The 143,185-nt window shown below is 42.7% G+C and overlaps 6 protein-coding genes, 3 long non-coding RNA genes and 2 pseudogenes across 25 annotated transcripts; 7 read left to right on the forward strand and 4 right to left on the reverse strand.

Moving 5' to 3' along the window:
• Positions 1–6,507: 6,507 nt before the first annotated feature.
• Positions 6,508–8,893, reverse strand: LOC149979622 (serine/threonine-protein kinase N2-like; annotated as a pseudogene).
• An 18,842-nt stretch (positions 8,894–27,735) lies between these two features.
• On the forward strand, positions 27,736–35,269 carry LOC110535890 (protein SET). Its single transcript, XM_021621248.3, has 8 exons — positions 27,736–28,220; positions 29,349–29,406; positions 31,331–31,473; positions 31,564–31,667; positions 31,766–31,879; positions 33,321–33,491; positions 34,201–34,329; positions 34,431–35,269. The coding sequence occupies exons 1-8, from the start codon at positions 28,148–28,150 to the stop codon at positions 34,452–34,454; spliced, it is 816 nt and encodes a 271-aa protein (XP_021476923.1). The 5' UTR covers positions 27,736–28,147; the 3' UTR covers positions 34,455–35,269.
• Positions 35,270–36,693: 1,424 nt separating this feature from the next.
• LOC118937365 (uncharacterized) lies at positions 36,694–38,793 on the forward strand. Its single transcript, XR_005034672.2, has 4 exons — positions 36,694–36,763; positions 37,126–37,263; positions 37,476–37,621; positions 37,752–38,793. It is a non-coding gene; the product is annotated as an uncharacterized LOC118937365 (long non-coding RNA).
• Positions 38,794–39,505: 712 nt separating this feature from the next.
• Positions 39,506–40,610, forward strand: LOC149979623 (uncharacterized). The gene is made up of 3 exons (XR_016484560.1): positions 39,506–39,833; positions 39,963–40,060; positions 40,189–40,610. It is a non-coding gene; the product is annotated as an uncharacterized LOC149979623 (long non-coding RNA).
• Positions 40,611–40,845: 235 nt separating this feature from the next.
• Positions 40,846–51,521, forward strand: gle1 (GLE1 RNA export mediator). Of its 8 annotated transcripts, none has more exons than XR_016484555.1 (17): positions 40,846–41,533; positions 41,809–42,060; positions 42,168–42,329; positions 44,106–44,254; positions 44,386–44,446; positions 44,540–44,794; positions 44,949–45,174; positions 45,280–45,392; positions 45,548–45,617; positions 45,754–45,896; positions 46,094–46,284; positions 46,467–46,596; positions 46,718–46,822; positions 46,922–47,004; positions 47,134–47,197; positions 47,339–47,505; positions 49,046–51,521. XR_016484555.1 is itself a non-coding variant. In XM_021621245.3 (16 exons), the coding sequence occupies exons 1-16, from the start codon at positions 41,435–41,437 to the stop codon at positions 47,405–47,407; spliced, it is 2,172 nt and encodes a 723-aa protein (XP_021476920.2). In that variant the 5' UTR covers positions 40,846–41,434; the 3' UTR covers positions 47,408–48,217. The 8 variants fall into 8 exon arrangements, 4 of the variants coding, with proteins under 4 accessions (XP_021476920.2, XP_021476921.2, XP_021476922.2 ...); XR_016484556.1 differs by having other exon boundaries at positions 42,171–42,329; XR_016484557.1 differs by having other exon boundaries at positions 41,314–41,688.
• LOC118937364 (prostaglandin E synthase 2-like) lies at positions 48,185–53,106 on the reverse strand (annotated as a pseudogene). Its single transcript, XR_016484559.1, has 7 exons — positions 52,761–53,106; positions 52,324–52,504; positions 51,833–51,888; positions 51,578–51,723; positions 51,203–51,393; positions 49,241–49,355; positions 48,185–49,086 (listed from the first exon to the last, which is right to left on the reverse strand). The product of XR_016484559.1 is annotated as a prostaglandin E synthase 2-like (transcript).
• A 9,158-nt stretch (positions 53,107–62,264) lies between these two features.
• On the forward strand, positions 62,265–98,785 carry LOC110535052 (ral guanine nucleotide dissociation stimulator). Of its 6 annotated transcripts, none has more exons than XM_036935713.2 (18): positions 62,265–63,989; positions 85,115–85,419; positions 85,550–85,624; positions 85,762–85,955; positions 86,108–86,232; positions 86,360–86,575; positions 86,687–86,790; positions 87,054–87,138; positions 88,651–88,728; positions 88,888–88,974; positions 89,095–89,127; positions 89,272–89,393; positions 89,494–89,589; positions 90,575–90,779; positions 91,048–91,122; positions 92,560–92,817; positions 93,018–93,132; positions 95,951–98,785. In XM_036935713.2, exons 1-18 carry the CDS (start codon positions 63,894–63,896, stop codon positions 96,124–96,126), a joined length of 2,445 nt encoding a protein of 814 aa, XP_036791608.2. In that variant the 5' UTR covers positions 62,265–63,893; the 3' UTR covers positions 96,127–98,785. The 6 variants fall into 6 exon arrangements, with proteins under 6 accessions (XP_036791608.2, XP_090046559.1, XP_036791607.2 ...); XM_036935712.2 differs by lacking the exon at positions 62,265–63,989 and adding an exon at positions 76,309–76,554; XM_036935710.2 differs by lacking the exon at positions 62,265–63,989 and adding an exon at positions 78,712–79,438.
• Positions 98,786–100,706: 1,921 nt separating this feature from the next.
• mmp11a (matrix metallopeptidase 11a) lies at positions 100,707–114,233 on the reverse strand. Of its 4 annotated transcripts, none has more exons than XM_021621250.3 (8): positions 113,994–114,233; positions 108,368–108,630; positions 105,388–105,531; positions 105,138–105,271; positions 104,741–104,982; positions 104,389–104,593; positions 103,794–104,054; positions 100,707–102,341 (listed from the first exon to the last, which is right to left on the reverse strand). In XM_021621250.3, the coding sequence occupies exons 1-8, from the start codon at positions 114,102–114,104 to the stop codon at positions 102,223–102,225; spliced, it is 1,479 nt and encodes a 492-aa protein (XP_021476925.1). In that variant the 5' UTR covers positions 114,105–114,233; the 3' UTR covers positions 100,707–102,222. The 4 variants fall into 4 exon arrangements, with proteins under 4 accessions (XP_021476925.1, XP_036791609.1, XP_090046560.1 ...); XM_036935714.2 differs by lacking the exon at positions 113,994–114,233 and adding an exon at positions 112,234–112,682; XM_090190434.1 differs by lacking the exon at positions 113,994–114,233 and adding an exon at positions 112,234–112,673 and having other exon boundaries at positions 104,741–105,011.
• A 5,871-nt stretch (positions 114,234–120,104) lies between these two features.
• On the reverse strand, positions 120,105–122,957 carry LOC110535893 (uncharacterized). Its single transcript, XR_002475334.3, has 2 exons — positions 122,902–122,957; positions 120,105–120,688 (listed from the first exon to the last, which is right to left on the reverse strand). It is a non-coding gene; the product is annotated as an uncharacterized LOC110535893 (long non-coding RNA).
• A 3,563-nt stretch (positions 122,958–126,520) lies between these two features.
• p2rx7 (purinergic receptor P2X, ligand-gated ion channel, 7) lies at positions 126,521–132,580 on the forward strand. The gene is given in 14 exon segments (XM_021621252.3): positions 126,521–126,843; positions 127,124–127,271; positions 127,429–127,500; positions 127,606–127,678; positions 127,977–128,073; positions 128,454–128,534; positions 128,988–129,129; positions 130,288–130,424; positions 130,602–130,692; positions 131,253–131,318; positions 131,411–131,515; positions 131,665–131,772; positions 131,960–132,389; positions 132,392–132,580. Coding segments are annotated over 14 exon segments (1,725 nt in total). The 5' UTR covers positions 126,521–126,724; the 3' UTR covers positions 132,448–132,580.
• Positions 132,581–133,063: 483 nt separating this feature from the next.
• p2rx4b (purinergic receptor P2X, ligand-gated ion channel, 4b) lies at positions 133,064–136,498 on the forward strand. The gene is made up of 11 exons (XM_036936314.2): positions 133,064–133,200; positions 133,340–133,487; positions 134,166–134,237; positions 134,470–134,542; positions 134,753–134,849; positions 134,936–135,016; positions 135,137–135,278; positions 135,525–135,661; positions 135,739–135,832; positions 136,017–136,082; positions 136,248–136,498. The coding sequence occupies exons 1-11, from the start codon at positions 133,064–133,066 to the stop codon at positions 136,371–136,373; spliced, it is 1,173 nt and encodes a 390-aa protein (XP_036792209.2). The 3' UTR covers positions 136,374–136,498.
• The last annotated feature ends 6,687 nt before the right edge of the window (positions 136,499–143,185 follow it).

A 143,185-nucleotide genomic window follows, 5' to 3' on the forward strand; every position in this document is an offset into this window, starting at 1 on the left:
TGACTGAGCCCCTCGAGTTGGTGTGTGTGGACTTCTGGTCTGCTGAAGACTCCAACATCAAGTCCTTGGATGTTCTGGTCGTTACTGACCATTTTACTAAGATGGCCCATGCCTTCTTGTGTTCGAACCAATCAACTAAAGCAGTGGCCCTTCAGCTTGTTTGGTTTTCCTCGTCGTATCCACTCCGACCAAGGGATCAACTTTGAAAGTAAATTGATTGCTGAGTTTTTGAGTGCTGCAGGAGTCCAGAAGTCGCACATGACTCCCTACTATCCGATGGGGAACGGAGGAGTCGAAACGTTCAACAGAACGCTGGGAAACATGATCAGGGCCTTACCTACGAGAGCGAAGCACAGGTGGCCCCAGAAGTTGTTGGCCTTCGCCTACAAGTGTACAGTCCATGAAACCACGTGCCAAGCCCCATTCCAGTTGATGTTTGGGAGAACCTCATGTCTGCCTGTCAACATGCTGTTTGGTACCATGCTGCAAGACTCAGGTTGTAGACTATGACGAGTACATCAAGTCCCTAACGAGAGACCTGAGGGAGGCCATGGAGACGGTATGTCGGTACAGATGTCGGCAACCAAACAGCTGAAGAGGCATGCAGGCCTCTACAACAGGAAGATCAGGAGCTCCTGTGGAGGTCGGTGATCGGGTGCTGCTGGCGAATAAGGGTGAACTTGGAAAGAGGAAGCTGGCTGATCATTGGGAGAACAACCTCTATATTGTTAAGGAGAAGAATAGTGACATCCACATATTCAAGATACAGAACATGTCGACTAGCCAGGAGAAAACAGTCCACCGTAATCTGATTATACCTGTAAACCTCTTGCCTCTCCCTGACACTTCCTTGGAGACACCTAATACGGGAGACAGTGAGGATCAGAGTGAAGAGATGGAGGCCTCATCCTTGAATGATATACCAGAAATGGACATGGGTGAGAGGACTAGTGTGTGGGTATCCTAGCAGACCTCTGGTGAAACACAGTCAGACCCCTCTGAAGAAGAGACCCCAGATGTGCTGGAAGATGGGCCACTGGCGAGGAAACCTCAGAACTCACCACATTCTGTGTGCCACTGCCAGAGCTAACCTTTAGAGAAGAAATGTCCGAACCCTCTGAAGAAGAAAGGCATTCTGAAGATGCCGCTGGTAGCACAAGCTCCAGCAACAGTCACATAACCTTTGACCTTGACTATCCACTGACTGTGGACAGCGACCCACCAATGGTGGTTGTAGTTAAACAGCTTAACCGTAATGATAACTCAGTTAGGCCTGTCAGGTCAGGGGCTGGTTGGGTTAGGAAACACCCAGTGAGACTCATAGAGACTATGCTGACAGAGGGTTTTTCATACAAAGTTCATTGGAATACCTGTGTGAGTGTAGGATTAGAATCCAAGTTGGCCTGTAGATTTCCATTTTTATGTTTTACCTTCAAGAGGCCCCATGGAAGTAATGGGTCAGAGGTCAAGTAGGCCAAGATTTTTCTGTCTGAGGTTCTTATTGTCACTGAGTGTACTGAACATGTAACAGGCATGTTTTCCTACAGGGTCTTTAAATTCCCCTAATTCTCTTTAGGGAATAGTCGTTGCATTGGAATATTTGGTTTTATATATATATATATATATATATATATATATATATATATATATACAGTGCCTTGCGAAAGTATTCGGCCCCCTTGAACTTTGCGACCTTTTGCCACATTTCAGGCTTCAAACATAAAGATATAAAACTGTATTTTTTTGTGAAGAATCAACAACAAGTGGGACACAATCATGAAGTGGAACGACATTTATTGTATATTTCAAACTTTTTTAACAAATCCAAAACTGAAATATTGGGCGTGCAAAATTATTCAGCCCCTTTACTTTCAGTGCAGCAAACTCTCTCCAGAAGTTCAGTGAGGATCTCTGAATGATCCAATGTTGACCTAAATGACTAATGATGATAAATACAATCCACCTGTGTGTAATCAAGTCTCCGTATAAATGCACGTGCACTGTGATAGTCTCAGAGGTCCGTTAAAAGCGCAGAGAGCATCATGAAGAACAAGGAACACACCAGGCAGGTCCGAGATACTGTTGTGAAGAAGTTTAAAGCCGGATTTGGATACAAAAAGATTTCCCAAGCTTTAAACATCCCAAGGAGCACTGTGCAAGCGATAATATTGAAATGGAAGGAGTATCAGACCACTGCAAATCTACCAAGACCTGGCCGTCCCTCTAAACTTTCAGCTCATACAAGGAGAAGACTGATCAGAGATGCAGCCAAGAGGCCCATGATCACTCTGGATGAACTGCAGAGATCTACAGCTGAGGTGGGAGACTCTGTCCATAGGACAACAATCAGTCGTATATTGCACAAATCTGGCCTTTATGGAAGAGTGGCAAGAAGAAAGCCATTTCTTAAAGATATCCATAAAAAGTGTCGTTTAAAGTTTGCCACAAGCCACCTGGGAGACACACCAAACATGTGGAAGAAGGTGCTCTGGTCAGATGAAACCAAAATTGAACTTTTTGGTAACAATGCAAAACGTTATGTTTGGCGTAAAAGCAACACAGCTGAACACACCATCCCCACTGTCAAGCATGGTGGTGGCAGCATCATGGTTTGGGCCTGCTTTTCTTCAGCAGGGACAGGGAAGATGGTTAAAATTGATGGGAAGATGGATGGAGCCAAATACAGGACCATTCTGGAAGAAAACCTGATGGAGTCTGCAAAAGACCTGAGACTGGGATGGAGATTTGTCTTCCAACAAGACAATGATCCAAAACATAAAGCAAAATCTACAATGGAATGGTTCAAAAATAAACATATCCAGATGTTAGAATGGCCAAGTCAAAGTCCAGACCTGAATCCAATCGAGAATCTGTGGAAAGAACTGAAAACTGCTGTTCACAAATGCTCTCCATCCAACCTCACTGAGCTCGAGCTGTTTTGCAAGGAGGAATGGGAAAAAATGTCAGTCTCTCGATGTGCAAAACTGATAGAGACATACCCCAAGCGACTTACAGCTGTAATCGCAGCAAAAGGTGGCGCTACAAAGTATTAACTTAAGGGGGCTGAATAATTTTGCACGCCCAATTTTTCAGTTTTTGATTTGTTAAAAAAGTTTGAAATATCCAATAAATGTCGTTCCACTTCATGATTGTGTCCCACTTGTTGTTGATTCTTCACAAAAAAATACAGTTTTATATCTTTATGTTTGAAGCCTGAAATGTGGCAAAAGGTCGCAAAATTCAAGGGGGCCGAATACTTTCGCAAGGCACTGTATATCTCAGCAAAAAAAGAAAAGTCCCTTTTTCAGGACCCTGTCTTTTAAAGATAATTCGTAAAAATCCAAATTACTTCACAGATCTTCATTGTAAATGGTTTAAACACTGTTTCCCATGCTTTTTCAGTGAACCATAAACAATTAATGAACATGCACCTGTGGAACGGTCGTTAAGACACTAACAGCTTACAGAAGGTAGGCAATTAAGGTCACAGTTATGAAAACTTAGGACACTAAAGAGGCCTTACTACTGACTGAAAAATACCAAAAGAAAGATGCCCAGGGTCCCTTCTCATCTGCTTGAATGTGCCTTAGGCATGCTGCAACGAGGCATGAGGACTGCAGACGTGGCCAGGGCAATAAATTGCAATGTCCGTACTGTGAGAAGCCTAAGACAGCGCTAGAGGGAGACAGGACGGACAGCTTTTGCTGCGATTACAGCTGTAAGTCGCTTGGGGTATGTCTCTATCAGTTTTGCACATCGAGAGACTGACATTTTTTCCCATTCCTCCTTGCAAAACAGCTCGAGCTCAGTGAGGTTGGATGGAGAGCATTTGTTGCTGTTGCGTCCGACTTGTGCTTCTGTTGACCAGTTGCACACACAATCTGACAAAATCCAGCAAATTCCAAAGGGTTCACATACTTTTTCTTGCCACAGTATAAGAACATGGCATTTTTCATCTAAAGACACTATTTCTTTTTTGAAAAGGACGTATTGTAACAAGAATAAACAGCCTTTTTCATTTGCTCAGTCAAGGCAGTGGGCAAGGCCTCTCACAGTGGAGCATAGAAACAGCAGCATCTATCTTTCTGATGGAGACAGAGTAGTCCCCATGACAATAGCAAAATAAGCAAAGGCCACAAAGCATGCCAAATTCTGTCCCCATAGACCTCTCATTAAATTCCTTTATGTTTTGTAGATGGCAGCCATTTTCATTTGAGTGAAATCCATTCAACAGAGCATTACACAGTAGTGTTCATTTTTGGATGTCACTGGGTACTATAAACTATAATCATAGAACCAGGACGTCAGAATCATTCATGGCACAACAATACCAGGGTTGCATTCATTTATCCTGCTGATTTGGGTTTGTTGGTGTTGACTTCTATGTACCATTGGGGTGCCATACATTCAGTTAATGTCAGTCAAGGTTGTGCTAGGGAACTGTTCATGCAACTGTTTCATGACCAAGATGCAACCCTCTGTCTCTGACTGCTTCATCCATGCAGAGCTGAGAAGTCAGTCTGTGAAAGCATCTTGCTGCTCAGGGGAGAGGCTGCAGGACACGGGAGGAGGTGGCCGGGTCGGCTGGAGAGTCGCTGTCAAATTACTGACATCCACAGACTTCTTGATTTTTGGCAGAAACTGAGGTTGACATTTTTTTGCTAGCAGTGCATCCCAGTCTATAGTCTGTTGGTCAAATAGATACAGTACATATGGGTTAAGTTACAAAATATAAGTTATTCTCCCACAAGCATCTCAAAGATACGGCTGATGCATCTACACTACTGTTCAAAAGTTTGGGGTCAATTAGAAATGTTCTTGTTTTTGAAAGAAAATCATTTTTTGTCCACTAAAATAACATCAAATTGATCAGAAATACAGTGTAGACATTGTTAATGTTGTAAATGACTATTGTAGCTGGAAAGGGCAGATTATTAAATGGAATATCTACATAGGCGTACAGAGGCCTATTCTCAGCAACCATCAGTCCTGTGTTCCAATGGCACGTTGTGTTAGCTAATCCAAGTTTATCATTTTAAAAGGCTAATTAGAAAATCATTTTGCAATTATGTTAGTACAGCTGAAAACTGTTGTTCTGATTAAAGAAGCAATAAAAATGGCTTTCTTTAGACTAGTTGCGTGTTTGGAGCATCAGCATTTGTGGGTTCTATTACAGGCTCAAAATGGCCAGAAACAAATAACTTTCTTCTGAACCTCGTCAGTCTGTTCTTGTTCTGAGAAATGAAGGCTATTCCATGCGAGAAATTGCCAAGAAACTGAAGCTCTCGTACAACGCTGTGTACTACTCCCTTCACAGAACAGCGTAAACTGGCTCTAACCAAAATAGAAAGAGGAGTAGGAGGCCCCGGTGCAAAACTGAGCAAGAGGACAAGTACATTAGCATGTATAGTTTGAGAAACAGATGCCTCACAAGTCCTCAACTGGCAGCTTCATTAAATAGTACCCACAAAACAACAGTCTCAACGTCAATAGTGAAGACGTAACTCCGGGATGCTCTGTCTGAGGTATGATAAACCATTTTGAACAGTAGTGTATATCTAAAAGCATTGATTGAAAATGACTTGAACTAAAACTAGCTTGAAAAATTGCTCGCCCTTGACTTAATTTGCGTCTCCCTCTCCGGCTCCCAGTTTTTTGTCTGTATTCCTCTTAAGAAGCTGCATGTACAGACAGTGTGAGGGTTAAAATCAAACACTGGTATCTTCATAACAAAACTCTTTCTGAGCTGTTTCCAAATATATACAAATATGAGAGACAAAATGAGAAGAAAAAGGGGGGTGGTTACCTTTTGAGTGATGGAGATGGAGTCTGGAGAGAGACATCCAGGACAATGAACATTAACTATGCTGTCAAGCACCTCCTCTTCATCTTCTCCTGAGTATGGAGACTGGCAAAAGCTTGATAGAGAGAAGGCTTTATTCTGTTTTATGTCCAGTCATTGAAACTATATAACATTACATATCTGTGTATGTGTGGTTATTTATCTGTGTATTTGACGTTCACTATGGTGCATTAAGTTTGTTGGAACCTCTCCAGCGCGCTGACAATAAACAATAAACCATCTTAAATCAATAAACAATTGGTCCCTATGTAAGAATTTCCACAAAACCTGTCATTCATTTGAATAACATTTCATCAAAGTCTTCTAAAGGACTCTATGCACAAGACTTTACCAAAATGACATTTGACTACCCCAGTTTTCTGTTCAGTGGAGCTGGTAGAGGTGTTCACCACTTTTTCTGTCAGAGTAGGAATTTGTGGTGTTTTCTGTGCTATTGAGATCATGTTGGGGATGCATCTTCCCTGGTCAGTGCTAGACGTTTTAGATGACTGCTCTTCACTTACGTTAAGCGAAAAGAGAAACACAGTGTTGGTCATGTATATAGTCAGGGAAATCATGCAGTGATAATGATATTACATATACTCCCATAACCAAATATTCTTATAAACACATAACACACAATAACTGTTTTACAGTTGGTGTTCTTAATGCACACGTTGTCTGTATTGTGTTTGCATGGGCAGCACTGTGCTTTCTCTTACCCTGGCAGTAAGGGGGTTAAGAGTGGCCTTATTGGTGGAAAGTGGCAGGTTGACCACAACATCAGAGGAAGTAGACAGACTCAAAGTGGTGAAGGAACTGCATTGAGGCAGGACACTCATCATCAGATGGCCCCATGTGGCAAAGTTCCTGTTCATCTGGGCAACACTTAGGAAGTTCTTCCCTGAGTGGAGGGAAAAGAACACTGAGTTCAATCCATCAACACAATATCATCAACAGTAACATGAGTAGGCCTATTCGATCTGTGACTAAAGGGTCAAAGCAGGTGACACAGAGTAACTTTCTCTTTTGAAAAAAATGCACCTTTGATTGGGTTGGCGCTCAATCACAGGTTTGACTAAATTAATCTGCAAAGCCACCAGAAAATTAAGTAGTGTGTAACATATGGATATCTGATTGATAGGCCGCACTGTGGCTATGCCATCTCATATTCGGAACTATAAACAAATCACACCTCAGTGAACAGTGTACCTTGGGGCTCCAGGCACAAACACAGAAAATGTTGTTGGTTGTCCAGGAACTCTTCCAGGCGCAGGTACTTGACTGCACACGTCACCCTCCATTCTTGCCAGAAGACCCCAATCCTCAGCTCCCAAGACTGTGGGGGTCCAAATATGAAATATATGTTTAATCTCCCAACTGAGAATTAATATGACCTTTTACCAATACAGACAAATTCAGACTATGTACAACACATTCCATTGAGTTCCCATACGACCAGGTAGAGGAAGAACAATGGCTCCTCCTGGTGTTCTGTAAAAGAACTAGCTCTAATAGTCATCCTTTCCACTTCAATGAGAATATCAATTGCCCACTCTATTGACACTACTTGCCTGCTCCAGTTGGATGCTGAAGCTTGCTTGTTCAGGGGTTTCCAGTGGGTGCAACCCACCACTCTGTTATACAGTTTCAACACTGCACTCATCTCCACTGCCAGACACAAAGTCAGATATTACTGTCCTGTATTTTCTTGACTTCAATAACATGTAGAAGAGCTGGTTCTACAGGGACAGTACTTGGGATATTCAAACACGGCAACCACAGCTTCAACAAAGAAGTCACAAGCCCTCTGGGCACTTAATACCGTACATACACAGTACACTCCCCGCAAGAGAGGAGGAGGTAGTGGATGTTCAATATAGCAATAAGGATGAGTAGGGCTAAGGTCCTTTATACAGGAACTTACAGAAGAGGTCTTCTGTGTGATCAGGTTGGCTGTCAACTTTGGAATCTGTTGGGCTATCCGGAGCAGATGATGCGCTGGTTATTTGGCCTCGTCCTGGCAAGGATTTCAGCAAGTCCTCACATCCCAGGAGCCTGACCTCAAATGTGCCTGTAAAATGTTACATTTATCAGGAGAACAGACCTTAAAAAAAATATTATCATTCTGCTTTTACCTCAGATCCATAAACATACATAAAATATCTGTAAGGTTTGAAGAGAGTGGTTACCTGTTAGGGAGGCCGGCTTAAGTAAGGATGAGGAGGTTGAGGAGGAAAGGGAGAAACAACTTTTCATTGTCCCGCGGGGGGAGGGGATCCTGTAGTGACAGGCTCCTGGATGGCTTCCTGAGAGGACTCCCTCAGGCGGTACTCCAGAGAAAGACGCAGAAGAAGGAGTTTCTGAGGCAACTCTTACACACGGAATCAGGCCTCGTAGAGATATACTGTATGCAATTCCTCAAACACACGTAGCATAGAAACAAAAACAAATGTTCCAATGTAAAAAACAAGAACCTGATAATGTTTTTCCAATCTTAAACACATTTTACGAAAGGGCCCTTAGTCCCTATGAATTGATATTAATGTTGTACTGTTTTCTAATAGAATAGTAAAACAAAAACAAAAAGTGTTTCTAGATATAACCAAGCTAGCCCACCTCAGCCAGGGCCAGTGGGCCATAAGATGGCAGCTCCTCAAGCTCCTTCACCACATCCCTAGCCACCTTCACCACCTCTGTCTCTCTCTGGACATAGTGTTTAAACTCTGCCACATGAATGTCCAGGGGATTGACACCCACTAGGGCACATTTTCCTGGGTCAATGGTGCATGAGAAAACAAGCATAGATTTTTTTAAGGTCATATCAGAAAACATACATTGTTAATCTCCAATCAACATTAAATAACCATATACTGAGGAACTGTCTCTCTCACCATCTCTCTAATAAGAGTACAATCTCCATAACTTACTACTCAATCAGTGTAAAAATTCCAGAGCCATCATCCTCTAATTCATGGTCCTTCAAGCCGGATTGAGTTAACCACCAGAAGATATAGATCCAACACATGAGAACGCACCTGACCCATCCATGCGGCCCCGTTCACAGAGAGAAAGACATCCCCCAGCTCACCTTGGAACATGAATAGAACTGAAGAACCGAGCATCTATGAGTGGGAGGTCTTGCGATTCAGCACAACTTGTAGTCCCTGTTGCGCCATCTATGCTCAGCAAGACACATTCAGGACAACATAGAGCTTGTGAAGTCCGCCGAGGAGTCATTCTACGTGGATAACTGCCTTTGAAGCATCCCCTCTGCCGATGAAGCAAGAAACAGTGTTTTCTAACCCCATTTTCTCCCCACATTCGTGGTATCCAGTTGGTAGTAGTTACAGTCTTGTCTCATCGCTGCAACTCCCGTATGGACTCAGAAGAGGTGAAGGTCGAGAGCCATGCGTTCTCCGAAACACAACCCAACCTAACCGCACTGCTTCTTGACACAATGCACATCCAACACGGAAGCCAGCCGCACCAATGTGTCGGAGGAAACACCGTACACCTGGCGACCTGGTCAGCGTGCACTGCATCCAGCCCACCACAGGAGTTGCTAGTGCGCAATGAGACAAGGATATCCCTGCCGGCCAAACCCTCTCTAACCCGGACGACGCTGGGCCAATTGTGCGTCACCCCATGGGCCTCCCGGTCGCGGCCGGCTATGACAGAGCTGGTGGCACAGCTAGCACTGTGATGCAGTGCCTTAGACCACTGCGCCACCCGGGAGGCTTGCAAGAAACATTGTTAATGGACTGTGGCAGTGGCTCCATACTGGAGGCTTTGAGATACACCAGTGGGCTAGCAATGTACCAGCTGTCATCGAGCACCTACTGCCCGGGGCAAGATAGGAAAGAAGAGAACTGTGGCTTTCCCAAAATAGCACGGATCTCCAGGAACCAACCCTGGGGCTAAGTTGGAACTGCCTCAGAGACTCCCTGGGATACAAGCACTGCACTGTGGAGAGCTCCAAACCTACAATGAGTAATATCTATAGCATGCTCGTCCATCAATACGACTCACTAGGCCTTTCACAAGCTGAGCCAAGGTACTCATCCAGGACCTGTGGAAGGAAGGGATAGTTTGGGACGACTCCATTCAACCTCAGAGCCTGCTGGACAGATGGATTGTCTGGGAACAAGACATTCCTGACCTTGTCCAGGTGGAACTCCCCAGAACTTACGCACCACCATATGCTGACAATCCAAAGTCGACCAGAGACCTCCACATATTCTGTTATGCATCAGAGAGAGGATATGGCTCTGTGTTGCAGAGATTCAGAACCTTAAAGATGTAGCCAACTGGAGGTAAATGGATTTCGCAAACAACCTGGCTGATGATGTCACTCGGGGCAAGACCTTGAAAGAGCTGGTCCAACCACATCGATGGTACCAAGGCCCTGAGTTCCTCCAACAGATCAGTGGCCTTCAATGTCTGTTGCTTCCGACTGATGACAGAATACTGAAAAAATCAGCCTTCTGCGGACATGTCTGTCAGTCCTAGTTCTCAGCTCCCAGATATCAGCAAGTGATACATGGAAAGACCTCATGAAGGCAACAACTAGATCCCTACACAGCACGACCAATCCACTCTCCAGTTCACCTAGCGAGCAGCAGACTACATAGAGAATCTCCTCCTGAAGCAAGCTCAGATGGAATAGTTTCCTGAAGAGGTCAAGGCCAACATGTCAAACCGGTCTTCTAACAGTCATCTGGGTCCCTTGTCTCCTGAGTATGATAAGGATTCAGGACTCCTTAGAGTTGGCGGTAGACTATGAAGAGCAGAGCACCTGGAGATGGATGCTATGCACCCCATCATCTTGGATCCGCTGACCAAGCTACTCATTCAAGATTTCGACAAGACTCTCCTCCATCCCAGCCCAGAGAGGGTTCTGGCGGAACTGTATCATAGATACTGGATTCTGTGGGGAAGGGAAGCCATCTGGGAGTTTCAGCACACCTGTTTGCAATTCCAAAGATAGCGTGTAAAACCTGAAGATCCACTTAGTGTGTTGTGAATTTTGTTACAAATGTATTGTAATGTTTTTAAAATGGCATAACTGCCTTAATTTTGGCAAAACACAGGAAGAATAGCTGCTGCCTTGGCTAATGGGGATCCATAATAAATACAAATACAAATGGCAGACCTACCTCCTGCTTGTCTGCGACTGTACAAGCCACCCGTCTACTGTCCCTGAGTGGATTGTTTCGGAGCATTCAACATAAATATCGGATGACGCAATGAAAAGAGATGGGGCATCGTCTACAAAAGTGTTGAGCAGCCGCTGCACCCACCTGGACCTCCTGGAGAGCCTGGATGCCAAGGCCTACCTGATGTCTCTAAGATGCTTCATTGCACATCGAGGCAACCATTTTGAGCTTCTTTCGGACAATGGTATGAACTTCGTTGGAAGAGACCGACAACTGCGTTAGGCCTTCAAAGTGATGGCCCCCCACCTGAAGGAACATCTCAGATGTCGCGAAACCAGATCCCGTTACACAGCCTCCTACAGCCTCCTACTCATGGGACACTATGATGCATCTCTTCCTCAGGTTTTGTATGACTCCAGTAACATCCTAGTGAAACGCCGCTGGAGATATAGCCAAGTCCTTGCCGATCACTTTTGGTCCCAGTTCGTTCGCTATAACTTGCTAAGTCTACAGGAAAGACAGAAGTGGAGTAAGGACGGGAGGAAACTTACTGTGGATCAAGTGGTTCTCATCGTGAACAATCAGCTCCCTCGAGCTCTCTGGTCTGTCAGGAAGGTGACTCAAACTTACCCTGGAGCTGATGGACGTATTAGGACAGCTGCTATCCAGGCCAAGTGTTAGACTTACCTACGACCAGTGGCCCGGCTGGTGCAGCTCCCAGCCATCCTCGATTACGATGCAGAAGAACCTGGTCACCTAGAACAGACTTTCTATATGGTTACAATGTTGTAGCAGACAATTGGGGCAGCTGTGTAAGAAAGCCTGTCCCTTTAAGAACTCAGTGATGACGTCAAAGCTATCATAAGCTGTTAGAGTGTTTAGTTCATTACCAAGTGCAGCTCGCCACCTACTGTTGTGAACACAAATCTCCGTTTTGGACATCATTTCCTTTCTGACCAATTTATTCATCGCTGTGCGTGAATACAAAACTGTAAGTAAGGTATATGTTTGAATGACAAAGTTGTCAATAACGTTAGTTTAAGTATATTTGCGTCATTATTCCAGCATTATGTATCTCATTTTTATGCAAGCTATCTGGCATTGTTAGCTGGTTAGTCTGATGTTGCTAGCTACTTGTATTTTAGTTTCAGTCATTGGGTTATTTTATCAGATGAGAGCTACATATCTTGTTTGTTATTGCTAAATGAATGTGGCTTGTCTTAGTATTGATGCCATTGTATTCATGTTTATTATTTTCAGACCACTTCTTGTATGGAAAAATGGACAGTTAATTGGATAATCAAAGCTGAGTGATTATCACACCCTGGTCTAAGTATTTTGTGTTTTCTTTATTATTTTGGTCAGGCCAGGGTGTGACATGGGTTATTTATTGTGGTGTGTTTTGTCTTGGGGTTTTTGTAGGTTATGGGATTGTGGTGTAGTATAGTTATCTAGGTAAGTCTATGGTTGCCTAGAGTGGTTCTCAATCAGAGGCAGGTGTTTATCGTTGTCTCTGATTGGGAACCATATTTAGGCAGCCATATTCTTTGAGTGTTTTGTGGGTGATTGTTCCTGTTTCTGTGTTAGTTTGCACCAGAATAGGCTGTTTAGGTTGTCATGGTACGTTTATTGTTTTGTATTTGTTCGTGTTTATATTTTATTAAACATGTATCGAAATAACCACACTGCATTTTGGTGCGCCTCTCCTTCACCGGAAGAAAACCTTAACAGAATCACCCACCACAACAGGACCAAGCGGCGTGGTGACAGGCAGCGGCAGCAGGAGCAACGAAGTCTGGATTATAGGATTTGGGAGGAGATCCTAGACGGGAAAGGACCCTGGGCAGAGCCAGGGGAATATTGCCGCCCCAAAGCCGAGCTGGAGGCAGCGAAAGCAGAGAGGCAGCATTATGAGGAGCTAGCACGGCAGAGCGGATGGAAGCCCGAGAGTCAGCCCCAAAAATGTATTGGGGGGGAGTATACAGGAAGTGTGGCGAAGCCAGGTAGGAGACCTGCGCCAACTTCCTGTGCTTTCCGGGGGGCGAGAGAGACCGGGCAGGCACCGTGTTATGCTGTGCTCCACAGCACGGTGTCCCCAGTGCGGGTGCATAGTCCGGTGCGGTACTTACCAGCTCCGCGTATCGGCCGGGCTAGAGTGGGCATCGAGCCAAGTGCCATGAAGCCGGCTCTACGCATCTGGTCTCCAGTGCGTCTCCTTGGGCCGGCTTACATGGCACCAGCCTTGCGCATGGTGTCCCCGGTTCGCCTGCATAGCCCAGTGCGGGCTATTCCACCTCGCTGCACTGGCAGGGCGACCGGGAGCATTCAACCAGGTAAGGTTGGGTAGGCTCGGTGCTCAAGAGCTCCAGTGCGCCTGCACGGTCCGGTCTATCCGGTACCACCTCCACGCACCAGGCTGTCTCGCCGTCTCATCCCTACAGGTGCTACAGGTGCCTGTCCGGCGCCGCCGGAGTCTCCCGCCTGTCCGGCGCCGCCGGAGTCTCCCGCCTGTCCGGCGCCGCCGGGGTCTCCCGCCTGTCCGGCGCCGCCGGGGTCTCCCGCCTGTCCGGAGCCGCCGGGGTCTCCCGCCAGTCCGGCGCCGCCGGGGTCTCCCGCCTGTCCGGCGCTGCCAGAATCTCCAGTCTGCCCAGCGCCGCCTGAGCTACCCGTCTGCCCAGCGCCATCAGAGTCTCCCGTCTGTCCTGAGCCGCCAGTGCCGCCAGTCTGCAAGGAGCTGCCAGTCTGCAAGGAGCTGCCAGAGCTGCCAGTCTGCAAGGAGCAGCCAAAGCCGCCAGTCAGCCAGGATCTTCCAGATCCGCCAGTCACCCAGGATCCGCCAGTCAGCCAGGATCCGCCAGTCAGACAGGATCTGCCAGAACCGCCAGTCAGCCAGGATCTGCCAGAACCACCAGCCAGCCAGGATCTGCCAGAGCCATCTACCTGCCTGAGCTACCCCTCAGTCCCGAGCTACCCCTCAGTCCCGAGCTACCCCTCAGTCCCGAGCTACCCCTCAGTCCCGAGCTACCCCTCAGTCCCGAGCTACGCCTCAGTCCGGAGCTGCCCCTCAGTCCAGTGGGGCCCTTGGTTAGGGTTACTAGGCCAAGGTTGGCGGCGAGGGTCGCATATCTAAGGATGCGTATTAAGCGAAATAAGACTTTGTTGGAGTGGGGTCCACGTGCCGCGCCGGAGCCATAACCGTAGATAGACGCCCACCCGGACCCTCCCCTATGGGTTTAGGTGTGCGGCCGGGAGTCCGCACCTTGGGTTGGGGGGGTTCTGTCACGCCCTGGTCTAAGTATTTTGTGTTTCCTTTATTATTTTGGTCAGGCCAGGGTGTGACATGGGTTATTTATTGTGTTGTGTTTTGTCTTGGGGGTTTTGTAGGTTATGGGATTGTGGTGTAGTATTGTTGTCTAGGTAAGTCTATGGTTGCCTAGAGTGGTTCTCAATCCGAGGCAGGTGTTTATCGTTGTCTCTGATTGGGAACCATATTTAGGCAGCCATATTCTTTGAGTGTTTTGTGGGTAATTGGTCCTCCTCTCCTTCACCGGAAGAGAACCTTAACAGTGACATGGCACAGAATTGCAAACATTGTTAATCTCCAATCAATATTAAAGAACCCTAAACAAAGGGACTGTCTCTCTCACTGTCTCTCTAATAGGAGCACAATCTCCATAAATTCCAGATGCATCATCCTCTAATTCAATGTGTGTGTGTGAACGAACTAAAGCTTTCTGTCCAAGATGGCGTAGCAGTTGGACGTGTGTTTTTGTCTTGTCCCCTCCTGTCCCGTGTAAATATCGTCTTCTTCATATATATTTTGTTTGTATTTTAATCTCACTTTCCATCTACGGACTGAATATAATCTCCTGCAACCCACCTCACCCAATGTGGTATGGTTCTGCTATTTTTATAATTTTGAACAGGAACCCCCATCAGAAGCTAGCCAGCTAACTAGCTAGTAGTCAGTTAACCACTGCTAGCGGTCCTCACCGTTAACTCGAACATCAGCCAGCCTCAACCCGGTCCATTCCTGCCAGTCTGCACAGCGCGATATCAACCCAGAGCATATCGGACTGCTTTTTCTCTACCACATCTACGGATTCCTACCGCAAGCTCTGAACCTTTACACCGGATCACAGCCGCTAGCTAGCAGCTAGTGGCTACTCCTGGCTAACGTCTCTGTCCCGAAGCAAGCACCAGTTAGCCTGGAGCTATTCTGGAGCTAGCCAAAGAGGTTCACCAGCCAATTCTTGGGCCACATTACGTATTTTGCCAATTGGCCTGGACCCTTTACTGCCGACACGGAGCCCCGCCGATCCATCACGACTGGTCTGCCGACGTAACCGTCCGAGGTGGTTTCAATAGGCTCTTCCGTTGTGACGTCGCCGGATGTCCATCTGCTATCCCCGGGCCCGCTAGCTGTCTGAATCGCCGTGTCTCCAGCTCGCCCATCATAGCAGCGACTACGGAATTGGCTCCCTGACTCATCTAGTGCTACTCATTGGACCCTATGATCACTCGGCTACACATGCCTCTCCCTAATGTCAATATACCTTGTCTATTGCTATTTTGGTTAGTGATTATTGTCTTATTTCACTGTAGAGCCACTAGCCCTGCCCAATGTGCCTTAGATGCCCCTTTTGTTCCACACCCCACACATGTGGTGACCTCACCTGGCTTAACTGGTGCCTCTAGAGACGAAACCTCTCTCATCGCCACTCACTGCCTAGGTTATCTCCACTGTACTCACATTCTACCCTACCCTTGTCTGTACATTATGCTTTGAATCTATTCTTCTGTGTCCAGAAATCTGCTCCTTTTACTCTCTCTTCAGTACGCACTCGACAACCAGTTCTTATAGCCTTTAGCCGTACCCTTATCCTACTCCTCCTCTGTTCCTCTGGTGATGTAGAGGTTAACCCAGGCCCTGAAGCCCCCAGCACCTCTCTCAACCGTAAAAGCCTTGGTTTTATGCATGCTAACATTAGAAGCCGCCTCCCTAAGTTTGTTTAATTCACTGCTTTAGCACACTCCGCCAAACCTGATGTCCTAGCCGTGTCTGAATCATGGCTTACGAAGGCCATCAAAAATCCTGAAATTTCCATCCCTAACTATAATATCTTCTGACAAGATAGAACTGCCAAAGGGGGCGGAGTTGCAATCTACTGCAGAATATTCTGCAGAGTTCTGTCATACTAGCCAGGTCTGTGCCCAAACAATTCGAGCGTCTACTTTTAAAAATCCAGCTTTCCAGAAACAAGTCTCTCACTGTTGCCGCTTGTTATAGACCCTCTTCAGCCTCCAGCCGTGTGCTGGACACCATATGTGAATTGATTGCCTCCCATCTATCTTCAGAGTTTGTACTGTTAGGTAACCTAAAATGGGATATGCTTAACACCTCGGCGGTCCTACAATCTAAGCTAGATGCCCTCAATCTCACACAAATGATCAATGAACCTACCAGGTGCAACCCTAAAACCGTAACCTCTTAGAAATCATCCTGACCAACTTGCCCTCTAAATACACCTCTGCTGTCTTCAACCAGGATCTCAGCGATCACTGCCTCATTGCCTCATTGCCTGCGTGCATGATGGGTCCCCGGTCAAACGACCACCCCTCACTGTTAAACGCTCCCTAAAACACTTCAGCGAACAGGCCTTTCTAATCGACCTGGCCCGGGTATCCTGGAAGGATATTGACCTCATCCCGTTGCTCTTTAAATGTGCTTTCCTCGCCATCTTAAATAAGCATGCTCCTTTTAAAAAATGTAGAACTAAGAACAGATATAGCCCTTGGTTAAACCCAGACTTGACTGCCCTTAACCAGCACAAAAACATCCTGTGGCGTTCTGCATTAGCATCGAATAGCCACCGCGATATGCAACTTTTCAGGGATGTTAGGAACCAATTTACTCAGTCAGTTAGGAAAGCTAAGGCTAGCTTTTTCAAACAGAAATTTGCATCCTGTAACACTAATTCCAAAACGTTCTGGGACACTAAAATCCATGGAGAATAAGAGCACCTCCTCCCAGCTGCCCACTGGCCTGAGGCTAGGAAACTCTGTCGCCACCGATAAATCTACGATAACGAATAATTTCAATAAGCATTTTTCTACGGCTGGCCATGCTTTCCACCTGGCTACCCCTACCCCAGCCAAATCAGCTGAGCTAGATAATCTGGACCCTTTCTTTCTAAAATTATCCACGGAAATTGTTGCAACCCCTATTACTAGCCTGTTTGACCTCTCTTTTGTATCGTCTGAGATCGGTCATCCCCCTTTTCAAAGGGAGAGACAATCTAGACCCAAACTGTTATAGACCTATATCCATCCTGCCCTGCCTTTCTAACATCTTGGAAGCCAAGTTAACAAACAGATCACTGACCATTTTAAATCCCACCGTACCTTCGCTATTAAGCAATCTGGTTTCCGAGCTGGTCATGGGTGCACCTCAGCCACGCTTAAGGTCCTAAACGATATCATAACCACCATCGATTAAAAGACAGTACTGTGCAGCCGTCTTCATCGACCTGACTAAGGCTTTCGACTCTGTCAATCACAGCATTCTTATCTGCAGACTCAATAGCCTTGGTTTCTCAAATGACTGCCTTGCCTGGTTCACCAACTACTTCTCAGTTAGAGTTCAGTATGTCAAACCGGAGGGCCTGTTGTCCAGAACTCTGGCAGTCTCTATGGGGGTTCCACATGGTTCAATTCTCGGGCTGACTCTTTTCTCTGTGTCACACCCTGACCATAGTTTGCTTTGTATGTTTCTATGTTTCGTTTGGTCAGGGTGTGATCTGAGTGGGCATTCTATGTTGTGTGTCTAGTTTGTCTGTTTCTGTGTTTGGCCTGATATGGTTCTCAATCAGAGGCAGGTGTTACCCAGTCATTCTCTCTGATTGGGAACTATATTTAGGTAGCCTGTTTGGTGTTGGGTTTTGTGGGTGATTGTCTCCTGTGTCAGTCTTTGTACCACAGGCCTCCTGGGCCATATACAGCATTCCTCACTGAGTTCCCTGAATTCCTATCAGACTTTGTAGTCATAGCAGATAATATTCACATTTTTGGTGACTTTAATATTCACGTGGAAAAGTCCACAGACCCACTCCAAAAGGCTTTCGGAGCCATCATCGACTCAGTGGGTTTTGTCCAACACGTCTCTGGACCTACTCACTGCCACAGTCATACTCTGGACCTAGTTTTGTCCCATGGAATAAATGTTGTGGATCTTAATTTTTTTCCCTCATAACCCTGGACTATCAGACCACCATTTTATTACGTTTGCAATCGCAACAAATAATCTGCTCAGACCACAACCAAGGAGCATCAAATGTCGTGCTATAAATTCTCAGACAACCCAAAGATTCCTTGATGCCCTTCCAGACTCCCTCTGCCAACCCAAGGACGTCAGAGGACAAAAATCAGTTAATCACCTAACTGAGGAACTCAATTTAACCTTGCGCAATATCCGAGACGCAGTTGCACCCCTAAAAACTAAAAACATTTGTCATAAGAAACTAGCTCCCTGGTATACAGAAAATACCTGAGCTCTGAAGCAAGCTTCCAGACAATTGGAACGGAAATGGCGTCACACCAAACTGGACGTCTTCCGACTAGCTTGGAAAGACAGTACCGTGCAGTATCGAAGAGCCCTCACTGCTGCTCGAGCATCCTATTTTTCCAACTTTATTGAGGAAAATAAGAACAATCAAAAAAAATACAATGTATTTTTGATACTGTCGCAAACCTAACTAAAAAGCAGCATTCCCCAAGAGAGGATGGCTTTCACTTCAGCAGTAATAAATTCATGAACTTCTTTGAGGAAAAGATCATGATCATTAGAAAGCAAATTATGGACTCCTCTTTAAATCTGCGTATTCCTCCAAAACTCAGTTGTCCTGAGTCTGCACAACTCTGCCAGGACCTAGGATCAAGGGAGACACTCAAGTGTTTTAGTACTTTTTCTCTTGACACAATGATGAAAATAATCATGGACTCTAAACCTTCAAGCTGCATACTGGACCCTATTCCAACTAAACTACTGAAAGAGCTGCTTTCTGTGCTCGGCCCTCCTATGTTGAACATAATAAAAGGCTCTCTATCCATCGGATGTGTACCAAACTCACTAAAAGTGGCAGTAATTAAGCATCTTGAAAAAGTCGAACCTTGACCCAGAAAAAAACTATCTGCCTATATCAAATCAAATCTATATTAAATCTTCCATTCCTCTCTAACATTTTAGAAAAAGCTGTTGCGCTGCAACTCACTGCCTTCCTGAAGACAAACAATGTATCTGAAATGCTTCAGTCTGGTTTTAGACCCCATCATAGCACTGAGACTGCACTTGTGAAGGTGGTAAATTACCTTTTAATGGCATCAGACCGAGGCCCTGCATCTGTCCTCGTGCTCCTAGACCTTAGTGCTGCTTTTGATACCATCGATCACCACATTCTTTTGGAGAGATTGGAAACCCAAATTGGTCTACATGGACAAGTTCTGGCCTGGTTTAGATCTTATCTGTCGGAAAGATATCAATTTGTCTCTGTGAATGGTTTGTCCTCTGACAAATCAACTGTAAATTTCGGTGTTCCTCAAGGTTCCGTTTTAGGATCACTATTGTTTTCAATATATATTTTACATCTTGGGGATGTCATTCGAAAACATAATGTTAACTTAATGTTAACTCACTGCTATGCGGATGACACACAGCTGTTCATTTCAATGAAACATGGTGAAGCCCCAAAATTGCCCTCGCTGGAAGCCTGTGTTTCAGACATAAGGAAGTGGATGGCTGCAAACGTTCTACTTTTAAACTCGGACAAAACAGAGATGCTTGTTCTAGGTCCCAAGAAACAAAGAGATCTTCTGTTGAATCTGACAATTAATCTTAATGGTTGTACAGCCGTCTCAAATAAAACTGTGAAGGACCTCGGCGTTACTCTGGACCCTGATCTCTCTTTTTACGAACATATCAAGACTTTCAAGGACAGCTTTTTTCCATCTACATAACATTGCAAAAATCTGAAACTTTCTGTCCAACAATGATGCAGAAACATGTATCCATGCTTTTGTTACTTCTAGGTTAGCCTATTGCAATGTTCTACTTTCCATCTACCCGGATAAAGCAGTTAATAAACTTCAGTTGTGCTAAATACGCTGCTAGAATCCTGACTAGAACCAAAAAAAGTGATCATATTACTCCAGTGCTAGCCTCTCTACACTGGGTTCCTGTTAAGGCAAGGGCTGATTTCAAGGTTTTACTGCTAACCTACAAAGCATTACATGGGCTTGCTCCTACCTATCTTTCTGATTTGGTCCTGCCGTACATACCTACACGTACGCTATGGTCACAAGACGCAGGCCTCCTAATTGTCCCTAGAATTTCTAAGAAAACAGCTGGAGGCAGGGCTTTCTCCTATAGAGCTCCATTTTTATGGAATGGCCTGCCTACCCATGTGAGAGACGCAGACTCGGTCTCAACCTTTAAGTCTACTGAAGACTCATCTCTTCAGTGGGTCATATGATTGAGTGTAGTCTGGCCCAGGAGTGTGAAGGTGAACGGAAAGGCTCTGGAGCAACGAACCGCCCTTGCTGTCTCTGCCTGGCCGGTTCCCCTCTCTCCACTGGGATTCTCTGCCTCTAACCCTATTACGGGGGCTGAGTTACTGGCTTACTGGTGCTCTTCCATGCCGTCCCTACGAGGGGTGCGTCAGTTGAGTGGGTTGAGTCGCCGACGTGGTCTTCCTGTCTGGGTTGGCGCCCCCCTCTTTGTGGGCTATACTCTGCCTTGTCTCAGGATGGAAAGTTGGTGGTTGAAGATATCCCTCTAGTGGTGTGGGGGCTGTGCTTTGGCAAAGTGGGTGGGGTTATATCCTGCCTGTTTGGCCCTGTCCGGGGGTATCATTGGATGGGCCACAGTGTCTCCTGACCCCTCCTGTCTCAGCCTCCAGTATTTATGCTGCAGTAGTTTATGTGTCAGGGGGCTCGGGTCAGTCTGTTATATCTGGAGTATTTCTCCTGTCTTATCCGGTGTCCTGTGTGAATTTAAGTATGCTCTCTCTAATTCTCTCTCTCTTTCTTTCTCTCTTTCTTTCTTTCTTTCTCTCTCTCGGCGGACCTGAGCCCTAGGACCATGCCTCAGGACATCCTGGCATGATGACTCCTTGCTGTCCCCAGTCCACCTGGCCGTGCTGCTGCTCCAGTTTCAACTGTTCTGCCTGCGGCTATGGAACCCTGACCTGTTCACCCGACGTGCTACCTGTCCCGGAACTGCTGTTTTCAACTCTCTAGAGACAGCAGGAGCGGTAGAGATACTCTCAATGATCGGCTATGAAAGGCCAACTGACATTTACTCCTGAGATGCTGACTTGTTGCACCCTCGATAACTACTGTGATTATTATTATTTGACCATGCTGGTCATTTATGAACATTTGAACATCTTGGCCATGTTCTGTTATAATCTCCACAGCCAGAAGAGGACTGGCCACCCCTCATAGCCTGGTTCCTCTCTAGGTTTCTTCCTAGGTTTTGGCCTTTCTAGGGAGTTTTTCCTAGCCACCGTGCTTCTACACTTGCATTGCTTGCTGTTTGGGGTTTTAGGCTGGGTTTCTGTATAGCACTTTGATATATCAGCTGATGTAAGAAGGGCTATATAAATACATTCGATTTGATCTCCAATCCAAAATTAAATCTACAATAGGCTTCCTATTTCGCAACAAAGTCTCTTTCACTCTTGCTGCCAAACATGCCCTTGTAAAACTGACTATCCTACCGATCCTTGACGATGTAATTTATAAAATAGCCTCCAACACTCTACTCAGCAAACTGGATGTAGTCTATCACAGTGCCATCCGTTTTGTCACCAAAGCCCCATAAATTACCCACCACTTCGACCTGTATGCTCTCGTTGGCTGGCCCTCGCTACATATTCATCACCAAACCCAATGGCTCCAGGTCATCTATAAGTCTTTGCTTGGTAAAGCCCCACCTTATCTCAGCTCACTGGTCACCATAACAACACCCACCTGTAGCACGTGCTCCAGCAGGTATATTTCACTTGTCATCCCCAAAGCCAACACTTATTTTGGCCGCCTTTCCTTCCAGTTCCTTCCAGTTCTCCTTCCAGTTCTCAGTTCTCTTTCCTTCCAGTTCTCTGCTGTTCCAATGACTGGAACGAATTGCAAAAATCAGAAGCTGGAGTCTTATATCTCCCTCTCTAACTTTAAGCATCAGCTGTCAGAGCAGCTTACCTGTGCACAGCCAATCCGTAAATAGCACACCCAACTACCTCCTCCTCATATTGTTATTTATACTCTTGCTCTTTTGCACCCCATCATCTGCACATCTATCACTCCAGTGTTAATGCTAAATTGTAATTATTTTGCCTCTATTGCCTATTTGTTGCCTAAACTCCCTACTCTTCTACATTTGCACACACTGTACATAGATTTTTCTATTGTGTTATTTTATTTTTTTATTTGTTACCCCTTTTTCTCTCCAATTTCGTGGTATCCAATTGTTGTAGTAGCTACTATCTTGTCTCATTGCTACAACTCCCGTACGGGCTCGGGAGAGACGAATGCGTCCTCCGATACACAACCCAACCAACCGTACTGCTTCTTAACACAGCGCGCATCCAACCCGGAAGCCAGCCGCACCAATGTGTCGGAGGCTACACCGTGCACCTAGCAACCTTGGCTAGCGCGCACTGCGCCCGGCCCGCCACAGGAGTCGCTGGTGCGCGATGAGACAAGGAGATCCCTACCGACCAATCCCTCCCTAATCCGGACGACGCTAGGCCAGTTGTGCGTCGCCCCACGGACCCTAACCCGGACGACGCTAGGCCAATTGTGCGTCGCCCCACGGACCTCCCGGTCGCGGCCGGTTACGACAGAGCCTGGGCGCGAACCCAGGGACTCTGATGGCACAGCTGGCGCCGCAGTACAGCGCCCTTAACCACTGCGCCACCCGGGAGGCCTCTATTGTGTTATTGACTGTATGTTTGTTTTTGTGTAACTCTGTGTTATTGTTTTTGTCGCACGGCTTTGCTTTATCTTGGCCAGGTCGCAGTTGTAAATGAGAACTTGTTCTCAACTACTTGGTTAAATAAAGGTGAAATAAAAATAAATTAAAAAATGAAAATAACAAATATTTTTTCTGCAATAGTAGTAGCATACCGTCCCTTTGTAGCAGGGTAGGGTTGAGAGGGAAAATGCTATACAGCAAGTAAATAACTATATATATTTAGAGAAGAAACTGTTAGTTCTGATCATGTAGAAATAATTATATAAATACATACAAAATGTTACAACGATGTCGATATTTCTTTTGATATGGCCTATTTCAGTCATGGATCAAATCATTCTGCTGGTGTTTTCACACTTAGTCACAAGTTTAAAGGTGACATTCTTGAATCCACATCTTCACAAGATGGCAGATGGGTCATAGTAACTGTTTAACTTGACAATGCTATTTTCATCATCTGTAATGTATACGGACATAACTCACTGTCACGTTCTGACCTTAGTTCTTTTGTTGTGTCTTTGTTTTAGTATGGTCAGGGCGTGAGTTGGGTGGGTTGTCTATGTTCGTTTTTCTATGATTTGCTATTTCTGTGTTTGGCCTGGTATGGTTCTCAATCGGAGGCAGCTGTCAATCGTTGTCCCTGATTGAGAACCATATTTAGGTAGCCTGTTTTCTATTGTGTTTCGTGGGTGATTGTTTTCTGTTTTGTGTTGTGTGGCTGCATCAGCCAGAACTGTTTTCGGTCGTTTCTCTTTGTTATTTCCGTGTTCATTTAATAAATATGGACACATACCATGCTGCACCTTGGTCCTCACCTTCTTCCACCAACAATGGCCATGACACTCACATGCTCCTAATAAGACCCTTTTTACCCAATTTACCAGTAAAGTGCAGGATTTAAGCAACAAATACTCAGAGGCTTTTCTAATTATTTCAGGGGATTTTAATGAAACACCTGATACATCTGCTGATTGTTTTCCTCCTAGAACGAGTCAAAACCCTCAAAACAGTAACATTATCATTACATTATGCAAGGATCTCTGTGTTGAGGATGCCTGCCGTTATTTCAATCCAGATGCTAAGGGTTATACCTGGACCAACAAAACTATGTCACGTAAATCTAGAATAGATTTATTCCTAATTTCCCCTTTTTTGTTACAATTTGTTATAGATGTAGATCATCACTTTTCTGATCATCACTTGATTTCTCTGAATTTACAAGCTACTAAAACATCAAAAGGTACTCGAGGATATTGGAAATGAAACAACACACTTCTTAAAGATACTGCTCTCATTGAAAACATCAAATCATTAGCTAAAGATAATTTTGCAAGAAAAGACTTGGGTCATGGAAGTAGATGGGAATTTTTCAAATATAAAGTCAGAGTGGTAGCCATTAAACGCGCCAAAGAGCTGATGCAATTAAAGAACAATAGAGAAAAGGAGATGATGAGCAAGCTTGACAGTTTTCTAAAGAAAGATAATCTATCTGAAGAAGAGGAGTCTGTGTTCAGGTCTTTACAACTAGAATTAGAACAGACTTATACGGATCTGGCAAAGGGTGCCTTTGTAAGGTCAAGAGCAAAATGGATTGAAGAGGGGGAAAGAAACACTAGTTACTTTTTTGCACTTGAAAAGAGAAACTACAAAAGAAAATCTATAACTGCACTCAAAATGAACAATGTTTTATGCAAAGATCCCATCACAATATCATAATTTGTCAATTCCTTTTATGAAAACCTTTACAGCTCTCAATTTCAGGAAGATGGTTGTGAAAGCTACATTTGCCACATTCAGAATTATGTCCCTGTAATTGAGGATGATTTCCACTCCGTTTGCGATTCACCTGTGTCAATTGAAGAAATTAGAGAGGCTCTGAATTCAATGAAAAAAAATCACCTGGCCCTGATGGCCTGACAGTTGAATTCTATAGACAGTTGTGGGAGTTGCTAGATGACCCGATGTTCAATACATTTCAAGATTGCATTAAAAAAGGGGAAATGGTCTCCACTATGAAACAGGGCCTTATTTCATTGCTTCCGAAGCCTGATAAAGACCCTTCTCTCATTGACAATTGGAGACCAATGACTTTATTAAATGTTGATTATAAATGGATTGCTCTGGTTTATGCCAAAAGATTAAAGAAAGGAATAGATACCATTATAAATGAGACTCAAACAGGATTTATGAAGGGCCGTCACATAAGCTCTAACATTTGTTTAGTCTTGGACCTTATAGATTATTCAGATGCAATTGACTCAGATGCGGTTGTCCCATTTCTGGACTTCTGTAAAGCCTTTGACACAATTGAACATGAATTTCTCTTTAGGTCTCTTAAACATTTGGGATTTGGTGAAAATTTTATTAAAGTAATTTTCATGTTTTACAAATATATAAATAGTTCTGTGCTACTAAACCTTAATACTTCCAAAAGATTTAGTATCAACAGAAGTGTATAACAAACAGGGATGCCCAATTTCGCATTTCTTATTCATTTTGGTTGTGGAAATTCTATCTCTAGATATTCTGAATAATGCAAATGTGTATGGCTTAACCATTTTTAACAAAGAAATCTAAATTTCCCAACTGGCTGATGATACTACTCTTTTCTTAAGAGACAAAGACCAGGTCGCACATGCCCTTAATGCTATAACTGCATTTTCTATTGCATCAGGATTAATGCTGAATGTTTCTAAATGTGAAATCTTATGTTTATTTGACTCTGATGATAAAGAAATAGAAAATATTCCTGTAAAGGACTGTGTTAAATATTTAGGAATACATCGGTAAAAAAAACACTTAGTCAGACAACATTTGAATTTCTCTCCTAAAATTAAGAGAACTAAAAATATATTTAATAATTGGCTACAAATAGATCTTTCTATACTTGGCAGAGTACTTCTGTCCAAGGTAGAAGGACTGTCTCATTTTGTGTACCCCTCATTATCGTTATGTGTAAATCCAGATACTTGTAAAGAGATCAATAAAACCTTTCTTGACTTCATCTGGAAAAATAAGTCTCACAAACTAAAAAAAATCTGTCCTTTCTAACAAAAGAGCTGTGTTGGATTTTGTTGACATAAATAACACTTTCAAGATAAACTGGTTGAAAAAATGTTTGATCGATACTGGATCAATATGGTATTTCATTCCAAATAATGTGTTTGATAAATTGGGAGGTCTTAAATTTTTACTGACATGTAATTATATTCCTGAAAGATTACCTGCTAAATTGGCTAGGTTTCACCAACAAGCTTTAATGACCTGGAAAATATGTTTCCTGCACAATGTTTCCCATCATAAAGCTCTTTTGTGGAATAATTCAGACATAACTGTAAGGAATAAGTCATTGTTCTATCCCAGCTGGCATGAGAGGAATATTGACCTTGTTCTTGATATTTTTGACAACAAGGGTAATATTCTCACATATGAACAATTTATAACATTGAAAGAGTTTCCAATACCTTTCAGAGAGTTTATTTCTGTGATCAAAGCCGTTCCCAGTGGTCTAACTACACTAATGAAAACTCATTTTAATTTTGGGAATGATCACAAAGTTTTTCCAAAACTCAGATTGGAAGGTGTGGGCTTTCTTGAGAGATCTTGTTGTAATAAATATTTAAAACAAATTCTTCATTCACAAAACCAACTTACACCGAGAAGACAGTTTTTCTGGAATATGCTTATTCCTGGCATTGTCTGGAAAAATGCATGGTTAAGGCCTTACAAATACTGTATACAATGTTAAGGAAGTGCACTTCAAAATTTTACATAAGATATATCCATGTAATTCTATGATTTCCAAATTTGTGGCTATTGATGATATCCGCGTTTTCTGTGAAAAAGAAGGTGAGAATCTGTCTCACTTGTTCTCTGAATGTAAATTTGTGTCAGAATTTTGGGAAAACCTTGCAAAGTACTTATTTACCATTAGGAACACTGCCTATATTTTTGACATGAAAGATATAATATGTTACTATTGCAATGATAACAAAACCACTGAAATGATTGTTCATTTTTTAATTCTTGTTGACAAATACTTTATACACAAACAAAAATTCCAAAATTCTATACCAAAATTACACAATTTTCTGATTGAATTTAATTATCTTATTAAAACATTAACCCTAGTGAATAACAACAAGAATAACATTCTATTATAATAAGATATTTTCAGAGTGAATATAATTGCACTTAAATTGTTTATTTTTTTTTGTATTATTTTATTGATATTTTGAGTATTGTTAATACCTGTGTTTGGTTTGCTAGACATGTTTGATGTATTATGAATGTAAAAAAAAATTTTTAAGAAATTAAAATAAAAAAAGAAGGGAAAAATTGGGGAGGGAAGAAAAGAAATGTTGATATTTTCTTCAACAAAATCCCGCCTTTTTAGTTAGTGGGTGGATTCAATTATGCTGAGCTGCGGGAGGTGTATGGCCCGTGCCATGAACGGGCAACAAGGGAGGAGCGACATTCTCAAATCGAACAGTAATCTGCGCCACTCGGTCATGTTGTCAACAAGGAGGTTTGTTGCATCGTCCAGAAACATACATGTATTTTACATTGCATATGTTTGCAATTTCAAACTAGTTTTCATTGTGAAAGTAGATAAAAGCGTTATCAAAAGCAATCACCTTTGCATTTGAAAACAGAATCCTACTCCCTACGTCACTTTTGTTTTGAGCCGACCTCTCCTGGGCTTTGAACTAGATGCCTGGTTCCAAAACGAATGCAATCAACTTTCACCCGGTGTAAAACACGCTTGCCCTGTCCAGAATAATCGAATCCCCTTAGTATATGCCAGCCCTGTGTGCGACCTCGCCTATCAGAAAGCAACACTAGAATCGAGCAAGTAGACTTGTCCTCGAGAGGCGGAGCCCGGTTGGTTCCATTTGCTGAGGCGCGTTCGTAATGAAAGGGAGCGCGTGAGTGGGCTTGCCTTGAGCTTCGTGGTGTCTGACTTACTCGCTTTTTATTGTGTAGAGGAGGGCTGCACACGTTGTAACGGTACACCGAAATCTTAGGTAGAAATAATAATCTCCTGTTCGGAGAGAACAGAAAAAAACGAATTCAGTGTTCTTTTCCGAAGTCTGTTATTCACAGCCTTCGAAAAACATGTCGGCATCGGCGGCAAAAGTGAGTAAAAAGGAGCTGAACTCAAACTATGACGGCGCGGACGAGACCTCCGGTAAGGAATGGCGGCCTCCAGTTAACCGCCATTTTCACTTTCTTTATTAGTTCTATTTAAATGTACAACTTGAATGCAAATGAGTTCACAACTAGTAATGTGTTGTCCTTGTGCTTTTCAATATGAATCTGCCCTGTTCTGGGTGCAGTCTGTATTGTCTGCCGTGAGTGCGTAGTTCTAGGTTCTACTACGTTAGACCGGTGATGGAGGCCATGTTAGCTAATTACGTTAGCAACATTTCATAGCTAGCTAACGTTACCTAGCTAATTGTTTAATCAATGAATATTCTGTACAGTATTTTATTTTTCAAGTCTAGTCCTTGGTACTGTAAAAGCAACTGTACAACCATTGTTATAATAGACAGTGAATTTTTGATTGAGAATTAATGTTTGCTATGTTGAATGAAACACCGTGGCCTTGTTACTTTGTTGTTGTTCATATCCGCCATAAAGCTAGCCAGCGAATGTGATATTTGAAACATGGCTAACTAGTTTAACTTATAGTTAGTGAGCCGTAGTTTTCGAGAAGTAGGCCATTGGAAGAATTATATGCGTTGATTCAACAATGCAGGGTTAGTTATAAACAAATAACTTACGCATAGTTTCGATGCAATGCAGCTAACGTTAGTTAGCTAGCTGTAAGTCAGTGTTGGGGAATCGAGGCACAGAGTGCAGTGTGCGGACTCCCACATTCAAACCACGCGGCCCTCGCTGTAGCCAGCAGGAAGAACCGCCGTTTACAAGCTGCTCTGAAATTGCTAGTTGCAGAGGTGTTGCTAACACTACGCGCACACATTTCAGTCATGCATGGTAAAAATCATTTGTTGATTATGATTGATGTTTTCGCCCATTTTGCACCCCTTTATTCAGACTACAAATCGTTACCAGCTCACTCCTGCAACGCTTTTGCATCCATGGACCTGAGTGAAGCTTGGGAGTTCAGGGTCAATTTCAAAACAAGAACATTAGCTCGTAACTTTTTTTTGTTGGCTATAGCTACATCTTTGACTATTGGCAGGTAAATGTGCAGGAACTTGGTAGTTACTATTTAATGTTGATGTATATCACCAATGCACTGCACCGAGAGTCACTACAATATTTTCTGACATTATTGCATTTCTCATTACAGAAAAAGAGCAACAGGAAGCTATTGAACACATTGATGAAGTTCAAAACGAAATTGACAGGTAAGCCATTCAAGTTAGTGTATATCTGTCAGTATTAAAACAAATTCGTGTTTAACTGTGTGACAATGTGATTGATATAGTTTTTTTTTTTGCTGTAAAAAACCCTTGGGTGGGCAGCCTAAGCAAGTTTTTTTTCCGAGGTCAGTTTATGTCCAAACTGTAGAGGTCGACCGATTTTTATAATTTTTCAACGCAGATACCGATTTATTGGGGGACCAAAAAAAAATGACACCGATTTAATCGGCTAATTTGTAATAATGACAATTACAACAATACTGAATGAACAATGAACACTTATTTTAACTTAATATAATATGTCAATAAAATCAATTTAGCCTCAAATAAATAATGAAACATGTTCACTTTGGTTTAAATAATGCAAAAACAGTGTTGGAGAAAGTAGAAATGCAATATGTGCCATGTAATAAAAATTTTAAAAAAAGACTAACCATTAAGTTCCTTGCTCAGAACATATGAAAGCTGGTGGTTCAATATTCCCAGTTAAGAAGTTTTAGGTTGTAGTTATAGGAATTATTACGCGTCGACCATTTCTCTCTACCATTTTGTATTTCATATCCCTTTGACTATTGGATGTTTTTATAGGCACTTTAGTATTGCCGGCCTAATCTCAGGAGTTGATAGGCTTGAAGTCATATACAGCGCTGTGCATCAAGCACTGCTATGAGCTGCTGGCAAACGCAGTAAAGTGCTGTTTGAATGAATGCTTACGAGCCTGCTGCTGCCTACCACCGCTCAGTCAGACTGCTCTATAAAATATCAAATCACAGACTTAATTATAATATAATAAACACACAGAAATACAAGCCGTAGGTCATTAATATGGTAAAATCCAGGAAACTATCATTTTGAAAACGAACCGTTTTATTATTTCAGTGAAATATGGACCCATTTCATATTTTATCGAATGGGTGGCAACCCAAAGTCTAAATATTGCTGCTACATTGCACAACCTTCAATGTTATGTCATAATTCTGGAAAATTAATTACTGTCTTTTTTTAGGAAGAAATTGTCACATATACCCTGAATATCCTTGCTCTGAATGCAAGAGAAGTGACACAATTTCCCTAGATAATATTGCCTGCTAACATGAATTTCTTTTAACTTAATATGCAGGGTTTAAAAAATATACTTCTGTGTATTGATTTTAAGAAACATGCACTGCATCGATTATATGCAACGCAGGACAAGCTAGTTAACTACACATGGTTGATATTACTAGGTTAACTAGTGATTCTGTGAAGAATTATTTTTTATTTTTTTACAAGATAAGTTTAATACTAGCTAGCAAGGTCCTTTTCATGCTGCACTCGCGTAACAGGTGGTCAGCCTGCCACGCAGTCTCCTCTTGGCTTGCAATGTAATCGGCCATGATCAGTATCCAAAAAGGCAGATTACCGATTGTTGTGAGAACTTGAAATCGGCCCTAATTAATCAGCCTTGTCGATTTTGAATAGACTCTTTCGGGTGTCAACTTAAATGACTGAAACAAAATATAAAGTATGTAGAAAAGAGAACGGACCTTTAATTAATTTAACAGTGTTGATTTTGTTATGTTTGAGCAAAAACATAAGCCATGGCAAAATGCATATAGACTTGCAGGAAATTATCTTTAAACGACTTCACTCAGCTACATGGCAGAACATGTACAATTCCGTTTACATTAGCTTTAAAAGTACACCATTTTCTCCCAGCTCCATGGCACAGTGTGTAACATTTCAGGTAATTCGTGTTAAAACGGCAAACATTTCTCGGCTCCACCGAGTAATTTAGTTTTTTTCCCGGGAAATTGACGTAAAATGCTTTAAAAAAATGACATGTATACATCACTTTCGGGACAAATTCCACCGTAGCCCCTTTTGATCGAGGAAAAATCCTGATATGCATGTACAATCTTCTTCACAGACTGAATGAGCAGGCGAGTGAGGAGATATTGAAGGTAGAACAGAAATACAACAAACTCCGTCAGCCATTCTTTCAGAAGAGGTCAGAACTGATCGCCAAAATCCCCAACTTCTGGGTCACAACATTCGTCAACCATCCGCAAGGTGAGTTTCTTTAGGAGGCTGACACACGATTTTACCACTGGAACCTAGAATGCTCAGATGTTCTGACTGTTTAAATGTTTCCTCCTGCAGTTTCTGCCCTTCTTGGTGAGGAAGATGAGGAGGCACTTCACTATCTGACCAGGGTGGAGGTTACAGAGTTTGAAGATATCAAGTCAGGCTACAGAATAGATTTTGTACGTGAAGGTTACCATCATATTGCATTCATAGAATATTGCATTAATGGCAGCAATATGCCATTTATTGGCTTAATTAAATTTATTTTGTCTTCCAGTATTTTGATGAAAACCCATACTTTGAAAACAAAGTCCTTTCCAAAGAGTTCCACCTGAACGAGAGTGGAGACCCATCATCAAAGTCAACAGAAATAAAATGGAAATCAGGAAAGGTATTTCATATCACCTCTTTTCACATGTATGGAAATATTGGAGATTCTCTAAAGGTGCAATATGCAGAAATCGCTATATTTCCTGGTTGCTAAATAATTTCAGTTCTACACAAGCAATGTGTAGAGAATACTTGTACCATCTAAACCGATGAGAAATATATATTCAGTAACCCAACGTTGCATTTTCAGCGGGTATAAAATTATTATTTTTTTAAATACAAAGACGTAAAAACTAAACTTCAGAATGGGTAGCATAGAAATGGCTCACATGGAACATATATACTGCTTTTTAGACTAGCTTTCAATGAGAATGACAGATCAATAACTCACATTTCTATGTGAAATTGGTCTGGTTGCCCAAAAGGTTACACATTGCTGCTTTAAAAGTACAGCATTTGGCAGAAACAAGTAGGGCACTTACACCAATATGTTGACCAGACTTTTTTAACACTGCGTACCTGAAATGGGGGGGGGGGGAATATCTCTGCAGTTGCATATAGCAACATTCTTTTTGGATAATATACATTTTGTCATAAGTATTGATTTCAGGGGAAAGCTATATGTATAAGTCGACTGGGTAGCGTCGGCTGGCTGTGCTTGTGCCAAAACTCTGGTATTTTTGCCTCCCGGGTGGCACAGTGGTCTAAGGCACTGCATCGCAGTGCTAGTTGTGCCACCAGAGACTCTGGGTTCGAGCCCAGGCTCTGTTGCAACCGGCCGCGACCGGGAGGTCCATGGGGCGACGCACAATTGGCCTAGCGTCGGTTAGGGAGTGTTTGGCCGGTAGGGATATCCTTGTCTCATCGTGCACTAGTGACTCCTGTGATGGGCCGCGCGCAGCTTCCTCCAACACATTGGTGCGGCTGGCTTCCGGGTTGGATGCGCGCTGTGTTAACAAGCAGTGCAGCTTGGTTGTGTTTTGGAGGACGCATGACTCTCGGCCTTCGTCTCTCCCGAGCCCGTACGGGAGTTGTAGCAATGAGACAAGACAGTAACTACTAACAATTGGGGAGAAAAAGAGGGTAACACTTTCTTTTTTTTACTCTGGTATTTTTAATCATATAGCTAGCTTGTTCTCCATATTTTTAAATAGTGAACCAGTATGTTTTTGTCACTTATTAGTGACTCAACTCACTTTCTCGTGCTCCCTCTTCAGCAGACATACAGTGAGCAATATGCTTGGAACATCAAATCGCAATAATATGGCAGTATTTATTCGCAATAAATTTAGTTTCAAAATGCATATCGTATCATGAAGTCCCTTGAAATTCCCGGCCCCAACCTGAATGTTGTACCTCAGTGTTCATAGATCATTTTGGTTTTCATGCCTGGTTGTTGTGTGTGTGTGTGTGTGTGTGTGTGTGTGTGTCTAACAAGTAATATCTAACAATTTCACAACAAATACCTAAGTTGGTTTGTTACCCCTGTGACCTTTCTGAAGGACCTGACAAAGCGCTCCAGCCAGACGCAGAATAAAGCCGGCAAGAAGAGGCAGCATGAAGAGCCAGAGAGCTTCTTCACCTGGTTCACTGATCACTCAGATGCTGGGGCAGATGAGCTGGGCGAGGTCATCAAGGATGACATCTGGCCAAACCCCCTGCAGTACTACCTGGTAAGTCTCCAACAGTGGTGTAAAAATACTTTCAAGTACTACTTACATTGTTTTTTTGTGGTATCTGTACTTTCCTTTACTAGTTACATTTTTGACAACTTTTACTTCACTACATTCTTAAAGAAAATAATGTACTTTTTACTCCATACATTTTCCCTGACACCCAATACTTAACAGGACAGAAAATGGTCCAGTTTACACACTTATCAAGAAAACATGCCTGGTCATCCCTACTGCCTCTGTAAATTATGTGTGAGGGTTGGACTGTGCCCCTGGCTATCCGTACATTTTAAAAACAACAAAATCGTGCTGTTTGCTTTAATATATAGAATTTGAAAAGATTCATACTTAAATATATTTTAGCAATTACATTTACTTTTGATACTTAAGTAGATTTAAAACAAATACTTTTAGACTTTTACTCAAGTAGTATTTTACTGGGTGACTTTTACTAGTCATTTTTTTTATGAAGTTATCTTTACTTTTACTCAAGTATGACAGTTGCATACTTTTTCCAACACTGGTCTCCAAGGCCTAGCACACCCTGTTATCGATGTTCTCTTGATTTTGAATAGGACTTGTTACCAGCTCTTTGACTTATGTCCATTGTGCAACTTTATTATTCCTTCTTTGGATGTCACCCAGGAGATTAAGTCTCCTGTGTAGATGAAGAATGTATAGTTAAAATGTTGGCTAATTTGATTGGCAGGTTCCTGACATGGATGATGAGGAAGCAGAAGGTGAAGATGATGATGACGAGGAAGGTCTTGAGGACATTGATGAGGAGGGTGATGAAGATGATGGAGAGGAAGATGATGGAGAGGAAGATGATGGGGAGGTATGCCCTAGATAATTGCTTAATTGGCTATATTGAATAGTGTGATTTGTTATTATGGTGTTGCTGATTTATTTATTTTTTTCTCCCTTTATTTTGTTTAGGATGATGAAGGAGAAGATGACTAAACTGAAAAATTACATCTACCAATACCCTTTCCTATTTTCACCCAATTTGGTTATCCACCCATATTTGGGAGCAAGATTTTGTATTTTTATTTTGTGCTTCGTCGTCTCATTCTGAAGCCTCACTCCTGTCTGTGCCATGTTAAGTTTCTTTGTCTCATCTAAAAACCAATGGCAAATTCCTGCCTTGAATTGTATGTACCACCCCAATTCCCAAATTCATCTGAAGAAAAATAAAAACTTACAAAAAAATAGAATCAGCATGCCATCTTGAGTAGAATTAAATAGCAATTTATATATATAATTTTCTTGCAGTTAAAGGTTGTGATAAATGAATAAAAGCCATGGTGCAGTGACCTAGCGCTAGCAGACCCCCTCTATAGTTTTTATAATTTTGTTCAGTTGGCGAGTAGATCCCTGCAAATAATGCCACCCCCCCTTATGTGGTTAAAAGTTAACAGAAAATACCAGCTTATTCCCATCACTTGTAATGTTTGGGGTCAATGCTGGGGTAGGGTAAAGGGATATCTTGGGGTGCTGAGGTGGGTGGGCATTTTGACACCATTACTATATCTTTTTTTTTATTGTTTTACAGACATCCATGAGATGTGAAAGTACATTTTTAATAAACAAAACAAAACTTTAAAAAAATGCTTGTAAATTTGGGCCCCCCACTGCTTCATGGAAAACAACCTGTTATCTCATGGAATTTACATCTAATCACTGTTTTATTTTCCGCTGGGGGGAAATAATCATCTGTTTTAAACTTAAAGGTGTACAACTTGTTTTGTTACAATAAAACTTAATGTGTACACAAATGCGTGTGACTCTTCTAACCAACCATAGTATTAAATTGTAGTGATTTATCTAGAGCCAGCAAACTACATTAATGTTAAATGTCTGGCGGTTATGGCTAAAATAGTATACTTGTGTTACTGGACCAGTATATTAGTGTTACTGACAGTTTATTTTATATTTCAGAAGTGTATACAATCACAAGAAATACGACATGCTGTGTTGGTGCCACTTTGTATTGTGAAAATGCAAAAGTTAATTGGTAGGGCCAGGTATCCTTTTGTAACTTTGAATGCAGGCGTTGTCAACTTCTGAATGATTGTAGTCAGGAAGTGTTGATGGTACAAGGATTTAGCAATCGATTTAGTTATCAAAGCCACATGTGTGCTCCGATTCCTTAAATTGCTTTTTGGTTAAACTTTGGCCGTTACGGAACAAACAGCATAAGGTAGGTAGGTGTATGGCATTGGTGCCTTCAATTTAGAAAACCCTCACTTGGTTGCCAGACACGTTTGATGGATGAGACTAGACACATCAAAATCATATGCCGAAACCTATTTAGCTCAACCCACCAAGGTGCGTGTGTCCAGTATACCAGGTGTAATGTCTCCGCCGAAAGTCATATCTGTTAGTCCGGAGATGGTTCGAACCGCTCGACGGGCACTCTTAGTTTCCCTATAACTATTATATGAGAGGGCCCAAGTCGACAGTGAATAAAGTTGCCAATTATTGTCCGCTGGACCTGCATAACAAGTTTATTTTTATTTAACCTTTAACTGGAACAAGTCACCGAATCCCTCCGTAACACAGGCTCGACGAGTATTATCACACACAAATACAGTGAAACAAGTGTTTGCAGCCGACGTTCCGACGGTTGTCTCTGCTGGCCAATTTATGCAATGATACCCGTTACTCTTTCATATGTGTGCAGTCATGCAGATCAGGAACTAGCGAGTTCGGTTAAGAAAATAAATGGTGCTTGCTTAGGACGTTTACAACCAAATTCATATAATATTCGAAATGTATCCCTCAAATTTGGTTCGTTTGAGCACCCCATGGCATCGAATGAGTTGTCGCGGTCTATAGGCAGGAGATATTTTGCGGTAATTATACGTGTTGCAGATGATTTCCCGTTGCTACTGGCAACGTGAATTAGAACGTGGGTCAAAAGAATGTTCTCCAATCACCAGAGCGATATCTTTAGAGATGACCGGATCCAATCCCGTCGGTAGAGATTTAGCAGGTAAACAAATCACTCACTTTTGCCAAACCAGTTGTTTTTATTCATAATCCGGTTATGAATAAAGAACATTGTGAGATTTAGCTTGCTGGACATTCATGGAGTGATCATGCTCCCGGGTACTGTTCTTATCTCAGGTTGTCTTGTGACTTTCTAGCAGCTAGTTGCCCTACTAGTGCAAATTATGTTGTATCGTGTGCTCCAACTCTAGATTAAGTTATTGGTTGAAAACGCGTGTACACCTGAAGAGAAGAGCTGCACTGAAAAGACGCCACAGGTTAGTAAACGTTTAGTCAATAGAGTTATAAACACTGATTCAACCTTTGAAATAAAGTGGGCCTATAACAGTTAAGCCATGACTGCCAATCAAAGAGGTGTACAACATCAAAGGGGATTTTGGGCACCTCTGTGCCATGGTCCCCTGGGTGCTGGACCCAGGAAGAACCTCCACTCGGATGACACAAGTGGGAGGTCCTGCAAGTAAATGATTTGCTCCTCACAGATACATTTTCATCCAGTGCAATGGACATAGCTTACATTTCACATTTATTAACATACATTATTGCTCACTATTCCCAAAGATATATCACGCACAATATCATTAGATATACTACCAATATTGATTTTCATGTCTCTCAGGGGCCTTCATACTGTCTGGAGCAGTTGGCTGACCTGTCTCATGAGGATGAACAAGAGCAGAGGATGCATGGCCAGCGTAACAAATATGGAAAAAAGATTGGTAGACTCATGATGAATGTTTGATCTCTGAAGAATGAGGTATGTCAGTTGATAATATATAGTGTGTACAATTCAATGTTTGCCCCTTACACAACAAACCCTAGAAGAGGCTATCCCACTATCACAACTTACAGAGCAAAGTTCTCACTTGCAATCAGCAATATCTAGTGCCCTCTTGTTTGTTGCATAAATGTGTCGTATAAACAAAGAAACTGGGCGTGTGTGTGTGTTTCTGTTTGCTGGCGCACCAGCCTGAGTATCTGAGTGCATGCCAGTATGTCATCGACGAGCAGGAGGAGGATCTGCTGGATTCCACCAAAGACCTGTTCCTTGGAAAATGAGAGAATATCTTCCTCCAACACTCCCAAAGAAAGATGTGGGAGACTGGCCACAACAGGTGTGGAGTAATATCATGACATGAGCACCTTTAGTCATCATGCATACGTTTACAAACATTCACAAGACAATGTAAAAATGTGTGAGGCAGTTTAGGACTAGCTTGGTTTTAATCTTTCCATTTCATACAGGGCTGAGTCGAGGACTCTACATGGGGAAAGAGACATGCCACTGAGGAAGCTGGTAGAAGCAGAGATTGATGGGGTGGCAGTGGCCACACAGTTGACAGCCCTGAATGAGGCTATGGGTGGCGTGAAAAAGGTGAGCTGCACTCTGAGAATTCTTCAGGGAGTGCCATGAACAAGAGGTACTCTCCCCAATACATGGACTTGCTTAGATTGACAAGGTATCAGTGTCTTTGCAGGAAAATGGAAAATGACAATAAGAATTGTGGTCTTATATTTTGATTGGAAGAACAACAATGATTTAATATTGCAGATAGATTGTAGGTTCTATCATTTTAATTGTTTGCATAATTTCCAATCCCTTATTTGAAATGTTTTCCCTTTATACTCTTCTCTACCATCCCTACCCTAATTGTAGTAAACTAACTGACAACAATACTTTTACTGCTACTTACAGCTATTTCGGTCACATCTACAGTACATGTAGTTAAATCATTAAATATTCAGAATCTCCTCTCTTCAAGTGCTGGATTTTCACCCACAACAGCCAATCCACCATTCATTCAGATCTTAACTCCAACCCACCGATGTCCACAGATTAACCCATCTTTCCCAGTATAATGCCATTTTGCTATTTCCTTTTGCAATACATCCCTCCATTTTACTATGATGTCTTACTGGGGTTCCTGAAACTCCCTATTTGTAAAAATGTATACCGATATTGCCTTAAAAATAAATGTTTTACCCAAGAGTATAATGATATTTTCCATAACAATGCAGTTTGCAGGTCAATCTGAACTCTGATATTATGACATAACAACCATTCCTGGACCTGACTCCATAAGCGAGCCACCGATGGACAGTACCAGAAAATATGTTCTATTGATTCTGTTTCCTCGTGCACAAGGCTGACTGTTCAATGCCCCATATATTGAGCATTCTTAAAACATTTTTTTTCTATTAATTGATAGACAGAATCATTGAGGACATCAAAGCAGAGGCAAGGCCTACTGGAGAGACTGGCGGACAAAGAAGCAGAAAAAGTGCTGTGCATCCATGACTGAATTTTCCTTTCACTCTGTGTGGTGCATATCCATTGTCATAGATGACGTTTCAAATGTTGTTTTTGCTTTTCTGGCTCTCAGCATCTTGCTGCAAAACTCAACAACAAAGGAGATACAGCAGGAGGCACAAAGGAGATACAGCAGGAGATGCAGGCCCTGCTGGACCAGCTGGAGGAGCTGAAGCAGCAGAGTGAAGAGAACAAAGAGAGTCTGAAGCAGGCAGACCAGACACAGAGGCAGAGAGCAGAGAACAGTGACGATTCAACCAGACAGCTCTCTGCAAAGCTGCTGGAGAAGGTCTGACACACACAGGTCCTCAGGCTACTCTCACAGGTTGACATGTGGTGTTTGGATGGAAACAAGGGGGTTGGGTGTGATCCTGTGAATTATATTATATGGGAGGAACACATGTAGATACATTACCAAGCGGACCAAGTGTCACACTTAACAAGTGGCCCAAGTGTCACACTGCCCTATGTATTTGTGTGCCATCATTCAGGAGACTTACGGTGGCAGAGGCTCTTTTTTCAGCTGAGAGCTGGTGTTGCTGCCACTCCAAAGAGGTGACTGCAAAGAGGCAGCTTGAAGTGGAAATCAATGTTCTCAAGAAGTGTATCTCCTCCTACTGCTCCAGCAGGGCCTGCTGTATCTCCTTTGTGCCTCCTGCTGTATCTCCTTTGTTGTTGAGTTTTGCAGCAAGATGCTGAGAGCCAGTAATTGTGACTACCATGAGGCATTCAAGACATGTTTCATGTGAATGATTCATAATGGTTTGTCTTTGGATTTTTTTTTTTTTTAAGTTGTCCAGAACCTTGAAATAAGTGTATTTTGCAGGCATTTCTTCCTTTCTGATTACTGCATTATGTGTTTTGTTGTCTGTCTGTGCAGCCAGGTGACTGAGATGACTGCACAGATCCACACTGTGGTGGAGAAAGGCCGTGCTGAGACGGTTGGGCTCCTGATCCGGCCGCACCGCTTCACCTCTGACAACTCCGTCAACAAACTAGAGAACCAGAGACTGAAGGTAAACATGTTTCTCTTTCAGTCATCAAGTGTAATAAACTATAGAATATCAAACCTTGATAAGGACTGAAGATGACAAACCATTCTGTAACTTTGAATGTCAGGTTATTTGTGGATCTTCTTTTTGAAGAAGTAGAGTAGAACCTGACACAGCCCCAGTCTGAAGCGCAGCAGCTGAAGAGTTCAGTCAAGAAGCTAGAGAGCCAGGTGGAAAACTATAAGAGCAAGGTACAGTTGATCAGCCTATCTGAGTGTTGGCTGTACTTCAATCAAGGTGTTATAATCCAGCTATAATGCTGCATGCTATCCAGTCTGTAGCTAAGATTTTGAATTGATATGTGACAATTGTGCTGCAGGTTCAGAGGGCCCGCTTAGAGTCAGAGGACTACTGCTTAAAGCTGGAGATCTCAGAGACGAATCACAGCACCCAGAAACAGCTTGAGGAGTAGGTCCGGGAGTGCAGCATCCTCTCCAAGCAGCTGGAGCAGGCCAGACAGAGACAGGTCTGTCTTACTACTGAACATCACTCAAATACCTGTGCAGTCTTTCAGTTTATGTTTCAGTGTCAAGATTTAAATTTAGCGTTTTTTTTATTTTTATGTTCTTTATTAAGTGTCAACTTGATCATTTTGGTTGGACTTCTTCAACTTTTATGTGGATCAGAGCCTACAGTGGGCTTTATTCAAAGAGGTTCAGCCAGGCCAGGGCTCTGGACCTGGAGAGCCAGTTGGGACTCAGTAGGACAGAGCTCAGTCAGTTACGCAGAAGCAAAGAGGATGTGAGTGAGACATTTTAACCCAAAGACCTGGTTTTCTAGAGAGTTATCTATATGTGTTATACATTATACATCCAATATCTAGTAACATATTTGTTACAACTTTGCAAACAATTGCAATGGACAGGAATACTATTTATACAAACTATAAAATCTAAACACCATAATAAGGAATGATACAACAACTATGATAACTCTGTCAAACTGAACTGATATGGAAGTCCTTCTTTCTTTGCAGATGGAATGAATATTCTGGAATCAGTTGAGGAACCTGAAGGAGAGACTGGAACAATCTGGCTCCACAAACCGCAGCCTGCAGGATTATGTTCAGTTTCTCAAAGCTTTATATAGTAATGTGTTTGGTGACTCTGTCCTATCAAGCTCTTGACACACACACTCACCAATCGGATTGAATATTCTTAGAATTATATTGTATGAGCTGTATGAGTTCTATTTTGTATATTCAGTTGAAATGTACTGTACTGTTTAACAATAACAATAACAAATGCTTAAAATGAGAATGGACAGTCTGGTGTGTTTCACAAACAACAAACTCAGAAAATAAAGGAAAAAATCTAGATAGTTATCCAGCTTTTACACCCAGTATTTAGATGAACATTGTTCACAACATGTTACGATTTTACCCATTATGAGGGAAAAGTAGCTTTGAGGATAAACTGCCTCGACTCGGAACCATAGATTTATCATAGCCGGAAATGGATCACGTCGGAGTTTGACTTTCAGTGGCACTTATACCGCAATCAGCAGCAAGCCTAATAATCACCTGTCTCTTAAAGTGTTTGTCGTGTGTTTATTTACACGCCAAAATGCCTGCTGAAAGTTTACGATGGGATACATTGGAGGCCTTGAAAAACTCACCAAAGGGAAGACTGAAATACAACCCAGACTGGCTCGAAAAGGGGGAGGTAATGAACGTTAACATGCTAGCTAACGGCTTCACATAAATAACGTTAGCTCAAAGGTTCAACGTTGTTTCGCATGTTCTGCATTCGCTAACTGACAAAAACAAAGTTACAACATCACCAATATAATTATTAGCCTTCTACCTAGCTGGACCATGGTATGTATACAATTTCAGTATTCTAGCCAACATTGGACACGTTTTAAATAAGCATTTAATTTGATTAGATATGTGATATAGCCTAACGTTAGTGGTATGATCCTTTCTCGTCCCCTGCAGGATATTTTGTCAGGATGTAATGAAGCTCCTAGCTTGTCCCCACTCTCTGGGCTCATCTTGAAGAGGCTTAACATGAGCCCTCGAGCGCTTCAGAAGACCTGCTCATTGGGCTCTGCTTCCACTGACCCAGGCACAGGCCTGTCTGAGGAGGCCCCAGTCTCCTCAACCAGCCCCTTCCCTTCAGCCAATGCTCAGCCCACTCCCCTCTCTTCTCCACAACTGGTCCCCAGGTTGAAGAAAGACACAGAGCAGGCAAGTCTCTTTCCTGCTTTGTTTATACCATTATGTAACTCCCTCTGCGCACTATTTATTTTACATTCGTATGAACTCACCACATTTGTCTTCATATCGATCCACAGCAGATTGTTGGTGATGAGGACAGTGCCCCAGATGCCAGCAACAATCTCAGTCCAGTCACCAACCCCATTCCTTCTCCCACCATCTCCCTGCTGTCTCCCAGGGCAACTCAAATGGAAGGATTTATACGCATTTTTGAGGAGAAACATCGTGCCAAAGCTAAGGTTGCAAAAGCTTTTTTTTTGTTCATGCATCAACATGGCATAATAATATATTGAATGCATTAACAGCAATTACCATAACCAAACCAACATTGTAGATTAGAATGGTAAGCGTGATACTGGTGTGCCATCCCCGTGGCCTCCAATGTATTAGTCCACTCAGACAGGCGTGCATCAGACAGGTGTCTCCTACCATAACAACAAAATATATACAGTACCTGTCAAAAGTTTATATACACCTACTCCTTCCAGGGTTTTTCTTTATTTTTACTATTTTCTACATTGTAGAATAATGTAGAAAATAGTGAAGACATAAACTATGAAATAACACACATGGAATCATGTAGTATCCAAAAAATTGTTAAACAAATCTAAATAGATTTTAGATTATTCTAAGTAGCCACTCTTTGCCTTGATGACAGCTTTGCACACTCTTGGCATTCTCTCAACTAGCTTCATGAGGTAGTCACCTGGAATGCATTTCAATTAACAGGTGTGCCTTGTTAAAAATACATTTGTGGATTTTCTTTCCTTAATGCATTTGAGCCAATCAGTTGTGTTGTGACAAGGTAGGGGTGGTATACAGAAGAGAGCCCTATTTGGTAAAATACCAAGTCCATATTATGGCAAGAACGGCTCAAATAAGAAAAGAGAAATGACAGTCCATCATTACTTTAAGACATGAAGGTCAGTCAATACGGAACATTTCAGAAAGTTTCTTCAAATGCAGTCGCAAAAACCATCAAGCACTCTAAAACTGGCTATCATGAGGACCGCCACAAGAAAGGAAGACCCAGAGTTAACTGCTGCAGAGTATATGTTCATTAGAGTTACCAGCCTCAGAAATTGAAGCCCAAATAAGTGCTTCACAGAGTTCAAGTAACAAACACTTCTCAAGATCAACTGTTCAGAGGAGACTGTGAATCAGGCCTTCATGGTCAAATTGCTGCGAAGAAACCACTACTAAAGGGAACCAATAAGAAGAAGAGACTTGCTTGGACCAAGAAACACAAGCAATATCCTTTGGTCTGATGAGTCCAAATTTGAGAATTCTGGTTCCAACCGCTGTCTTTGTGAGACACAGAGTAGGTGAAGGGATAATCTCTGCATGTCTGGTTCCTATTGTGAAGCATGGAGGAGGTGTGGGAGTGCTTTGCTGGTCACACTGTCAGTGATTTTATTTAGAAATCAAGGCACACTTAACCAGCATGGTTACCACAGTATTCTGCAGCGATACGCCATCCCATCTGGTTTGCGCATAGTGGGACGATCATTTGTTTTTCAACAAGACAATGACCCAAAACACACCTCCAGGCCGTGTAAGGGCTATTTGACCAAGAAGGAGACTGATGGAGTGCTGTATCGGATGACCTGGCCTGCACAATCACCCGACCTCAACCCAATTGAGATGGTTTGGGATGAGTTGGAATGCGTGAAGGAGTGAAGGAAAGGCAGCCAACAAACTACTTCAAGACTGTTCCAGGTGAAGCTGGTTGAGAGAATGCCAAGAGTGTGCAAAGCTGTCATCGAAGCAAAGGGTGGCTACTTTGAATAGTTCCCACATGTTTAACACTGTTTTTGATTACTACATGATTCCATATGTGTTATTTCATAGTTTTGATGTCTTGACTATTATTATACAATGTAGAAAATAGTACAAATAAAGAAAAACCCTTGAATGAGTAGGTGTGTCCAAACTTTTGACCGGTACTGTATATATGGCATTATGTTAAGCTAGCATTTCATACCTAATCTAGACTCTTGAATGTCCTGGTGCAGATGGAGCTGAGTCTGAGGCAGGAGCTGCAGGAGAAGCTGGTGGCCTCAGTTGCGAGTCGTGAGTCGGAGCAGCTCAAACGCTTTGAGGAGTTGATGGAGCTGAAGCAGAGACAGGAGTACCAGAGTATGACGGACATGATGGACAGAGAGTATGCCCTGCTAGTTTTTATCTCTAAAGCATAATTGTCTCCTTTTCACCCACCAATATGCTGCTGTCCCTGTGACAGAATTTAAATGTCAAGAATCTTCATTTGCTTCTTGTCTTTCTCTTGTTTAAAAGAACACAAGAAAGCATTGGGCGCCAAGAAAAGTTGAAAGAAGAGCACAAGAACAGAATAAAGGTATTGAAAGTTTAACCATTGGAATTTCAGAAAGCAAAATGCAAAACAGTTGTATTTAGATACAGGTTGAAAAACCTCCTCCGCCCCTCACAGATCCTGAACCTGCGCCTGCGGGAAGCGGAGCAACAGCGTTTGCGGGAGGCGGAATTTGAGAGGCAGAGACAGGTGGAGGGTAGGGAGAGACTGCGTGCTCTCAATGCCGTCCAGGAAGAGATACTTCAACTCAATCAGCTCCTGGAGCCGGCCGCACCCACCCAGTCAGGCCCCTCCCCTGATCTCACATCCTATAGCACCCGTGCCAACCAGCTATGCTCCCAGGTGTCAGAGGTGGTGCGCATGACAGCGGAGGTCAGTGTGATTCTCTTTATCCCTCATCTATGATTGTCTTTGTCGAAGTAGACCCATGCTATGGGGGAGTGGGGAATAATATCTATTGTTTTCATCCTGTTTATGTCCTTTTTCTGTTCAATATGGGTAAGTCGTTGTGATTGTGATTGTGTAGGGGGAGTTCCCCAGTGTGGAGGACATGACGGTGGCAGAGCGGGCACTGCATGAGATGAGGTCACTGATCCGGGTGATGCAAGAGGCGGCTGCCCAGGCCCAGGAGAAGAGGAAGAAGGAGCAGGAGGAGGAAGAGGAACGCAGGAAGATGGCAATGCTGCAGGCCCAGCAGGAAGAGCAGAAGAAGAGTGCAGCTCTGTCAGCCAAAGAGAAGGCACGGAAAAAGGGTAAGGATGAAAGGATTGTCTTTGTTTGGTTACATAGGGTATGTACGAATGAGTGAAAGGTTAGGTAGTGAACAAGGGGTTTAAAAAGCACTCTTCTTTCCGAAGGCCTGCAGACCAAAGCTGAGCAGAGCACCCTGAAGTGGTACCAAGAGCTGCAGGACTCCGCTAACCAGTGTGCACAGTCTTTTGAAGGCTTGAACAACACTAAGGATATCCAGGTTGGTTGAAACTGTGCATGGGTGAGGAATGAACTGTGCCATTATAGGAAAATGCAGTTCCCATATTATGATACACCTTCACATTAAAAGCTAAATTACAAATGAATGGCAACATTACCCTTTTGTTCCTATTACCTTTTACATTTGTTTTTCAGACAAAGAAACTAAGAATGGAGCTCCAGAAGGCAGCCACAATCCCTGTCAGCCAGATCTCCAGTATCTCAGGTGCGTCTGGGTTATGGAGAGGGCTCAGAGGCTTATAATGACAATCATTTTATCTATGGGAAAGTGAAAGAAGGTGAACATTGCTATAATAATCGTGAGATTGAAATTGTCTGCGCCATGTTTGTCAAATACTCAGGTTCCAAGCTCAGGGAAATATTTGACAAGATTGACAAGCTGTTGTCTGGGAGATCAGTGGTATCCGGAGGGAAGTCTGTCTCCACCTCCCAGCATCCCAACGGCCTGGACTTTGTCAGCTACAAACTGGCCGAGAAGTTTGTGGTGAGTTCACATGACCTTGGCTTGAACTGCTGGAGACACAGCACTATTGGTCTGTATTATCTCTTTACAATTCTATACTTCTTCCTAATTGCTTAACTTTTCTGTTACGTTTTATAGTCCCATAGTCATACAAATAAAAGACTGTAGTGTCTTTTCATAGAGCTCTTAAATGCTTCCTTGTCAATGTGTTTGTTTAGAAACAAGGAGAGGAGGAGGTGGCGTCCCACCATGAGGCAGCCTTCCCCATCGCTGTGGTAGCCTCTGGGGTGTGGGAGCTTCACCCCAAAGTCGGAGACTTCATCCTTGCCCACCTTCATAAGAAATGCCCCTACGCCGTGCCCCACTACCCACCTATGAAGGATGGCACATCTGTAGAGGAATATCAGAAGTCAGTGAGGCATCACACTGTTTTGCAATGCATCTGGAACGAACTGTAATGAAACAGAAATTGATGTAATTCCATGACTTTGGGTTGAAAACACCAATGCTGCATTTCAAGTGCGTTGCTTCCACGATCTAAGCAAATGAGGTTAGTTGCTCTGGCTGAAGTGTTGTTCTGTGTCCCACCAGAATCTTAGGCTACCGTGTGGAAGATGGAGGGGTGGAAGCTCAGGACAGCTTTTTGAAGAGGATGTCAGGAATGATCCGCCTCTATGCTGCTATGATACAGCTCAGATGGCCTTATGGCTCCAAGCAAGGGGTATCGACAATCCTACATTGTTTACATAACGAATGCTAATATCACTATGTCAAAGCACTTCACTGACCCCCCCCAATTGTATACTGTTATTAGGCTGACCTTTTATTATCATTGTGTCCAGCCTGACCCACATGGGCTGAACAACGGCTGGCGCTGGCTGGCTCAGATGCTGAACATGGAGCCCCTGGCAGACGTCACGGCAACACTCCTTTTTGACTTCCTAGAGGTGATGAGTCATGTGTCTGACACCTGTCTCCAAAGACGGTCTCTGGACTAGACATTTTATGCAGGTCACTGACGTCCCCTGTTCTCGGTCTTCCCTTAGGTCTGTGGCAACGCCCTAATGAAGCAGTATCAGGTTCAGTTTTGGAAGCTCATTCTGCTCATCCAAGAGGAATACTTGCCAAGGTACAATCGCCACTCTCAGCAGTTCAGTTTTACATCAGAACAAAATAGTCTGCTGTAACTTTGTGGTACACTCTACCTTGACCGCTCTGTCAATACTCAGACTTCATGTTGTCATTTGTCCTTTCTTAGGATTGAAGCTGTCACCAGCCAAGGCCAGGCAGGCTCAGTCACGAGGCTCAAGCAGTTCCTAGAGGTGAGTGTGCTGCAAGGCCAAGTATAGCACAGTATCATAGGCACCGTTGTTTAACTGACACTGATGCAGTGTCTTTAAAACCTACTGAACTCTTAAAATTGGTCAAAAATGATCCTGTGTTTTCTTTTGTCTCCCTATCAGAGTTCATTAAGAAGCAGGCAGATCCCTCCCCCCAAAGGCCAGCTGAGCTCCCACTTCTGGAGATCCTGAGTGGAGGATGGAAGGATGAGAAAGAAGGTTTTGGACATGATGCATCAGTTGGATTCAAGGCTGCATCACCTCAGTCCACAACTCATAGAATGCACTAGGTAGAGAAGCTCAGTCTTGATGTGGAAGTTATGTTTGCAATGATGCACTATATCCTGATCAATTTGCTTAATAGTATGTATACTTAGTATAGTTGGCTAAAACCAAATTATAACTGGCTTGTATCGTGACTGCAACATGAACCATTTTATCCAATCTTCGTGCTAATCCTACTGCATAGTCATATATGTTGTTTTTCTCCTTACTCTTGTTGAGAACATTATACTATTAGGGTAGTTATGTAGCTTCTTGCTGTACAGTTCAAGGCTTTTTCCCCGATTCACTGTAATGTGATTAGTTTGCTTTACCAAATTCATATGGTATTACTTATTTTAAACTGAGGGATTTCTTTCCCTTTTTTTTGTTTCTATTTTTTGTTGACTGCTTTTAGATCTGAGTACTCAATCATGACGTCCCCTATTCAAGTCATTTTGTCAGGGTGGTCATAATGGAATGGAATCCACCAACATGTTTATAATTTGTACATTGACATGTAATTAGCTGTTTTTATATAGTGTGAGGTTTGCATTTACCACTCTGTTAGTGCTGAGCTTGTACCAAACCGTTGAGGCTGCGTTCACAGGCAGCTCAATCACAGATCATAATTGGGATGCCTGTCTAAATGCAGTCTGAGTGAAATGAATAATACAGGTGTAACTTGTAAAATAACAATGTACGGTGTACGGTATTAAAACACTTTATTTAACCTTTTTACATGTATGCACATTAGACTGGTTAATACATAAGTTTGTCCAACGGTAGCTCCCAAATTATTAAACCCATTTCACTTAACACCCAGCTATATCCTGCATAATTGAGAATACATTCTCTGCTCATGACTGGAACCCTCGAACAACCATCTGACGTAGAATAAGCAGTCAGGAAGTTAACATCCTGAAACAGGTAGCCATAATAAGATTGAGTATACTTTCCATCAAAGCATTACAAGGGTATTTCCTACTTTCATAACTTATGGAAGATCAAACCTAGAGGGAAAATTTCATGGAGTCATCAAATGTCATGTTAGCTCGTTAAATTTAAAACCTTTGAATCTAAAATGGAACCCAAAATGCTAAGACTGGAGGTAATGTAAATTTAAAAACGGCCAATTTGGTTTTACCCATGTCATACACATTGTTCAAATCTGCAGCTTTGACACCAGGTAGACAGTAAACAAGTATAAACAGCTAATTGCTGCCAGTTTTTGTAAAGCAAAACAAATCATTGGGTGCATTTTCACAGACAATATATCAAGGTTGGGAGTAGATTTCTGTAAATTGCAGCAGGTGGAGAAGGTCCTTAGGACAAAATGTTATTGCATTTTTCTGCCTATCATGCAGTCTTTACTTAACACAATCACTTTTCCCATCTCATGACATCTACAGATTTAGTCTTAGGGCTGGAAGTGCTATTGAATTCAAGTCTCCTAGCGTTGGTCAATGTTTTGAGCAGGATCAGTTGTGGTCTTCATGGCTTTCTGTAGCTTTCTCCATTCGTCTGTACCAGCTCTTCACCTTGGTGTTCTCCATCATGTCATTCCAGGCCTCAAGACCCTCCATCACTCTCAGGACCCCATACATTGCCTGCAGAGAGGAGAGTCAAGGACAATCAGCAAAACACACTTTGGCTATTGTAAACAAATAGTCTCATCAGGAAATCTGCATCTTAGACAAAGTAGACAATACAAGTTCTAGAATTCTAAGATAATGCTTCACATGACAGATGTGATGCTCTTACCAGGTCAGCCAGATTGGGCTGGTCTCCACTCATGAACAACTTCTTGCCAATGGCTGCCACACACTCATTGACTGCCTTGCACAGATCCTGTCTCACATCATCCTGCAAGTTGTGTCTGCAGGATAGAGGCATTCAATTTAAACAGAGCTCATCACTAAGCATTATTGGCTAGTTATATACAGTGGGGCAAAAAAGTATTTAGTCAGCCACCAATTGTGCAAGTTCTCACACTTAAAAAGATGAGAGGCCTGTAATTTTCATCATAGGTACACTTCAACTATGACAGACAAAATGAGAAAAAAAAATCCAGAAAATCACATTGTAAGATTTTTAATGAATTTATTTTCAAATTATGGTGGAAAATAAGTATTTGGTCACCTACAAACAAGCAAGATTTCTGGCTCTCAGACCTGTAACTTCTTCTTTAAGAGGCTCCTCTGTCCTCCACTCGTTACCTGTATTAATGGCACCTGTTTGAACTTGTTATCAGTATAAAAGACACCTGGCCACAACCTCAAACAGTCACACTCCAAACTCCACTATGGCCAAGACCAAAGAGCTATCAAAGGACACCAGAAACAAAATTGTAGACCTGCACCAGGCTGGGAAAACTGAATCTGCAATAGGTAAGCAGCTTGGTTTGAAGAAATCAACTGTGGGAGCAATTATTAGGAAATGGAAGACATACAAGACCACTGATAATCACCCTCGATCTGGGGCTCCATGCAAGATCTCACCCCTTGGGGTCAAAATGATCACAAGAACAGTGAGCAAAAATCCCAAAACCACACGGTGGGACCTAGTGAATGACCTGCAGAGAGCTGGGACCAAATTAACAAAGCCTACCATCAGCAAGGGCATTGAAGATAAAACGTGGCTGGGTCTTTCAGCATGACAATGATCCCAAACACACCGCCCGGGCAACGAAGGAGTGGCTTCGTAAGAAGCATTTCAAGGTCCTGGAGTGGAGACGCCATAGAAAATCTTTGGAGGGAGTTGAAAGTCCATGTTGCCCAGCAACAGCCCCAAAACATCACTGCTCTAGAGGAGATCTGCATGGTGGAATGGGACAAAATACCAGCAACAGTGTGTGTAAACCTTGTGAAGACTTACAGAAAACGTTTGACCTCTGTCATTGCCAACAAAGGGTATATAACAAAGTATTGAGAAACTTTTGTTATTGACCAAATACTTATTTTCCACCATAATTTGCAAATAAATTCATTAGAAATCCTACAATGTGGGCCTCCCGGGTGGCGTAGTGGTTAAGGGTGCTGTACTGCAGCGCCAGCTGTGCCATCAGAGATTCTGGGTTCGCGCCCAGGCTCTGTCGTAACCGGCCGCGACCGGGAGGTCCGTGGGGCGACGCACAATTGGCCTAGCGTTGCCCGGGTTAGGGAGGGGTTGGTCGGTAGGGATGTCCTTGTCTCATCGCGCACCAGCGACTCCTGTGGCGGGCCGGGCGCAGTGCGCGCTAACCAAGGTTGCCAGGTGCACAGTGTTTTTCCTCCGACACATTGGTGCGGCTGGCTTCCGGGTTGGATGCGCGCTGTGTTAAAGAAGCAACCCTTGGTTGGGTTGTGTATCGGAGGACGCATGACTTTCAACCTTCGTCTCTCCCGAGCCCGTATGGGAGTTGTAGCGATGAGACAAGCTAGTAGCTACTAAAAGCAATTGGACACCATGAAATTGGGGAGAAAACGGGGTTAAAAATATATATATTTTTAAATCCTACAATGTGATTCTCTGGATTTTTTTTCTCATTTTGTCTGTCATTGTGCAAGTTCTCCCACTTAAAAAGATGAGGCCTGTAATTTTCATCATAGGTACACTTTGAAGTGTACCTATGATAAATTACAGGCCTCATCTTTTTAAGTGGGAGAGCTTACACAATTGGAGGATGACACATTACTTTTTTGCCCCACTGTATCAGACAACCACACAAAAATTTGTGTCACCCACATACTTTTCAATCTTTTTGAGATGACAAACATGGCAGCTGCTCCAACATACTTTGCAAAGAAGTGCCAAACTTGCCCTCACGGACAATATAGTCAAAGGAGGCCAGGGCCTCTCCAGTGGACCGGTACACGTTGGGCGAGATCAGGTGAACCAGCCAATCATCTGCCCACTTACGCCATTTGATCTCCTCTCTGAAGATGGACAGTGAAGAGAAAGGGACATTTAAGCCTAGATGATGCTTGACAGAATATATCAAGAGTAGTGATGCACAGTAGGTCTTTAGAGAGGTTTGGACAAATACATTCATTTTCATTAATAACATTGAGAATTGTCATTATGGGCAGCAGTAATTTGGCATCCAATGTGTTCACCTACTTTCTGGAGTCTTTTTCTGGGTACATCATCTGACCTTCAGCTTCATTCACCATTACTTGTTGTTGAACTCTGTCACCTCCTTCCCCTTCTCATTGGCCGCTTTCATCTCTGGGTAACAGCGCAGAATCTCTGAGATGGTTTTATCTCTGGAGGAAGAGAGAATTCAGAATGCTTAGTCATCATGATCAAGAAGGACCACTTTATGTAAAAAAACAAACAAACAACTAGAACACTTCTCAGGAGGTAGCTACTTACTTGCTCACCAACTGTGTCTTCAAAGCGCTGATTATTACTGAGGAATCGTTCAGTTGCTGATAGGTCAAGAGCACAGAAGGAGAGCGATCACATGACAAGTTTTCCATCATCCCAGACACCTGTAACTAATACCAAGCCTAGCCATCAGATCCGACCCACTTGTTTACAGGTGCACTATGGTCGGACAGGCTTCCTGTGTAGATTAAGACACTGTAGAGCCGGTGCGAGATATGTACTCCGAATTGTCCCATTATCCCCACTGTCACACAGAAGACTGAGCAACTGCTAAAAAACTAGCAGTCGTCCAATCTTCTCTTTGTAACAGTTAGGCTAATGGGACTATTCGGAGAACGCACTTCTTATCCCTGGAATGAGGTACGTTTTCCAAGCCAAATATATACAGGAAGACTGTCTGACCCTAGTGCAGCTGTAAATAAGTGGGATCTGCTAGCTAATACCAAACCATGCAGAGTGACTCTGTCCCCCCTTACCACATCATTGTTCACCATTAGGATTGGCATTTTTCTGTAAATTGACCACTTGACTTCCTTCCTCATGACAGGGTTGACCTCCACAATCTCAATGGTCGTCCAGAAAAGCTCGCACTTTACTGCAGAACGGGCAGGTCTTGTACTGGTACAGGGTCAACTTCAGGCCACCATCAGAATACGCCTGTGGAAGACATACAAGTCAGAAAAATGTTTAAAAAGGCCAAATTTGGTTGAACGTGGATGTAACATTGGGCAAACTACATGACAAAAGTACACCAGCCAGTAGTTCCGAATGTGGCGATGCGTTCCATCTGATTTATTAGGCAAACCACAGACAGGTTGTCAGCTGACATGATCCACCTGACATGCTTTGCTTCAGGTAGACTGTATGGACATCAATGAAAATACATTTCATAGCTAATATTATTGCCTATTACCTTGGCATCTTCTTCTTCAGCAAGGTGATGTTGGACAGACAACTGTATTGCAGACAACTGTCCAAGCAGGAACGCACACCCCAGGACACGGCCACCGCGCAGAGGGGTGAAGGGCAGTTTGGATCGGAATCCTGAACCGCCCGTTCCGTGTGCCCTGCTTGATCTATGCAGCGAGACCCTTGGAACCAGAGAGGCAATATTCCCAGCAAGACATGCTGGAGACTCCAAAATGTGCCAGCCGATCTTACCGAAAGTTCTCGCGCAGGAAGCTGCCATCTTGATTTTACATCAATTCCCACAATGCAGTGCGTAGGGACTTGTTCAAGAACATAGTATCGATTTGCGATTTGGTGGGGTGTTGGGGTGTTCAAGAGCATCAATGTTTTAGAAGCTTAAGGTCGGGCATACTGTAAAAAAAATTGTCTGGCTGCTACCTAAGAGCCGGACAGAAGGCAGAAAACAGATATTTGACATCGGTAGGCCAGTTGTTATTTTTTTGCCAGTCTCAGTGCACAGCTGTAAATCATTTCCTAACATAAGATAAATGGACAGAATAAATCACTGCGTGATGCTGCAATGTACACCAAAGCAAAATGATAGGATCAGGCATTATATGACCCGTCATTTGTATTTTTTATTTATTTATTTAACTTCACTTGTATGACTATTTTGGGGGGGTTAAATGAACAATTGCAAATAAAGAAATCGCATGAAATTGTTCAAATCAGACCAATGCGCATTGCATGCTTCCCCATGGTGCAGGAGGGCATCATGAAGATAGAGGATGAAGCTAGAAATTAAATGCACGAATGCTGCAATTTACTGTGTAGTTTAGACTAATAGCTGAATAGACGAGTACAGGAACTGTTGTCCTACTACAGTACATGTCATCTCAAGGTGGTGCTGGACTCACTGCACATTTCCACAAGGATAAACATACACGCTGATTTGATGCACGAGCATCACTGTGGATAATATACTTATCAAAATGCTGGATGCTGGTGCAGAAGAAAAGAGAATATGTCCTGAACATGCACGGGAAGAGATTTTAAGGTCATGAATCTGAGAGGATGATAATGCTGGAAAAACAGGTATGCTACAGTTACCTGGGAAACATTTAGTATGTGAGATGCACCTGTCCTGTCACTATTTTTGTAGTGTTGCATAGACCCACAGAATAAATAATACACCATCATGTTATTATATTATATTTTACTTTGGTAGATTATTTTAACCTGAAACCTCACTGGATGAACCCCTGACCTAAATGCATGTGAATAGTAATTTGTCAGCATGCCCATAACCCCCAATATGTTTATGACTTTCTTAGATGTGTGGATAATTCTCCCAATGGTTTACTACGCTGAAGCTGAAACATCATCCCCTCATCATCATTGAATGAGCAAACATCATTATCACATCCATCATTGGAACTGCATCTGTTAGTCAGTATCCTTGGATATGGTGTGAATGTGATACACACACACTCTCATTTTTTGTCTCTCTCGCTCACACACACACACATATACGTGTAAATCCATGCACGTGCGCACACACAAGCATTCACACACATACACATACACTCATGCATGCACATACAAGCACACTTTTCTGCTTAAAAGATGAAGGGCATGGCGCTGAATATTTAAGTCTCTGTATGTTGTTTCTGGACAGGCTGTGCATTGATAAGAATGAACAATAAACACAATGATATTCTTGGCAAGGAAGTGAAGCTTTCTAGGAAATATGCTTTTTGGATCAGGCCCACTGGCCTTCAGCATCAGAGGGAGGGGGACCTCCCATTGTTAAACACCAAAGTCAGCTCTTGGGCTATCAGCAGAGCAAAGAAAGCCTACCCCAAAAACAACAAACTCGCTCAAACCGCCGTTGAAATGGACTTGTTCTATATCTTTCCCCCCCTGCCCTTTAATCATCAGAATAAGTTGCAATGTGAGATAACTTACAATGTGATGCTTTTGTATGTAACCTTACAGGTTGTCATTGTTCCAATGCTATAAAGCAGAGGGGGCTGGTGGGAGGAGCTCTGGGAGGACCGGCTCATTGTAATGGCTGGAATGGAATCTTTGGAATGGTACCAGACACACCAAACGCATGTCTGACTCTGGTCAGTTGATTCCATTCCAGCCATTACAATGAGCCCATCCTACTATAGCCCCTCCCAACAGCCTTCTCTGGTATAAAGTCTATACCATTAATACTGTAGAAGCCATTTCAGCCTACTTTTGTGGTTGTTGTCCATTTGTGTATTCCACACAATTTGTACACTAGAGGGCACTATGTGTTGGGTCATCGGTCACATATATATTGGCTCACAGGTGACCAGGAAGTAGGGATGAACAGGTATGGAGAGCATACAGTTCTCACTGTTGACACTATGGAACTAAGATTAGCCTACGTACCTGTAATACAACCTGGTCTCCGGGCAATTCGGCTGCAGAAACCAGGCGGGGTAATAACATCTGCCTGTATGGAATTATTGCTATTTTATCTTTGCTGATAAATGGGCAAAAGACTGTTGCCAATTTCCACTGCTCCAGAGTCCAATGGTGGCAAGCTTTACACCACTCCAGTCGACGCTTGGCATTGCGCTTGGTGATCTTAGGCTTGTGTGCGGCTGCTCAGACATGAGTCACAACCCGGCTCTTGGGAAGTGACAAAGGGCTCTTATAGGACCAGGGCACAAATAATAATATAATAATAATGTCACGTTCTGACCTTTATTTCCTTTGTTTTGTATTTATTTAGTATGGTCAGGGCGTGAGTTGGGGTGGGCAGTCTATGTTTGTTTTCTATGATTTGGGGATTTGTATGTTTTGGCCTAGTATGGTTCTCAATCAGTGTCATTAGTTGTCTCTGATTGAGAATCATACTTAGGTAGCCTGGGTTTCACTGTTTGTTTGTGGGTGATTGTCTATGTTGATTGCTTGTGTCATCACAGTTCTCATTTAGCTTCACGGTCGTTATTTGTTTATTGTTTTGTATAGTGTGTTTCAGTGTTCAGTGTTTTCTTTATTAAATTTCATCATGAACACATACCACGCCGCATTTTGGTCCTCCGATCCTTCTCGCCTCTCCTCTTCAGATGAAGAGGAGGACGCCCGTGACAAATAATCAATAAGTTATCTCTTTATTTAGCCATCTTACATATAAGACATTATTTGTTTATCAGAAATTGTGAATAACTCACCAAAGGTTAATGAGAAGGGTGTGCTTGAAAGGATGCACATAACTCTGCTATGTTGGGTTGTATTGGAGAGAGTTTTAGTATTAAATAATTTTCCACACAGTCTGTGCCTGTATTAGTTTTCATGCTAGTGAGGGCCGGGAATCCACTCTCACATACAGTTGAAGTCGGAAGTTTACACATACCTTAGTCAAATACATTTAAACTCAGTTTTCACAATTCCTGACATTTAAACCTAGTAAAAATTCCCTGTCTTAGGTCAGTTAGGATCACCAATTTATTTTAAGAACTTGAAATGTCAGAATAATAGTAGAGAGAATGATTTATTTAAGCTTTTCTTTATTTCATCACATTCCCAGTGGGTCAGAAGTTTACATACACTCAATTAGTATTTGGTAGCATTGCCTTTAAATTGTTTAAATTGGGTCAAAAGTTATGGGTAGCTTTCCACAAGCTTCCCACAATAAGTTGAGTGAATTTTGTCCCATTCCTCCTGACAGAGCTTGTGTAACTGAGTCAGGTTTGTAGGCCTCCTTGCTCGCACACACTTTTTCAGTTCTGCCCACAAATGTTCTATAGGATTGGGGTCAGGGCTTTGTGATGGCCACTCCAATACCTTGACTTTGATGTCCTTAAGCCATTTTGCCGCAACTTTGGAAGTATGCTTGGGGTCATTGTCTATTTGGAAGACCCATTTGCGGCTAAGCTTTAACTTCCTGACTGATGTCTTGAGATGTTGCTTCAATATATCCACACCATTTTCCTTCCACATGATGCCAACTATTTTGTGAAGTGCACCAGTCCCTCCTGCAGCAAAGCACCCCAACAACATGATGCTGCCACCCCCATGCTTCACAGTTGGGATGGTGTTCTTCGGCTTGCAAATCTCCCCCTTTTTCCTCCTAACATAACAATGGTCATTATGGCCAAACAGTTCTATTAATGATTCATCAGACCAGAGGGCATTTCTCCAAAAAGTACGATCTTTGTCCCCATGTGCAGTTGCCAACCGTAGTATGGCATTTTATGGCGGTTTTGGAGCAGTGGCTTCTTCCTTGCTGAGCGGCCTTTCAGGTTATGTCGATATAGGACTCGTTTTACTGTGGATATAGATACTTTTGTACCTGTTTCCTCCAGCATCTTCACAAGGTCCTTTGCTGTTGTTCTGGGATTGATTGACACTTTTCTCACCAAAGTACGTTCATCTCTAGGAGAAAACGCATCTAGTTCCTGAGCGGTATGACGGCTGCGTGGTCCCATGGTGTTTATACTTGTGTACTATTGTTTGTACAGATGAACGTGGTACTTTCAGGCATTTGGAAATTGCTCCCAAGGATGAACCAGACTTGTGGAGGTCTACAATTTTTTTTCCTGAGGTCTTGGCTGATTTTCTTTTCATTTTCCCATGATGTCAAGCAAAGAGATTTTCCCATGATGTCAATTAGCCTATCAGAAGCCATGACATCATTTTCGGGAGTTTTCCAAGCTGTTTAAAGGCAAAGTCAACTTAGTGTATGAAAACTTCTGACCCACTGGAATTACAGGGAATACAGTGAATTATAAGGGAAATAATCTCTGTAAACAATTGTTGGAAAAATGACTTGTGTCATGCACAAAGTAGATGTCTTAACCGACTTTCCAAAACTATAGTTTGTTAACAAGAAATTTGTGGAGTTGTTAAAAACAAGTTTTAATGACTCCAACCTAAGTGTATGTAAACGTCCGACTTCAACTGTAGGTACATGGTTGCAAATGGCATCAGTGTCTTAACAGCTAGATTTCCCAAGGCAGGCTACTCTGGGTACAGCCCTATCCAGAAATCTGGCAGCGGCTTCTGATTAAATTCAATTTTCACAGAACCGCTTGTTGCAATTTTCTTGTTCAGATTTCGGTAAGTGGACTGGTAAGTGGACTGGAGGCAGGGCATGAAAGGGATAATGAATCCAGTTGTTTGTGTCGTCCATTTCGGGAAAGTACCTGCGTAATTGCGCACCCAGCTCACTCAGGTGCTTCACTATATCACATTTCACATTGTCCGTAAACTTGAGTTAATTTGCACACAAACAATCATAGAATGACAGAAAGACCTGTGTGTTGTCCTTGTTAATGCAGACAGAGGAGAGCTCCAACTTCTTAATCATAGCCTCAATATTGTCCCTCACATTGAATATAGTTGCGGAGAGTCCCTGTAATCCGAGATTCAGATAATACAAGCGAGAAAAAACATCACCCAGATAGGCCAGTCGTGTGAGAAACTCGTCATCATACAAGCGGTCAGACAAGTGAAAATGATGGTCAATAAAGAAAACTTTAAGCTCGTCTCTCAATTAAAACAACGTGTCAATACTTTGCCCCTTGATAACCAGCGCACGTCTGTATGTTGTAAAAGCGTTACATGGTCACTGCCCATATCATTGCATAATGCAGAACATACACAAGAGTTCAGGGGCCTTGCTTTAGCAAAGTTAACCATTTTCATTGTAGTGTCCAAAACGTCTTTCAAGCTGTCAGGCATTCCCTTGGCAGCAAGAGCCTCTCGGTGGATGCTGCTGTGTACCCAACTGGCGTCAGGAGCAACTACTTGCATGCGCATTACCACTCCACTATGTCTCTCTTTCATGGCTTTTGCGCCATCAGTACAGATATCAACACATATTGACCACCAAAGTCCATTTGATGTCCCAAAGCTGCCCAGTACTTTAAAAATATCCTCTCCTGTTGTCCTGGTTTCCAGTGGTTTGCAGAAGAGGATGTCTTCCTTAATTGACCCCCCCACCATAAACTTAACGGACATATACCAGGAGCTGTGCCAGGCCTGCCACATCAGTTGACTCATCCAGCTATAACGCATAGAATTCATTGGCTTGTATGCAAAGCAGTAATTGTTTCAAAACATCTCCTGCCATGTCACTGATGCATCGTGAAACAGTGTTGTTTGATGAAGGCCTTGTCTGTGTAGTTTTTCAGTCCTTTTCCCCCAGCATTGTCCCAGCCATATCCACGGCAGCAGGAAAAATTAAGTCCTCCACAATAGTATGGGGCGTGCCTGTCCTAGCCATTCGGTAGCTCACCATATAAGACGCTTCTAGCCCCTTCTTATTAATGGTATCTGTTGCTTTTGTACATGTCTTACTACTCGAAAGTCGTCTTAATTCTAGCTCAAAACACTCTCGTGGCTTATTTTTCAAATTGGCATGTTTCGTTTCTACATTTCTGAGCAAGGGTGAAGGTTTCCCGCGAGTGAGTAACGATTAATGTGATTGGATGTTAATTCTTTGACTAGGCTACCTGTATTTGACATTGTGTTGTTATTGCGCTGAACACTAGATGGTTTCATTTGAATTTTGGCAGTGAAACGAGGCTACTGAGTTGAGAAAAAAAACATCCCCCAATTGTATAGCCCTGTTCGAAAATCTAAATGGACTGTTTGAACATGGGAATCACGTTTGTATTTGGTGTACCCCCGACGGCATTGCGTGTACCCCTGGCTCACCTTGTTCACCTTTCCTGCATGGTTTGGCTTCTGAGTGTGCTGTGCATCACCCTGTAACATACAGGTCCACTTCCTGTAGACAAAGACAGTCTGGCTTCCTGTCCTGGCTGTGGCTCTGAGGCATAGCCTCAGAAAGTAGGGGTGCTGAGGGTGCTGCAGTACCCCTTGATAAATAACAATAAAATATATTTATCCACCAAATTAGTGAACTAGGCCTTTATTACTCCTGAATGAGCAGAGAAGAAATGCTTGTCAGCAGAGTGAGGAGAAAAATACCCTCCCTGATGACAAACATTTTCCGGTTCCATGACTTGAATGGGATTTGTGCCACAAATGCTAAAACATATAATTTGGAAACAGTGCCAGCCACTGCCAGGTAAACTAAACCAAAGCGTGGATTGCTGTCCTACCTTGTCCATAGACTGATTAAAGGGTAAGGAAACCATTGTGTATTTTTTTTATTTGAGTGAACTATCCCTTTAAGCACATGGCATAATGAGTAGGATTCTGTGTTTTCACACGCAAAAGTGATTGGTTTTGATAAAAATGCTTTATCTGCCTTCCCAATAAAAACTAGTTTGAAAATTCAAACACACTGAGTATACAAATCATTAAGAACACTTTCCATGACATAGACTGACCAGGTTAATCCAGGTGAAAGCTATGATCCCTTATTGATGTCACTTGTTAAATCCACTTCAATCAGTGTAGATGAAGGGGAGGAGACAGGTTAAAGAAGGATTTTTAAGCCTTGAGACAATTGAGACATGGATTGTGTATGCGTGCCATTCAGAGGATGAATGGGCAAGACAAAACATTTAAGTACCTTTGAGCGGGGTATGGTAGTAGGTGAAGGGGCACCAATTTCTGTCAAGAACTGCAATGCTGCAGGGTATTTCATGCTCAACTTTTTCCTGTGTGTGTCAAGAATGGTCCACCAACCAAAGGACATCCAGCCACTCTTGACACAGCTGTGGGAAGCATTGGAATCAACATGGGCCAGCGTCCCTGTGGAACACTTTCGACAACTTGTAGAGTCCATGCCCCAACGAATAGAGGCTGTTCTGAGGGCAAAAGTGGGGAGTGGGTGCACCTCAATATTAGGAAGGTGTTCCTAGTGTTTGGTATACTGTATCCAATGTATATTTTATGGAAAATAGATGTTGTATATGTTTCTGGACGATGCACCATGCTGCCTTGATGACAGCATGACCGAGTGGCACAGGTTACTGTTCCATTTGTGAAGGGTGCTCCTCCCTCACCGCTTTTGCCCGCTCACCGCTTTTGCCAGCTCATGTCACGGTTCATAGGCTGGAGTTAATAGAACTCCCTCACTGAGGCAAGACTTGCATGAATTCAGCCACGGCATTGGCCACACGGTTTTGCTCCATGAGGGGAAAGCTTTGCCTTACAGTTTCCATGACAACTGCTCTTCTACAGTAGGCAGGCAATGTGGGTCTCTGCATCTGAAAACAGTTTTCAGTGTCTCAAGCCTTATACTATTGAACATGGCACACATACTCTTTTCACTGCCCATCTATCTGTCAACCTATAGCCAATGTTAAATTGCACCACAATACTATCTGCGAATTACGACTTAGTTTACATTTCAAATCTGTCTCTTGGGTCGTTCCACCTCAAAAAGACAAGAGGATTTCAGAGGATTTCGTCACCCACCATCTCAGATTGTTCTGAAATCATTTCTGTTGTTAGAAACAGATAAGATAAGCATTCCTGCAACATCATTTTGTTGAAAGACAATTTGAACAATTTGAGCTACTTGATTGCACCCAAATTTGCCATTTCAATTAATAGGATTCAAATAATATTTAATAAATATAGTACGCAACAACCGATTTAGACCAAACCTCTTCTTAACAAGGATTAAGACGTGATGACACCAAGCCCACCCCAATGGCTAGTATAAAGTACCAGTTCTCTATGTCTGACAAGTAGTATGAAGCTGCAGATAGGAGTATTGTTTCCTCATACAATGTAATCTATTCAGTGAATGAGATTATGGTTATTTTCCCCTGTTCAGAGAAATGCGTCATTGAAGTTGTTGGTTTATGTACCATCATACAACTTGATATTACTAGTTTCTGACCACTAGATGGTGCTGTTCCTGCTATTAGTGGAAAAAAGTGTGAAGAATTCCCCCCCTCCCCTTCCTCAATGTTAATTCAAGATTGAACCTTCAAATGATTTATGAATGTAGAGTGAAGTGTTAAAGTCAGAACAATGTATTTGCCCAAATACATATCAAAGAAAAATCATCAACAGAGCTGAGGACTACTCATATCTCATTTTATTATTTCACTTTCTTTTCCTTTAGTGCATCTTCTATTGCAGGGATGTATCTACATCCCAAGTGATGTTGGCGACCAGTTGCAGGGGTCGTTGCATTAATGGTGCAGATGATGCCTGGTTTTGGTACATAACATGTGTCCTTTATGTTTGGCCAATAAAATGACCTTGCTGGATAACTTGGATGCATGAATTTCAACTTTACGTCCATGTTTTCATCATCCACAGCATCTGCAATTCAAATCCAGTACTCATCATAGCAGCAAACTATAACACAAGAACTCTGCCAGGAACCCGCAACTTCCATCACTTTGTTCCACTCTCCAAAAGCCTCATAGGTGCAAAGAAAGTTTCCAGTGACACATATTATGCCATTAAGTTTGATATGGTCCTTGGGAAATCCATAGATGAGCATACAGTGGTGAATGTGTGTGAATCTTATTTTCTAATCAGACTGATACTGTATAATGGCTGTTGGTGTGGGCTTGGTGTGGGGTGTGGGGGGGTCTGTGGGTGGCTCTTGACCATTTATTTGGATTCCTCATGTCTTAATCATTGGCAGGATGAAGTTTGGTACAACTCGGATGTTAGGTACTATATTTATTGAATATTATGTGAATCCCACAAATTAATAGGGCCAATTTGGGTGCAGTCAATTAGCTTAAGATCGAATTATATTTCAACCAAATAATGTTACAGGAATGCTTCTCTTCTCTGTTGCTAACTGCAGAAACCATTTCAGAACAATCTGAGATGGTGGGTGTCTTGGCTTGCTGAAATGACATGGAATGACCCCCTTCTCACTTCTCTGAATGAGCATTGTACACTACATGTTGATGCTTTTGAAACGTATATTTCACAACCGTGAATCCCCCTGGTGAATGATGAAACAGGACGTTAGTCATATTCCAGAAGTGTACATTGTACACAAAAGTACCAAGTGTGTATGTGCGGTCTTCAGGGGAGGAACAACTTTTTTTTCTCCAATCTTGTAAGAAGTTACTTTAGGCTTTAGCCATTTGAGGTAAAAGCCGTGTGACCTACATATCATGCCTAAGATTCATTTTAGCTCTGCTGTTAGTTTGAAACCCTAGGGAGCTACTCGAGATGGTAGCTGGGGCATCAAGAGAAGCAGTACTTCATGCAGGAAGATGCATGGACTGTGTACACATTGTACCTCTAATGTATGTGGCCAAACAAACACTTCTAATGTTGCCTTGACCACCGCCCACATAGCGACATCCTTTCGCCCCAGAGCAATTTCTCTTGTTTCCCCTGGATGTGTTGTTTATTTAGCACCTCTGGTTACACATAACAATGTAGCTTGGCTTCCAGTGTTAACATTCATTCCACTGCAGCACAGTCAGGGAGTGAGGCAGAGAGAGATGAGCACACCTGCTGCATTTCACATTCGTTTTTTTCTCTCTGCCTTCTGCATACAGTACTTATTATGCAGGCTGTGGTCAGTGTGAAAGGGTGTGTGAACAACATTACAATGCTACTGAGGAAGAAAAAGCAGCCACTAATGTGGGATAAGCAGCTGAATGATGAGAGGTTCTACCTACATCTGCAGGATGAAATAGATAAAAGCAGAGAGGGCAGCAGCTGACAGCACAGACATTCCCTTGTGAGAAACACTCTGGGAGAATCGCATTTTCTCACTCCTCGCGTCCCCTCTTCTCGCCTCCTTCTCAAAACCTATTGGATGAGAAAGCCAAAGGTCCCGCCCCTCTGACCTTCTCCTCCAATGGGTTTTGAGAAGGAGATGGGGAGAGAATAGAGACGACGCGAGGAGTATACAATTTAGATTCTCACAACGTAGCGCTGAAAGGAGAGTGAGAGGGGAGGGAGAGAGAGAGAGAGAGAGAGGCTAGAAGAAGCAGGTGAGGGAGCCGAGGGGGTTTCTCTACCTCTCAGACAGGTTCCTTCAAGTCTTCAGTAGAGGCAGCGGCAGCAACAGTGGAAGTTGTGGTGTTGTTTCTGTTAACAGCAGCCCGGAGTACCTGTTTGTTTGTGTGCGTGTGTGTGATTGATGCAGAGTGAGCGTTAAAGCCGGAGGGAGTGTAGCGATCTGTTGCTCCGGGAGCATCGGTCGTCTGTTCTCTGTCTCTGGGAGTGCTTTAGCAGCATGGAGACCAAGTCCCTCTTCAGCCTTCACAAAGCCTTGGCTCAGCCAGTCAAGATGTGTATGTTTGACTTCCCTGTCAACATACTGGATGATCTGGTAAGAAATAGCTCATATGTTGTTATTTGATTCAGTCGCAGTCTTTTTGGCTGTGTGTGTGTATGTGAGAGAAAGAGTTTATGGGTGAGAGAGAGGGTGGTGATTCAGAGAAGGAGGATGTGTTTGTCTGTTACAGTATGCTACCACCAGGGTGGTGGTTCAGCTGTTCAGTGTGTCTGGCACACATCCAAGAGCAGAGTTGGGCAACCATTCCCCTGTGGTGTGCGTTTACTTCGATATGTTTTTCTTGCGCATGTTTAGTCATGCCCACTATTGAATGTGGATGTGTTTTTATTGTTTATTACATAGTTATAAATATGGTATTACTTGCTACTTGGTGGTTCATTCTTTTTATCGGTGTTGGAAATTATTTGGTTTTGTGTTGTTGTAATTCACTGAGTTTGGAAATAGACTGTGACATTGGTCTCTAGTTCCTCCTCACTGTGACAAGTCCATCTCTGTGTGTTTCATTGTGTCAGCTGTTTTCCTCTAGTCGTGCTCTTCTTACTCAAACCCTCTTACACTTGATTATAGAGGAAGTTGCTTCTGTTGTTCCCTATGGTAGCCGCTGGTCTATGATTTATTTCCAATTACATGTTGAACAAATAAGTTGGGAAACAGAATCTTTGCACTAGAGGCATTTCGTAAAACCTGCTGGCAGTCTTGGCCCAAACCCAATCAGAAATACCCTGCTTTTCCCTGCTATTAGATAGGGTGTCTCCTTAAGGTATTGTAAAGCTGCCTCAGAAGGGTTGCATTTCAAATGGTCTTCAGTTAGCTGCAGGCCAGTTGTCAAAAAGTTTTTAAATGCTAAGACCTACGAGCTAGGAGTGCCTCAGAATGGGCCTGCAGCTCCTTGAAATAATGGTGAGCAATAAATCCATCCGTTCATAAGAGCAGACTCTTTCTGTCAGGTAGTTAGGAGGTCTGTGGTTCTCAGAAGTGATTTCATTCTGTTTGAATGGGACGTTTCATAGTCCTGTCCTGCAGTAAATTGCCAGATTGGCTTCATGGGTCGAATGTTATGAATATTTTAATTAATAAACTTTATTTTTAAAAACACACAGAAAATCTGATGTATATAAAGTGTAATATTGGGATGCAAACTCAAAATTGAATTAATTTCAACTATCTCTGACATGGTACAAGTGTCTTCTTTTTTTTAAGCTCATAACTAAACTTAACAAAAAGAAGAATAACTATATTATGAAGCCAAGATCAATGACATAAAGAATGATGGAAAAAAACTTAAAAGAAATTATGAGCAGAAAGACCAATTTAACTCCATCTTTCATTGAATCATATGGCTTATTCATCACAAAACCATTTGATGTTGCCAATTATTGTAATGATTACTTAATTGGCCAAGTGGACAAACTTAGGCAGGAAATGCCAAAAATGAACAGTGAAGCGGCCTTTACTGGTTCTAACAGCAGACCTATAAGCTTTCTAGCAATGCCATTTCGCTGTAAACAAATTAACAACAGACTTTCAGCATGCTAATAGAGAAGGGCACTCAACATGTACTGCACTGACACAAATGACGGATGATTGTTTGAAATAAATTGATAATAATAACATTGTCGGAGCTGTACTGTTAGATTTCAGTGCATAACCTGTTGTTGAAAATACGTATGGCTTTTCAGCCTTTGCCATATTGTGGATTCAGAGCTATCTATCTAATATAATTGAAAGGGCTTTCTTTAATGGAAGCTTCTCTAATGTCAAACATGTAAAGTGTGGTGTACCGCAGGGCAGCTCTCTAGGCCCTCTACTCTTTTCTATTTTTAACAATGACCTGCCACTGGCATTAAACAAAACATGTGTGTCCATGTATGCTGATGATTAACAAAGAGTAGTAGTTTGTTTTGGAATGGGTGGCCAGTAATAAACTGTTCCTGAACATCTCTAAAACTAAGAGCATTGTTTTTGGTACAAATCATTCCCTAAGTTCTAGACCTAAGCTGAATCTGGTAATGAAGGGTATGGCTATTGAACAAGTTGAGGAGACTAAATTACTTAGCGTTACCTTAGATTGTAAACTGTCATGGTCAAAACATATAGATTCAATGGTTGTAAAGATGAGGAGAGGTCTGTCCGTAATAAAGAGATGCTCTGCTTTTTCGACACCACACTCCAAAAAGCATGTCCAGCAGGCTCTAGTTTTGTCTTATCTTGATTATTGTCCAGTCTTGTGGCCGAGTGCTGTAAGGAAGGACCTAGTTAAGCTGCAGCTGACCCAGAACAGAGTTGCATGTCTTGCTCTTCATTGTATTCAGAGGCCTGATATAAATACTATGCATGCCAGTCTCTCTTGGTTAAAAGTCTATTTTTATAAGAAACATTTAGGTGAAAATCCCAAATTGTGTGCATAGTCAATTACACACAGCTTTGACACACACACTTACCCCACAAGACATGCCACCAGGGGTCTTTTCACAGTCCCCAAATCCAGAACAAATTCAAGAAAGTGTACAGTATTATATAGAGCCATTATTGCTTGGAGCTCCGTTCCATCTCATATTGTTCAACTGAACAGCAAACCTGGTTTCAAAAGACAGATAAAGCAACACCTCACAGCACAACGCCTCTCCCCTATTTGACCTAGATAGTTTGTGTGTATTGATATGTAGGCTACGTGTGCCTTTTGTAAAAATATATATACAGTGGAGCAAAAAAGTATTTAGTCAGCTACCAATTGTGCAAGTTCTCCCACTTAAAAAGATGAGAAAGGCCTGTAATTTTCATCATAGGTACACTTCAACTATGACAGACAAAATGAGAAAAAAAATCAAGAAAATCACATTGTAGGATTTTTTATGAATTTATTTGCAAATTATGGTAGAAAATAAGTATTTGGTCAATAACAAAAGTTTATTTCAATACTTTGTTATATACCCTTTGTTGGCAATGACAGAGGTCAAACGTTTTCTGTAAGTCTTCACAAGGTTTTCATACACTGTTGCTGGTATTTTGGCCCATTCCTCCATGCAGATCTCCTCTAGAGCAGTGATGTTTTGGGGCTGTTGCTGGGCAACACGGACTTTCAACTCCCTCCAAAGATGTTCTATGTGGTTGAGATCTGGAGACTGGCTAGGCCACTCTAGGACCTTGAAATGCTTCTTACGAAGCCACTCCTTCGTTGCCCGGGCGGTGTGTTTGGGATCATTGTCATGCTGAAAGACCCAGCCACGTTTCATCTTCAATGCCCTTGCTGATGGAAGGAGGTTTTCACTCAAAATCTCACGATACATGGCTCCATTCATTCTTTCCTTTACACGGATCAGTCGTCCTGGTCCCTTTGCAGAAAAACAGCCCCAAAGCATGATGTTTCCACCCCCATGCTTCACAGTAGGTATGGTGTTCTTTGGATGCAACTCAGCATTCTTTGTCCTCCAAACACGACGAGTTGAGTTTTTACCAAAAAGTTATATTTTGGTTTCATCTGACCATATGACATTCTCCCAATCTTCTTCTGGATCATCCAAATGCTCTCTAGCAAACTTCAGACGGACCTGGACATGTACTGGCTTAAGCAGGGGGACACGTCTAGCACTGCAGGATTTGAGTCCCTGGCGTCGTAGTGTGTTACTGATGGTAGGCTTTGTTACTTTGGTCCTAGCTCTCTGCGGGTCATTCACTAGGTCCCCCCGTGTGGTTCTGGGATTTTTGCTCACCGTTGTTGTGATCATTTAGACCCCATTTTGAGATCTTGCGTGAAGCCCCAGATCGAGGGAGATTATCAGTGGTCTTGTATGTCTTTCATTTCCTAATAATTGCTCCCACAGTTGATTTCTTCAAACCAAGCTGCTTACCTATTGCAGATTCAGTCTTCCCAGCCTGGTGCAGGTCTACAATTTTGTTTCTGGTGTCCTTTGACAGCTCTTTGGTCTTGGCCATAGTGGAGTTTGGAGGTTGTAGACAGGTGTATTTTATACTGATAACAAGTTCAAATAGGTGCCATTAATACAGGTAACAAGTGGAGGACAGAGGAGCCTCTTAAAGAAGAAGTTACAGGTCTGTGAGAGCCAGAAATCTTGCTTGTTTGTAGGTGACCAAATACCTTTTTCCCACCATAATTTGCAAATAAATTCATAAAAAATCCTACAATGTGATTTTCTTGATTTTCTTTTCTCATTTTGTATGTCATAGTTGAAGTGTACCTATGATGAAAATTACAGGCCTCTCTCATCTTTTTAAGTGGGAGAACTTGCAAAATTGATGGCTGACTAAATACTTTTTTGCCCCACTGTATATATATATATGTTTAATGTAGTTCTGTCCTTGAGCTGTTGTCTACTAATGTTCTGTATTATGTCACGTTTCATGTTTTGTGTGGATCCCAGTGTCACGCCCTGATCTTAGTATTCTTTGTTTTCTTTATTATTTTGGTTAGGTCAGAATGTGACATGGGTGATATGTGTGTTTTTGTCTCATCTAAGGTGTATGTACTGTCTAGGGGTTTTGTAGATTTATGGGGTTGTTTCCATCTAGGTGTTTATGTAGGTCTATGGTTGCCTAGATTAGTTCTCAATTAGAGGCAGGTGTTTATCATTGTCTCTGATTGGGAACCATATTTAGACAGCCATCTTCGTTGGGTATTTCGTGGGATATTGTCTATGTTATACGTTAGCACATTGTTTATATAGCGGTCACGGTTGGCTTATGTTTTTTGTTTTTGTTTAAGTGTTCTTCATTAAATAAAGAAGAATGTATTCTAACCACGTGTGTGAGGTGTATACTTTTGTTTCAAAGTAGATTTGTTTAAGACTACCAAGAAACGCTCTTTGACCCTGATTTAGGCCACTACAGTAAAAGGTTTTAAGGAGCCAACTCTCTGTCTGTCAGTAGGATTTTCCTTGGAGACTTTTTTTGTTCAGGTTGTTAGGCTTCTAGATCACATAACGCCCCATAAAACTAGGCTCTTATGTAACCTTTATAAGATATTGACAACAACGCATGTAACTTATGGTGAACTCATTCACGTGTTTGTCTTGTTGTTGTACTCCACCATAAGGAAGCTGTGCTAGTGTTGGCGCTGCTTTTGGTTTGACTGCCTATGCTCACCATGTTTGCTTTCGGTTTACATTTGTCAGTCCATTGGCTGATTAACTGATGAAAATATAGAATGGCCATAATCTATTTTGTTAGGCCTTATATACATTTTGCCTCACAATTTCAGCTGAATAGGAATAACCCTGGGAATTTCAGGGTAACATGATGCCAGTGATTTCATTTTTATTTTCTGTTCAGAGAAATACAGTGCCTTCAGAAAGTATTCATACCACATTACTTATTCCACATTTTGTTTCGTTACAATCTGAAAAAAAATATATATTATATATATTTTTTCTCTCTCACCCCTTTACACACACCATAATGACAAAGTGAAAACATGTTTTTAGAAATGTTGCAAATTTGACGGCCTCCCGAGTGGCGCGGTGGTCTAAGGCACTGCATCACAGTTGCTAGCTGTGCCACTAGAGATCCTGGTTAGAGTCCAGGCCCTGTCGCAGCTGGCTGATCCAGAGGACGGCACACAATTGGCCCAGCATTGTCCGGTTAGGGGATGGTTTGGCTGGCAGGGATGTCCTTGTCCCATTGTGCTCTAGAAACTGCTGTGGCGGGCCGGGCGCATGCACGCTGACATGGTCGCCAGGTGTACAGTGTTTCCTCCGACACATTGGTGTGGTTGGCTTCTGGGTTAAGCGGGCATTGTGTCAAGAAGCAGTGTGGCTTGGTTGGGTTGTGTTTCGGAGGACGCATGGCTCTTCACCTTCTCCTCCTGAGTCTGTACGGGAGTTGCAGCGATGGGACAAGACTGTAACTATTATTTGGATACCACGAAAAAAGGGTAAAAGTATAAAAACATTTTTTAAAGTTTGCTAATTTATTGAAAATTAAATACAGAAATATCTCACTTACATAAGTATTCACACCCCTGAGTCAATACATGCTAGAATCACCTTTGGCAGCGATTACAGCTTTGAGTCTTTCTGGGTAAGTCTCTAAGAGCTTTGCACACCTGGATTACACAATGTTTGCCTATTTTTTTATTTAAGCTTTGTGAAATTGGTTGTTGATCATTGCTAGACAACCATTTTCAAGTCTTGCCATAGATTCTCAAGCAGATTAAAGTCAAACCTGTAACTCGCCCACTCAGGATCATTCACTGTTCTCTTGGCCAGTGTAGATTTTGCTTTGTGTTTTAGGTTATTTTCCTTCTGAAGGGTGAATTAATCTCCAAGTTTCTGGTGGAAAGCAGACTGAACCTGGTTTTCCTCTAGGATTTTCCCTGTGCTTGGCAAAATGTTTTATCCTGAAAAGCTCCCCAGTCCTTAATAATTACAAGCATACCCATAACATAATACAGCCACCACTATGCTTGAAAATATGGAGAGTGGTACTCAGGGATGTGTTGTATTGGATTTGTCTCAAACATAACACTGTATTCAGGACAAAAAGTTAATTGCTTTGCCACATTTTTTGCAGTATTGTCTTGTTGCAAACAGGATGCATGTTTTGGAATCTTTTTCATTCTGTACAGGCTTCTCTCTTTTCACTCTGTCAATTAGGTTAGTTTTGTGGAGTAACTACAATGTTGTTGATCCATTCTCAGTTTTCTCCTGTCACAGCCATTAAACTCTGTAACTGCTTTAAAGTCACCATTGGCCTCATGGTAAAATCCCTGAGCAGTTTCCTTCCTCTCCAGCAACTGAGTTAGGGTTAGGGTCTGTATCTTTGTAGTGACTGGGTGTATTGATACACCATCTGTCATGTATTGTCATGTTGTGTCTCTGTCCTTTCCTTTCACCCTGTCTCCCTCTGCTGGTCGTATTAGGTTACCTTTTCTCCCCCGCTTTCCCCCAGCTGTTCCTTGTCTCCTCCTGACTACCTCGTCACCCCGTTTCCCACCTGTTCCCTTTTTCCCTCTGATTAGTCCCCTATATCTCTCTCTGTTTTTGTTCCTGTCCTTGTCGGATTCTTGTTTGTTGTGTTTCATGCCTGAGCCAGACTATCGTCATGTTTGCTGTAACCTTGTCCTGTCCTGTCGGAATCTGCCGGTCTATCTGAGCCTACCTATGTTTGGTTATTAAAGAAGCTCTGTTTAAGTTAGTTCGCTTTTGGGTCCTCATTCACTCACCGTAACAGAAGAATCCGACCAAGAATGGACCCAGCGACTTCGGATCCTCTCCACTCAGCCGTCGAGATCCAGGGAGCGATGCTAGGCAGACACGAGCAGGAATTGTCTGCTGCTCGACATGCCGTTGAGACCCTGGTCACCCAAGTCTCCAACCTCACAGAACAGGTTCACCATCTCCGCCTCGATCCACCGGCCACTTCCAGGGCTTTCGAATCTCCGGAGCCCAGAATCAATAACCCGCCGTGTTACTCTGGGGAGCCCACTGAATGCCGCTCGTTCCTCACCCAGTGTGATATTGTGTTTTCTCTCCAGCCCAACACTTACGCCAGGAGCACTGCTCGTGTCGCCTACGTCATATCTCTCCTTACTGGACGGGCTCGTGAGTGGGGCACGGCAATCTGGGAGGCAAGGGCTGAGTGTACTAACCAGTATCAGGACTTTAAGGAGGAGATGATACGGGTTTTTGATCGATCTGTTTTTGGGGAGGAGGCTTCCAGGGCCCTGTCTTCCCTATGTCAAGGCAATCGATCCATAACAGACTACTCTATTGAGTTTCGCACTCTTGCTGCCTCCAGTGGCTGGAACGAGCCGGCTTTGCTCGCTCGTCTTCTGGAGGGTCTCCGCGCAGAGGTAAAGGATGAGATTCTCTCCCGGGAGGTCCCTTCCAGCGTGGATTCCTTGATTGAACTCGCTATTCGCATTGAGCGACGGGTTGATCTTCGTCACCGAGCTCGTGGAAAGGAGCTCGCGTTCTCCGTTGCCCCCCTCTCCGCATCACTACCATCTTCCTCTGCCGGCTCGGGAGCTGAGCCTATGCAGCTGGGAGGTATCCGCATCTCGACTAAGGAGAGGGAACGGAGAATCACCAACCGCCTCTGTCTCTATTGCGGTTCTGCTGGTCATTTTGTCACTTCATGTCCAGTAAAAGCCAGAGCTCATCAGTAAGCGGAGGGCTACTGGTGAGCGCTACTACTCCTGTCTCTCCTTCAAGATCCTGCACTACCTTGTCGGTCCATCTACGCTGGACCGGTTCGTCAGCTTCCTGCAGTGCCTTAATAGACTCTGGGGCGGAGGGCTGTTTTATGGACGAGACCTGGGCTCGGGAACATGACATTCCTCTCAGACAGTTAAGGGAGTCCACGGCCTTGTTCGCCCTGGATGGTAGTCCTCTCCCCAGGATTCAGCGTGAGACGCTACCTTTAACCCTCACTGTTTCTGGTAATCATAGCGAAACCATTTCTTTTTTGATTTTTCGTTCACCTTTTACACCTGTTGTTTTGGGCCATCCCTGGCTAGTTTGTCATAATCCTTCCATTAATTGGTCTAGTAATTCTATCCTCTCCTGGAACGTCTCTTGTCATGTGAAATGTTTAATGTCTGCTATCCCTCCTGTTTCCTCTGTCTCTTCTTCACAGGAGGAGCCTGGTGATTTGACAGGGGTGCCGGAGGAATATCACGATCTGCGCACGGTGTTCAGTCGGTCCAGGGCCACCTCTCTTCCTCCACACCGGTCGTATGATTGTAGTATTGATCTCCTTCCGGGAACCACTCCCCCCCGGGGTAGACTATACTCTCTGTCGGCTCCCGAACGTAAGGCTCTCGAGGATTATTTGTCTGTAGCTCTTGACGCCGGTACCATAGTCCCCTCCTCCTCTCCCGCCGGAGCGGGGTTTTTTTTGTCAAGAAGAAGGACGGGTCTCTGCGCCCCTGCATAGATTATCGAGGGCTGAATGACATAACAGTTAAGAATCGTTATCCGCTTCCTCTTATGTCTTCAGCCTTCGAGATCCTGCAGGGAGCCAGGTTTTTCACTAAGTTGGACCTTCGTAACGCTTACCATCTCGTGCGCATCAGGGAGGGGGACGAGTGGAAGACGGCGTTTAACACTCCGTTAGGGCACTTTGAATACCGGGTTCTTCCTTTCGGCCTCGCTAACGCTCCAGCTGTCTTTCAGGCATTAGTCAATGATGTCCTGAGAGACATGCTGAACATCTTTGTTTTCGTTTACCATGACGATATCCTGATTTTTTCACCGTCACTCCAGATTCATCTTCAGCACGTTCGACGTGTCCTCCAGCGCCTTTTAGAGAATTGTCTTTTTGTGAAGGCTGAGAAGTGCACTTTTCATGCCTCCTCCGTCACATTTCTCGGTTCTGTTATTTCCGCTGAAGGCATTAAGATGGATCCCGCTAAGGTCCAAGCTGTCATTGATTGGCCCGCCCCTAAGTCACGCGTCGAGCTGCAGCGCTTTCTCGGCTTCGCGAACTTCTATCGTCGTTTCATCCGTAATTTCGGTCAGGTGGCAGCTCCTCTCACAGCCCTTACTTCTGTCAAGACGTGCTTTAAGTGGTCCGTTTCCGCCCAGGGAGCTTTTGATCTCCTCAAGAATCGTTTTACATCCGCTCCTATCCTTGTTACACCTGACGTCTCTAGACAGTTCGTTGTCGAGGTTGACGCGTCAGAGGTGGGCGTGGGAGCCATTCTTTCTCAGCGCTCCCTCTCTGACGACAAGGTCCACCCATGCGCGTATTTTTCTCATCGCCTGTCCCCGTCGGAACGTAACTATGATGTGGGAAACCGCGAACTGCTCGCCATCCGGTTAGCCCTAGGCGAATGGCGACAGTGGTTGGAGGGGGCGACCGTTCCTTTTGTCGTTTGGACTGACCATAGGAACCTTGAGTACATCCGTTCTGCCAAACGACTTAATGCGCGTCAGGCGCGTTGGGCGCTGTTTTTCGCTCGTTTCGAGTTCGTGATTTCTTATCGTCCGGGCTCTAAGAACACCAAGCCTGATGCTTTATCTCGTCTCTTCAGTTCTTCAGTAGCCTCCACTGACCCCGAGGGGATTCTCCCTGAGGGGCGTGTTGTCGGGTTGACTGTCTGGGGAATTGAGAGGCAGGTAAAGCAAGCGCTCACTCACACTCCGTCGCCGCGCGCTTGTCCTAGGAACCTTCTTTTCGTTCCCGTTCCTACTCGTCTGGCCGTTCTTCAGTGGGCTCACTCTGCCAAGTTAGCCGGCCACCCTGGCGTTCGGGGTACGCTTGCTTCCATTCGCCAGCGTTTTTGGTGGCCCACCCGGGAGCATGACACGCGTCGTTTCGTGGCTGCTTGTTCGGTCTGCGCGCAGACTAAGTCCGGTAACTCCCCTCCTGCCGGCCGTCTCAGGCCGCTGCCCATTCCCTCTCGACCGTGGTCTCACATCGCCTTAGATTTTGTCACCGGACTGCCTTCGTCAGCGGGGAAGACTGTTATTCTTACGGTTGTCGATAGGTTCTCTAAGGCGGCTCATTTCATTCCCCTTGCTAAGCTTCCTTCTGCTAAAGAGACGGCACAAATCATCATCGAGAATGTTTTCAGAATTCATGGCCTTCCGTCAGACGTCGTTTCGGACAGAGGTCCGCAATTCACGTCTCAATTTTGGAGGGAGTTTTGCCGTTTGATTGGGGCTTCCGTCAGTCTCTCTTCCGGCTTTCACCCCCAGTCTAACGGTCAAGCAGAACGGGCCAATCAGACTATTGGTCGCATCTTACGCAGTCTTTCTTTTCGCAACCCTGCGTCTTGGTCAGAACAGCTCCCCTGGGCAGAATACGCCCACAACTCGCTTCCTTCGTCTGCGACCGGGCTATCTCCTTTTCAGAGTAGCCTCGGGTACCAGCCTCCGCTGTTCTCATCTCAGTTCGCCGAGTCGGGTCCCCTCCGCTCAGGCTTTTGTCCAACGTTGCGAGCGCACCTGGAAGAGGGTCAGGTCTGCACTTTGCCGTTATAGGACGCAGACTGTGAGGGCTGCTAATAAGCGTAGAACTAAGAGTCCTAGATATTGTCGCGGTCAGAGAGTTTGGCTCTCCACTCAGAACCTTCCCCTTAAGACGGCTTCTCGCAAGTTGACCCGCGGTTCATTGGTCCGTTCCGTATTTCTCGGGTCATTAATCCTGTCGCAGTTCGACTTCTTCTTCCGCGATACCTTCGTCGCGTCCACCCGGTCTTCCATGTCTCCTGTATTAAGCCCGTTCTTCGCGCCCCCGCTCGTCTTCCCCCCCCCCCCCCCATCCTTGTCGAGGGCGCACCCATCTACAGGGTCCGCAGGATTTTGGACATGCGTCCTCGGGGCCGTGGTCACCAGTACCTCGTTGATTGGGAGGGGTACGGTCCTGAGGAGAGGAGTTGGGTTCCCTCTCGGGACGTGCTGGACCGTGCGCTGATCGAGGATTTCCTCCGTTGCCGCCAGGTTTCCTCCTCGAGTGCGCCAGGAGGCGCTCGGTGAGTGGGGGGGTACTGTCATGTATTGTCATGTTGTGTCTCTGTCCTTTCCTTTCACCCTGTCTCCCTCTGCTGGTCGTATTAGGTTACCTTTTCTCCCCCGCTTTCCCCCAGCTGTTCCTTGTCTCCTCCTGACTACCTCGTCACCCCGTTTCCCACCTGTTCCCTTTTTCCCTCTGATTAGTCCCCTATATCTCTCTCTGTTTTTGTTCCTGTCCTTGTCGGATTCTTGTTTGTTGTGTTTCATGCCTGAGCCAGACTATCGTCATGTTTGCTGTAACCTTGTCCTGTCCTGTCGGAATCTGCCGGTCTATCTGAGCCTACCTATGTTTGGTTATTAAAGAAGCTCTGTTTAAGTTAGTTCGCTTTTGGGTCCTCATTCACTCACCGTAACACCATCCAAAGTGTAATTAATAACTTCACCATGCTCAAAGGGATATTCAATGTCTACTTTTTATTTTTACCAATCTACCAATATGTGCCCTTCTTTGGAGAGGCATTGGAAAACCTCTCAGGTCTTTATATGTGTGGGGTACAGAGATGAGGTAGTCATTCAAGACATTTCAGATATACATTTTTTATTCATTTGTAAAAATTCAGAAAAAAATAATTCCACTTTCACATTATGAGGTAGTGTGAGTAGGCCAGTGACAACACGTCCCAATGCAATTACTTTTAAATTCAGGCTGTAATACAACAAAATGTGGAAGAAGTCAAAGGGTATGAATAAATTCTGAAGGCACTGTAAAGTACTGTTTATAGTTGTAATTTGCAATTGAACAATGGGACAGTTTCTTCACTCTTACAAGCTATGAGCAGGCTTTTTGGAATCCCTATCATTTTTTTGTAGAAGTTAATATTTTATTGTTCAGTTTCTTGCGTGTTGACACAACTGTTTAAGTAAACACCCACTGGAGTGGGCCTGAGGTGGTTACCCAATCTGTGACTGGGGAGGGGAGAGAAGGGACAGCCCTAAGCCCTGCTTTTGGTTCTCTGTCCCGGTCCGGTTTTATTCTCCAGTCTTATTCCTTGGTTCTGAGAGAAGCAGTGATGTGGTGGGCTCAGTGGACCTGTGGACTGCTGAGGGGTGGAGACTTCTGTAGGACTCAGTCTATGTGCCAGGCTGCCTTCATTACTGTGAAACGCAGAGAGGTAGACCGAAAGGTAGGTATCAACTCTGATACACTCAATATTATGCCGGAAAAAATGTGAGTTTCTTTGATAAATGATATATGCCTGAGCATGTGCGTGTGTGCATACAGTATGTGTGTGTTCCTCACATTTAGCAGTGGCATATTATCCAATAGCTTGGCTTTGTTGTTTCTGTTCTAAGTGTGATATGATCATACTTCTGTATTTTGTTATAGGTTAGTTGTACAGTTAGTACATGAGCACTTACTGAGAGTAAACCATGTTGGGGTATCTGCCATAGCAGAACAACACTGTTTATTGATTCAAACAGGAAGCCTGACAAATAGAAGAGGGTGGACTGTGGTTTAATCATAGGAGGGCCAAAGGTAGCCAGCTGTTTGCACCTCCAATTCAAAATCAAATTTATTTATATAGCCCTTCGTACATCAGCTGATATCTCAAAGTGCTGTACAGAAACCCAGCCTAAAACCCCAAACAGCAAGCAATGCAGGTAGGTGTAGAAGCACGGTGGCTAGGAAAAACTCCCTAGAAAGGCCAAAACCTAGGAAGAAACCTAGAGAGGAACCAGGCTATGTGGGGTGGCCAGTCCTCTTCTGGCTGTGCCGGGTGGAGATTATAACATAACATGGCCAAGATGTTAAAATGTTCATAAATGACCAGCATGGTCGAATAATAATAAGGCAGAACAGTTGAAACTAGAGCAGCAGCACGGCCAGGTGGACTGGGGACAGCAAGGAGTCATCATGTCAGGTAGTCCTGGGGCATGGTCCTAGGGCTCAGGTCCTCCGAGAGAGAGAAAGAAAGAGAGAAAGAGAGAATTAGAGAGAGCACACTTAAATTCACACAGGACATCGAATAGGACAGGAGAAGTACTCCAGATATAACAAACTGACCCTAGCCCCCCGACACATAAACTACTGCAGCATAAATACTGGAGGCTGAGACAGGAGGGGTCAGGAGACACTGTGGCCCCATCCGAGGACACCCCCGGACAGGGCCAAACAGGAAGGATATAACCCCACCCACTTTGCCAAAGCACAGCCCCCACACCACTAGAGGGATATCTTCAACCACCAACTTACCATCCAGAGACAAGGCTGAGTATAGCCCACAAAAATCTCCGCCACGGCACAACCCAGGGGGGGGCGCCAACCCAGACAGGATGACCACATCAGTGAATCAACCCACTCAGGTGACGCACCCCTTCCAGGGACGGTATGAGAGAGCCCCAGTAAGCCAGTGACTCAGCCCCTGTAATAGGGTTAGAGGCAGAGAATCTGAAGTTTATTTAGTGCTTTATCCGGGTAGCCGGAAAGTAGAGCATTGCAGTAGTCTAACCTAGAAGTGACAAAAGCGTGGATTAATTTTTCTGCATCATTTTTGGACAGAAAGTTTCTGATTTTTGCAATGTTACGTAGATGGAAAAAAGCTGTCCTTGAAATGGTCTTGATATGTTCTTCAAAAGAGAGATCAGGGTCCAGAGTAACGCCGAGGTCCTATACAGTTTTACCTCCATGCTGACAACTCTCCCTCTCCCTACCCCATCCCTTTCACTCTCTCTCTCTCCTCTCTCTTTCTGTATCTCCTCATCCCATACAGCTGTTCAGGGAGAGATTTGTGAATCTGAATCATAGCAGCACCAGTAATCTCTATCTTGTGCTGCTGAATGGGGGGACATGGGAGAACATGTGGGCTCAGGAATGTATTGGAGAAAACACCCCCTGTTGTTAACGCAGATGTTTTCTCAGTCACACCTGTTTTTATTTTCTTTCTCACACTTAGAATAATGTATGTTGTTGAATATTGTATTTTGCAATGTGTTGTAGTAATGTTTGGTTCTTAAGAGGTTCCAAGTGTGTTCCAATTCTGACCAGCAGAGGGAAGTGTCACTCAAGAGAAATACCATCAAAATTGTCTGTCCAGTCAATGTCGGAGATGACATGAGCACTCATCCACAGAACATACAATTATACCCCTAATGATACGTTTGCAGGTCAAAGAAATCGTATCATCTTTTTTTTTTAGATAACCAGCTGTTTTCAAAAAAGGAGAAAAGTATTGAATGTTACTTGTAGTTGTTGCCTCACCTCATCAAGATAATCGCTTAGGAGTCATTGCACAATTGTAAAAATACCCCAGCACTAATTGAAGTTGTACTGTTATACTCACACATTCCCTGGGGGTACATAACGTCTAAAGGATTCACTTGCCTTCAAAATGCTTCACTGACTATGGTCCATCCATTAGATTTATTCTAAGGTTTTGGTGGCCAATATGCTCTAGTTGTTATCTATCCTTTTATATTTCTACCGAGGTATAATACCCCTGTTGTTGCGCGTTATGGCTACATGCAGTGAATACATTTTAACCGGACGAATGTATCAATATATAATACATTCTCTGGAGACGGTTTCCACAGCGACATAATAGTAACAACGATTCCCCGAGGGACGGGTACCGTAAGAAAGGTGGAGCTATGGAGCACTTTCCGTAACTGAGTCATGCATTACCAAGTACAGTAGGTCGAGGCGCTTGCCTTTAGTACAGTAGCATACTCCGTCTATGCACGTCCGTTTTTACTGTGTGGGTGGGTCCATGGTAAAAAATAATGTTATTGTAGCCTATCATACGAAGGAACTATGGATGTACGACCAAGATAGGTTGTCACAGCAGCGATTGACTGCCATACTCGTATCATTTATCAATGGTCTACTTTATGGGGATGTACTCCGATGCGCAAAACATCAAATCAGGATTCCTCGATGAGATGTTTGATGCTGGAACATGGAAGGTGCGAAATATTTGGGATGGGGTAAAGCTGGAGGTTGGCGAGGACGAAAGCCCGGTGGTCCTTCACAGTTTTACCCATTTGGACCCTGACCTACCACTATTTGAGGTAAGCCAGTGAGCTGTGCGTAAAGAACTCTACATCAATACCGAATTAGTAATTATAGGCTCGTGGCCTAGAGCTAGTGTCCCTAAACTGAACATTTGGGATGTGGTAGTATCCTATTGATTTTGAGTCTTATCAAAATGTATAAAATGTAGGCCTACTGAAGTTCATAGTGATGTTTCACAGTTTTTATATGGTTGTTATCATGACATAAGTACTGAGTGTCCTGTACTACCCACATTTCAAAGGAAGATTCAAAAGAGTGGGCTATGTTCCTTCTAACTTAGGCTACTATCTGCTGATGCTCAATACTGGCCTTATAGGCAGATGGGGAACGTGTAAAGAAGTACATATACCTCAGCACATATTATACTATGGGTCTGTACTTTTAACAGTTGTTTTTCACTGAGAGGTTGCCGCAAATAAAGCATTGGGGATGACTAATCAAATTGGTTGGCCTTACATAATGCCTCCTTCGATCAGAGGAGATCAGATGAGGACGAGAGCGTAATTGATACAGTGACTTTGAATGTTGTTAGTTGTTACATCAGATCAAGAATTGGCAGGCAAAACATCTGTAATTCTGGGAATGTGCGTATACAAACCGTGTGTGTGTACTTACTGTATGTTACCAGTAACACCACCGTCTGGCATGCATGTTTCTAAATATGTTCAATATCCTTCTGAAGAATAAATGCTGCCTTAAGAGTTTCCACAAGCTTGTGAAACGAAAGGCTGGAACTCAAACGCTCCATTATTATTAAAGACAGTATGTTTCCTTCATTTGTCACAAGTGTAGAGGGCAATTCAGTCTCCACTCCTACATGTACCAACTCTCTCTCTCCTGTAATCTAATCCTCTCCAGTAACACAATTACCTAATGCTTAATCCCCCTCTTTCATTGGCCTAGGAGCTGCCTCTACAATCACAGCCATTCTTCTCCTTCAGCTGAGTAGGCATGGTGAATGTACAGTATTGGAATTCAATAGTTCAGTTGTGTATAAAGAAACTCAGTCCATTGAAATTAATTTGACACTTCAGCCAATGGCTGTTGATTACTTTAGGGCCCCTATAGCCCCTGTAACCCACATGCAGTTATATATCCTTGAGCTGAAATGATGGTGTAGTGAGAGTCTGTAAATAACTCGGGTCTATCTCAGGAGTGCTGTGTCACAGGCTTGGCATAAGATTGATACTGTTATGGTCACTCTGTCATCTGAAATATTACATTACTGATAATGGTACAACCAAGGGTAGAGAGGAGGAGCCACTTTGTCTTGTGGATGATGTCCTCACCCTGTATATGTGTGTCCTTCCTTTGGCCCTTGTCCATTAGTCATGATTCATAGTCATCTAGCCAATATACTGTTATGATGATAAAGTACTGCACTTTATAGCTAATTGTTTATTTCGGTTTTGAGTTTATTAGGTCAATCAAAGAGATTAAACTAGTGATACTGGCACAAATTCTCCTTGGTAAAAGATGGCAGACCGTCATTGAAAAGTGTTATTGTTAATAATGCAATAATTAAAATATTAGGGCTTAAGAATTTAAAGAGTATTTCCACATATGTGGTAATGAACAAATTGGACATATCATTTGTCAGACAAATAAGTCAATAGCAAATCATACTCTCCCTCCGAATAGTTAATTACATACTTTGTTGTTGTTTTGTGTGGGTTTATGTGTGTGTGTGTGTTTGTGGAAATGCTCTACAAATGTATTTTTTGTTAAGGAGACCATTGTTTGTTGGATCTCATCCTGAAGACTGCAGACTGCAGGCGGAAGTTTGACTGAGTACTGTAATGAGGAACTGTAGGTGGATTTGGAGCTCATTTGAATGGAGACGGAAAGGAAGGGAAAGGGAGAGGAAGAGGGACAGCGAGTGAAAGAGAGGGAGAGTGGCACTGAGGTTCAGGAAGGTGGAATGAAAGAAACAGACAGTGTCTGGAATGTTTAGGCCTGCATCCTGGAAAATAACTTTATTCCAGGTTTTTGAAACGTAATACCAAGTAAGTAGTTGTCTTTGACTTACTTCCAAACATGAATTCCTACTTATGTCCCAAACCGTAGGCTACTAATGTTATAGCAAGGATGTAGGCCTTGTTCTGTCTGACTATTCCAAATATCATTTTTGTGGATACAGCTCCTGATATGATTTCACATAGAACAAAGAACATTCTGAACATTCAACTCTCTTGTGCTCACAGGCCCTCTCTTAAAGAACAGCACTCAAAAGAAAATGAGTAAGACAAGCAGATAATGCACACTCGCATTTTACCCTTCCACACTAAGTTTTGTGTAAATCATAAACCGATGTCTACGGGACATTTTCTGCTCAGTTTGTGTCATTTGTGTGTATATTTGTGTTTATAGTTGAGATTTTTGCTCTAGAAAAAGTGATCCTAAGCTGTACATGATCTCATTGGCTTTCAACAGTCATTGTGTGTGAGCGGAAGCTGCTGCCTGTGCTAGAGGGTCACTGTTGGACTGCACTATTGTTTGTGTTGTGTATTTGTTGACTTTATTTCGGAGTAGATCTCTTTCTGGTGGGGACTTTCTATGGGTCAGTTCCCTGAACAACTGGAGGAGAGGAGGATTATGAAACCAGCTGTGGATTTGCCAACCATTTCCCAATAGCCAACACTATCAACAAACTACCGAAATACAATTATAAAAAGTAGATTGTTATAGCGATGCTATGTGCATTAGCTGTAATTGTGCCATGTGACAATGTGTATTCAGGCACATGTAAAAGAACGGATTATCTGCAACTGTTGGCTGAAGGATGGAGGTCTCTGTTGGCACTAGCTCAGAGTCCAAAGATCAATGCTTTGTTTATGTTGTCATTGTGGCTACAGCCTCGCTACATGCTATTCATAAGGTTTCTAAATGACTGAAGCTAACACATCCAGGTAGATTTTTTTTTATAGATGGGATGCATGGTACACACTGTAGGTGAGACTATGAATATGACCACTCATTGTCGACTTGCATTGACAGAGGAAGTTCATTCGGACACAGTCTTGCATAAAAAGCGAGCTTGCAAAACAGAACCCATTCAAATGTTGCAGTTGTCGTGGTTACAGTGAGGTTCCTGGCCTGTCAAGTCAAGACTAGTTTTCATTCTTTCATTTTTGATGGACTTTCCAGTTAGAATTCGCTTTCCGATAAACTGATGACTTGTTTAAAAGGAGACTCTTCCCCACGTGAGTTTCGTTTCCTTTCTTCCCTATTAGAGATGCACACCACTGTCTAGTATCTAGTCATCATCACACCCTTGTGACAGCAGCACCTTTTTGTCATAATGAGGAAGTTTACTTCTAGAATGCATGGTGCAACTCTATTAGTGTGTGCTCAAGTACAACACTTGATCAAATCAACTCCAGATCCAACACTTAATACAAAATTAACTCAAGTAGGCCTATCAACACTCGTAGTTTATTTTAATCTGATGGTGAACAGATGTAGGATCTTAATTTGATCACCTTGTTGCAGGATAACTTTATGGCAATGCAGGACATTTAAAAGGTGTAATGCATTTGAGATTTAAAAAATGATTCTGAAGTTTGTAATTTCCAATTTCAGGCTTGATTTTCCTTACAAAACTGTATCAACCCCTACAAAAAAATGTCCATTCATTATAATCCACATAATAATGAACATTTCCTGTTGCTGCAGGATTATTTTCATGCTGTAGCAAACTGGCTCAGATTAAGATCCTACATCTATATATTGTATGTTTGTGATGGTGGCTCCTTTTGTGTTAGAACAACAGAAAGTGGAATTGAGACCAAAGGCACACTACTAGGGCTACCCATGACACCTCTGTCGCTGACTAAGCTATGAGTCAGGCAGAGAGGGAATATGACTGGTTAAGGCTAAATGGGGGAAGCTGTTTTCGCTTACGTATATGTCTGTTTCCTGGCCCTACTTATGCCCTGTTCCTGTGGCTCTTTGGGAGTTTCCTCTGGTTTCCATGGAAACCTGGTCTCTGGAGAGTCCCCTGACTTTTCTGCAGTTGTAAATAGGTCCTGTGTGGCACAGCCATACCACAGGCAGCCACAGTTCATCACTGTATACACATACACAGACTACACAAATAGAGTTTTCCACACAAACCTAATCTTATCTAAACCCTTTAATCTACATTTACATTAGGATTATGGTTTCTTTCTCCTTTTCATTCTTTCATTATTCAAGACCTGGTGAATCTGAATAGCACTGATTTGAGGCCTTGCTCCATGAACCTAGAGAGGTTGCCATTATGTTAATTAAGAGCAGGGCTGTGTTCAATTGGGTTTAGATTGATAGGCCAGCAGCATTTCTGTATGGCTCAGATGAGCATGGCTCTCACTGACAAGCCCAGTGCTGGTGTGCTCAGCCTCTGCCATACAAGGGAAAGGAGGATACCTAGTCAGTTGTACAACTGAATGCATTCAACTGAAACGTGTCTTCCGCATTTAACACAACCCCTCTGAATCAGAGAGGTATGGAGGGCTGCCTTAATCGACATCCACGTCATCGGCGCCTGGGGAACAGTGGGTTAAGTGCCTTGCTCAGGGGCAGAGCAACAGATTTATACCTTGTCATCTCGGGGATTCGATCCAGCAAACTTTCGGTTACTGGCCCAACGCTCTAACCACTAGGCTACAAACATGTAAAAAAAAAATGATTTGTAACAACATACAGTAAAAATAGGTTGCATCATTGATAGTATGAATATAGCACTTGAAATTGAAATGCAGCTGCTCCACTCCATGGAAACCAAGCAAAACAGAGCAGCTGTGTGATTGAAGGTGAGAGAGTACAGAGTAGGCTACGACTAACAGCAGATGTCCTGAGGGAGAAGCTGCTGTATACCCAGCTACTGAAAGGTTCTGATGAATAGCGTGTGACAGATACACAAGTAAGGGTATGACTGATGTCTGTGGCATGCTAGATTACTGTACATACCAGTCCCCCATAGAGGCCGGAAGCCAAAAAGTGATTCAACCGATGTTGCTTGGCTATCTGGGCCAAGTGCCTGGGATGCTCACTGTAAAGTCCTGTAATGGAAATGTATTCTGCTACATGTACTGGTTATGTCAGACTGTGTGCGTTTAAATGACCGTTACTGTTTACAACATTCTGTGTTGGAGAGCTGGAGAGAAAAAAACGAATGGTGACAACAATCAACAACAGTGAACTGTTTTATGGCCTCTTTCATTGGGCTTCTACACCTGCATTGCTGGCTGTTTGGGCTTTGAGGCTGGGTTTCTATACAGCACTTTGGGACATCAGCTGATGTAAGAAGGGCTTTATAAATACATTTGATTGTTAGTTCCTTGTTTGTAAAGCAGGGATCTGTTGTTGGGCTGTGTATCTATAGCAACCTCTGTTTGCTGAACAGTATTGTTATTTATGCATATACCCCAGTGGAGGCTGCTGAGGGGAGGACGGCTCATAATAATGGCTGGAATGGAGTTAATGGAATGGTATCAAACACATCAAACTGGTGGTTTCTATGTGGTTGATGCCATTCCATTGACTCCATTCCAGCCAGTATTATGAGCCGACCTCTCCTCGGCAGCCTCCACTGTGAGTGATAGAGAGAGGGAGAGAGATAGAGCAAAGGCCCGATCTCAAACGTTGCTTGTGTATTTCCAACATTTTGCTGTTTTTTCCCCCCCCTGTAGAGCTCGACACAGGAGATCGGAGAGGAGGTGGAGGAGGGGGCAGTCTTCACCATCACCCTGAGGAAAGTGCAGCTGCACCAGTCGGCCAGTAAAGGGCAGCGATGGCTGGGGGTGGAGACAGACTCTGCACTCAGCCTGTATGAGACATGTAAAGTACGCACCATTAAGGCTGGTACGCTGGAGAGGCTGGTAGAATACATGGTGTCAGCGTTCAGGGGTAAGGACTCCACCTACGTCACCATCTTCCTCTGCACCTACCGCTCCTTCGCCACCACCCAGCAGGTGCTGGGCCTCCTACTCAACAGGTACAGAGCCTGTCGGCTATGAAGCTAAAACCACACCTGCAGGTGTACACACAAACACACACAAACTAACACAGTGTACTTGTCAGTTCCCTGTGTAGAACGTTGACAGATGTTGTCCTTCATGTCTTAGGTATGCCAAGTTTCAGAACCAGCCTGGTATAGACTTACACAGACACACTCAGGAGGACCACACAGAGATCAGACAGTAAGTATCTGGGGAGACCAGCGTGTTCAAACAGTTTGTTCTTTCAGAATTCTAATGTACCACTGGTGCTCTTCCCTCTCTGTCATCTGCATGTCTCCTCATTCCCTGCCTCTTCCCATCCGGGTTGTGTCTTGCAGCAATGTGTCGTCCATCCTGGGGGCGTGGCTGGACCAGTACTCAGAGGACTTCTGGAGTCCTCCACAGTATAGCTGTCTACACCACCTGATGTCCTACCTGCACCAACACTTCCCTGGCTCTGACCTGGAGCGCCGTGCACTCAACCTGCTGGCCCTCTTCCACCGCAGGCATCGGTGTGAGCCGGACCTTAACGGTGAGAGCCAGGATAGGGTTAAACTGGTCTGTGTCTCAGAGATATCAGGGATGATGGGGATGCTGATGCTTATTAAGGGCCTGTGGTGAACTGGTAAAATAGACGGTCATTTAGGCAGTCTGATTATTATCTCAGCTGTGTTTTCTTTACAGTGGAGCAGGTTGGCTGTCCGTTCGCCACGCAGGAAGAGAGTGTCTTTGAGGACGAGCTTCCTGCCCTGAACTTACTGTCCTTTGACCCCATCATGGTTGCTGAGCAGTTCACACTCATGGATGCGGTGAGACATTCCCCTCTTAATTTGAACTTGCTGTTCGAGTTCAAGTTACTTCAATTTTGTCTTCTTTGTGCTCACCCTTTACTTACCCTTACCTTCTCTCTCCCTCCCCCCTGACGTCATCCTCTAGGATCTGTTCAAGAAGGTGGTCCCCTACCACTGCCTGGGGGGAATCTGGTCCCAGCGGGATAAGAAGGGGAAGGAGCACCTGGCCCCCACCATTCGGGCCACTGTGGCCCAGTTCAACAGAGTCACCAACTGTGTCATCACCACCTGCCTCAGCAACCCCTGTCTGAAGCCCACCCAGCGGGCCAGACTGGTGGAGCGCTGGATAGAGGTGGCCAGGGTAAGGCATTAGACCCACTCTCTGGCTCAATCACTCAACAGTTAGTTTCATGTGTAGGTCATTGGTCATGTCTGTTTTTGTCACTCCATGGGTTCTTTCTGTTGTGTTTAGGAATGTCGGATCCTCAAGAACTTCTCATCTCTGAGAGCTATCCTCTCTGCTCTGCAGTGTAACTCTCTCCACCGACTCAAGAGGACCTGGGATGAGGTGTCCAGGTGAGACAGGGGATCAGCGACAGAGGGATAACAGTTGGGTTGGAGGGTGTACTATTAGATTATGAATTGAACCAGGGGGGTTTCATGGTCAAGTTCCCCAACCACCAAAGAAAACATCATTAGTGACATGGGTTTATGGTTGGGTTGATGGTAGAAGTTAAAATGTAATTTATAGTTTTTTTTTGCAGGGGTGGTTTAGGTTTGTCTTTGCCACTGAGATATCAGGTTCCTCTTTTGACCTATTTGACTTATTCTGCCAACAGAGAGAATTTCCGCACCTTCCGTGAGCTGTCAGAAATCTTCTCGGATGACAACAACTACTCTCTAAGCCGAGAGCTGCTGGTCAAGGTGGGTCAATGATCAGAGGTAGAAGCGTGGATGTCGAAACGATTGTGTGCATAAATGACCCAAATGTTACTCAGCACCTAGTAGATCTTTTAGGATAGGGACTGCATAAACAGGATGTGGTTGTGTCAAAAGTGGGGGTTGACAACTAGGGTGAGCACTAGTAGTTGACAGGAAATGTGGCTGGCTGACCCATTACTGCTTTATTGGCCCTCATCTCTATCTGTACAGCTGGGTCTCCATAGCATCCTGAAAATGAATAGACAAACTAGCTAACACCTTGTCTCCTCTCAGTTGCTAGTTCATTTATCATGAGTTGTACAACACTGTATAGAATCTTACCTTGTAGTGTTCCCTCTGTATCAGATCCACCAGTGCAAGTATCAGTGTGTTTGTGTTTCGAGAGGACTTGCTATGCCTAACCGCATGCCTGCAGTGTCACCAGTAGTCGTTCATATTTTACTCTTTCAACACAAGGCTCAGTGCTTCTACCAGGACTAGATGGACTAATATGACCATATTCTCTTTGATGAAGATCACAGAGGATTTAATTTTTTATTTTACCTTTATTTAACTAGGCAAGTCAGTTAAGAACAAATTCTTATTTTCAATGACGGCCTAGGAACAATGGGTTAACTGCCTGTTCAGGGGCAGAACGACAGATTTGTACCTTGTCAGCTCAGGGGTTTGAACTTGCAACCTTCCGGTTACTAGTCCAACGCTCTAACCACTAGGCCAACAACATATTCAGAGACAACATTATCAGTTATATCTGAATCCTCCAAGAGAAACATATTTAGTCTTCTCACCTGAATACATTCCTACACAAAGAAATAGGACATGCCCTCGTCGTTGTTATGCCTATTTAGCATAAGTTACTCTTTAACTGCCAGCATATTCTTTCACTGGTGAAATGGGGAAATTACTTTGATGTCATACGAAGCAATTATGATTGGAAAAAGCAGAGAGTTTCTCTAACAGGTATTCCTATCCACATTTCTAGGCTATTGGGCTTGTAAATTAATTGGCCCTAACATTGAAGCCTGGGGTGCTTGTTGACGTACATTGGCTGTGAATTGACAGAGGAAACCTGTGCTTGCTCAGAGGGAATCCCCACTGACGTCATAGGCAGTTGGCAAGTACAGATAAGAGCACCACCCTAATGAGGCATGTGCCTGTAAGGGATATCCCAAGGCGTTGTCCTGCTTACCTCTGCTCCCACTTACCACTACTACTCTATCTATCTGGGCCAGCCCAACCAGGCCTGTGTAGGATTGCAAGCTCTCATTACCTGGGGTGAAGAATCACTCTGGTTTGCATCATTCACAGAAACGTTAGAGTTAACTCGACAGTGCCCATACTGAACCCTCTCATATATTTGTGAATTAGTTAAGCCCTGTCCATCTACTCTTCTGAAATTGAATCATGGCCAATACCAGTTATGTTTCCCATTTGGTTTTTGCACTGTTCTAGTCAGTTTTGTAAAACCAGATTCTCCTCCCTCTCTCTCTGCAGGAGGGCACCTCCAAATTTGCCACCCTGGAGATGAACCCTAAACGAGCACAGAGGAGACACCAGCAGCAGAGAGACTTGGTGAGTCGAGATGTTTTTTTTAAACATGAAATACCAAAGTCAACCACTTTATGCTGTTATTGTGTTCATAGCGCCATCTAGTGGTTAGATGTGTGTTATTGCTCCTGTGGTCACTGCTCTCTCTGATAACTCCTCTCTCTGACTCTGTCTCTGTCCCAGGGGGTGATGCAGGGGACCATTCCTTACCTGGGCACCTTCCTCACTGACCTGGTCATGATGGACACGGCTATGAAAGACTTCACCGAGGTGAGAGTCTATCTCTATCTATCTCTGGATCCTGTAGCCTCTTCAGTCCACTTGTTAAGTCTCTGTTTATAGCAACATGAATAGTGCCCACATCTAATTGTTCTTTGTTCTCTATTCCAGAGTGGACTTATCAACTTTGAGAAGCGACGAAAGGTAAATTAAATTCATATGTACCTATGATAAATAGGTGTTGGTAAACAGGGAGACACCCTGGTATTATGGTTGTGGCCCACCAGAGGTGACTGGCAGAGACTCACCCCCCCCCCCCTCTCTCTTTCTCTCTCTCTCTCTTTGCAGGAGTTTGAGGTGATAGCTCAGATTAAGCTTCTGCAGTTGGCGTCCAACAACTACAGTTTCACCCAGGATAGCCTCTTCAGGGATTGGTTCTCAGAAGTGGAGAGACTCAGTGAGACAGAGAGGTGAGGAGAGGCCTAAGGATTTTTTAATGAAATTTAAAATGAAAAGAATCAAGTCTATATGGTCATACAGTGTTGTCATTTCCATTCCTTTTCTCCACAGCTACACTCTGTCCTGTGAGATTGAACCGCTGTCTGAGTCTGCCAGCAACACTCTCAGAGCCAAGAAGAACGGGGGCATCATGAAACGCTGGAGCGAGTAAGTCCCATATAGTATAGACAACTTTTCACACTATCCCTAAATGTATTATACACTGAACAAAGATATGAACGCAACATGTAAAGTGTTGGTTCCATGTTTCATGAGCTGAAATAAAAGATTACAGAAATGTTCCATACATGGTAGTGAGCATTTCTCTTTTGCCAAGATAATCCATCCACCTGACAGGTGTGATATATCAAGAAGCTGATGAAACAACATGATCAGTACACAGGTGCTCCTTGTGCTGTACACAACAAAAGGCCACTCTAAAATGTGCAGTTTTGTCACACAACACAATGCAATTGGAATGCTGAATGCAGGAATGTCCACCAGAGCTGTTGCCAGATAATTGAATGTTAATTTCTCTACCATAAGCCGCCTCCAACGTCGTTTTAGAGAATTTTGCCGTTTGTCCAACTGGCCTCACAATGTCCCAGTTCCTCCATGGCCTGCATACTCACCAGACATGTCACCAATTGAGCATGTGTGGGATGCTCTGGATCGACATGTACAACAGCGTGTTCCAGTTCCCGCCAAAATCCAGCAACTTCACATAGCCATTGAAGAGGACTGAGACAACATTCCACAGGCCACAATCAACAGCCTAATCAACTCTCAACTCTAAGAGAAGTCACACTGCATGAGGCAAATGGTGGTCACACCAGATACTGACTGGTTTTCTGATCCACCCCCCTACCTTTTTTTAAAGGTATCTGTGACTAACAAATATTTTATTCCCAGCTGTGAAATCCAGAGATTAGGGCCTAATGAATTTATTTCAATTGACAGATTTGCATGAACTGTAACTCAGTAAAAATCTTTGAAATTGTTGCATGTCGCGTTTATATTTTTGTTCAGTGTAGTTGGAAATTAGTATTGACATTTTTAGCGTACATCCTTACCCGGTGTTTTCCATTGTGTACAGTCTGATCTTTTTAGAGGTCCGGCTCTTATACGTCTCTGTGTTTTCCTCCATCTCCAGTCGCCAGTTAACTGAGGCCAGCTGCAGCAGTGCAGGAAGCTCCCACTCCAAGTCGTTTGACCAGTCCCACTTCAGACTGTACCAGGGAGGGGGAGTTGATAGTGGGGACACACTCAGCGTCACCTCAGCCGGCTCCAGCGGCTCTGACCTGGAGGATGTAAACTCCAGCTTCCTGTCGGACTCACCGGACGCCCAAGAGAGAAAGGTGAGGAGGCGGACCATGGTCACATGGGGGGGAGGCGAACACTCCCACCAGATGCAGAGGCATTTCATCATGCCGCACACATCCATCTTGATTTTTTTTTCTGAGATACTGAAATTACAGCATCACTGCAGCAATTTCAGTCCTGACATCGTCATGTCTTTGAATTAATGTTCTATAATGATTAAGGGCCATGTGAATTGACACTGCCCCATGTACTTACTTTACCGGTCAGACTTTTGGCTAACTGTGGCTGTGATTCCCTCTATAGAGCTCTACATCCTCAGTAAAACATTCAGCCTCTGCTTTGGGGAAAGAGTGGCAGACTCCTGATCCCAACTTCACGGTACTTCCACTCAGCTACCTTTTCTTTCACACCCTCTCACTCTAACACGAGGGGGGTTTCTTCTTTCTAACCCTCTCACTCTCACACGAGGGGGTTTCTTCTTTCTAACCCTCTCACTCTCACTCTAGGGGGTTTCTTCTTTCTAACCCTCTCACTCTAACACGAGGGGGGTTTCTTCTTTCTAACCCTCTCACTCTAACACGAGGGGGGTTTCTTCTTTCTAACCCTCTCACTCTAACACGAGGGGGGTTTCTTCTTTCTAACCCTCTCACTCTAACACGAGGGGGTTTATTCTTTCTAACCCTCTCACTCTCACACGAGGGGGTTTCTTCTTTCTAACCCTCTCACTCTAACACGAGTGGGGTTTCTTCTTTCTAACCCTCTCACTCTCACACGAGGGGGTTTCTTCTTTCTAATCCTCTCACTCTCACACGAGGGGGTTTCTTCTTTCTAACCCTCTCACTCTCACTCTAGGGGGTTTCTTCTTTCTAACCCTCTCACTCTAACACTAGGGGGGTTTCTTCTTTCTAACACTCTCACACGAGGGGGTTTCTTCTTTCTAACCCTCTCACTCTAACACTAGGGGGGTTTCTTCTTTCTAACCCTCTCACTCTAACACGAGGGGGTTTCTTCTTTCTAACCCTCTCACTCTCACTCTAGGGGGTTTCTTCTTTCTAACCCTCTCACTCTAACACGAGGGGGTTTCTTCTTTCTAACCCTCTCACTCTAACATGATGGGGTTTCTTCTTTCTAACCCTCTCACTCTAACACTAGGGGGGTTTCTTATTTCTAAGCCTCTCACTCTCACTCTAGGGGGTTTCTTCTTTCTAACCCTCTCACTCTCACACGAGGGGGTTTCTTATTTCTAACCCTCTCACTCTAACACGAGGGGGTTTCTTCTTTCTAACCCTCTCACTCTAACACGAGGGGGTTTCTTCTTTCTAACCCTCTCACTCTCACACGAGGGGGTTTCTTCTTTCTAACCCTCTCACTCTAACACTGAGGGGGTTTCTTCTTTCTAACCCTCTCACTCTAACACGAGGGGGTTTCTTCTTTCTAACCCTCTCACTCTAACACGAGGGGGGTTTCTTCTTTCTAACCCTCTCACTCTAACACGAGGGGGTTTCTTCTTTCTAACCCTCTCACTCTAACACGAGGGGGTTTCTTCTTTCTAACCCTCTCACTCTCACACGGGGGGGTTTCTTTTTTCTAACCCTCTCACTCTCACTCTAGGGGGTTTCTTCTTTTCTAACCTCCTCATTACCGTCTCATCACAGACATTACTTCTCAGCTTCTCACCCTCATTATCTTTATAGTTACGACTCATACTTTCACATTTCACATTTTATTTGTTTATTGCAGCATGCCACTCTGCAACAGAAGCTTGTTCTGTGGACTGTAAATGGTTGTAATCGATCTCGCTCTCTTTTTCTCTAGTTTTGGGAGTCCACCTCCCTGTCATCTCTAGACACCTCAGGGATGGGTTCCGGTTCAGGCTCCAGCAGTGCTTCGTCCTCCTCGGTGTCCTCCTCCACTCCTCTCCCAGGCGCCTCCCACTCCCACAAGCGCTCAGTCTCAGCCGTATCCTGCTACTCCACCCTTTCCCTGCCCCGCTACAACCAGCAGGTGGATGACTGCTGCATCATCAGAGTCAGCCTGGAGGTGGACAACGGCAACATGTACAAGAGCATCCTGGTAAGACCAAGGAGGAGGAGCAGGAGAGAGTTATTTGATATTGATAGATTCATTTCTTGTGAAATGTTTTCCTTGTGGAAAATGTTAATTGTTAGCAGAGGGCGGTTGATTCAATTAACAATGTCTGAGCCAGAGGAGAGATTTCAGGCACATCAGTTTTATATGTCAACTAAAAATGTGTTCTTTATCTCCTGGTGCAGGTGACCAGTCAGGACAAGACGCCAGCAGTCATCAGGAAAGCCATGTTGAAACACAACCTGGAGCGAGAGAAAGCTGAGGACTATGAGCTGATGCAGAAAATCTCTGAAGAAAAAGGTAATATGATCATTTACCAAAAATATGTTAAAGGCCCAAAAACTTGATTTCCTGTGCTTTATATTTCCACAATATGAGGTTGGAATAATACTGTGAAATGATGAAAATGATAATAATGCCCATTTAGTGTAAGAGCTGGTTGGAGTTTTGGCCTGCCTGGTGACATCACCAGGGGGTAAATTAGTTAATGGACCAATAAAAAAGAGTTCCAAACTGCTCTGCCAATAACAGCTGGTTTACTGTTTCCCCCTCCCCACTCAGACCAAGCAGTTACAAGCATTTTGCTACACCCTGCAATAACATCTGCTAAACACCATGTATGTGACCAATAACATTTGATTTGATCCCTCCCAGACAGTCCTAGCAAAATTCTTCCTTGAGAAATGTCTCTTTGCTAATAAGCTATTTTTGTTTCTCTTTGACCATTTTAATTGAAAACAATCACAGTAAGGTACTTAATTGCTATCCCTTCTTAAGAAAAAAGAAATACGTTCATAAAATAGTTCGTAAGTGCAATTCCTCAACAATATCTTAAGATTTAATTATTTTCTTACGAACTTCTCAAATATCTTCTTACAAATCTTAAGATGTTTGTTGCTAGGCAACCGATTTAGATTGCGATCGAGCTAGCAATGGCAAATATGTTAGCATATTTCTTACAGAGACTACCGTTCTAAAACATGTTCTTGGGTTTAAAATAATCAATACGGAAACTTTCAGATGAAGTTTGTGAGTGAATGTTAAAGCAATGTTCAATTGCTTTTATGAGTTTAGCTATCTTTCCATTAACTATATTTTCAAGAATCAAAATGCTTAACTTTTTACTTAAGGAGAAACATAAGAAGTAGAGCAAGAAAGTTTTCAATAAACCTTTTGAGGAATTTGCTTAATTTCTTCTTAAATCTATAGTTAAGGAAAAAATGGCAGTCCCGAAGAACCCGACTCAACCTGCTGAGCTACCGTTCAGGTTACACTTAATTAAAAAATCCTAACTACATTCATTGTAAGTACGATGTCCAGTAGAGGTCGATGTTTGAAAGCAGCTTGGAATCGAAGAATGCATTGGAACCACAGCGAAATCAGTGGGATCTCACTTTGTGCAACACCGGTTTGAAAAAACACGGAAGATTCATTGTCGTTGATCACGTGATGATGTTACTTTGAAAATAGTGCCACAGATAGAACAATGAGACAGATATTTCACTGGATGTATAAATATGGTAGTGATGGTAATGAGAGGAACCCCAGTGGCCGGCAGTGTGATGGTAATGAGAGGAACCCCAGTGGCCGGCAGTGTGATGGTAGTGAGAGGAATCCCAGTGGCCGGCAGTGTGATGGTAGTGAGAGGAATCCCAGTGGCCGGCAGTGTGATGGTAGTGAAAGGAACCCCAGTGGCCGGCAGTGCGATGGTAGTGAGAGGAACCCCAGTGGCCGGCAGTGTGATGGTAGTGAGAGGAATCCCAGTGGCCGGCAGTGCGATGGTAGTGAGAGGAACCCCAGTGGCCGGCAGTTCGATGGTAGTGAGAGGAATCCCAGTGGCCGGCAGTTCGATGGTAGTGAGAGGAATCCCAGTGGCCGGCAGTGCGATGGTAGTGAGAGGAATCCCAGTGGCCGGCAGTGCGATGGTAGTGAGAGGAATCCCAGTGGCAGGCAGTTCGATGGTAGTGAGAGGAATCCCAGTGGCCGGCAGTGCGATGGTAGTGAGAGGAATCCCAGTGGCAGGCAGTTCGATGGTAGTGAGAGGAATCCCAGTGGCCGGCAGTGCGATGGTAGTGAGAGGAACCCCAGTGGCCGGCAGTGCGATGGTAGTGAGAGGAACCCCAGTGGCCGGCAGTGTGATGGTAGTGAGAGGAACCCCAGTGGCCGGCAGTGCGATGGTAGTGAGAGGAACCCCAGTGGCCGGCAGTGTGATGGTAGTGAGAGGAACCCCAGTGGCCGGCAGTGTGATGGTAGTGAGAGGAACCCCAGTGGCCGGCAGTGCGATGGTAGTGAGAGGAACCCCAGTGGCCGGCAGTGTGATGGTAGTGAGAGGAACCCCAGTGGCCGGCAGTGTGATGGTAGTGAGAGGAACCCCAGTGGCCGGCAGTGCGATGGTAGTGAGAGGAACCCCAGTGGCCGGCAGTGTGATGGTAGTGAGAGGAACCCCAGTGGCCGGCAGTGCGATGGTAGTGAGAGGAACCCCAGTGGCCAGCAGTGTGATGGTAGTGAGAGGAATCCCAGTGGCCGGCAGTTCGATGGTAGTGAGAGGAACCCCAGTGGCCGGCAGTGCGATGGTAGTGAGAGGAACCCCAGTGGCCGGCAGTGCGATGGTAGTGAGAGGAATCCCAGTGGCCGGCAGTGCGATGGTAGTGAGAGGAACCCCGGTGGCAGGCAGTGGATTTTGGACGACATTCTGCAAATTTTCTCATCGATGAAACATTTCATCTCAATGCAGTTTTCAATTCCCAAAACAAAAATACGTAACGAACAGAGTGGACTAAGTTTTGTAGACTTTACCCTTTGCCAAAGTTTTTAAAAATTGCGTTGTTTAGGAGTGTAAATGCGAATTGAGTTATTGCACACGCGCACAAGCGTTCCCTAACGGAAATATGCAAATGATATTGAGATCAAAATGGCTGCATTGGACCTTTCGTTGTCGCCCATATAATACTTTTCATTATCATTCAAACAGATTGTCATTAATAGTATATCCATTTGTTGTTCTTACCACTGACACTTATCTCCATCCATCTTGTATCGTGTCCTAATTTATGAATTACTTACCTGGAAAACAAATGTTTTTACTAACAATATATACACCTCTCCTCTCACCCTATAGAGCTGCGGATCCCAGACAATGCCAACGTTTTCTATGCCATGAACTCTACCGCCAACTATAACTTTGTGCTGAAGAAACGTACCTCATCCAAGACAGGCCGGGCCAAGAGTGTAGCCAGCTCTACGTTGCCCCGCATGAAGCAGAAGGGCCTGAAAATTGCCAAAGGGATCTTCTGAGGGCGAGTGCCCCAACTCTCTGTCAGTCTTCTGGATTAAGGCCCTCTAAATCCACCTACACTAAAGTATCTGAGAACTACACTAGAGATGGAGCCTAGTGAAAAACAAGAACTGTCTGCATGTATCATAAGCAGGCAGCAAAGCAGGAGAAGCAATTACCGGTATCAACACAATTGTGTCCAGACCAGGACTCTCCAGACAAGCCTGAAGAGACTGATGTCTTCTTGGCTCAGGCCTTGATTATTGGGAGCTTAACAATGTGCTGTCCCTAACCCTTCGTGCCTGAGTTTGTGTCAATGGTGTTTACAGATATTTGGAATATCTGGTCATGTTAAATACTCTCTCTGACTCTGTGATGATAAGAGGGGTGTTAGTAAATATAGTAAAATAGGAGCACAAGGAACGTACAGAAAACAACTAAAGTGTCCTGATGTGATTAGATAGAGAGGTGCTCCTTTCTAAGTTTGAAGAGTTTACTGCAGATGCTGCCATATTGAATATAGGTTCAAGTCTGTGCCCATTTCAGAGCAAACAAGGTGTGAATAGTGTACACTCTATTAAGGGCAGCCAAGAGACACATCTTGTTATATTCAATTATAACCACTACAAGGAAGAAGGATGTAGCAATGGAGCTCAATATGCTCAAAATAAACATTAGAAAGATTACAGAGAGTTAGGTGTAAAATAAGAGAAAAATGTGATAGAGATACAGTATTATGGTATTTAAGAAATGGCCAACTTCACAGCATAATATCAGCATTACTTTGCAATGGACCTTCATGTTTGGCGATGTTCCCATTACAGTTAGGCCATTGCTTTAGTTGTTTTTGCCACCATTTCCTTTGCTATGGGGCTGCTGCTAAATGTACATTTTCTAAAGGTCAATAATTCACCTGCCCAATCATGCAAGAGGAGTTAACAATCCTCGACCTCAAAAGAAAGCAGTGCATCAAACCCCAAACAAGCTTCTTCTTACTTACAAGCAGACAAGAGTGGGAGGAATGACACCAACTCTGAAATTATTACAAGCATGCCAGTGGTCTTTTCATGTCATGGAATAGACGACCAAAAAGTTGTCATTTCACTGACATTACATGCCTTTATTGCTCAGTGCTGTATGCTGGTCCCAACCCCTTCAGTTGCTTTTTAAATGTGTGTCCTTTCCTTGATGACCATGGTAGGACCATAGAGATGAGTAATAGCAGCATGGTGGAAACTCCCCCGTGATGTTAAGAGTTCTTTTTGGAGGGACATACATAGCATAATGATTGGTTATCTCTTCTGGGCTGTGTCACTGAGGGTATTCAATTAATGCCCCGGACTTCCCCGGGTGAACTGGGTTAGCTTTAATTGCATTAGTTTTGTAACTGGGTTGCCTCCTAGGAGTGAGCCATGTACCCCGTTTTGGCCGATGGCGAAGTTGGCTCTAAACAAAAGTGACGTAGGTTAAGCACATGGTTTAATGACTAGGATTCTGTGTTTTCACATGCAGAAGTGATTGCTTTTGATTTAAAAAAAAAAGGCTTTAACTGCCTTCCCAATGAAAACTAATTAGAAGATTCAAACATATTTTATGGAAAAAGAGATGTATGTTTCTGAACGATTCATGATGCTGCCTTGTTGACAACATGACCGAGCGGCACAAATTACAATTCGATTTGAGAAGGGTACTCCTCCCTCACCGCTTTGGCCCATTCATGTCACGGGCCATAGCCTGGTGCACTTAATCAAACTCCCTCACTGTGATTTGCTCCCTTACACTGTGATTGGGTCTTTGCCGATTGCTCCGATTGGCTCTCTTCTATGCAGAGCACTGTGAACACACATTTTCTCTCTGTCTCTCTCTCCATTATGACACAATTAAATGGGGAAAACTCAACCCTGACGGAGAATAGATAGAGGTCCATGTGGTGGTAGAAAATATTTCAGGCCATGGAGAAAGGTGGCTGATTTACCCCTTCCTATATGTACCAAAGAGATGAGTAGAGTGGGTGAGGGAGGGAGGGAGGGAGGGAGGGAGGGAGGACGAGGGGTCTGTTACTCTCAAAATACAATGTTTGTTTCATTTCTCTATCACTTGCTTTTTCTCGGGGAGATGGCCATTTCTGAGTGTTATGTTCTGAACACTACAACAACATTCTAAGAACCTCAGATACACTGTTCAAGCCTAGGTGGCAGTGTGGTTACTACTGGTTACCCTTGGAGAAACTGAACCACTTAGCAACAGGAACTAATTTGACTCTTGACATTTTGAAATGGTTCAGTATGTTTTATGCTTTTACCTAACTGTGTGTTTACTACCACTTGACTGATCACTGATTGTTTGGTGGTGTTATTCATCATTTACTGGAGTCTGCTTTGCTTTACCTGGAATGACTGGTCCTACTCTGCATATTACTTTGGCAGTATCTGTTGCCATTGCCATTATCATAGAGTTAAAAACTAAAAACCTTTATATGTATTTGCAGTGTCTTGTCTCATGAAAATATTAAGATGTCATATGGAATTGTCTTTGTTTATATATTTGTTGACCTGGCATTATTTATTGGTTTGTACAGAGATTTTGCTATGCATTGTACATTATTTCCTCTTACGTAATTATAGATTCATATATATACTCATGTATATACAAATAAACACTTATGTTTACAAAAGTCAATACTCACTAATTTCACTCGTTGTTTTGGTGTAATTTAGTTCAATCAGGTGAGACGAAAGTCCTGCATAGTTACTTTTCATCACTTCCTCCCGAAATCGGGAGTGGATCATTTGCTTGCCTGCTGACTTCCTTGGATGCGGTAGCCGTTTCACAGGCTCCCTCTCCTGAATCGAACCCTGATTCCTTGTTTCCAGTGGTAACCATGGTAGGCACAGAAACTACCATAAAAAGTTGATAGGTCAGACATTCGAATGAGACTCCAGGGCCACAAAGGGTCACCAAAAGCGTCCAGGGCACCCGACAGCACTCCGTATGGGTTTTGGGTCTGATAAATGCACCTGTCCCCAAAGATCAGAACTTGTTTGCATATCTTAGCACTAGAATTGCCAGTAATCCAAGTAACATTGGAGTGATAAATGGAACAATAACTGATTTAATGAACCATTCACCGTTTCAATGTACCGGCCATGTGTAATTGCTTAATCTTTGGGACAAGAATATCAACCACGTAGGGGGGTCTCCAAAAGAGGCACGGCTGATGGGGGCCCTCCCAGGGTGGATCACGTATGCCAATCGGTCAGGAGTGAAACTGGTAGGACAGACAGAGGGACCAATGTGATTGATGGTCTAATGCAGGGAGTGAGAACCAGGAATGGGAGCACCGCAGCCAGCCCCCAATATCTGCCTGCACCATCCCTAGGGCCAAGTAAATTAACAAGACCCTCCCCAGAGGGCAGAGACCGACCCAGAGGTTGCTAGAGCAATGTTCACCTGCTAAAAGTGTGAAACCATGCATGGGGAGAATGAATACATAAATATTGCACTCAAAATCACTTAAATTAATCAAAATTGCAACAGGATACAAAAAGGTCTAACGCGAATACGTCTTAAAAGGTCATTATAGAAGTTTATTAAAACTTCTTCTGGATCAGTGTCCCTTCCACGGGATGGTTGACCTAACGTAGTCTAATGCGATTAGCATGAGGTTGTAAGTAACAAGAACATTTCCAAGGACATAAACATATCTGATATTGGCAGCAAGCTTAAATTCTTGTTAATCTAACTGCACTGTCCAATTTACAGTAGCTATTACAGTGAAATACTATCATCCTATTGTTTGAGGAGAGTGCACAATTAGGAATATAAAAATATAAAATATATAATATAAAAAACGTTATTTTGTACCATCATCTTTGAACTGCACCAGCCCAGGTGTATATTTTGGCCACTTGATAGCAGTAGTGTATGTGCAAAGTTTTAGACTGATCCAATGAACCATTGTATTTCTGTTTTTAAAAAATTATCAAGACTGCCCAAATATGCCTAATTTGTTTATTAATAGGTTAATGGGATGTACCATATTTATATCACACCAAGGGAAAAAAGGCCCAGCCAATCAGAATGAGTTTTTGCCCACAAAAGTTATTTATTACAGACAGAAATACTCCTCAGCACCCAGCATCCACCAACTCCCCCTCCCTCAGACAATCCCGCAGGTGAAGAAGCCAGATATGGAGGCCCTAGGCTTGCGTGGTTACACGTGGTCTGCGGTTGTGAGGCCGGTTGGACGTACTGCCAAATTCTCTAAAACAACATTGCAGTCAGCATACCAATTGCAAAACTTGAGACATCTGTGTCATTGCACATTTTAGAGGGTACCTGTATAATGCAGTTAATCAGCTTATTGATATGCCACACCTTTCAGGTGGATGGATTATCTTGGCAAAGCAAAAATGGTCACTAACAGGGATGTAAACAAATTTGTGCACAACATTTTTGAGAAATAAGCTTTTTTGTGCGTATGGAACATTTCTGGGATCTTTAAGTTCAACTCATGAAACATGGGACACTTTACATGTTTCATTTCATATTCATCCATCTATCTATTTATCTATCTGATTCATAAAAATGGACAATGTACTCAGGCTGAAATATTTTATTTGTACCAAAACACAGTACAGAATTCATATATTTGTATTTACATTGTAAATGTGACATTTGAGTAGAAAAACATGTTAATATGTAATTAGAACCGATATAATGGCTCTTTTAATTAAAGATCAATTATGTCCTGAAATACTTCTGAGCTCTATAGTCAACACTCGAAATGTTAGAAGAGACAGACTAAAAACAAGTTATCCACCAGGCTGCAGCTATTGGCTGTCAAACACAAAATATCACAAAGACATACACTACCGGTCAAAAGTTTTAGAACACCTACTCTTTATTTTTACTATTTTGTACATGGTAGAATAATAGTGAAGACATCAAAACTATGAAATAACATATATGGAATCATGTAGTAACCAAAAAAAGTGTTAAACAAATCTAAATATATATTTATGATGTGGAAACTCCTTCCAGACTGTTGGAAAATAATTCCAGGTGAAGCTGGTTGAGAGAATGCCAAGAGTGTGCAAAGTTGTCATCAAGGCAAAGAGTGGCTATTTGAATAATCTCAAATATAAAATATATTTTGATTTGTTTAACACTTTTTTGGTTACTACATGATTGAGTAGGAGTTCTAAAACTTTAGACCGGTAGTGTATTTTACAGTAAAGCAGATATATCAGTGTCCTGCACTGACAAACTGCAGTCATCCAAAAAGTAACTTATCCTCATGGCTTACATTCACATAATGCAGCACCAAGTTCACCCCATCCCTTTGCACTGACTGAGAGCACCATGGATGGAACATTATTGAATGAAGTATATTCATCTTAGAGAGAAATGAAATGTGATGAGATAATGTACTTGATGTCATTCATATAAGACTGTGAGTAAAGTGTTCATAACATTTGAGAACAAAAGGTGTCCCTGATTGTCAGTGATTAACAGATTTAGCACCTTAATTGCAGTGCTTTAGACATATTTCCCTTTTAAGAATAAAGCAAACATGTTTATGCTGCAACATCTCTGGAGTAAATTCTACATCATAATATAGTTAAAAAAGAACCTCCTAAAAATTGGTTGGTACTGGACTGTAGATGGCACTGTACTGTCAGCCCATGGTCTTGAACATCGCAACTTCTGACCATAGAACCGAACCCAGTAACAAATAAATCCAAGTACATAGCTGCACATGAAGTCCAAACTCTGAGGAAACATTTGAATTTGTGTTTCCCTGAGAAGAAAAAAAGGATCTAGTCCGTTCAAAGTGTTAAGATCATGATTAAACAAAAACACATTTGAGGAAGAACACACATTTTTTGGAACTCACTCAAGTAAAAGAAATAAAAGTCTCTTTCTAAATAGTTTGTTTCTTCAACATTTGGAAGAAGATGAAAATGCCTCTGTAGGTGCAATGGTCTTGTTCCCCCAAAAAATGCACAACATTACAATGTTGTATTTGAAGACCATCAGTACGAGAGCATAGTTGGACTAAACCTGGACTTGGGTTTGATCTTGAGACAGCGGCATCACTTAATACTGATGATTCATGCATTTAGGCAGCCAAAGAAGTCCATTCCAATATAGCGAGGATACCCCTGTAGTAAATTCATCTCCACAGGATCAAACTTCCAGTACTGCCTCCCTCGGATAAAGTGGGCATAGCCTGTCAGTAAAAAAAATGATCTATTAGCTCCTTACACTCGTGGGAATTGGCCTATAAGGACTGGGCTACATTGAAATGTTTCTTACAGAAAACACATGCATAACCATGGTAGCAATTAAAAGGGAACCGTTTGGAGATTATGGAAAAATGATTAGACTAAAGGTGAGGACACAACAGTTCACTTGACACAAGACTGAATCCAAACATTAACCCTGATTTTGATTGATTTTCTGTGCATTTTACATTTACTGTACTATTCGCTGCATTTATTGCTAAAGAAATCTGAGAATATCCTGGATGCATTCAGTAACATGCTAAGAATATTCCTGAAAATGTGGGGTAGGTGAAATACAAGACAAAAAAATGACAAGGGTTTGAGTGAGAGGACTAGATGGTGTCTCCAAGTGTAGACAGTTCCCAAGTAATGTACGTTTATGACTCAAAGAAGAGTCTTCAACTTATTTTATCTCTCCTAGCTGTGCCGTTGAGGAACTAGAGCAAGCCCACTTGTATTTGTTTTGTTTGGATCACAGCCTTGCATCCCCGCCTTTCCATAATTACTGTTGTTGTTTACGCAATACAAAAACGGTCCATTATAAATGACAATCTAGGTCAGGTGGGCATAATTTGAAAGTTGGTTCTATTGCCAACATCACTAGCTAAATTATCAAGTACGATCTTACAGTGTTAGACTTTCACAAGGCAGTTCAGAGAAGCAGATAGTAATTTTAGTGATCATAGAATGGAGTCATGAGTGCATTCAGATGAGTGGTCCACAGCTCATTTTCTACACAATAGAGAAACACAGAAACACATTCTGTTCTGAACAACTCAGGGTATGACGCCATGTCATCTTGTTTGCACACTCGACATCCCAACAGCCACTTGTCAATATTCCAAAATTCTAAATCTTGTTGAGAGCACATAAGTTCAGAATTCCAACTGTATATTACATGAGTGTTATGATATGGAAATGTGAAGTGCACATTTGGACTCACAGGTGTTTGGCTTGCTTGTATAACATCCAAGTGGTATTTATTATAATCCTCAACGTCTCATCTTTCAAAATACACAGAGCACTCGTAATTTACAGCATTTCTCAAACAACAAACATTTAGCTAAAGTTGCACGATTAGCGGGAGGGATGGGGGAAACGTCTTGTCGCGCGGTGCTCAAGTTCAGAGCGGCTGTCGGTCAAAACCCATACAGCCCTGTGAAGCAGAGACCCTGGGCTCTGACATCATGCATAGCATGTTACAGTACAGGCACTGTGTTCCAATTAAGGTGCTTATCCTTAGCAGAATCTGCTATTTTCAACCCGTGTACGTAAGGGACTGAGTGAAAAGGACTACTCAATACAATCCAATAATTATTCCATCATGGAACATTTCAGTGTAGGACTCACCTCAAAACTGAAAGCTGATTGGGTGATTCATTCATAAGATATATTACCATATTGGTCCTTGAAGGCTGCGTCTACATCACTGGGGATGCCGCTCCAGTCCTGCATGTTGCGAGGGTAGACAGAGTGGACGCGGTTCTCCTTGGGGCTGAACCTCCAGTAGCTGCCTGACTTGAAGAAGTAGGTGTTGTAACTGCTGTCCTGGCCCCAGAGCAGGGCTGCCTGGATGTGGGAGACTGACAGGCCGAGCCTCCGCACAGGTTCTGGCCCTGTGATCTGTCTCTCTGCATCAAACACCCAGTAGCTTTGACCTTTGAGAGAGAGAGAGAGAGAGAGAGAGAGAGAGAGAGATACAGTTGATGCCACTGCTGTGGCCCTGCAAAGATCTGGGCTTTCATAGTTTACATAACTATTGGCTATTCAACACTCTTGTCACTCCTGACATGCCCTACTTAAGGTTACTGAATTTGGTCTTGGAAGAACACTTTTCTGGGTAACCAAAAAAGGCATAACGCTATAAAGCAGTCATTTTACTGCTTGTCTGCCTACATGTATATTTACCGGTCTGTTTTCAACTTGGGGCTTATCTATACTCATAAGACATGACTAACCACAGCACAGACAGTCAACATCTCTGTCACACACCTTGAAAGAACCAGATACTCCCTGATTGGTCTTCAAAGGCAGCATCAATGCTCTCTGGAATCCCCCTCCAATGGCGGGACGCCAGCGCGGGGTAGCCCGCCTCCAGCCGCCCCTCCCGAATGCGCCACACATAGCTTGATTTAAAGAAAAACAGCTCCCCGCGGATCATAGACACAGCATCAAAGTCTGTCTGGCAGACGTCAGGCTGGAGACAGAAAGAGGATCAATAGTGCATCTCCATACTGTCATATTATGTGTATTCTTGTGTGGCTAGTATCTTAGTTGCCTGTGTAGAACCTTATTTGCCTGTGTAGCACCTCAAAACATATGAATGGCAAGATGTAACACTCACGATACTACTAATGATCTCATTGGTCTCTGTGGTGATTTGTGGCGGTGGTGATAGTGGAGGTGGAGGCGGGATATGTGGACGATGACCGTACAGGTATTGGATCCCCAGCTTGTCATCCTCGCTCAGCTCCAGGGGATAGGAGAAGCTGTAATAAGGGGACATCACTGCACCCGGTTCCCGGGAGTGCTGCAGGCCCAGAACATGCCCAAACTCATGAGCAGCCACTTGGAGGAGGTCTGTGCCTGCAGTGGAATCAGGGAGAGGGTCACACCTACGGGGATACACAGTACAACCACATAGCTGACAACTACTTCCTGACTGTACTAATTTTACACAGAGCTCTATGTAAATCAACTCTTCATAATTCTTGCATGTTCCCTGCCAAGCAAACACTCACCCATGTAGTTGCCAAGGGTCCATGCTTCATCATAGTCAAAATGGATGTCGCCCTCCCTGTGGGTCTGGGGGAAGAAGGCATGGGCTAGAATGCCCCCAGGCCCGTCAAAGGGCAGGTTATCTCCATGCCAGTACCTACAGTAGAGCTCCATATCAGGAAAGGGACTTAGTAACTCAGTAACTTGAAATCGAACATTTGAATATACATACTGTACTGACATTTGAATACACTTACTGTACCACATTCATACCTGGTGAAGTCGATGACAATGTCAGCCTTTCCACTGCTGACCTCAGTGAAGGTGAGGGGTGTGACCTCACTCCACACTCTCAGTGCTTCCTGCAGGACACGCCGCACCTTGTCCTCACTCATCTGCCAGGGGAAGCGAACCACTCTGAGGAAGGAAGAGATATAGATATATTACATCAGAGACTGTAAACTCCACACACCATCATCTGTAGAAACACACCATAGACCACCAGCCTTGTTACATATCTATAACCTCCCTCTCATCAGTCAATCACGTATAAATAAACATTTTTAAAAACTGCCCCGTCGCAGACATCGACGTCTTGCTCCCAGACAAATTAAACAACTTCTTTGCTCGCTTTGAGGATAATACAGTGCCACTGACACCGCCCGCTACCAAACTAGTGGACTCTCCTTCTCCATGGCCAATGTGAGTAAAACATTTAAACGTGTTAACCCTCGCAAGGTTGCCGGCCCAGACGGCATCCCTAGCCGCGACCTCAGAGCATGCGCAGACCAGCTGACTGGTGTGTTTACGGACATATTCAATCAATCCCTATCCCAGTCTGTTGTCCCCATATGCTTCAAGATGGCCACCATTGTTCCTGTTCCCAAGAAAGCTAAGGTAACTGAACAAAATGACTATCCGCTGCACTCACGTCTGTCATCATGAAGTGCTTTCAGAGACTAGTCAAGGATCATATCCCCTCCAACCTACCTGATACCCTAGACCCACTCCAATTTGCTTACCACCCCAATAGGTCCACTGACGATGCAATCGCCATCACACTGCCCTAACCCATCTGGACAAGAGGAATACCTATGTACGAATGCTGTTAATTGACTACAGCTCAGCATTTAACACCATAGTACCCTCCAAACTCGTCATTAACCTCGAGACCCTGGGTCTCGACCCCTGCCCTGTGCAATTGGGTCCTGGACTTTCTGACGGGCCGCCCCCAGGTGGTGAAGGTAGGAAACAACATCTCCACAACACTGATCCTCAACACTGGGGCCCCACAAGGTGTGTTCTCAGCCCTCTTCTGTACTCCCTGTTCACCCATGACTGCGTGGCCATGCACGCTTCCAACTCAATTATCAAGTTTGCAGATGACACTACAGTGGTAGGCTTGATTACCAACAACGACGAGACGGCCTACAGGGAGGAGGTGAGGGCCCTCGGAGTGTGGTGTCAGGAAAATAACCTCACACTCATCGTCCACAAAACAAAGGAGATGATCGTGGACTTCAGGAAACAGCAGAGGGAGCACCCCCCTATCCACATCAACGGGACAGTAGTGGAAAAGGTGGAAAGTTTTAAGTTCCTCGGTGTACACATCACGGGCAAACTGAAACGCAACAGCGCCTCTTCAACCTCAGGAGACTAAAGAAGTTTGGCTTGTCATCTAAAACACTCACAAACTTTTACAGATGCACAATCGAGAGCATCCTGTCGGGCTGTATTACCACCTGGTACGGCAACTGCACCGCCCACAACCACAAGGCTCTCTAGAGGGTAGTGTGGTCTGCACAACGCATCACCGGGGGCAAGCTATCTGCCCTTCAGGACATCTACAACACCCGATGTCACAGGAAGGCCAAAAAGATGATCAAGGACAACAACCACCCGAGCCACTGCCTGTTCACTCCGCTGTCATCCAGAAGGTGAGGTCAGCACAGGTGCATCAAAGCTGGGACCGAGAGACTGAAAAACAGCTTCTATCTCAAGGCCATCAGACTGTTAAACAGCCATCACTAACATAGAGAGGCTGCTGCCAACATACAGACTCAAATCTCTGGCCACTTAAATAAATTGACTTAATAAAGGTATCACTAGTCACTTTAAATAACACCACTTTAATCATGTTTACATATCCTACATTATTCATATCATACAGTATGTATATACTGTATTCTTTACCATCTACTGCATCTTGCCTATGCCGCACGGCCTTCACTCATCCATATGTTTATATGTACATATTCTTATTCATCCCTTTTAATGTGTGTGTATAATGTAGTTGTTTTGAATTTGTTAAGATTACTTGTTAGAGATTACTGCATGGTAGGAACTAGAAGCACAAGCATTTCGCTACACTCGCATTAACATCTGCTAACCATGTGTATGTGACCAATACAATTTGATTTGATTTGATAACCATCAAATCAACAGAGAGGTGTGCTGTTACAGGCTCTGTAAGATAATTGTGTATAACAGTCCTCTTCCTTCACAAAGAAACTCTTTAGAGAGCTTATGTCAACAATTAAAATTAAATTAGGGAATCATCTAAGAAGTTTATTCATATCAAATGCATGCCTAAGTGGACTATCCAAACTAAAGCCCTTGGCAAAACCCAGTGATTCCACTGTCCTAAGTATGAGGGCTCCCAATGTAACACTGCCATGACACAGGTGAGCCCTACTCCTATCCCTGGGCACATTGAGACAAATCTATTGCTCAACTCCAGCAGTCTCATTTGCCCATCATGGCTTGCCCTCTACTCCTTTCTCTGAGTGGCTCTTTAGATACCATGCATTATGATAAAGAACAGCCACAATGAGAGGAACCAAAGGACACAGACAGAGAGGCAGCATCCAGCCGACAGAGGGCCCAGACCAGACACTCCATGCCGTGAGTCTCCAGAGGAGGCAAAGAAATAACATCATAGGTTCCTCCTTTTCAGAGACACACTTTGTTTTTGAGGCAAACGGGATGAGAGTGCACCTCCTACTTGCCTTGTTGAGTTAGAATATAAGAGCTATGACCAAAACAGGGGACTTAAAAAATAAACAAATGATGGATAGAGTAACACTGGATTCTGGGCATACCGTACCTTTATAACCAGTTGTACTCGCAACTATCCACCAAAACATGTCATATATAAAATTATATTTCCTTGGTTGAGTCCACGTCCATCTCTAAATGCATACAAGCCGTTCAACAGTGTGGTTATACTATGATAAAAATAATATCTCCTTACTTGTAGGTGAGGTCAGTCTTCTCCAAGCGCCCCCCGAACAGGACAAAGCGTTTCTGCCTGTGTTTCCCCCTGTAGAGGACATCTTTCAGCATGGGGTAGTCAGGGACACCACAGCGGGGGCGGTTAGACACCTCAGTGCTGTTAGTTACCAGGGCTGCTCTTATAGGGTCTCCTCTGGTCAAGGCTGTGTCTTTGAGTGTGTCCTGAGGATGGGCTCTTCCTCTCTTCTTCAGGTTATGGAGATCAGATCTCTGGAGCCATCCCTTTGAAAAAGCAGGAACATGAGCAACATTTATTAGAAAAATCATTTAAAAATCATTGGAGAACACCAGATTTGGTAGAAATATGTATCCAAATGCATGACTATTTATTATAATCCATGCATACGTTGACACTGGAGCGGCAGGTAGCCTAGTGGTTAGAGCGTTGGACTAGTAACCGAAAGGTTGCAAGATTGAATCCCCGAGCCGGCAAGGTAAAAACCTGTCATTCTGCCCATGAACAAGGCAGTTAACCCACTGTTCCTAGGCCGTCATTGAAAATAAGAATTTGTTCATAACTGACTTGCCTAGTTAAATAACGGTAAAATATCAAATAAAAACATGGCCTAAACATGATTGCCTGTAAATGTTTCTGAAGGTGGGAGTATGAGAGGTCAAAAATAACTGAAAATCTTGTGGGCTTGGAGCTTACTGTACTGTCAGTTATCATTACACATAGGAACTAATACAGTAAATATCCCCCTGCAGAACCCAGAGAAAATGGCTCTGCTCATTAACTCATACCTCGAGCGCAAATTACAAAAAGGAGGAATTCTGTCAGGCACAGCGTCTCCATGGCTTTTTGAAGTTGTACAATTGCAGGCCGTTTACAGCTCCTGCAGCATTGCAATTCAGGAGCCATTGTGGTGTATTCAGGATCAAAAAAGGGTTTACAGTACATTTCCTCTGACACCGCTACTGTAAAACACATTCAATTTCCTAATACACTAAGAACATGAGATGGTAGTGTACTGCAGTGTCTTCTAAATGAAGAACAGATACCAGATAATCATTCTGTCATTGGGTTAAGATACCATGTTGCTGAAATGACCACCCTCCCTCTGGTAGCTAACTTCTGCTCTGTGAGGCAATAGTGTTGTGGAGTTGTGGGCTGCAAAAATGTGTTGTGCATTTTTGTGGTGGAAAATGTGGCACCGGTGTAGATTGATGTACCCTGAAAACATTTAGATATGGAGCCACAGATTTGGCCACTGTGGGCGTGGAAGGATTTTTCAAAATGGGCACCAACAGTAAAACTTTTTGGTAATTCAGAAGGACTGTTTCAAGATAAAGGCTCCACATTTGGCACAGGGGTAGATTTATGAACACTGAATACATTTAGCTATGGATCCACCCCAGATTTGGCCCCTGGAGGGCATGGCAGCCATTTTACAAAATGGCTACTGTCAGTAATACAATGTTAGAGTTTTGGAGGACTTTATTTGAGATAAACACACCAAGTTTGACACATGTACCCGGAAACAATTTAAAAACGAAGCCCGCACAGATTTGACCTCTGGGGGTCGTGGCAGTCAACTTATGAAATGGATGCAGATGGTAATACAATTTACATTTCAGAAGGCCTATTTTGAGATTTACACACCAAATTTGGCACAGAGGTAGATTGAGGTATGCTGTGCCACTATTTTACAAACCTTTAATCTACAAAAGGTAATTGCATATACTAAGTCATATTTCTGGGCTATACGTCTCGCTCTGGATATCCTCAAAACCAAAACGTTTAACAGTCACACACAGCATATTACAACGAGTACAGAAGGAAACACAGCAGTCATGTAGGTCTTTTTTTTTTTTATTAGTGAAGCTGAGATGAGGTAGAATGCGTGAGGTACTGAATTCGGCTTAAAATCACCCTAGGCCAAGCACAGAATATTTATTTTGGTTCTGACATTTGGTTCTGGAGGTGGAGACTGGGGTTCACATCCTACCAGGTACATAAGCATGTAAACAAATGTCTACTAAAGCTACTTTGCGATGCCCATATCAGAAGCAAATTCAGATGGCTGCCTTGGCCCCTTTGGGCCAAATCTGTTGTGGCTCCATATATATATCTTGTCAGGGTACATAAATCTACCTCTGTGACAAATTTGGTGTGTTTACAAAATAAATTGTTTAGAATTGTAACATTGTATTACCAACAGTGGCCATTTTGTAAGATGGCCACCACGGCCCACAGGGGACAAATCTGTGGTGGCTCCATATCTTAATCTTTTCAGGCTACACAAATCTACCTCTGTGTCAAATGTGGTGTGCTTGCCTCAATATAGTCCTTCTGAATATTGAAATAGTATTACCCTATGCGGCCATTTAGAAAAATGGCTGCCACTCCCCCCCTAGGGCCAAATCTGGGGTGGCTTCATATCTAAATATTTTCAGGGTCTATAAATCTACCTATGTGCAAAATGTTGTGCTTTTATCACAAAATGTGCATAGCTGCCCCACTATAACGGGAACAATGCCCAGCAGGATTTGTGGAATGTGCTCCAGACCTCAAAACGAGAGGGCCTTACCCTGAGTTATGTGCCCCTAAACAAGGGGAGGAACACTATGCAGAACTCTCAGTCTTTCACCTGCATTTCACTTTGTAGAGTTTGCAAACTGGAATTTAACTCAATATATGGATGTTAGGGTTGCTCTCTAATCTAGTTTGGTGATAAGACATATATACACCCAACAGCATGCGAAAGGAAGTGTGGGTTATCTACAGTACGTTGTAAATCATGGCTAACAGGCAGTAGAAGTGTGCACTCAACATGTTTCAAAGAGAGAAATGAGAAGAGAAATGAGTGTTGTTGACAAGTTATCCCCCCTCGTCAATCAAATGAACCAGTCTAGCCCCTGAGGTGAGAGAAAGCGCAGCTCCTCCCCTCAGATTCCCAACAGGGTAAAGGTAAAAGTTCACTTCCATGGTGTCACGGGTTGAACCGGAAACTTGGCCTTTATTTACATTTACAGCATGTATTGTATATGGTGTTCTGTGTGTATACCCATTGAGCGTACAGGCTGGACACATATGTAATTATGTAGATATGTAGTGTATACCGGGTACACAGTGGTGTTGTTCTTTCACTGCTTTGGCTGCCACTCAGTCAGTCCATCATCTTCTGTTCTGCTGACTATGCAAATAGCCCATTTTTGAAGTAGTACACCCCGAAAGTGGGTGATTCAGGCTTTTTTATCACTGTGTATGTGAACCAACGTGTTTTGGGAGGGGGATTCATTACATGTATGGACACGTCTAGCTTCTGGTAACAGTGATGACAAGATCTCTGAGCCAATGCAGTGGAGGGGATCTGGCAGAGTGGTATTCAAAGAGCACAACTCAACATGTCTGTACAAGGCGCCTCTGAAAGGTTTCTCTATCTATACTAAAGCCCTGACATTATAACATGTGGACATTCTGTCAGATCTCACTATGTCTTGTAAGAACTTAGAAGGAGGATACTAAAACACGTTCCTATTAGAACAATACTAGAGGGTATTTTCTGCAAACTGAGCAACTTGGTAAGCATTCTGGAGTGAATCTAGTTATGAAGAGAGAAGCTGGTCTTCTTGAGTGAATGTTTACATGCGAAATCAGATGTGGTCTGGATTTGGAGAGTGCATATATACAGCTGAGCAAATAAAGACAAACTATTTCACTATAATAGGAAAGAGGGTTAAACCCATGAGGTGAGAGATCGATGCACCACTATCAACACATGCCTTGGTATCTGCCTCCTTATCCTCCTTAATCCAATACATCAGCCCCAATCAGTAACACCAGGCAATGGAAGATATATTACAAATTCCCTGGGTACTTACTGTGCTCGCTTATCTTTCCTGGCAAACAAACTTCCTCGTGCTGAGCTGAGAATCAAGGGGATGATGCGACTCTCACCTTGCATGAACTGATCGTATTCATTTTCTCATTTTTTTATGGTCCTCAGGAACCCTCCTCTGTTTTGCAGATGCTTTACAGAAACCAATCACCTTTCAAGAGGGAGGGCTTTTCAAAGCGTTCTAACTTGTCATTTCATTGGAGCCTTCCAGTGATGTGGAGCTGCTGTAGGCTTAATTCAACAAGTGGATGCTATTTAACTGAGGCTAGTAATCTCTCTGGGCTCACAGTGTCTAGCAGTCAATTTGGCCAGAGGACAGAACTAATGGAGCAAAACAAGAAGAAAAACCAAGGGACGTGGGTTTTATTCACAAAGACATATCCAAACAGTGAGCCCATCGTGTTCCCTTCCCTCCATTTTCCCTGAGAGAGCAAACAGGCACTGTGTTTCCTGACCCAGATGCCACATACAGAGAAACGTGTCTGTGCTTGTATAATCACCCACTCTTTTGTCAACAATGGGAAACAAATTGACAAGACTACAGATTTTCAGTTCAGTTACCATCTAGACATCAACTTAATTTCATTGAAATGATGTGGAAACAACACTGATTCAAACAGTGTGTGCCCAGTGGGATAACATTGAATTACTATTTGTATGTGTTGCCATCGCAGGTGCAAGTCATTTCAGTAAAAGGAAGGGAGTAGAAACTAAACTAACAACTTTTCCTCAATTCCATTGAGGAGACGTTTACCATACTTCGTCCTTTATACAGTAGGTTTACAGTAGGTTTACAGTAGACTACCTCAAACATTCTTAAATTGAATTGATGTCACATTTCTTTTTTCAGTTTTCATCTTAAAGTACCTGATAATCTCTGTAATTGAGGCAGTAGGCTAATATTGCAAGTTATCAGCAATATCTCTTTATCCTCTCATTCATGGGGTTGTTGACAAAATGTATTTATAGCCCAGTTATTATAATTTCCTGCCTTGCAGAGACAAGAACTCAATTACCTTCTCTATTGATCAGATGCCCAGGACTTTCAGTTGTGCCATGGTAGCCAAGGTTGAAAATAAAATCCTTCTTAATGTCAGTGTCAATGTTGTGGCAGCGGCTTTGTGGAATTTCTAAATGAAACATTTCTTAGACTTAGTCCCATCCTGGGATGGTTATGTATTCGACTGAGACATCTTTTTGTTTAGGATTAATGATCCAGTGTTTAAATCTTATGATGTGATTTACTCCTGTCATGTATTGGTCATCATTGAAAGATATGACACTTTGTCCACTGGGCAGGCCATCATCTTAGCACTAAGTATTGACATAGAACCCTTCTAATAATATTGAACATAACATCTACATTATTTGTTTGCCCGATTGGTTTTAAACATTTAGCAGGTTGGTATCTGTCAACCAGGGTTCAGCACAATCATAACTGCAAGCAAACTGTAGTGTAGGTATAGCACACTGATCATTCGGGAAGAAAAACAGAAAGAAAAAAAGATTTTCCCCCACTGCAGTGAAAATCTGAACTGGAAAACTGGGAATGACAACTAAGCAAACTTTTCTGCACTCTCGTGTGTGCATGATTTGAAATAGCAGGTGATTTTGAAATGCACGGATAATGGTTAACTTGCAAAACCGATTAAACTTCCAGTAATTACTATCAAGTTCATTTTGACTGTTGAGAGATATTATCAAACAAAGAAAATGTATAAAACTCAAGTATACTCCACTCACCGGCGCCGCTTGGTACCTGCTTCCTTCTGGCACTGGCGAACAATGCATGCTTCGGAGGCACTGCAGCGTAAAGACGCAGGGTAGAAGGATAGAAGTCAGCATCATCATCATCTTCTTCTTCTGGACCCGTGGACGCAGAGTGCACCGGCAGTAATCTTCTCTGCTCTCTCTAATGCCAAAGAGTGACTGCGCAGCGTCTTGGGGACTCTTATATAGGTTCTGATTCTTTGTTCTCTTACTTCAAATACAAGTTTTATAGCCTCGAGTGATACCACCCGCTACCACGTGACATTTAACCCATTTTGTGCTGCGCTAACATTGATTCAAAACATATGATCTACCTGCAATAACCAGAATAGGAAACGAATGCATTTTGTCTTTTGGAAAAACAACATATGTGAAACTCAAATTTAATATATTCTTCAACAATAAATATTTTAAAAATGCTATTGAAGTTTGTTGTTTATATTTGGTTCGATATTAATTGGCCAAGGTTTAGCTTTTCGCGCAGGCAACTGATAATGGCACATATAGGCTACACCCATTTCGTTTGCAGAAAGCTGTGTAATTGTTTCCATATAACATATAACCATTTGTGTTTTTGATGTGAAAATAATGCATCACAACAACCCTCTTTCCCCAAACGTTGCCCTAGGACTGGTGCCCATCTCCAAGTGGGCACCAGTCCCACCAGCCACAAAAAAGCTGCAACACCCGCAGCAAGGCATTCCCTGAAACTCCATTTAAGTTAATTTCAGTAATTGTGGGCATTAAATAACAGGATTGAGGAATTGAACATTGCCAGTCTATTTAATTACTGACAGACGTTACGTTAGGTAGAGGGAAAATGCCATAATAAATCCCGTTTGCCTGAAAGAGAATCACAACCCACAAACCACAGAAAGATATTATAGAAGTGTGTGTGTGTGTGTGTGTGTGTGTGTGTGTATGTATGTGTGAATGATTTAGAAATTGCGGTAACACTCTTATGTAGATGTCATAACCAGCCATAAAATAATTCCATGGAAGGTTTCCAGGGTTTTTACAGTCATATGTAGGTGTCATAACCAGCCATAAAATAACGCAATATATGTCACACAGGTCTAAATATATGTGTCATGACAGTGTTATGACTATATTATAACAGGTTGTGACAAGTTACGTCAGCTGTTATGACATATTGACAGGGTTATGACTGTGTCATAACGTGTTATGACGCTGGGTGTCAAGTAAAGTGTTCCCGAAATTACTGACTAGCTAAAGCTTTTCAAGGACTGAGAGGCTTGAGTGGACATTCGACAAGAACATGACCTTCTAGGGAATATATTTCCAAGATTCCAGTGCTGTGCCCACCATAGCAGCGGGAAGTAGTTTGGGTGGGGATGCTGCGATTCTTTTTTGCAGATGTGTGGGGGGTGCAACAAATTGTCCAGAGCTGAAGATATATATCAGTCCCTAATACAGGACTAGTAAAGGCCCGGTGCACTACTTTTTTGAAAAATCTTTAAACTCCATGTTTTTAAGTGTTTACCAGCATTTGTAACTTGAGTGTAATAATTATCTGTGCAAAACAATTAATCTGCTAAAACTTGTGGAATATAAAAAATACTTGCTTGATATATGCTTTCCAGTTTCTTGAAATACTTTGGAACTTATTTATATGTGAATTCCTTCTCAGTAGATGCTTTTACCCAGAGGAATTTACAGTAGTGAGTGCATATATTTTCAAACGATCTCATACTGGTCTCTGTTGGGAATTGAACCCACAACCCTAGTATTGTAAGTGTCATGCTCTACCAACTAGGCCACATCATATCATCACAAACTACTTGATGTCTCAGTTTACTCAATTACAGCCAATGTACAATACAGAACATTTCCATTAAGTGGTTTGTATTTTGCACAAAAAGTGGTTGTATTCCATGTTATTTGATCATGAAAAATATTGAATTTGATGTGGATGTTTTGTGTCTTTGCCCGTAACTTTGCACCTTTAGATGTAATTGTTTGACGACAGGGTTTTGTTCTTTCTGGATTCTTTTAGAATGACAATAGCAGAGAAAGTGACAGGGCAAGATACTGTTCTTAATTATACAACTACCTTTTTTTGCCAAAGCGGAGATGCTGAAAAAAAATGTTTTGCCCGCCCTACAGCCGTCTATATTTGTTTTATTATTAGGATTTTTCAAGTGGTGCAACAGCACCCTCAGCACCCTTACTTCCTGTGGCTTTGGTGCCCACCCTTACTTCATGTGGCTTTGGTGCCCACCCTTACTTCCTGTGGCTTTGGTGCCCACCCTACTTCTTGCTTACAGTTTATAACCCTGTCACTACAAGGCAACTCTCATGACCCAGGGCCAGAGTGGCTGATGAACACTGAACTCAGCGTCCCTCTCACCCACCTCATCTCTCCTACCTTATTTGGCCCCCTATTGGTCAGATAGATAGATTATGAGGTGAATACCTTTGTGCAGATGAAGTAATCTTAAAGGCTAGTGCAAACATGATGCTCCATTACAGCACATAAAATACCCTTAGTTGTTGTTGTTGTAGTGTTTTGCCCTTGAACCCTAAAACAAAGCTGTTTCCAATGTATTATGAATCGAAGCTACTCTATGTCTGTTTATCAGTTGCACAGATTATATCATGTTAAAGATTATATAATGTTGAATGGGACTGATTTCCTTTGTTGTTGCCAATGATTTTGACTCTGCACATTTGTCTCTGAACTGTGTGCAGCAATGCTCTCTAGTGAGATCATTCTCTGAGTGGGGGTGAAATGGCTATTAAAGCTTGGCTGCATTAGGCCTCTCTGCCTCAATCTGTCTCAAATGGCAGACCCCGGCGTGATGTCTTCGGGCCCTTGTATTCCCTTTATCAACAAAGGGTTTCTGTTTCCTCTCACCTGTGAGCAACACTGGGACAATCACATTGCTCTTTACAGAGAGGGACAGCTATACATCCTATGAGGTGTTTTATACAGTGCCTTGCGAAAGTATTCGGCCCCCTTGAACTTTGCGACCTTTTGCCACATTTCAGGCTTCAAACATAAAGATATAAAACTGTATTTTTTTGTGAAGAATCAACAACAAGTGGGACACAATCATGAAGTGGAACGACATTTATTGGATATTTCAAACTTTTTTAACAAATCAAAAACTGAAAAATTGGGCGTGCAAAATTATTCAGCCCCCTTAAGTTAATACTTTGTAGCGCCACCTTTTGCTGCGATTACAGCTGTAAGTCGCTTGGGGTATGTCTCCATCAGTTTTGCACATCGAGAGACTGACATTTTTTCCCATTCCTCCTTGCAAAACAGCTCGAGCTCAGTGAGGTTGGATGGAGAGCATTTGTGAACAGCAGTTTTCAGTTCTTTCCACAGATTCTCGATTGGATTCAGGTCTGGACTTTGACTTGGCCATTCTAACACCTGGATATGTTTATTTTTGAACCATTCCATTGTAGATTTTGCTTTATGTTTTGGATCATTGTCTTTTTGGAAGACAAATCTCCATCCCAGTCTCAGGTCTTTTGCAGACTCCATCAGGTTTTCTTCCAGAATGGTCCTGTATTTGGCTCCATCCATCTTCCCATCAATTTTAACCATCTTCCCTGTCCCTGCTGAAGAAAAGCAGGCCCAAACCATGATGCTGCCACCACCATGTTTGACAGTGGGGATGGTGTGTTCAGCTGTGTTGCTTTTACGCCAAACATAACGTTTTGCATTGTTGGCAAAAAGTTCAATTTTGGTTTCATCTGACCAGAGCACCTTCTTCCACATGTTTGGTGTGTCTCCCAGGTGGCATGTGGCAAACTTTAAACGACACTTTTTATGGATATCTTTAAGAAATGTCTTTCTTCTTGCCACTCTTCCATAAAGGCCAGATTTGTGCAATATACGACTGATTGTTGTCCTATGGACAGAGTCTCCCACCTCAGCTGTAGATCTCTGCAGTTCATCCAGAGTGATCATGGGCCTCTTGGCTGCATCTCTGATCAGTCTTCTCCTTGTATGAGCTGAAAGTTTAGAGGGACGGCCAGGTCTTGGTAGATTTGCAGTGGTCTGATACTCCTTCCATTTCAATATTATTGCTTGCACAGTGCTCCTTGGATGTTTAAAGCTTGGGAAATCTTTTTGTATCCAAATCCGGCTTTAAACTTCTTCACAACAGTATCTCAGACCTGCCTGGTGTGTTCCTTGTTCTTCATGATGCTCTCTGCGCTTTTAACGGACCTCTGAGACTATCACAGTGCAGGTGCATTTATACGGAGACTTGATTACACACAGGTGGATTGTATTTATCATCATTAGTCATTTAGGTCAACATTGGATCATTCAGAGATCCTCACTGAACTTCTGGAGAGAGTTTGCTGCACTGAAAGTAAAGGGGCTGAATAATTTTGCATGCCCAATTTTTCAGTTTTTGATTTGTTAAAAAAGTTTGAAATATCCAATAAATGTCGTTCCACTTCATGATTGTGTCCCACTTGTTGTTGATTCTTCACAAACAAATACAGTTTTATATCTTTATGTTTGAAGCCTGAAATGTGGCAAAAGGTCGCAAAGTTCAAGGGGGCCGAATACTTTCGCAAGGCACTGTATATATAGAAAGATATTATATTATAGCAACCAGCCCTAAGAAACAAATTTTCACATGTTCAGTTATGTTATGGTTGGTGTCAGTACCCTTTGTTACAACAAAGACCATGTGTCATCTTAAATGCAAACCAGACCATGGATTATATGGGCCTGATTCAGATTTAGGAAATGAAACCTTTCCTACGCACTTCTCAGTAGCTGGTATTCAGACTTAACTTATGAAGGTGCGTAATGGGCTTTGCAGACGTAAAGGTGCGTAATGGGCTTAAATAACGTGTAGGTTATCTAGGGTTATGAAAGTATTTATGAATCATAAAAAACAGGTTTGGAGAGCCTTTATGCATGAAAGAAAGTAAACAGTGGTTTGATTCATTCTGAAAATTGCCACATTCAGTTCTTTAACTCATGGTCATGTTGGAAGATTAGTGTACATATTAATATGTAATTACAATAGGGAGAAAAGTGTACAACAGTAGGCTGTACCCTCGTCTATTGCCTGCACTAACCATGAAACTGTGTGATGACACGGCCAGGTATTGCGCCGTGCGTCAAGTTCAAGCTGTTAAGAATTGGTCTGCACTCCGCTCCATAATGATTTAAATATATTTAAAAAAATATATTATCAACTGTTACTAATGATCCTCATCAACAACCACATGGCCGTGACAGCGTTTACATAGGAAGCAAATTAAGGTAAATTAAAGAATGTAATTAAACGGAATGATAATGTAGTCTATACCAACTGAAGGGAACTAACAGTAAATTGACAGTTGAATATGTGTTGTTATTAGACATTCGAGAGTGCTCATCCCTGCAAGTTAAAAGGCAGTATAATTTAAATTCTGCATAATGGCACAGCATTTCAAAAACTTTATTGTGGGAAAGTTGATATGTTGATATGCTTCCATTTGCTGTTAAACGACTGGTTTCACATTCATCTCCAGCAATTATAAGGTCAAATATATCTAAAACAAGTGTCATTTACACTGAGTGTATTAGACATTATGGATACCTTCCTAATATTAAGTTGCACCCCCCTCCTTTTGCCCTCAGAACAGCCTAAATTCATCTCCAATGCTTTCCACAGTCGTGTCAAGTTGGCTGGATGTCCTTTGGGTGGTGGACCATTCTTGATACACATAGGAAGCTGTTGAACGTGAAAAGCTCAGCAGCATTGCAGTTCTTGACACAAACCGGTGCGCCTGGCACTGACTACCATACCCCGTTTCAAAGGCACTTAAATACAGAAAAGTGTATAAAAAGGGAATTACGTTCCATATAACTGTGCTTAACTCGGGTCAGAATTGGGCCCTATTTGTATCCAATCTCCAACAGCCTGGTCTCATAGGCTGGACACAGCATGGTCGTGAAAATTGGGAGAAACATTATCCTTCTTTCTCTCCCCATGAGTGACCTGGCTTGACCTCCTGTGAGACTTACAACAACAAAGGAATGAGGTGGTAGTTTGGTTGGGTCCCTTACTGAGGCTGAAGGAAGATCAAACCATGATGTAGTATGGTAGTGATTTTATTTGTAATGATGTCATGTACAGCTTTCGTGATCAGTTCATTCTTTCTTCAAAGCAATTTTTGTTCACAACTCAGTTTCGTCCTGTTTTCCAAGCAAGATACACACTGATGCTCTAATCATTACATAATAATGATACATTGGGCAAAGGTGTGCATGTAGAGTGAAAGGAGAAAAAAAACATCTGAAACATGGGCAAAGGTCTATGGCAGGTGTTGCAGAGACCCCTGCTGCACAAGAATGACAATATTCAAATAAAATAAAATCCAAATTTATTGGTCACATACACATGGTTAGCAGATGTTAATGCAAGTGTAGCGAAATGCTTGTGCTTCTAGTTCCGACAGTGCAGTAATATCTAACTGTAATGAACGCGATGGGACATAGTGCTGGTTTCAAGCGCAGGGCGCATCAGCTGTTTATTTGTGAAGGATCACAGGAGGAAGCAGGTAGCTGGGTCCAGGGGCAGGCAGAATGTCATACACAGGGGGTCCAAAAAGGCAAGGAAAAGGCTAATAACGTCGTCTGGGAGATCAGGCAATAGCTTGATAACAGGAAATCCGATAGGCTAAAGTACAGGCAGGGAATAGGCAAAAGGCATCGTTAGTGAGACAGACAAAAACTATCATACACGGGAGGATTAAATTACGGGGGAAAAAGACAGAGCTCTGAATAGAAGTGTCACAAAACAAACAATAAATCACAATGATGGGGTGCAAAGAACTGAACTAAGTAGTGTGTGATAATGACATACAGGTACACACAAATGTACTGAACCTCATAGATTTGACATATTTTACAAACATTTTCGCAGTTCCAGAGGCATTACTACAGACACGGGTTCATTCCCAGACTGTGCCACAACCGGCCATGGCCGGGAGTCTTACAGAACGGCGCACAATTTGCCCAGCGTCATCTGGGTTAGGGGAGTGTTTGACCGGGGGGGTTTTACTTGGCTCATCGCGCCCTAGCGACTCCTTGTGGTGGGCCTGTAGCCTGTAGCCTGGTCGCCAGTTGAACGGTGTTTCATTCCGACACATTGGTGCGGCTGGCTTCCGGGTATTATTATATTATTGATCAATTGACTATGACTTTTTAAATCACCCAGCAGTGCTATTTGCAGAGGGGGACATAACGTGGCAGACGGTCTGGGGGCCTTCCCATTTTTGGGGACATTTAAAGCACATTTCCTGCATTTCTACATAATCTAATATGACCCATGGTCCTTCTAGCCATCTTTAGAACAACAAAAAGCAAGCAAAAATTCCCACAGTAAGAGATGATTAAATATGTTTAAGTGATTGATAAGACTGAACCAGATCCATGATAATTCAATAATCAATATTGTGTCGCACCTTTAACCAATAGCCTAACAAATGAACAACTCTTACAAATAAAGTACAAAGACAACTTTTGATTGTCTTTAAGACTATATCAAATTTCAGCCAGAACACCCAGCCAACCCAAGCCGCCTACATGCCCAACCCCCACCAGTCAAGTCAATAACTCAACTATCTCCCCAACTTCCTTCCCATTTTTAAAAATGTAATTCAAGGAAAAGGTTTGGAAAACAAAAGATGAATGAAAACACACATACATTAACACACAGAAACAGTACACCCTCCATATAATTCATATCATAGGCCTAATAGTCCTGTAGAGCTTTTTACTTGCACACAATACAGCTGGAACACCCCGTCCTGCCCCTAGGTGTCCACGTCCCTGTAGTGCCCCAACCAATCACACCCCACTCAGCTTTAGGATCTTAGTAAGTAAGCATTTCATGGTAAGGTCTACTACACCTGTTGTATTCGGCGCATGTGACCATTTTTTACATTTGATTTAGTGAAACATTCATTATTGGTTTCAGGTGTGTTAGGCCAGAGTGACAACAGTACAGCAGATCCCCAGGGCCAGGACTGAGCAGCCCAGCAGCTAGGGATTGCCTAAATCTCCCCTGATGTGGGTAGGTTTTCAAAACAGACTCCTTTTGTCGTACAGTAGTCCATAAAATACCTTATGAAAGTTGAACAGTATACCTTTAATCTTAAAACAAATGTAGTGATACAGTACATAACTCGACATGTATTCCATACATTGTGGGAGGATAACCAACCTTCCAATGAATGGCAATGCATTTATTAGCCACTATAAACGCTAGGTTACACAGTTTCTTCTGATATAATGTGAGTTGTATTAGTCAGTATGTCAATGTAGCGTTATTGATCTGTCAGTTTCCCTAGTTAATTCCCTACTTTTCACACTGACACAGTAATAAACACCATCAACATGTATCAACATTTCCAAGCAAACAAAAACAGGGAGAAGGGAGAATCTGTAGACATGCTGAGATAACAGAACATGCTATTTGCCAGAATTCAGCCAGCCTTCACAAGACTACAACACATGCACATATATATGTCCCCTTTTGTGCTTTACACCTCCAGCAGAATAATAAAACATTTTGAGTGCATGATATTCAGTTTCACTGGCATATATAGTATGTTATATGGATGGTCTTTATGTCTGAGATGATATGAACATGACTGGGCATTCAAACATATCTGTATCCATTCATCATCATCAGTAGCGTCTCCCAGGTCTTCCTCACATTTGTGTTTGACATGTTTTGTATCATCAGGAAAAGCCTCTATCAACCCTTAATACAGTTTGGAAATCAACTTTGGAGGTTTGTCAGACTGCCTTAAAATAGCGTCTGGCGTGTCCAGTGTTTGCTGGACAGAGGGAATAAAGTGTTGTATCTGCAAAGATCCACCTCACCTCTGTCACAGACTGGTCTTCCCTGGCTGCCTGACTCTGCTAAGCTGCTGATCCTCCTACAATGAGGCATGACAAATAATTACCTTGGTGTACATGTAACGGATGTGAAACGGCTAGCTTAGTTAGCGTGGGCGCTAAATAGCGTTTCAATCAGTGACGTCACTTGCTCTGAGACCTTGAAGTAGTAGTTCCCCTTGCTCTGCAAGGGCCGCGGCTTTTGTGGAGCGATGGGTAACGATGCTTCGAGGGTGACTGTTGATGTGTGCAGAAGGTCCCTGGTTCGCGCCCGGGTATGGGCGAGGGGACGGTCTAAAATTATACTGTTACATTGGTGCCGTGACCCGGATTACTGGTTGCTGCGGAAAAAGGAGGAAGGTCAAAAGGGGGGTGAGTGTAACGGATGTGAAACGGCTAGCTTAGTTAGCGTGGGCGCTAAATAGCGTTTCAATCAGTGACGTCACTTGCTCTGAGACCTTGAAGTAGTAGTTCCCCTTGCTCTGCAAGGGCCGCGGCTTTTGTGGAGCGATGGTGGAGGGTGACTGTTGATGTGTGCAGAAGGTCCCTGGTTCGCGCCCGGGTATGGGCGAGGGGACGGTCTAAAATTATACTGTTACATACATTTCTACATTATATTATCCAAAACTAGAAGAAATGGTTCAATAATTGAAATGAACATTATTCCCAGATCCCAGACTGTAGCTTTAAACTTAGCCTGCTGTCATGTAGCTACTGTAGGTCTACCCATCAATTCAAGATGGAACTTTGTATCATTCACTGAATATACTGCGAAATTCACCTGAGCTCCATAGACTGGTCTTCCCTAGCTGTCTGACCCTGCTGGGACCCCTGTCACCGTCTGATCCTGCTAAGACATGATGAGCATAGTGTTGGACCTGCTGGTCCCGACAGAGATTATGGCTCGTTTGGCATTTTTCATACTACAGGCGGGGAGCAGGCCTTAATCAGACGACAGACGACTTTGGGATGAAACTATTTTTGTTGTCCCACAGATTATTTGAAACTGTCCTCTTTCTGCTTTGTAAGCGTTAGCCTACCTATTGTATTAAAAGTACATATTTTTCGTATTATTCACACACTCAGAATTCTCTGCTTCAACTTCAGTAGCCTACCTCTCCTAGTTGGGCGCCTAGTATGTGTGTTCTTGTTGAAATAGAGTAAGCGATGAAATTAACTTAAATATGATTAGACTAGGGGCCTCCCGGGTGGCGCTGTACTGTGCCACCAGAGACTCTGGGTTTGCGCCCAGGCTCTGTCATAACCGGCCGCGACCGGGGAGGTCCGTGGGGCGACGCACAATTGGTCTAGCGTCGTCCCGGTTAGGGAGGGTTTGGCCGGTAGGGAAATCCTTGCCTCATCGCGCACCAGCGACTCCTGTGGCGGGCCGGGCGCAGTGTGCGCTAACCAAGGTTGCCAGGTGCACGGTCTTTCCTCCGACACATTGGTGCGGCTGGCTTCGGGGTTGGATGGTACTGTGTTAAGAAGCAGTGCGGCTTGGTTGGGTTGTGTATCAGAGGACGCATGACTTTCGTGCCCGTATGGGAGTTGTAGAGATGAGACAAGATAGTAGCTACTAAACAATTGGATACCACGAAATTGGGGAGAAAAAGGGGTCAAATTAAAACATTTAAAAAATTAATAGACTGTAGTTTACTAAAGTGTCTGTAAATAAACATTGATAATGAAAAGAAGTGGAAGGCATTCAACCAACGTGAGTCGAAGTGCAATCAAATGTTTTTATCGTGGTTGAAAAGGCAAACGCACAATAGGTTAGGCTACTATGCTGGGTGAGCTTTGCGCCTTTTCAATTTCAATAAATATGGATTACCCATTTATTTGTCTCTGCCTGTAAACAGTCCTCCTAAAAGGTAGGCTATATCCTATAGGATTATGCAAAAATGTAGCAAGTGACACTGCTGTTTCCAGTTCAGTAGCCATACCTGCGAAATCAGGTGCGCGTGTGGTCTCAATTAAATAGAGTAGGCTGTAGCCTATGTATACATGGACGGAGAAGCACGGGGCAGTTATCTTTCCAAGGAAATGTACTTCCTAAAATGGCCTATGATTAGGCTATAATTTACTACATTGCCTAAAAATAGGCCTAAATATTGATCACCCATATTTCTCAGTCTGAAACTCTTCCCACTCCTTAAAAGGTAGGCTATAAAAATAGCTCAAGAGGAAGTGCAAGTCTCTCCTACTCTGCTTGCTTCAATCTACATCTAGCATATTGGCTGATATAGCTCAGTAATACAGATAGCCTAATATAAGTCAGAATCTCTGGTAACTTAACCTGTTTCTTAAGGTATTGTTGCACATTTGATATTGCCTATAGGGCGCAAAATTGCTGGGACCATGGCTGGCAAGTGAGCTGCGTTACATACGCCTAAAATAACATTGTGGGATAAAGAAATTAGTCCTGCACAGACCTCTTCTGTGCACCATGATAGTGAAGCCTCTAATGTTAGAGCTGTTTATTACTGTGTCCGTGTGAAAAGTAGGGAATTAACTAGGGAAACTGACAGATCAATAACGCTACATTGACATACTGACTAATACAACTCACATTGTCTAGTTTGATTGAGGCAAAAATAATAGTTTATGTAAGCCAATTTTTGGTGCTCTCTCTCTAATGGTACACCAACTAGCGAAAGCTTGCCAAGTTCATTTACTTCTGAAATGTGACAAAACAAAGGCTACAAAACATGTCCATGCAAACAAAACAAAGGGTACAAAACATGTCCATACAAACAACTGCTGTTAGATAGTAATAATAGCCACCTAATATCGCTATCTGACAGATAACTAGAAGCTAGAGCTGACCTGGCTGTGTGGTAGCTACTCACTAGCGTAGATTATTCATTCACTTCAGCAGAGAGGGGATGAAACATTAGCTAGCGTTACATGTCAGTTACAATACTAGCTCAGCACTGCGAATAAACACTAGTTTCGTTTTTTTCTGTTAAAGAGCAGTTACCTTGACGGCTACGTCAGTCAACTAAAGATTAGCCAGTTTCTGTTCCTTTCACAACTATGTGAAAGAGCGCAAGACGTACACTGAACTATGCTCAACTTCCCGCCCCCGCCCCCGCCCCCGCCCCCTCCCCCTCCCCCTCCCCGTGCTGGTCCAGCCAGACTTCCGGAGGCTTTGCCCTCACACAGCATATCAACCCACTCTGTGGTCTCCCCATGGTCCTAAGTCCAGTCGTCCTAAACACTCCAAAAAGCCTACCCGACCGCTCGGAGGCGTCTGCACACCGTTGCCTTCTTTTCTATCACATTCCAATGACAATACCGGGGGACAAAATTTAAATTTCAGAATGTTGGGGAGACATCCCCCCTTCCCCAGTGAAAGTTGTGCCCCTGCCCAGATACAATGAAACCCTTCATAAGGATATGACCCTTTGATATGCAAATACTGATAGTGTCAGAAATCTTAATTTAATATCCTTTACCTCTTTTAATGTTCTTACCGGTATAGCCCGAGGCCTACATCATTAGTCAATACGAATATATTATTATTCATGTACTTTTCAAGCAATTTATTGTCAAATCATTTCAAAGTAGCAAATAACATAAAACAATCGACAAAGACGACTTTGTTTTCAGCTTTGGCTGCTCAGTAGGGATGTGCACGCACACTGCCTCCACAACAACGATGACTGGACCAGTCTTGAATTTCACAGACGTAGAATATTGTCCGGTCAATGGAACTGCAACAGCTGCAAGCTGACCCAGAGGAAGGAGAAGAAAGAACCAAGTATGAGTCAGAAGAGATCCTTTCTCTCAGTCAGACTAATCCAAAATGCCTTGTAAACTGCTAAATCTATGTGAGTATGAAACACATAAACTGGTCCGAATACAAAGTGTAAGGCTGGGATCGCTGAAATGGACATTTAACGGAGTCATATTGATGTTCATCTGGTGAGTAGGCTATTCTGCAGAAGGACTCATCTTGCGGTAATAACGGTAATAGACTACGAACGTCCACTCGCCTTGACTGATCAAGAATGTGTGCATAAAAATAAAGTATGAATGTTTTATATAATGATTATATTCTAAAATAATTATGTATTACTTGCATCAACTGCATCTCTTGTAACCATGCCAATGGTATTTTAAAACGATCAGGGATATCTATCAAAGTAGGCTAACTTACTCCAATTTGCAACATACCATGATCAAATATTGTTTTATTTTGTAGCATTATGATGCTCTGGAACAAGGAGTACCAAGAACACGACTATGTGGTCAGCTCTGTTACTGCTAAGGTCAAGGGAGTGGCCTTAACCAGTTTACCAGATGTTGGTGATATAGTATGGGACGTTGTGGATTACAGTGGGCCATCACAGGTGTGTGTGTGTGTGTGTTTATGTGTGTGTGAGATAGTGAGAGAATATTGTTGTTTTATTGTTGTATATTATACACATATTACATTTGTAATATACATAAACATATTTTTTACATTGGTTCTGACTTTCTATACATTTGTTTGACTTTCTGTTTAAGGGAAAGAATTCATTTTTCGTGGTGACCAATGTCATTGTTACAAAAAAACAAAGGCAAGGAAAATGCCCTGAGGTAGAGTGCCAGTAGGACATCCAATTACTGTACAGTCTAATGTCTTATATCATTTCTATTTGATGACTAGAACACACTAATCTCCTAGGGATGTTTATATTACAGGTCCCTCCGTATGGAAAAGTGTGTCGGACAGACGAGGACTGTGTAAAGGGATTCTGGGATCAGCACAGTCACGGTACAACGACAACTGTCTAGAACTTCTCCCATTATCCATCTCTTCTGTTTGTGTCATCTCTATCTGGTGATACTATTTGTTCTTGCATGGAGGGGAGGAATTTGTCCCCGGTGTGTTAAGGTTTCAGACGGTCAGCTCCGCTCTGGGCTCTTTACTATTTGCAGATACATTATGGTTATATACGTTTATACAGTGGTAGTAAACATGTAGACACGTGATAATAGAACATCTAAGATAATAGTTGGTATTGTTTGTCATGTGACCCATACAATAATTCAAATGTTGCTTTCCTTTTCAGGGGTTCAGACAGGTGCATGTGTGAAGTTTGATGTGACACGGAAAACATGTGAGGTGTCTGCGTGGTGCCCCATAGAGTCCAAGAAAAAGCCCCCCAAGTAAATAAGCTCACTATTATTGTTGTTGTTGTTCTCAGCATCAGTATGCATTTATGTGTGCATGTCCTCTTACTAGCATCAAATTCAGTGTGATTTGACATGTGGTCGCTGCAGAGGTTAGTTACTCAGTAAATAATGTTATCTTCTCTTCTACATAGACCACTGCCTGACAGCTATATTTATACTTTAGTTCCTCTAATGTGGAGGAAGCTCACTTTGTTAGTGCTGCATGTGTATATAGTCAAATATGCCAAGGAACATAGTTTCACAGTAGTTTAACAGAAACTTTTAAATGAAAATGAAACCGTCCGCTGTAAAAAAAAATATTGTTTTCACAACTTTGCTTCAATAATACAATTGATGACTCCTCTGACGTCTAGGCCTGCTCTCTTGGCATCAGCTGAGAACTTTACAGTCCTCATCAAAAACAACATCAGATTCCCAAACTTTAATTTCATGAGGTGAGACTTTCCAATTCAATATGAATTCATTTGGCTTTTTAGTTTGCACACAACAGTTCTCAAGTAGATTATAATTAGAGTAACCTTCACCACCTTTACAGATGTGGGATCTTAATTTGATGACATTTAAAACATGTAGTATATTTGGGGTTTAAAACATTTTAAAGGCTTCTGAAGTTTGTATTTTCCACAATTTCAGACATGATTTTCCCTTAAGAAAAATGTATAAAAAATGTCCATCAATTGCAATCCATATAATCCATATAATAATTCAAATTTCCGGTTGCTGCAGGATTATTCTCCTGCTGTAGCTAACTGGCTCAAACTAAGATAACTCATCTGTACATACTCTGAGAGCATCAAAAACTATTAAATTAATTGTTAAAAAAGGAAAACAAGCACATTCTTCAATTTAGTGAAAGTGGATCTAACTGATGCGTTTTTGTCTTACAGAAGGAACATCCTCCCTGAGATGACGGAAAGCTACTTGAAGCGCTGCCAGTTTAACAGGCATACAGACTCCTCGTGCCCCATCTTCCGTCTGGGGGACATTGTAAAGGAGGCTAAAGAGAACTTCTTAGAGATGGCAGTTGAGGTGGGCTGCTTTGTTAGAGGGAGTTTCTCAAAAAAACACAAACTTTCACATAAACTAACTCTATGACCCTCAATTATGTATGTCCCTCACTGTTGTCTGTATCTATTTTGGCACTGCACATAATGTTGGACATATTTGATTACTTAATGAATTACAGAATTATGGTTTGGATTCAATCCGTATCCGCGTAAAAATGTTAAGGATGATTTCCGATTTGGTATTTTATTAGGATCCCCATTAGCTGTTGCAAAAGCAGCAGCTACTCTTCCTGGGGTCCACACAAAACATGAAACATAATACAGAATGAGATAATACAGAATATCATTAGACAAGAACAGCTCAAGGCAGACAGAACTACATAATTTTTTTTAAAGGAACACGTAGCCTACATATCAATGCATACACACAAACAATCTAGGTCAAATAGGGGAGAGGCGTTGTGCCACGAGGTGTTGCTTTATCAGTTTTTTAAAACCAGGTTCTCTGTTTATTTGATCAATATGAGATGGAAGGAAGTTCCATGCAATAAGGGCTCTATATCATACTGTACATTTTCTTGAATTTGTTCTGTATTTGGGGACTATGAAAAGACCCCTGGTGGCATGTCTGGTGGGGTAAGTTCGTGTGTCGGAGCTGTGTGTAAATTGACTATGCAAACAATTTTGGATTTTCAACACATTAATGTTTCTTATAAAAAAAAGAAGTGATGCAGTCAGTCTCTCCTCAACTCTTAGCCAAGAGAGACTGCCATGCATAGTATTTATATTAGCCCTCTGATTACAATGAAGAGCAAAACGTGCAGCTCTGTTCTTGGCCAGCTGCAGCTAAACTAGGTCTTTCCTTGCAGCACTGGACCACACGACTGGACAATAATCAAGATTAGACAAAACTAGAGCCTGCAGAACTTGCTTTTTGGAGTGTGGTGTCAAAAATTGAGCCGACATGTGCAGCGTGTACCGTGAGTGCAGTGCAGTCTCCGCGAACGCGGGAACATTGCCTTTACATTTAAATCGAGATATAATGCGGATGTTCCCCAATACTTCGGCGATACAGATTGAATCTAGCCCTAAATCACCTTAGTTACGTCAGATTACATGATTGTCAGGTTGATATAAAACACGTTGAGTAGATCATCTCCACCATGCTCTCTCACCAAAGGGTGGCGTCATTGGGATCCAAATTAAGTGGGATTGTAACCTGGATGGGTTCTTGCGGAACTGTCTGCCCAAATACTCCTTCCGCCGGCTGGATGAGAAGGAGAGCAATAGAACACTGTACCCTGGTCTCAACTTCAGGTAATTGTGACAGGCCTTGTTCTTGAGGCCAACGGTCATGTCATAGGTCATACATGGTCAGTTGACCCATGTCAAATTATGGAAAGCTGTCAATGAATACTGCTATAGACATTTGTAATTGTATATATCAATGCAATCCAGATATTACATTGTTTAACCTACTACTTGTGTTGGCAGGTTTGCCAGATATCAGACAGAGAAAGGTGTTGAGGAGAGAACCCTGTTTAAAGCATTTGGGATCAGGTTTGATGTCATGGTGTTTGGAAAGGTTTGTATGACTGAGTAAGTCTCGTCATTTAAACCTGCAACAATGATGATGGTAATCTTGTGAATGTGTTATTTATTTTATTTTTTTACCCCCTTTTTCTCCTTAATGTTGATCTTGTCTCATCGTTGCAACTCCCCAACGGGCTTGGGAGGCGAAGGTTAAGTCATGCATCCTCCAAAACATGACCCGCCAAACCTCGCTTCTTAACACCCACCCGCTTAACCCGGAAGCCAACCGCACCAATGTGTCGGAGGAAACACTGTTCAACTGACGACTGCTTTCAGCCTGCAGGCACCCGGTCCGACACAAGGAGACGCTAGAGCGCGATGAGCCAAGCAAAGTCCCCCCGGGTCAAACCCTCCCCTAACCCAGACGGCGCTGGGCCAATTGTGCGTCACCCTATGGGACTCCCGGTCACGGGAGGTTGTGATACAGCCCGGGATTGAACCCGAGCTGTATCTCTTAGACCGCTGAGCCACTCAGTAGGCGTGCATTTATTTTTCTAATCCATGAAAATCTGAAAAATACAAATGGTAATTTATATCATGTGTTCTTTTAAGGCAGGAAAATTCAGCATAATCCAACTGATCATATTTATTGGATCAACTCTATCATATTATACACTGGTGAGTGTTGCTCAGTCTTTTTTATTCAACTTGTTTCAAATGCAAAACTAATAACAGGGAAAGTAAAGGACAATGATTGTGATTTTTCGTAGACCACTGTATTTATCGACTGGCTCATTGGGACCAGTTGTTACTCTAAAGAAGCCAGACAGAACTACTCCGAGAAGAAAGTTGAATCTGTTCAGGACAGAAAGCAGGTAGGAGTGGGATGTAGGAGTGGGATGGCATTCCCCACTGAGGATTATACAAACCCACAGCAAGATTGTCATTCTCATTGGCTGAATTGTTTGATGTAAATATGTGGTGAGACGCTGAACAATGAGACAATTCTTCTTCTATGTTCCAGTGCATTCTCTGTGTCTCGTTTGTGGACGAGAACCATATAAGAGTGGTGAAGAAATCACATAAGAAAAGTTTACAACAAGTGAAGCCCATCTCTGTTCACCCATGCAAGGTTAGCATAACTGTGTTTTCCCCAATGTAGTGCCATTCTCACCCCGATACAATAGATAAAGATGTCACTTTTAATCTAACTTTCTTATCCTCCTCTTGTCTTTTATACAGTAAGTCAGTATGGTAATACATACACATTGTATCAGTGCATATGACTAATTTGATGTGTACTGCACACTTGTTGCCAGGACGACACAGGGCACCTGAGTGCCATGGTTGGTGTATTGCAGAAAGGCAACAACATCATAGACAAGCCGCCCCAGGTTCTCCCCCGGCCCAACCGTCCAGCCTGGTGTCTGTGTGGCTGCTGTCTCCCTTCCACCCATCCCCAGGAGCAGCTGTGCTGCAGGCAGAGCATTGGCCGCTGCATTACCACCTCCTCCCTGTTTGAACAGCTGGTGCTGAGTCGGCCCTTGTTGGAGGCAGTGTTGCTGTACAGGGAGCCTCTCTCTGACCTGACCGAGGGGGAGCAACGGATCGCTGCCCTTCGCAACTGCTCCTACAGACAGTACATCAACTGGAGAATTGGGGCCCCACCCAGAGAAAGTATCCCTGTCATGCCCAGTTGTAGTGTGTGGAGAATCAGAGAGGAGTATCCCAGCCAAGAAGGAGAGTACACTGTCTGAGGCCCAGGAGAACTACCTCTCCCCAGTCCAGCCCTGACACACAGCTTTAGGGACGAGGAAGAGTCAGTGTTCTAGAAAGCTCCATCAGAGATTGGTTCTCATCATGTAGTGACTGTACAATGCATTTGTACTGGTGTATTGATCTAATCTTCCATTCAGCATTAAGGTTAACATCTTGAACCAGAACATTGTCTTGTAGATATTGTGTCCATCCATCTCACTGTCTAGGGACCATCAATAATGAAGAGGGAAATAACGTAATAAACTTTATCTTAGATGAGACTGAACAGGAGCTAACTGGAGGTGGGAACTGCTTTATCTTTTCTTTGACTGTTTACTAACATTTAGATTGGAACATATGTTTTTTACCATGTGCAATAAATGTAACTTTGAAAATATTGTTGACTTGATAACATCATTTCACAACTTCGCTAGTTCTTGTGTGCATAGAGTCATATTTTCATTCATCCATTGGAGTGGATGAACAGCAGTTTTATTATGCCACTTGTCAGATAGGGTATATTTGCCAACTGAGCCAGGGTCAGTTGTAATTTTCATACTAGCCATTAAAATGATTAGACTATTATCTCAGCAGGCTGTGACACCTCTGTACCTCTTGAATCACTCCCATTGCTAGTTTTCTACAGTGTAACCATAACTCAGAAGATGGGCGGCTGTAGCTCTCAGAGCTGCCACCACTGTTTCTTTGAATATGAAACAGAAAGAATGATTGTGGTAAAGAGCAAAGTAGTGGGATCCGTCTTCAGATTAATCCAGTTTTTGATCCTCTTTTATGTGATTGGGTAAGTTGGGATTCAATTATTCTGTTTCTTACATTAACAAGCTGGTGTTCCAGTACATTTAGTCAGAGTGGATGTGTGAATGTATCACTGTTTCTACACCTGTGTCCCCTTGTCTCCTGTCTGACCTGCTACACTATAGGTATGTCTGTGTGGTGCAAAAGTCCTACCAGGAAACAGACTCAGTGGTCAGTTCTGTCACAACCAAGGTGAAGGGCACTGGCTTCACCAACACCTCTGATCTGGGCGCCCGTGTGTGGGATGTGGCTGATTACAACATCCCCCCTCAGGTAGAGTGGTGGAAAAAGTACCCAGTTGTCATACTTGAGTAAAAGTAAAGATACCTTAATAGAAAATGACTCAAGTAAAAGTGAAAGTCACCAAGTAAAATACTACTTGAGTAAGTCTAAAAGTATTTGGTTTTAAATAAACTTAAAAGTAAAAATAATTTCAAATTCCTTATATTAAGCAAACCAGATGGCACCATATTATTGTTTTTTAATTTACGGAAAACCAGGGACACACTACAACACTCAGACTTAATTTACAAACGGAGCATGTGTGTTTACTGAGTCTGTCAGATCAGAGGCAGTTGGGTTGATAAGTGTGTGAATTTGACTCTTTTCCTGTCCTGCTAAGCATTCAAAGTGTAACAAGTACTTTTGGGTGTCAAGGAAAATGTATGGAGTAAAAAGTACATTATTTTCTTCATGAATGTAGTGAAGTAAAAGTTGTCAAAAATATAAATAGTAAAGTACAGGTACCCTAAAAAAAAAAAAAATATGTAAGTAGCACTTTAAAGTATTTTTACATAAGTACTTTACACCCCTGCTCAGGTAGAATCCTATACTCTATACACTTTATCTGCAGTGTATTACTTTTTTTGTCCGTTTGAGTTCAGATTGTGTTGTTAACTGTTTTTGTATAGAAATTATTTTTTTTCACGGAAAATGTCTTCTGCCTGGCAGGGTGAGAGTTCTTTCTTTGTGTTGACCAACATGATTGTCACCCCCAATCAAACTCAATCGACCTGTCCCGAGGTAAGTTGCTGATTTCTCCTTTATAATACATTGAAATGTGTAAGTCTATATTGTAAAATGTGTATTTATTGTTTGAATTAAACACTACTGAAAATGTCCAGTGAAATGTTAAGTTGGACTGTATTTATACTAAAATACATTGACTTAGAAGATATGCATTATACAACCATTATTTCAATGGTAATCAAAAGTATTTGAATGATAGTGAAATGTGATCCTGTATCTTCTTAAGCTCCCAAACCAATCCACCATTTGCATGTCAGACAGTGACTGCTTAGAGGGATCCAATGATGTTCGTGGTAACGGTAGGTCTTCATGCCTTGCTGATGAGTCCTTGTAAAATTGTTAAGGGCAGAAACCAGCAGGGAGATGGCTGAAACATTCATAAGAAAATCTAAATCTACTCCTCCAGAGAAAATTGTCCTGAAATTCAGTCATATTTTCAGAATCATCCTGCAACATATTTGATTAAGTAAAGAGTAATGTTTTCTAATCGTATTACTCTGTTAAAAAAGGTATCCAGACAGGGCTATGCATGAACTACTCAGAGACTGTCAAAACATGTGAAGTGCTATCTTGGTGTCCTCTTGAAATAGACATCAACTTACCCGAGTAAGTAAGAACAAATTATAATATGATTCATGAGTGTATGCTCATTGGGGGAAGGTATTATAAGTGGAACACATTTTGTATCATAGACATGCACTGCTGGTTGCAGCAGAGGACTTCACGGTGCTAATCAAAAACAGTGTGACATACCCCAAATTCAACTTTCACAAGTGAGTCATGTTAATTTGTCCGGCACCGAAATTAAACATGAAAAGGAATAAAGGCAGGACACCTGCATGAGAGTTTTACTTTATTCTGTAGAATAATATTTTCTCTTTGGTCTCTTGCAGAAGAAACATTTTGCCTGATGTTAACTCCTCCTATCTGAAACAATGTGAATTCAATCGCAAAACAGACCCTGACTGTCCCATCTTCCGCCTTAAAGACATGGTCTCTGAAGCTGAGGAGGACTTTCAGACCATGGCAATTAGGGTATAAAAATGTAGCTCTACACTCTCCTCTTTAGGTCCCTTACAAGCCTCGATTCTGCATAAGTCCATACTAGATGTTCCTGTAGTTATTCTTAATGCCGTGTTTAGTGTGTGTTGCAATTGAATGGGCTTTAATCATCCTTGTTCATCAGGCCACATTTTGGCAGTAGTGTCACTCATTGGTATATCAAATTACACATTTAAATAGATTAATTTGAGATGAGACTATATGGTTGTGTTTGTTCAGGGTGGTGTTCTTGGGATTATGATTGACTGGAACTGTGACCTGGACTGGCCTGAACATTACTGTGGCCCTAAGTACTCCTTCCGGAGGCTAGACAACAAAATCCCTGAAAACAACGTGGCCCCTGGATACAACTTCAGGTGAAATCAATGAACCTGTGGACACAATACTGTCATAGAGTATAAATACAGCTTTTCAACAAGACTTATTTCCACAGGTTTGCCAAGTACTACAAAACCACAGATGGTAGGGAAACAAGAACCTTGATCAAAGCATATGGAATCCGATTTGATGTCATTGTTTTTGGAACGGTGAGACTCAACATACAAAAAAAGAATTGATTCTTAAAACCACAGGAGTAGAATACTTAATTTTGACAATGTATGAGCTTTCTGTTCACAAGATGGTAAAGGCAACAATTGAGACCACCACAATAAGGGTTTCAAGGTCAAATGACAAATCGGCCTACCTTCCTCTACTGTTCTATCTTTACAGGCAGGTAAATTCAACATGGTTCCGACCATAGTGAATGTAGGTGCAGCGCTAACGTTTCTCTCTTTGGTAAGTTCTGTTAAGTGGAGCCATCTCCAAAACACTCATTATTTGTAAACAAACATTCCTTATTAGTACCATAAAGCATTTTTCTAAGAAATGTTAGCCTGTTAATACAGTTTAATTGAGTTGTCATTTTCAGTTTGAAATAGTCATGCAAGTGTGTGCCCTTAGGTGAATGCAGTTTGTAACTGGTTTCTCCTGACATGCACAAAGAGAAGAGACTACTACAGCAAACACAAATTCACATATCTGGATAACATTGATGACAATGCTGGTGAACCTGTGAGTTACCTGTGAATTGTCAAGCTTATTCCACTATGTACAGGACCAGTTTAATTATCAGGGAATACTTACAAAAATAACCATCACTCTTCTTTGCTTAACAACCGCAACTTGACTGTTTATCAACTTTTTCATTATGCAGATTTTACTTAAATTAGTTATATAAATCATGTATTATTAATCTGACAAATTCTTATTTGTCTGTACAGCTGGGAGAAACAACGTATGGGACCCGGTAGATCCTGCACAGAGAAGTAGTCATTTCACATTGTGGGGGAATGTTGAAGCCATCTTTTGTCCAGACCTCTAGCCATCTCCAGCCCCTGCCCCCTAAACATCATACATGGGGCATGTACTGATATTACCTAATATTCCAGATTAAGCCTCGTCAAATGTGAAGTGTATAATCTGTTATAAGATACCTTAAAACAAGGTACAAAATAGTAAGAAAATCATTTTAATATGGAAATTGTCATTTCACATAGTTGACCACTAAAGAATAATAAACAAGTTACAATATAGAAAGTAAAAAATATATATTTTTAGACTATCGCCTTTTCTGGAAAATATGTCCTCTTCCCATCCACGTCCTCGACCCCTGGCAGCCACTGGGAAAGAGGAGACAAAGCAAATAGTTTGTCTATAAAAACATACAGTACTAGTCAAAAGTTGACACCTACTCATTCAAGGGTTTTTCTTTATTTTTACTATTTTCTACATTGCAGAATAATTGTGAAGACATCAAAACTATGAAATAACACACATGGAATCATGTAGTAACCAAAAAAGTGTTAAACAAATCCAAATATATTTTAGATTCTTCAAAATAGCCACCCTTTGCCTTGATGACGGCTTTGCACACTCTTGGCATTCTCTCAACCAGCTTAAGTTTTGTAAACTAGGCTACCTATGTAATTTCTTAATTTAGTTTCATATGTTGCTGTCCAGTGGTTCTGAATTTGTGATGCATCCGACTGGCCACATTTTTCTGTGCAATAGAATTTTACATTTGAAAAGTGTGTGTACTAGGCTATTTAATGTACATGACCAGTTTGTCTTCAGTCCATTTTAAGATGGGATAGATGGGCTATGGTATAGGTTGAATGTGATAGTCTGCCTAAAACCAGCCCGAGTAGGCCTATGACTCCATTTCTATTCTATTCAGAGTTTAGAGGAATTAATAGAATTAGAAATGATTTATTATCAGGCTGGTTAACTTCTCTGGGATATGTGGGACGGTAGTGTCGTGTCTTTACTATCATTAAATGAAGACTTCGTTTTTATCAAAGATTCTCTGTAATTAGTGTTACGCGATCAAACTGATTAATCATGTAACTGTAATTAACTAGGAAGTCGGGGCACCAAGGAAAATATTCAGATTACAAAGTTATCATTTCCCAATATAACCTTTCAGATATTTTCATATCTGATCAATAGTCTTCTGATTAATTATTTATTTTACCTCACGTTAGTCACATTCCAAATGTCGTAAATTGGTGGTTATCCACACAAACCCAGTCTTCAGTATGAGTCATTGTCTTAAATCATTTATTTATTACTAACTAAGTAATTCACAGAAATGCATAAACAAACAAGGTAAATATGGTTACAAGAAATGATAGGGGAATGTGCCCTAGTGGGCTAAACCGGCATAGCGGCTTGTTAGACAAAAGGGAAGTGTGGGGGGGGGGGTTCGACTAAGAAGCCACTACAGAGTTGATAATTATAACAATTGAAATGCTAATCCTTTGCACATGAACGCTCACTCATTCGGGAACAATTGCAATCAATATATATATTTACGCCCAGTGTGTCGTCTTGATCGCTGTTGAAAAGTTTGTTTATTTTGTAGAATTGTCCGTCTCTCTCTCTCTGTCGTGATTATAGTGGATAGTTCAGAGTGACATTCATTCATGTTGTTGTAGAATGGATGTTTCGGCGGTTGTCGTTCTTCACGTTCAATGATACCGAATTCCTAGCTGCAGACTAGTAATTAATATCAAAGACTTGTTCTTATTCTGTCGGTATCGATAGTCTAAGAGTTTAACCACGTGGTATGGTTAAAAGATTCAGCAACGGTCTGCAACCTTTGTCCTCCCGTGATTGAGAGAAACATGGTCTACTTAGAATTTCTCAAAGTTGGGTTTTATTCGGAATTGCAGAAAAGGGGCTGTCCTAGGATGCCTGACCCTAACTGGGCTCATGGGCGGTCCTCTGATTTTGTTCAACTCAAAAGGGAATTGGAGTTTCCTTCATTAAACAGTCCAAAATCACATTGTAAAATTGTGTAAACAGTATCATCCTCACTCATCTTATACAACAACTAGATGTAAACATCATATCTGAGGCAATTATATAAACAGCGTTATGGTAATGTGGCCGCACCGTCTCCCATGAGCTTCCCCAAGTTGTAACAAACAGACCAGTTCGTAGCTTGATTCTTCACCGATCTTTTATATCTTCTCCGGAACATCAAATTTGTTCGGACCTCAAGTTCTGTGAGATGGAAGAAATTCCTTTGTTCTCTATGAAAATTCAATCTCTTATACTGTGTCCATGAGGAGATCATTTCTTTGAGGAATTTACGAACTCACTGACCACAGCAGCTTGGTTGAAGGAGCAGAGAGAGGGGGGTGGTGCTTGCTGTACCCAAAGAGGGCAACGTCATGACAGTAGCGTCCCACCTAACCAACAGCCAGTGAAAGTGCAGGGCGCCAAATTCCAAACAGAAATTCCCCAAGCATACAAGTACAAACGATTATGTTAGGTAAGCACATAGTCACAGAAAAACACAGTCATTTTCCAGCCAAAGAGAGGAGTCACAAAAAGCAGAAAGAGTTAAATCACTAACCTTTGATGATCTTCATCAGATGACACTCATAGGACTTCATGTTACACAATACATGCATGTTTTGTTCGATAAAGTTCATATTTACAGTGGGGCAAAAAAGTATTTAGTCAGCCACCAATTGTGCAAGTTCTCCCACTTAAAAAAGATGAGAGAGGCCTGTAATTTTCATCATAGGTACACTTCAACTATGACAAGACAAAAAAAAAATTAAATCCAGAAAATCACATTGTAGGATTTTTAATGAATTTATTTGCAAATTATGGTGGAAAATAAGTATTTGGTCAATAACAAAAGTTTCTCAATACTTTGTTATATACCCTTTGTTGGCAATGACAGAGGTCAAACGTTTTCTGTAAGTCTTCACAAGGTTTTCACACACTGTTGCTGGTATTTTGGCCCATTCCTCCATGCAGATCTCCTCTAGAGCAGTGATGTTTTGGGGCTGTTGCTGGGCAACGCAGACTTTCAACTCCCTCCAAAGATTTTCTATGGGGTTGAGATCTGGAGACTGGCTAGGCCACTCCAGGACCTTGAAATGCTTCTTACGAAGCCCCTCCTTCGTTGCCCAGCCACGTTTCATCTTCAATGCCCTTGCTGATGGAAGGAAGTTTTCACTCAATCTCACGATACATGGCCCCATTCATTCTTTCCTTTACACGGATCAGTCGTCCTGGTCCCTTTGCAGAAAAACAGCCCCAAAGCATGATGTTTCCACCCCCATGCTTCACAGTAGGTATGGTGTTCTTTGGATGCATCTCAGCATTCTTCGTCCTCCAAAAACATGACGAGTTTTGAGTTTTTACCATAAAGTTCTATTTTGGTTTCATCTGACATTCTCCCAATCTTCTTCTGGATCATCCAAATGCTCTCTAGCAAACTTCAGACGGGCCTGGACATGTACTGGCTTAAGCAGGGGAACACGTCTGGCACTGCAGGATTTGAGTACCTGGCGGCGTAGTGTGTTACTGATGCTAGGCTTTGTTACTTTGATCCCAGCTTTCTGCAGGTCATTCACTAGGTCCCCCCGTGTGGTTCTGGGATTTTTGCTCACCGTTCTTGTGATCATTTTGACCCCACAGGGTGAGATCTTGCGTGGAGCCCCAGATCGAGGGAGATTATCAGTGGTCTTGTATGTCTTCCATTTCCTAATAATTGCTCCCACAGTTGATTTCTTCAAACCAAGCTGCTTACCTATTGCAGATTCAGTCTTCCCAGCCTGGTGCAGGTCTACAATTTTGTTTCTGGTGTCCTTTGACAGCTCTTTGGTCTTGGCCATAGTGGAGTTTGGTGTGTGACTGTTTGAGGTTGTGGACAGGTGTATTTTATACCGATAACAAGTTCAAACAGGTGCCATTAATACAGGTAACGAGTGGAGGACAGAGGAGCCTCTTAAAGAAGAAGTTACAGGTCTGTGAGAGCCAGAAATCTTGCTTGTTTTTAGGTGACCAAATACTTATTTTCCACCATAATTTGCAAATAAATTCATAAAAATCCTAGAATGTGATTTTCTGGATTTTTTTTCTCATTTTGTCTGTCATAGTTGAAGTGTACCTATGATGAAAATTACAGGCCTCTAATCTTTTTAAGTGGGTGAACTTTCACAATTGGTGGCTGACTAAATACTTTTTTGCCCCACTGTATATCCAAAAATCTGAGTTTACATTGTCGTGTTATGTTCAGTAGTTCCAAAACATCCGGTGATTTTGCAGAGAGCCACATCAATTTACAGAAATACTCATCATAAATGTTGATGGGAATACAAGTGTTATATATGGAACTTTAGATAAATGTCTCCTTAATACCCCTTCCAGCTTTATGCAAGTCAACAAGTCTTAATCTTAGGTCATCTGAGTTCTATTTTGATCAAGGCATGGTTCACATCAGGCAATGCTTGTTGTGAATAGCAAACTCTAATTTTGTGAGTGTTTTTTATGGGTCAGGGCAGCTCCTAACCAAAATGTCTCCTTGATTTGACTCCAGGTTAGTTGACTCCTGACTTCAATTAGCTGTCATTAGTCATTAGCCTAAGGGTTCATATACTTTTTCCAACCTACACTGTGAATGTTTAAATTATGTATTTAATATAGACAAGAAAAATACAATTTGTGTTAGTTTAAGCACGCTGTTTGTTGTGTGAATTTTAGATGAAGATCAGATCAAATTTATGCAGTAATTCAGGTAAATCCAAAGGGTTCACATACTTTTTCTTGCCACTGTTCATCACGTTAACTTCTTTGGGACTGGGGGGCAGTATTGAGTAGCTTGGATAAAAAGGTGCCCAGAGTAAACTGCCTGCTACTCAGCCATAAAAGCTAGAATATACATATAATTTGTAGATTTGGATAGAAAACACTGAAGTTTCTAAAACTGTTTGAATAATGTCTGAGTAGAACAGAACTCATTTGGCAGGCAAAAACCTGAGAAGAAATCCAACCAGGAAGTGGAAATCTGAGGTTTGTAGTTTTTCAACTCATTGCCTATCGAATGTACAGTGTCTATGGGGTCATATTGCACTTCCTAAGGCTTCCACTAGATGGCAACAGTCCAGTGTTGGACAGAACAGAACCTTGTTTGAGGCTTTTACTGTGAAGTGGGGGCGAATGAGAGGGGATTGAGTCAGGGCTCTGGCAGAGTGGCATTAGCTGACCAAGCGCGTTCACGTGAGAGTTAGCTTGCGTTCCATTGCAATTCTACAGACAAAGGAATTCTCCGGTTGGAACATTATTGAAGAATTATGATAAAAACAACCTAAAGATTGATTCTATACTTCATTTGACATGTTTCTACGAACTGTAATATACATTTTCGCCTGAACTTTCGCTTGGACTTGCCTGCGCATTGTGAGTTTGGATTGTGTACTAAACGCGCGAACAAAAAGGAGGTATTTGGACATAAATGATGGACTTTATCGAACAAATCAAACATTTGTGGAACTGGGATTCCTGGGAGTGCATTCTGATGAAGATCAAAGGCAAGTGAATATTTATAAGGCTATTTCTGACTTCTGTTGACTGCACAACTTGGCGGTTATCTGTTTGGCTGTTTTGTTGTCTGAGCGCTGTACTCAGATTATTGCATGGTGTGCTTTTTCGGTAAAGCTTTTTTTAAATCTGACACAGCGGTTGCATTACACAGTGTCTCTAAAAGTCAGTCCACGGTAAGACAAATGGTCTATAAATGGAGACATTTCAGCACTGTTGCTATCCCTGAGTGGCCGTCCTGCAAAGACGACTGCAAGAGCACAGCGCAGAATGCTCAATGAGGTTAAGAAGAATCCTAGAGTGTCAGCTAAAGACTTTAAGAAATCTACAATACGTAAAACACTAAACAAGAATGGTGTTCATGGGAGGACACCATGGAAGAAGCCACTGCTGTCCAAAAAAAACATTGCTGCACGTCTGAAGTTCACAAAAGAGCACCTGGATGTTCCACTGCGCTACTGGCAAAATATTCTGTGGACAGATGAAACTAAAGTTGAGTTGTTTGGAAGGAACACACAACATTGTGTGAAAAAAAAGGCACAGCACACCAACATCAAAACCTCATCCCAACTGTAAACTATGGTGGAGGGAGCATCATGGTTTGGGGCTGCTTTGCTGCCTCAAGGCCTGGACAGCTTGCTATCATCAACGGAAAAATGAATTCCCAAGTTTATCAAGACATTTTGCAGGAGAATGTAAGGCTATCTGTCTGCCAATTGAAGCGCAGAAGTAAGGTGATGCAACAGGACAACAACCCAAAAGACATAAGTAAATCAACAACAGAATGGCTTCAACAGAAGAAAATACACTTTCTGGAGTTGCCCAGTCAATCCTGACCTCAACTTGATTGAGATGCTGTGGCATGATCAAGTGAGCGGTTCACACCAGACATCGCAAGGATATTGTGGAACTCAAACAGTTTGGAAAGAGGAATGGTCCAAAATTCCTCCTGACCGTTGTGCAGGTCTGATCCACAACTACAGAAAATGTTTGGT

This window comes from Oncorhynchus mykiss, chromosome 11, assembly GCF_057628025.1.
Source record: "Oncorhynchus mykiss isolate SJ-2025 chromosome 11, ASM5762802v1, whole genome shotgun sequence".
Classification (NCBI taxonomy): Eukaryota; Metazoa; Chordata; class Actinopteri; order Salmoniformes; family Salmonidae; genus Oncorhynchus; species Oncorhynchus mykiss.

Coding starts and splice junctions, on each gene's coding strand:
- mmp11a (XM_021621250.3), bottom strand. CDS start 114,104: ATGATGATGATGCTGACTTCTATCCTTCTACCCTGCGTCTTTACGCTG. Junction 105,532..108,367: donor AAGACTGACCTCACCTACAA/GTAAGGAGATAT, acceptor TTCCTTCCTCAG/AGTGGTTCGCTTCCCCTGGC. Junction 102,342..103,793: donor AGCCTTCAAGGACCAATATG/GTAATATATCTT, acceptor TTTTACTGACAG/GCTATGCCCACTTTATCCGA.
- gle1 (XM_021621245.3), top strand. CDS start 41,435: ATGCCTGCTGAAAGTTTACGATGGGATACATTGGAGGCCTTGAAAAAC. Junction 44,447..44,539: donor AGCACAAGAACAGAATAAAG/GTATTGAAAGTT, acceptor CGCCCCTCACAG/ATCCTGAACCTGCGCCTGCG. Junction 45,175..45,279: donor AGAGAAGGCACGGAAAAAGG/GTAAGGATGAAA, acceptor TTCTTTCCGAAG/GCCTGCAGACCAAAGCTGAG.
- p2rx4b (XM_036936314.2), top strand. CDS start 133,064: ATGGGCGGCTGTAGCTCTCAGAGCTGCCACCACTGTTTCTTTGAATAT. Junction 134,543..134,752: donor CAATGATGTTCGTGGTAACG/GTAGGTCTTCAT, acceptor CTGTTAAAAAAG/GTATCCAGACAGGGCTATGC. Junction 135,279..135,524: donor TTCAGACCATGGCAATTAGG/GTATAAAAATGT, acceptor GTGTTTGTTCAG/GGTGGTGTTCTTGGGATTAT.
- LOC110535890 (XM_021621248.3), top strand. CDS start 28,148: ATGTCGGCATCGGCGGCAAAAGTGAGTAAAAAGGAGCTGAACTCAAAC. Junction 29,407..31,330: donor GTTCAAAACGAAATTGACAG/GTAAGCCATTCA, acceptor TCTTCTTCACAG/ACTGAATGAGCAGGCGAGTG. Junction 34,330..34,430: donor GAGAGGAAGATGATGGGGAG/GTATGCCCTAGA, acceptor TATTTTGTTTAG/GATGATGAAGGAGAAGATGA.
- LOC110535052 (XM_036935710.2), top strand. CDS start 79,247: ATGGTCTACTTTATGGGGATGTACTCCGATGCGCAAAACATCAAATCA. Junction 86,233..86,359: donor AGTTCACACTCATGGATGCG/GTGAGACATTCC, acceptor GTCATCCTCTAG/GATCTGTTCAAGAAGGTGGT. Junction 90,780..91,047: donor CGGACGCCCAAGAGAGAAAG/GTGAGGAGGCGG, acceptor TTCCCTCTATAG/AGCTCTACATCCTCAGTAAA.